Source organism: Cryptomeria japonica, chromosome 11 (assembly GCF_030272615.1).
Source record: "Cryptomeria japonica chromosome 11, Sugi_1.0, whole genome shotgun sequence".
Classification (NCBI taxonomy): domain Eukaryota; kingdom Viridiplantae; phylum Streptophyta; class Pinopsida; order Cupressales; family Cupressaceae; genus Cryptomeria; species Cryptomeria japonica.
The window spans coordinates 646,019,311-646,163,489 of NC_081415.1; positions in this window are offsets into that span (position 1 = coordinate 646,019,311).

Below are 144,179 nucleotides of genomic sequence, written 5' to 3' on the forward strand. Positions count from 1 at the left end.
AATTGTGACCAAACACCTATTAGCAACAAAGAGGAGGAAAACTGAAAGGGTGGGGGGAGGGAAGGGGGTGAATCAGTTTTCACCAGATCTACAAACTTAACTACAAAAATAGATATGATAAAATGCAGTAATAATAAAGATAAGAAAATATATATTACAACACACAACACCAAGCTTTTGATGTGAAAAACCCAATTAAGGGAAACACCACGGTAGGAACCTACCCACAGTAAGATGATACTCTGCAGTAGTATGTGAAAATATTACAATGCGAAATGCGCATACAATCAGGCACACTACCTAGAGCTCACTGCTCAAAACATAATGACTTAGAAGGCTGCATCCCTCAAGGAAGTCTCACTAAATTACAATAAGATTTAGACTATAATCCGAAAGAAATGAACTGAAAGAATAGAATCTCCAAATGCCTAATTACAGTTCCAGTTAAGCACAGTTGTCTATTCAGCAACACCAATCTCTCCTTAATCACAACATTAAACGATGAATCACTTGATCGCACATATACCACTCTCTAATAATGTAGACACAACCATCGCACCTAAATTACATGACAATATCACCTATATATACAAATCATCAACCTTGACAATAAGGTCGGCTAAACCCTCAACTCACAATTATAAAATTACATCACATGATACAAAGATTAGCCACCAGACCAATATAATGATTTACATGATATAACATGGACCTAATTCAAATTCCCAAATGCTCAACTCCATCGAAAATCATGCAAAGATCAACCACAACACGCTACACCACCAGAAATATCACATACCATGAAAATCATCACTGATTCATAGAAACCATCAAAAAATAACACAACGATCAATGTGTATCATCAAAACAAATAGGACATGACTAGGAAACACCGTCAAGCCCATTAGAACCATCAAGAACAACCACGTCAACACCACTTATCAAATCTTCATCTGTCAATGTTTGAAAGCTCAAGAACACAACTAATCAGCAATTATCATGAAGAAAGATAACTTGCGGATTGTGATCCATATGAAATGAAGATACACAAGACCATCCCAAACAATATCCCAAAATATCAGCATAAGATCTTATCACATCGGAATATGCTGGAGGAAATACTGAACTCTGCAAAACAATTATCAGGAAAACAAAACTGCAAAACCGGATCCTATGATCTTTCCAATCTATAAACACCAGAGAAAATCATAGGAATATGTTGACATCAATGACAACAACATATCCTAGTAGCAACAATGACCAACAATATCCAACAATATCCCCCTTTTACAATGATGGCAACATATGAATGTGAAAAATAATTAATGCAAAGAAAGAAGATATCACCAACAAACTCCCCCTAAGATCAAGATATTTAAAGCAGTTTTTCACATGATCTCTCTCCCCCTTTGACAACAATGCCAAAGATCTCAAAATAGATAACCAAATAATGATTCTCTCTCCCTCTAGGACACACAACCAATTCAATAGACTACTCCACCAGAGGAGTAGCACCAACTCATCAGTTTGGATAAAGAGATAGGGCTCTAAAGTCCACCGGATTGATGCAATTAAATACATCTAGTTCTCAACAGGAGGGTTAGATACCCCCAACTTATCTCTCAAATAGACAAATGTGTCTGTAGGAAAAGACTTAGTGAAAATATCAACTATTTTTTCCTTTGTAGATACATACTCCAGCTTGACCTTCTCTTCATTGACTTGGTCTCTCAAGTAATGATATTTGATTGACACATGCTTAGTCTTTGAATGTTGCACCAGATTATTTGACATGCTAATAGCACTGGAATTATCATAGTATATGACAGTACACTCATCATAGATAATTTTGATATCTTTAAACATTTTCTTCATTCAAACTGCCTGAGTGCAATTACTAGCAGCAATAATGTATTCAACTTCAACAGTAGATAAGGACACTAAATCTTGTTTCTTACTAACCCATGAAACCAACTTATTTCCCAAAAAGAATTCTCCATTGGTAGTGCTCTTTTGGTCATCAACATCACTAGCCCAATCAACATCAGTGTAGGCACATAACATGAAAACATCATTCCTCGGATACCACAAACCATAATCCATAGTCCCCTTTGGGTATCCGAATATCCTCTTCACAACAGTGACATGAATCTCTTTCAAATCATCTTGATATCTAGCAGACATGCACACAACATGCATAATATCCAATCTAGTCTGAGTAAGATATAGCAGTCCACCAACCATAGATCTGTACAAACACTGATTAGCTTTTGGAGATTCATCATTCTTAGACAATTTATAGCTAGTAACCATAGGAGTTCCAACTAGTTTGGAGTTATCTAACCCAAACTTCTTTAGCAATTCCTTTGCATACTTAGTTTGAGATATAAATATACCTTTTCCAGTCTATGAAAAATTTCATCTCACCAATCATAGACATCTCAAATTCTTTCTGCTTGTCATCAACAAACTTCATACTCAAGTCATCATCTCCTCCAAAGATAATATCATCAACAAAGACTTCAATAATCAAGATGTTATCATTCTCAATCTAAAGTATAGATTACTGTCAGCAACACCTTTACTAAATCCCAATTTCAATAAATACTTATCTAGTTTAGCATATCAGGCTCTAGGGGCTTGCTTCAATCCATAAAGAGCTTTCTTCAATTTGTATACCATGTCTGCATCATTTGATAATAAAAATCCATCAAGTTGCTCAATGTAGAATTCTTCCTCAATATCACTATTCAAAAAGTTATATTTGACATCCATCTGATATACCTTAAAATATTTATAAGTAGCATATGCAAGCAACAATCTAACAGCTTCAAGTCTGACCACTAGAGAAAAAGTCTCCTCATATTCAATTCCTTCTTTCTGAGAATATACTTTGCAAACTAATCTAGCTTTGTTTTTGACAATTTCACCGGCTTCATTCAATTTGTTCCTGAATACCGATTTAGTACCAATAACATTCTTATTCTTAGATCTAGGCACAAGCTCCCATGTGTTATTCTTTTCAATCTAATCTAACTCTTCTTCCATAGCTCTCATCCAATTTTCATCTTTCCAAGTTTCAATAACATCTTTAGGTTTAACTTTAGAAATCAAACATACTTCTTCAACAACTAACCTTCTTCTAGTCATCACACCTTTATTCTTATCATCAATAATATGATTTTCAGAATGATTCAATCTCACATACCTCGGAGTCTTCTGATTGTTCTAATTTTTCAAGTTCCTGCACCTCTATACCGGCTGCAGCAACATCTTGGCTAATTGTCTCTACCAAATCAGTCTTCTTAGGTTCTTTAGTCTGAACAGGGGCTAGAACAACATATTGTCCATCGTCATATCCACATGCTCAGATCTCTTTTCCAAGATTCTCATCCACCTTCACATTTACAATTTCTACTATCTTTCTTAGTCTCTTATTGTAGCACTGGTAGGCTTTTCTCTTTGTAGAATATCATAAGAAAATTTCTTCATCACTTCTAGCATCAAATATTCCTATATCCTCATCTCTCTTGATATAACATTTGCTACCAAATACTCTAAAATATCTCACAGCAGGAACATAACCAAAACACAACTCATAAGAAGTCTTATCGGTATCACCTTTAATATGAACTCTGTTGAATGTGTAAATAGAAATGTTAATAGGTTCTCTCCAGTAGATCTTCAGAACATTCCCTTCAATCAGCATAGTCCTTGCAACATCCAAGACAGTTTTGATCTTCCTTTCAACAACTCCACTCTACTAAGGGGTTCTAGGAGTAGATAATTGCCTTCTAATTCCATGCTTCTCACTGAATGAACTGAACTCACCGAACAAAATTCTCCACCTCTATCAGATCTCTGACACTTCACCTTCAAACTAGACTCAGTCTCCACCTTTTCTTTGTGTAGTGTCATACAATTGTGACTTTAGAAATTTTCAACCACATTAGGGTCCTTACGTATGCAAAATTGAATCCCCTAGCTTGATTGGAGACTGGAGACTGCTCAACCCCTAAAAATTGCTTCTCCTTTGCTCTCTGCAACATCTTGTTTGCACTTTTTCTTGGAGAAAATGGAAGTGGCACCCCTATCCCTACCCTACTTTGGGGCAGGACCTTTCCCAAGTTTACATAAAAGGTTGTGCAGTGAGTGGGAAACTTCCTCAACACCGGCCTGTGACGAAAATCAATTTCATTAACCCTAATTGACAAATATAAAAGTGGCATTTCCCCTTCCATTTTGGCAATAAGACAGATACATGAGATCAATCATTCAACAATTCAAGAGCATTCAAGCATTCTTTTCCAACATTGAGCATTCTCAAGTCTCTCTTCAAGGCTAGGTGTTGCATTCAAGTCAAGGATTCATCCATTGAAAAGGAGATTCATTCCAACATTCAACTTCATACAAGCATTTCTATCACAACCTCCCTTGAGGTGATTTACATTTCAGTCTTTCATTTACATTTATTTGCATTTACTTTCTTTCATTACTTGGTTAATTCCTGCCATGGTCTGAGCAAGTTTTACTCAAATTTGCAGGGCATCTTCGTCTCAACATATTACTACCAAATCTAGGTGCACAACTTCATCCCACACTTTGATCTCAAGTTATAATCAATTCTTTGTCACTTTTGCACTTAGTCTCTATACATAATTCAGTCAATTCCTTTCCATTCCGAATAGAAGAAGGGATTTCTTATCATTCTTATTTCATTCAGAATTCTATCTTCTTATTTGGAGGTTGAATCTAATGTATTTTTCCCACCCTCTTCCAATATAATGCGTGAAAAGTGTTTGAATGGAAACTCATAGTGAAACTCTCATCTCTCCTTGGAGGGAAAGGGTAGTTTTCCTCTTGATATCTCATTCACACATTTTTCAAAGACCATTACATTTTTCATGACATTACATTTTGGTGAACCAAACATCTTGCATGCTTTCCTTTGAAAAAAATTGCCTATTTTTCATTTGCAAGTTTAAATTTTCTGCAAACTTAGTGGTTAAATCATTAAAAACCCTAGTTTTTAAAATTAAAATTGAACTTGTGATTTGTAAAAATTGCTTGTGGTTATCTTAGATCTGAAAATTTATTTGTTTCTCAAATTCAATTTCCTCATTGTCTTGTTCAATTTGCAAATCAAATTTACAAAATCAAGCGGTTACTTGTTAAAACCCTAATTGTCAACAATCATCTTGAACTTGTGCAAAATTTGGATTTCCATTTAATTTTCAGATTTGTGATTGTTCTCAAACTTGTTTTCATTGCTACAATTCAAATTTTTTATTTCCCTCCTTTTTCCCAAAATTCAAATTTCAAAACTAAGTGGTTAGGTCATAAAACTCTAATTTTCAAATTTAATTGGATTTGTGCAAATTTCAATCAATTTCATTCCAATTCAGATTTCTAAACATTTTTCAAGGGGTACCTATCCATTAGGTTTGACCTTTTTCAAATTTTCAATTCAATTCCTCTTTTTCTTCAAAACCCTAATAGGGTCTTATTTTTAAATTTGAACCTTAATTTCGTCCATCTAGAAATTATAAAATTTGCCATTTTTGGGGGGGTTAGCTTTGAAATCATCATAATATTCATCCCTGAAAATTTCAGAAAAATTTGGTCGAACCAATGTGCATTCTCACCACGGTGCTTGGCTTTTTTCCCAAAATTTTGGGAGACTGTTATGACTATATTTAATAGCCTAAATCTAGAAGATTGACTAATTTTGTCAATTTTCGATCCCTCTAGAATAAAAAATACCTCCAAAATTCAACATTTTAAATTTTCAAGAAAATTTATAAAAATTGAGAGGTTAATTATAGTCTGCCCTGATTTTAAAAATTCTGATTTTAAAATTAAGTGGTACTCCCTTGGCCCTAATTTTTAAATTCCAATTTCCTTTCATTTTTGGAAATTGTGTCATCCTCTTCTTCCAACAAAGTTCAAATTGTTTAATCAGTATTTTCTTAAATTTTGCATTAATCAATTTTGCAAGCTTTGTTCCAAATTCAAAATTTCAATTTTCCCTCTAGTGCATAATTTTTACCACTATTAGTCCTACCTATACTATCCTTGATATACAAAGCATTAGAATTAAGGCCTCCCAAGGTTTATTTACCGAGGATATGGAGCCTAATTTGGGTGACTTCTTTAATGAGTATCATGCTAATTCTTCCCATCCTAATCATGTACCTATTCACCTCATTGATGAATCCCATGATGAAGAAGAAGCTTTAACTAGAGTCTTTATAGATCAATTTTCCACATTGGACAATCAATTTGATAACTTTCAACAATGGATGTCCTAATACTACCCTAATAGTGAAGCTCTTTCATTAATTGAAGGCATTAAGCGAATGATTCAAAGTGATAAATATGGAATTAATATATTGTGTGGCATTGTACATATTGTTGATTCTAATGTCATGCATATCAAGAGTTGTTCTGAAACCCTAGTTTATTCACAACCTTTAACACAATTCATTCTTCTATTCCTTTGACTACTCTTATGACTAGTATTCCTACTTTTACCTCCAATATATGGCTACTTCAACTCAAATGTCATTTGTACAACAATTAGTCATGGGGGCAATCCCTCTTCATCATTAAATCCTCCATCTTTACCTATGTCTTCAATAAGTGTTCCTATTATCCCTCAACCAATTACTATAACACAAGGGGGCAATTCCTTCGACAACTTTGTTCCTCCTTTAAGTGACCCTTTTCCTACCCAATCATCACCTATTCCTACTTATCATAATGTCCCACCACCTTATTCTCAGTCCATTCCCTCTTTCAATAACATCACACCACCTTCTCAATCAACTATGTCTAACATCAATTCTTCTACCGAAGTGACAATTAACAATATTGCTCAAACTGTGTCTTCCTTACAACAATAAATTGCCTCTATGGGTCAATCCAAGTTTAGTGTGCCCACCTTTGATGTTGCGAGCCCACTTTCTCTTGAAATTGTTAAATTTGTGCCAACTAAACATGTTGAGGTCCCTCAATTAGAACTCTATAATGGAAAAGGTGATCCTCTTACGCATGTCAAAAAATTCCAAACCTTGTGTACTAATTTTTCTTATGATCAAAGATTGCTTGCAAAATTATTTACAAGAACGCTAAGAGATAAGGCTTTACAATGGTATTGCTCTTTGCCTTCTTATTCCATCACTTCTTTTCAACAACTAGCAAATGCTTTCATCCAACAATTTCAAAACAACATTGGTCCTAAAATCACTTTGACTGATTTAATGCATTGTAAACAAGGTGTTAAAGAAAAAGTGATTGATTTCATTGGTAGATATAATCATTTGTATGCTCAAATTTCTTTTCATGTACTAGATAATGATATTCAAAGAGTTTTAATTTCTAATTTGCAAAAAGATATTAGGGAAAATTTTCTTTTGTTTGAGTTTACTTCCTTTCCACAGTTGTGTGCAACACTCCACAATTATCAGCTGGTTGTGAGTCAAATGGAGCAATCCACTCCTATGGCTCTGAGTGATAAGGGGGAGAGTGTTCAACAACTGTTTCCAAAGTTCAAACAAACAAAAAGCTTCATCAAGTTCAATGATACAATCAACAACAACAATATGAATGCTACAATAAGTGTGCCTTCTACTTCTAAATTTTTGCAAAGAGAAAGACAATTTACTCCTTTCAATGAATATTTACATAGTATTATGTCTTAGTTGTTGCAAAGAAATGTTATCAAACTTCCTCCTATAAAACAAGTTGATCCTTCTAAACTTTCATCCCCTTATTTTTATAACAATTCATTTTGTCAATTTCATCATCAACCTGGTCATGATACTGAGAAATGTTTTGCATTGAAAAATAAGATTCAAGCTTTGATTGATAATAATACTATATCTATGGTAGGTGTGAATGATAAAGGGAATAAATTAGTAGCTCCTCCTAATCAAAATCTTAATATTTTCACTGATCTCTTGCCTTCTCATACCTCTAACGTTATTGAGATTGTGCCTACTTCTTTCTCTTTTGAGGATTTCACCTCTATGGCTCTGAAATTGGTAAATATGGTAGAAAGACAAGATATACCTAAGGATCCTTGTATTACATTTGACCCTAGTGAGACCATTAGATAACCTGATGGCCCTTTATACATAGTTGCGAAGGTTAAGGATATACCTTTCCATGGTGCCCTTATTGATCCCTCTTGCATCGTTAATGTCATCACTGAGGAGTATCTTTTCACTTTATCATTACATAAACCAATATATGATGCTTCTAATATGGTTGTGAATTTATTTGATGGCTTCTCTTGTCCTACCATTGACTCTACAACCCTTCCTATTGAAGTTTGTACTAAATCCATGGATGTTGACTTTGTTATCATACCCTCTTCCAAGCAATTTCGTGTGAAGTTGGGCTATCCTTGGCTATCTTCCATTAAGGCTATTGCTTCTCCAATCCATAAGTGTCTAAAATTTTCTCACAATGGAGAAATCATAACCGTGAACCATAGCTTATTTTTTCCATCCAAAAGAAGCCCTAGTGTTCCTATTGATTTATTTTGGCCTAAAAAAATTCAATCTCTTCCATAAATAAGTGATGCTCTTTTTCAATCTTATCAAAAATAGAAGAAATATATGATCTTATCATTAAGTCAACCTAGATCCCCAACACTTGGCATTCCTATAATACTTGAAGACAAAGTTCTTCCCCTCATAGATAGAACTATCTCCCTCCTAAGGAAGATCATCAACCTATTCCTATGGATGTGACTATACCTTCTCCTAAGAAGAAGAACAATATTCTTCTTAAGGTTAGACCTGTACCTCCTCCTCATGATGGACCTGGTCTTCTTCCTACACCTAATATTCCTCCTTTGTATGGCGCAGTTCCACCTCCTTCCTCTTATCAAGAGAAGAGGCCTTCTTCTCCTCTTGTTCAACCTAAAAGACATCAACCTAAACCTTCAACTATAAAGGAGAGAAACATTCCTACTTTTTTATGTGTTCCTCCTTCTTAGCCTTCCACTAAGACTCGACGGAATCATTGTGTGAGAGAATGCCAATGAAGATGTCGTGTTTAAGCTCGTGAAGTTGTCCCTCAAAATACTTAATCTCCTAAGACTCCAACAATTGACATGATTCCCTTTTCTCCTAAACAATATGTTCAACCTACATCTCCAAATCATAAGTTGCACAAAACATGTGATGGCTTTACTCCTATTCATGTTCTTGCTCCAATTTCTCTAAAATTTGATGAAGAAATGGGTGAAAATTTTATTGATGAGGGAAATACAACTCCTAATGCTTCTGATAGTGAATATGAATATGTTGATGTGGACAAGCATTTATCAAATAAATTTTCACAAACCCTAATCCTAGCTCCTAGAATCAAACAAAGTGACTTACAACATGAGCATGGTCCTTGTTTGGATCTTGTGATAGCTCCATCTGCTATGCTCGATGTCACTCCTCTGGCATGTTGCTCACCTTCCCAAAATAGTGATTAGCAAGATCGAGAGGCAGATGATGTGCTAGATTAGCAACATTGGCACTGTATATTTTCTCTCCTCTCTTGCGCTTTTGTGACCATTCTTCTATGTGTATCCCTGTTCTTCTATTCTCTCCTTAATGTCTACTTGTGGATGATGTAAACCATTGAGATCTCTTTTGGTCTCTTTCATTTTGACTAAAAAGACTCTTATCTTCCCTTTCTTCCAAGGAAGTTTCCTTTCTTTTGGGAATGACGATTATCATATGCACATACATATATGATATACATGGGTTATCATACAACATATTGACCCTGAGGAAAGTGAAACTACCTCATGTTTTGTGATCATTATCCTTGGGTTTATTCCTTTATTGGGGGATAAATCCTTGCGACAACAAGATCCCTCTCTTCTCTCTCTCTTAGGTGTATCCTACCTTAAAGCAATTTCTCCTAATAAGGCATGTGTGATCGCTTTAACATGGGGGCATACACTACGCTCATATTTTTCTTCTTGATACTTGGAATTACTTAGTAAAATTTTTTTTGCTTTGTAATCTTTGGTATCCTTGCTTTCATGATTCATAGTGAGGGGAACTTTGCTACTTGCAATCATGGTTCTCCCCTTCTTGATCTACCTGTTTACTTTGTCAATCAAAGTTGTAAGATCCTAAGTCCACTCGGGGCTTGGTGCATCTTGCCTCCTTGACATGGTAAGTCTTTCAATCTTGTTTACTTGTACTTTACTGGTAGTATTGGCGTATGCTCATAATCCCGATAAAGTGGGGACTAAATGTAGAGTCATAAAATTGCAACCCTAGCAATTTTCAACCACATTAGGGTCCTCACGCATGTGAAATTGAATCCCCTAGCCTGACTGAAGACTAAAGACTACTCAACCCCTAAAAACTACTTCTCCTTTGCCCTCTGCACCACCCTGTCTACACTCTACCCTACAGAAAAGGGCAGGAAAGGGGTGTGGCATCCCTATCCTCCCAGGATAGGGGCGTGGTGCTCCTGTCCCTGCCCTATTTTTGGGCAGGACATTTCTTGATTTTGCATAGAAGGTTGTACAGTGAGCAGGAAACTTCCCCGATGTTGCCCTATGATGAAAATCAATTTCATTCACTAATTGACAAGTATAAAAGTGGCATTTCCCCTTCCATTTTGTCAATAAGACAGATACATGAGATCACACATTCAAGCATTCTTTTCCAGCATTGAGCATTCTCAAGTCTCCCTTCAAGGCTAGGTGTTGCATTCAAGTCAAGGATTCAACCATTGAAGAGGAGATTCATTCCAACATTCAACTTCATGCAAGCATTTCTATCAACATTTGTGTCACAACCTCCCTTGAGGTGATTTACATTTAAGTCTTTCATTTACATTTACTTGCATCTACTTTCTTTCATTACTTGGTTAATTCCAAAACTAGGGTTTGACCCGAAGGCAAACCCCCAATCCCAAGCCATTTTCCTCTCGTTTATGTGTGTAGGTTGCAGGTGCCTAGCTATACTTTTGGATTTGGACTTCATTTGCAGAGGTGAAAAAATGCTTTTAGTCTCGTGGATTTTTCGGAGGACTTTGTACATTCCCACCACAGTCTGGGAAATTTTTCCTCAAATTCGTAGGATAGCTTCATCTTGGCATATTACTACTAGATCCAGGTGCACAGCTTCATCCCACACTTCTATCTCAGGTTATAATTAGTTCTTTGTCACTTTTGCACTTAGTCTCTATAAATAATTCAATCAATTTGTTTGCATTCCAAATAGAAGAGGGGATTGGCTTATCATTCTCATCTCATTCAAAATTCTATCTTCTTCTTTGGAGGTTGAATCTAATGTATCCCCCCCCCCCTCTTCCAATGTAATGCGTGAAAAGTGTTTGAAGGGAAATTCATAGTGAAACTCTCATCTCTCCTTGAAGGGAAAGGGTAGTTTTCCTCTTGATATCTTATTCACACATTTTTCACCCACCATTACATTTTGGTGACATTACACTTTTAATATCTTGAACTTGTCCAATGCTTCTAATTTCTCCTTCAAAAATACAACCCACGTCATCGTGGAATAATTATCAATTAGCAGCATAAAATATCTATCACCCTGCACACTTCTAACATTTGTAGGTCCACACAGGTTAGTATGCACAAGCTCTAGCAATTCATTAGATGTATATTGTTTATTCTTGAAAGAAATCATTTTTTTCTTACCCAACTGACATTCCTTACATACTCGATTAGCAGGCTTAACAATATTAGGCGAATCTCTAACAACTTGTGTAGAACACATCTAAATCATTAAGTCAAAATTTAGATGACACATTCTCCTATGCCACAACCAACTCTCATCAATCTGAGAAATCAAACAACTTTAATCACCGACATTGAAATGAAAAATGTTACCTTCAGTCTTAATTCCAGATGCAGTCTCTATACTGGAGGCATTTAGGATCTTGCAATTTCCACTCTTGAATTTTAGATCATAACCTTTATCAACCATCTATCCAACACTCAAAAGACTATGCTTCAAACCTTCAACATATAAGACATTAGCAGTGTTATGCTTACCATTAAAAGAGATAGAACCTCTCACACAGATCACACAAGCTTTGTCATATCCAAATATAACTATTCCACCATCATATATTTCCATACTCAAATTTTCTTTTATCACCGGTCATATGATGTGAACAACCACTGTCAATTACCCATTCATCTTTCTCTTCAACTTTAGCAGCCAAAGCTTTCTCTGCAATAGTGCAGCTTGTGGAATCAATAGGTACAGGTACATCTTCCTTAATGGAAAGAAATACAACTTTATCTCCTTTTGATTCTTCATCTGTAACACCTTTATCAATAAAATAATAATAGCTCTTTTGATTCATATACTTCTGGTTAGACTTGTAAGGCTTATAATACTTGTCATGCTTCTCATATCTATCATTCTCATCATTCTTATCAAACTTATCATGTCTGTCATACTTAGCCATTCTCTCTAGACATCTAGAAGAAAAATGTTCTATCTTATTGCAAGAGAAATATTTCGGAGGCAGTTTTTTGTCATACTTATCGACTCCTTTAGGCAATCTCCAGGAAATCAATGCTTCAAGCTCATTCAACTCTTTTTCTTTCTTTTCCATCTCTCTTCTCTCTTTCATATCTAGATATTATGCACTCATCAGGATCATACTTCTGCTTACCAGATACAAATGTTGATGCTCTAAATGTTGTCTTTGACTTTCCATGTGGTTCTCCAAATTCGCTTAGCTCAAATGCAGCAATATTTCCAACCAACATATCTCTTTTCACTGTAGTCACACTTCAGATCTCATTAATAGAAGAAACCTTATGTTTATAAGTAGGAGGCAAATATCTCAGTACCTTAGCAACAATTTCATCTTCTTCAAGGGTTCCATCGGCACATCTAATACCTAGGACTAGATCATTCACCTTAGCCATGAAAGAGTGTATGTTCTCATCATCTCCCATCTTTGGCATCTCTTCCTTTCAAACTCTTTAACTTAGCAACTTTCACTTGTTTATCACCTTCATATAGGATTTCAAGCTTCTCCCAGATCTCATGTGCGGTCTGAAGTCCCATTACATTTGTCATCTCAGAATTAGTCAGGGCACTAAGCTATGCTTCCTTCACTCTAATATTATGTTCAACTTCCTTGATCTCATCAGCAGTGACTGGTCCATTCGAAGGAGCAAAATAGGCATTCTTTGTAATTGTCAAGTAATCTTCACCAAGACATTTCGAGTGCACTTCTATCCGGTTCTTCCATATAGCATAGTTACTTCCAGTAAACCTCAAGTTGTCCTTCTTAAAGATAATACCTGCAGTTGCCATCCTAAATCTCCTCAAGTAGTTAAGCTTCTTCCAGAGTATCGAGCTCTGATACCAATTGTTAGTAGCAAAGAGGAGGAAAACTAAGAAGGGGGGGTGAATCAATTTTCACCGGATCTACAAACTTAACTACAAAAATATATCTGATAAATTGTAGTAGTAATAAAGATAAGAAATTATATAGAATAACACACAACACCAAGATTTTGATGTGGAAAACCCGGTTAAGGGAAAAACCACGGTGGGAAACTACCCATACTAAGATGATACTCTGTAGTAGTATGTGAAAATATTACAATGGGGAATGCACATGCATTCGGGAACACTACCTAGAGCTCACTGCTCAAAAGATAATGATTTGGAAGGCTACAACCCTCAGGGAAGTCTCACTGACTTGCAATAAGATTCGGACTACAACCTTGAAGAAATGAACTGAAAGAATATCATCTCCAAATGCCTAATTACAGTTTCAGTTAAGCACAGTTGTTTGCTCAACAACACCAATCTCTCCTTAATCACAACATTGAAAGATGAATCACTTGATCGCACATATACCACTCTTTGATAACGCAAACACAACCACCACACCTAAATTACATGACAATATCACCTATATATACAAATCATCAACCTTGACAACAAGGTCGACTAAACCCTCAACTCACAATTATAAAATTACATCACATGATACAAAGATCAACCACCAGACCAGTATAATGATTTACATGACATAACATGGACCTAATTCAAATTCCCAAATTCTCAACTCCACCGGAAATCATGCCAAGATCAACCGCAACATGCTACATGACCAGAAATGCTGCATAACATAAAAAATCATCATCGGTTCATAGAAACCATAAAAAACTCACACAACGATCAATGCAGATCATCAAAATAAATAGAAAATGACTAGGAAACAACAGCAAGCATGTTAGAATCATTAGGAATAGCTGCGCCAACACCATTTATCAAATCTTCATCTATCAACGTCTAAAAGCTCAAGAACATAGCCAATCAGCAACTGTCACAAAGAAAGATAACTTGCGATCACAATCCATCTGAAAGGAAGATACACAAGACCATCCCAAACAATATCTCAAAATCTCAGCACAAGATCTTATCACACCGAAATATATCAAAGGAAATACTAAACTCTGCAAAACAATGATCAACAAAACAAAACTGCAAAACAGGATCATAAGATCTTCCCAATCTACAAACACCGAAGAAAATCATAGGAATATGTTTACATCAATGACAATAACATATCCTAGCAGTAGCAATGACCAATAATATCCAACAATACCTTTGTACCTGCCTCTATTGAGTATATGTTTGATTAGTATTGTTTTGAACAACTCTATCTATTTATGGTCACTGAAAACTTTGGAGTTCCAATCTAGTAGAAAAGGGACATTCACTACTTTGCAGCCTACTAAAGCATAGCTCCAACATCACAAGGTGTTTATGAATACTATTAGTTCATAGTTCTTAGAAAAATTGAATTATATACCATGTGAAATTGCAGGACAAAACCTATAAATTACAAGAAAAAAATGAAAACATAGTTACATATTTGTTGTTATGAATCTATTTAGACCTATAAACATTTTTTTTTAACAAACATCTAATATAAAATCTTAAACGATCATATTAACAAAAACACTCTTTACAAAATCCTAGTTTATTTTAATATCTTACATGAATTATAAAACCAAATATTATTTCTTTTTAAGTTTAATTTCTTATTTAACCATTAGAAATTATCAATCTACCAACTATAACCAATAATTAACTTTAACTAATTTATACTTAATTGACCTAACTCAACTCATACGGAATCATTGTTTGCCTTTTCTATAATAAAGTTTGCCTTTTCTATAATAAAGAACGTGTACATGGATAGACTTGAAATCTTGTTTTGATATGGTCGACTGAGCTCTAAATTATTATGTGAATGTCATTATTGCAATAACAACAATATTTGCAACATTTCATTAAAAGCAAGCATGTGTGCTCCCTACTATTTGCTTTCACCATTATTATTCTGTAAAAGTTGTCGAATTGTCATTCAAAACTTTCTCTCCACCTTCATTGTGCTACCAACCTACATTCATATATATATAAAGAAACAAATGTAAGGTTTTACAAATCCCGACAAACACTAAACAAAGAAAGGAGGAATCTGGTATGGAGGCAAAAAGAGAAGTACCTGTTGGGTCACGGCATATAGCAGTCTCTTGCCCAGAAATTTAAGTTTTCTTTGCTAATAATAAAAAAAATATAAGTGCGATTTTACATTAGATTTCTACATTAGTTCGATGCTTTGGGTGTTACATCAACAGCTAAACAACTCTGTCTTTTGTAGTGTCTGATTGAGTTGAAGAGAGGAGTGGAAAATGAAAGGATTCGATATCATACCCACCTGTTCTTTGAACAACAGAGAAAGGGAGTTATGGAAGGAAGGAGGGTGTGGCAGTGCAGAGAGTAATGGCAATGGACTGCCACTCCTCTTCTGCACATGATGGGAAAGGCATCGGCGCCATCAGAAATGTTTCATGGTTCGTTTTAAAATTTAGTGTGTTGTTTAAGTCAAAATCATCTAAACAAATTTTATCAAGTTTTTTAGAAATTCGAACTTCTTAAATATTTATAGCTGATAGAATTGAATCTTTAACATTCACATATCAAAAATTTTATATTTAATGCAGTCCATTTTTTTTTTTTTAAATTTCTTTAATGTATTCCACTGATGCAATGGAAGAACCTTTTTGGGTGTGAACCCCGTTTTCTCCTTTATATTGTTAAATTTCTTAGGTGTAGATTTTATAACAAGATACATTTTAAAGGGTAATCTTGGTAACAAGTTCAAAGAACTCATCTTGATATGGATCCATTTTTCTCTTATAGATGGAGAGTTTCTTCTATTCAACTTATATCATAGTTCACACATTACAAGTAGCAATTTATGGTGGTAGTTTGAAAATATTGTCAAGTTAGTTTTAATTTAAAGGAACATACACATATATTGTGGTTGATCTCTTGACCCCTTTCTCCTCTTTATAGTTTTTATATTAAACATCTTTCTTAGGGTAACATATATAATGGTGTAAAACGCATTCATTGCACTTTTCCCTTTCTATTTGAGTTTATTTTCATTGGGCTATTCTTAATATGACTAGTTTATCGATGTGTTTTTACATGAGAGTTGTTCAATAAGACAAATCTAACATGATCTTATATGATGGATTTATGGATATCCAATTTTCCTATACTATGACACCCTCCATATGTCTCTTTCCTATGATACAACTACTTAACTTACATTCTTGAACTAAATAAGACAAGTCCTTGACATTACACAAAATTGCTAGTGTCTGTTTATTTCCCCAAGTCCATCCACCATGAAATTTCTACTTATTCAAACGAAGGAATCATAAGCATGTAATGATCCCATTACAAATACATGTTTTTACTTTATCAATATCATGCCAACCAAATAATTTTACTCATTCTTTTAAATTCATCAAGGACTCATTTTCATTGACATGAATGTTAACTTAAAACATAGTGTTTATAATCTAAAAACTTTGAGAATTAACAATTTCAATTGTGTGTATACAACCCTTTCCAACGTACATGCAACTTTAACAATGAGAGAGTCAACTATGACTTAGTACCATGCTCCTAAGTTTCATAGTTATTTTAAATAAGCTTTAAAGATAACTTGCCTTCTTTATTGTTTTAAAGTGCTAGAATATTCATTTTATGTCATTTGTCTTTAGTGGTCCACAATTTTGTTATGTCATATTTATTGGAATTACCTAGGAATTTGAAAGCACAATATAATATTACACTTAATCAAAATGAATTTGTAAAAATAGGATATCTATCAAACAATGAGAGTGTGTAAGATATATATCTTTCATACATAGGCAAGGAAGACGAGGTGAGAAGGTAACTAAATGAAAATTTGATTACCCCTCCAAAGGTGCAACACTTGTGAGCACATATGACAATTGTGTGAGTAAGTAAAAAGTACACATGTACTAGGTGTCTCAGATGATGAGTATGTGTGTCTCAACCACAAGAGGTGAGACAAAGGAATAAAATGAGCTAAGTGAACTTAAGCTAAGTATGAATAGGTGAATCCTAGAAATTTGATATCCTAATGAGTTATATAATTACACTATTTATGCTAACATGCCCCTTTAAATATAGCATAGAGAGTAATGTATGGAAAGATAACAATTCTCAACTACTAGGCCATGTTAGGTAATCATGTACAAAGGAGAAAAACCTAGTGGAAAATAAATACTACTCTCTAAAAGAAAAATGATACAAAGCAAATACATTCAAGTGAAGAAGATAGAAGATAAAATGACTTATCAAAAACACCCAAGGACTACTTCTAACATAGTTTATGTAATAGACATTCCCCCATAAAATATTTTCATGTTGGTAAATGAGATCCACTAGCCTAATTAAACTCGTTTATTAGGGAAGAGTTGGGTGCTATTGGGTTGCTTTATTATTTGTGCTTAATGATTTGATTTGAGTGGATGCAAGGACTACGTTTAATGGTGCAAATTTCAAAGTAGTCAGCATAAATAATAACCTTATGATCAAATAGGAAAACTCTTTAACAGATCTCAAAATGGGAATTAGCGAGGAACTTGTGTCTACAAATTGAGCCTAAAAGTATTGGAGTATGTAGCTAGGAATCTTAGTCCTCTAGGTATCCAATGCAAATATTAGAAACATATATATATATATATATATATATATATATATATATATATATTCGAGATTAGGATGTCACTTTGAATATCTCCCTAAAATTTCATTAGAAAAGTGTTTGACATTGAGATGCCACAGTGTCCAAGCTTTTTTGCTTCTTCAAATTCTAGTTCTCTTTATCTTAATTTGTTTTGAGGATTGTTGTAACTTGTTGTTCCATAATGCTCAAATCTAAAGAAATTCGATAATAAGACTTTCTCTAACAGTTGATTAGAATGTGTAGGTATGAGAGGATGAAAATATATTAGGAAATATTGTCAAGGTAGCTTTAATTCAAAGGGGCATACACATATATTGTGGTTTATCTCTTGACCCCTTTCTCTTCTTTATAGGTTTTATATTAAACATCTTTCTTAAGGTAACATATATAATGGTGTAAAAAGCATTCATTGCACTTTTCCCCTTCCATTTGAGTTTATTTTCATTGGGCTATTCTTAGTATGACTAGTGTATTGAGTGATGTGTTTTTACACAAGAGTTGTTCAATAGGACAAATCTAACATGATCTTATATGGTGGATTTATGGATATCCAATTTTCCTATACTATGACACCCTCCATATGTCTCTTTCCTATGATACAACTGTACTTAACTTACATTCTTGAACTATATAAGACATGTCCTTGACATTACACAAAATTGCTAGTGTCCATTTATTTCCCCAAGTCCATCCACCATGAAATTTCTACTTATTCAAACGAAGGAATCATAAGCATGTAATGATCCCATTACAAATACATGTTTTTACTTTATCAATATCATCCCAACCAAATAATTTTACTCATTCTTTTAAATTCATCAAGGACTCATATTCATTGACATGAATGTTAACTTAAAACATAGTGTTTATAATCTAAAAACTTTGAGAATTAACAATTTCAATTGTGTGTATACAACCCTTTCCAACGTACATGCAACTTTAACAATGAGAGAGTCAACTATGACTTAGTACCATGCTCCTAAGTTTCATAGTTATTTTAAATAAGCTTTAAAGATAACTTGCCTTCTTTATTGTTTTAAAGTGTCAGAATATTCATTTTATGTCATTTGTCTTTAGTGGTCCACAATTTTGTTATGTCATATTTATTGGAATTAACTAGGAATCTGAAAGCACAATATAATATTACACTTAATCAAAATGAATTTGTAAAAATAGGATATCTATCAAACAATGAGAGTGTGTAAGATATATATCTTTCATACATAGGCAAGGAAGACGAGGTGAGAAGGTACCTAAATGAAAATTTGATTACCCCTCCAAAGGTGCAACACTTGTGAGCACATATGACAATTGTGTGAGTAAGTAAAAAGTACACATGTACTAGGTGTCTCAAATGATGAGTATGTGTGTCTCAACCACAAGAGGTGAGACAAAGGAATAAAATGAGCTAAGTGAACTTAAGCTAAGTATGAATAGGTGAATCCTAGAAATTTGATATCCTAATGAGTTATATAATGACACTATTTATGCTAACACCCCCCTTTAAATATAGCATAGAGAGTAATGTATGGAAAGATAACAATTCTCAACTACTAGGCCATGTTAGGTAATCATGTACAATTTTTTCATAAATCGAGTAAAGGAGAAAAACCTAGTGGAAAATAAATACTGCTCTCTAAAAGAAAAATGATACAAAGCAAATACATTCAAGTGAAGAAGATAGAAGATAAAATGACTTATCAAAAACACCCAAGGACTACTTCTAACATAGTTTATGTAATAGATGTTCCCCCATAAAAGATTTTCATGTTGGCAAATGGGATCCACTACCCTAATTAAACTTGTTTATTGGGGAAGAGCTGGGTGCTATTGGGTTGCTTTATTATTTGTGCTTAATGATTTGATTTGAGTGGATGCAAGGACTAGGTTTAATGGTGCAAATTTCAAAGTAGTCAGCATAAATACTAACCTTATGGTCAAATAGGCAAACTCTTTAACAAATCTCAAAATTGGAACTAGTGAGAAACTTGTGTCTACAAATTGAGCCTAAAAGTATTGGAGTAATCCTAGTCCTCTAGGTATCCAATGGTAAATATTAGAAACACACACACACACATATATATTCGAGATTAGGATGTCACTTTGAATATCTCCCTAAAAATTTATTAGGAAAGTGTTTGACACTGAGATGCCAGAGTGTCTAAGCTTTTTTGCTTCTTCAAATTCTAGTTCTCTTTATCTCAATTTGTTATGAGGATTGTTGTAACTTGTTGTTCGATAATGCTCAAATCTAAAGAAATTCGATAATAAGACTTTCTCTAACAGTTGATTAGAATGTGTAGGTATGAGAGGATGAAAATATATTAGGAAATATGCCCTTATATGATTCCTAGAGTATTTCATAAATTAGATTGATCTTTAATGATCATATTAAAATATTAGGATTGAGAACCAATTGAAAGGAATTGATATACTAACATATTCAAAATTGGGCCCAACCTATGAGGAAAATGGCACATATCACTTTATTCCACAAGGAAAAGGGTTCTATCACCATAATCCACTAAAACAAAGATTCCTAATTTCCTAGTTCACCAAGAAAGGAGTGAAACAAAGGTAGTCCACTAAAACAAAGATTCCTAATTTCCTAGTTCACCAAGAAAGGAGTGAAACAAAAGTGGTGCTAGTGCACATAGATTCAGAATAGAGACCTGGATAATGATATCATTGTATGACATCAGTTTTGTAGTCCAAATCCATAAATAAGCTTGTAAAAGAATTAGGACGAGACTCACTAATGCAAGGGCCCATAAAGGAGTGTATAATATCTCAATTGCCTCTCAATTTCCAGTGTGAATAATATCTCCGTAAACTCACAAGTGTGTCAATATGTGTGAAAAAGCTTCATGGGAAAGTGGGCTCCCCTTAGTTACCACACCTTCCATGCACCCGAAAAGTTGTCCCGAGAGCGAACCACCACCTCGCGGGATTGTGGGGTCAATGATCTTTTTAATACCTACGGTGGGGATTCAAAGTTGCTCATGCCTACTTAGTACCTTTTTGGAGTTTTCGTCACTAATACTGAGAAGACATGATCCGGTGCCAATTTGCAAAGCCATAAATAATGACTTCTGAAGTGATGTTTCACACTTTGTGTTCTACAGTTGAAAGGCGAAGCATGCCATAATGGAAGTTCGTGATTGCAGAGTATCAAAGGGCACAAACTACCTGCAGCAATTGAGAAGATTAATAGTTAGTAAACCATCTCCCTCCTTCAATAAGTGTTGTGTTTGCATAATTATAACATTAAGCTATATAAATTGAAAGAAGAATTTTAGAAAGCCCTAGTATATCTTAGTCTACAAAATGTCAAGGGAGAATCGTCGGTGGGAAAAAGAAAGGAAAAGATTAAGGATACGGGGGAAACACATGCAGAGGAACCTCCTGTGGTAGTAATTGAAGAGGTTATGAGCAATCAAAGAATGTTGGAGCCGATATTTTAGTCCAGGAAGAGGTACTGAAATTAAAAACCCCTAGGAAGAGGAAAATATCGATCGGAGAATCATCGACACCCAAAGAGAAAAAACCTAGGGCCCCAAGAAAATGGAAGTGCAGTCGAGAGACAAGGAGCAAGCTATAGAGATTTAGAAAGATTAGAGGAGCATGTGCAGAAACTCGAGGTGAATGTGGAAGCTCCACCAACTCCTACGAGGAAAAGAGGAGGAAAAGAGGAGTACTGTGTGAAGATCTTTTAGATGTGTTGCCTACTTCCACCATGAATAACAGTGATAGTAATGACTTGTTGGGTATATATATTCAATGTGGAGATGCATCCATCCCTAAGAGAGGGTGGAGGGTGTTTTCTTTCTTTTATAGAAATAAAGATGAGCCTGTCCCCAAGTGCAACCCATGGTCTCTAAATATGGCCAAACTTATTGTACCTGATTAGGCATTTATCAACCGTGTATGATCCAGCTTCAAGAACAATGAGAGATGTAGAGGGACATATTCTAGTGGATATATGTGAATCAGAAATTATCAATTGTTTTGGTTTGACTGGGCCGGGATCGGTTGAGATTGATCAAAATGCCCTAGAGGCAGATTACACAAGAAAAATGAGAACATATATAGATGGGGAGGTGCCTCTTTTTAGGTCCAAGGATTGGCAATTCAATACTCTTCCCATACCACCTTTTGAAAAGGAGTCATTCTTTGTCGACAAATTTGAAAAGTACTTCACTAGTACATATTATGCCTTATGTTAAATTTTAGAAGTAGATGATGAGGACAAGGTCCCAGTCTGGATGATGTTGATAGCAATGAGAATTCAGCATAAGTATGTTAATTTGGACTTCAATTTTTCATCATACATTTCCAGACAGATTCATGAGGGGATGTAGAGGATAATACAAAATCCTAGGGAAATCAAGTTTAAATACTCCTCATTGTTATGTCATCTCATTTTGTTTCAACATAATTATGAGTGGGTTGGAGAACTTAAGTTAAGGTTTTATGATAATCAGGGTGTTCCATATCCAATCTAGAGGTGGTGTTATATATGGGATAGAAAATCAAATATGATAGACTATATCACCTTCCACCAACACTTTGTAATGAAAATTATGCATTGGATGGGATATGAAATGGACAGGGTACCAGCAAAGGTCATGAATTTCTTAAGACCAAAAGATAAAAGGATAGACGATGAAGGGAAATTCAACTTTGGTGATTGGTTCCTATTCTCAGACTATACTCTTATTAGGGTAAATGGTTGCCCACAACCAACTCACTAGTTGTCTATGTATGTTTCCCCAAGATTGGCTTTCCTTGAATTTATGACATGGCAATTCCTATGGATGGAGAAGTTGTATATGTTTGGCCAAAGGAAGGGATCCTTCCTCCTAAGATCAACTAGGTTTGGCAATTTTGTCATTGGTGATAAGGTCTTAGTTAGATTGCAAATTGCATTATTAATAGATATGCTTTGAGATTTGGGACCCAAAGAAATTATGACCTTGAGGGTCTTATGGGTTGGCTTCTAAGTAAGCATTTAAAGGACGGTAATTATGCTCATGATGTGGATTACCATGAAGATGTGATAAGGAATTGTGTCAACATGTTGTTGTCATTTAGAGAAGGAAGAAATGGGCTATCCTTGTTAGGATCAAGAGAGTGAAATGAGAAAGTAATACCCTAATTTTCATGGGTTTTATAATAATGAAGAGAAATAGGTCAATACAATAGAGAGTATTTTGGAAAATTCCCAATTGATCTATGAAGGGAAATATGAGTTAAGTGAGCAAGAAAAGGGAAATGAATTAACTCAAAGACCATTGATTGAAGAATCGATAGAACATTCATCGGTTGAAATAGAAATAGAGGTTGAAGACATGGCGTTACCATTAGTCCACCATGAAGATTACTCTCTGAGGGGAGAGACCAGTGAAGCTACAAGTGTCCTAAGGAAGTTGACTATTTATGAAGAAGAAGTTGAGCAACCGCTCCAATCGCACCCAAGGAATGAAGATCCTAGAGAGGATCTTGATCATGTCATAGATCTTAACAGAAAAATCCCTATTAAGGAGTGTGAGAATGAATGGGCCATTGTTGCTCATGCAATTATGCTAAATGATAATTTTGTTGAAAGACTAGAGTTTAAAGCCTTATGGCTAAAGGTAAAATGAGCTGAAAGATGATTACCAAAGAATGCAACATTGGAATATATAAATTTGGATTACCTTACTCCTAATTAAGCTAGGCAAATTATGAAGGAAAGTGGTATGTTATTGATCCCTAGATGGAACTTGGAGAATGTATTCTTATTAGATCAAATAAGGCAACAAAAATATCCATTCTTTGCATCTGAATTCAATAAATATGGGAATCTTATAGGATTAGGTTATCATCCAACTCTCAAAGCTCTTGCACAATGGGTACAAGCCCCAAACACTGACAAACCTCAACTACTCATTAGAGTAGAGGAAAAGGGGAAGGATGGGGCTATAATTAGAACACTGCAAGACACAACAACACTGGAGGCTACCACAATAGCATTCCACTCAACTATGTTAGCTAGAGATGCAACAGAGTTACAATAGAATTGAATAATTTCCCTCCAAAGAGAGAGAATGGAGATGCATTCCTCATATACTAAGGTTCTAGTAATAAATGCTCGGTTAAGAAAAGATCTTGAGGTTAGATCTTTTGATTCTCCTATTATGATCTAGTAGGGTGAATCTTCATCTGCATAGGAGAAATTGACTACTTTGAAAATAGAATTACAAGATGTGCAATATCAACTGAAGCTAAAAGAGGAGAGATATCTCAAATAAATGCAATGGAAAAAGATAAAGTTTAATCATAGTGGTGAAGAGAACCCTCTTTCATCTTTTTAAGTCTATTTTAGATAAGTTGGAAGATGTTCATAGATATTTCCTTACTTGCAACCTTAGAGTAGTTGTTCAATACATGCCAAAGTCCCCTCAGTAGGTTGTTGATGTATGCAAAATTTATGATCTAATGGTTAATGAAATTCAGTAGCTTGAGGGTAGGGAAAAGGTGATGAAAGAGAAGATGAGAATATTTAAGGAATTACAATATTGGACCATACCCACCCTTATATGTAATGAAAAATCAAAACTAAAACCTTTTCATGATTGGAAAGGGAGTATGAGGGTATTATTGATTTAGTTGTCCAAAAAAAGGGGATGGAGATTACCTTACTGAACCAATTTATTACACTACTATGGACAAATTCATTTGAATTGATGTCATGTATGTGAAATTTATTACAGATGTAAAATCAATGGTGGATAGTAGGTACAAGGATTATCCTAGCAGAGTGAATGCTATCAAGAAGTTTGATTGGCCCATGAGTTTCGAGGTGCACAACTAGCATGAGAAGTATTGTGAACTATTAAAGCACTAATTCATAAAGAAAACTAAGAGTATGAATGAAGACCTTGCCAGATTAGTGATCATGGGTCATCATGAGAGATTTGAGAAGATATAGTTGTCCTTCTTTCAGTAGACATAGCTGGTTATATTCCTTTTCTTTAACCGGTTGTTGTTCTTTTGTGTCCTTCTGCCAGTTTTTCTTTCTTTTTGGTTGCTAAGCATCTAGTACTGATTTTCCTCATAACAAGGGATCAAATCATGAAAAGTTAATCAATTTTAATATTCTAAGATTCCTCTTATAGGCGCTATAATTTTTTTTCTAAAGAATGCCTTTGGCATGTCCAGTTGTAAAAAATAATATGACATGTGGCAATCCGGCCTAAAGATTTTGTTGCTCTCTTGTTCTTATAAAAGGAAATTCGAGCCCATTTTGCAAGGGTTATGAAAATATTTTTGAAAACATAGTGAAAATAGTTCTTGAGGTAGAAGTTATTTTTCTAGCATATTTTACTTTTGTAGACACAAGAAATTAATGAAAATATTTCTATGAATTGTCTCACATCATCTTTCTTTTGGCTATATGATTTCATTTGTTAAGGATGACTAAAATTGTCTCTACAAATTTCTCGCAGATGTGTCATATGGTATAAGTTAGGTTTTCTTCAAGGAAGAAATTAAATTCTAACTATGTATTGCAATAGTTTTAGGATAACTGTGTGATTTGTGAAGAATTACTTATGCGAATGACAACATGATATATTTGTAAGGTATGTATATTCAAAAGTGTGATTGCAGTTTATGTAGATTTGTCAAATTTATGATTATGTGCCCATGAACAATACACTGGTCCAGAAATGTGTATGTTCAATAACCACTTCAAGCTTAGATTATTTTCTTTATTTGTTTAGTTGTTTATGTTTCTCATCAAAAGACATTACTGTCATATGGAAATATCATGTGCCAACAGCAAAAGAGAGCCAATTTTGAATATAATCCTTTACTTTCTATTTCAATATTGTTGAGATTCATCTATTATAAGGCAATATTGGTTTGATTGGTATAAAATTCATGTATTGTAAAAGGTCTACTTGCTTGGGTTTTGTAGAGCCTAAAGTGTGGGAGGATTATTCATCTTGTTGATGATCCTTGTTAATTGGCCAATAATCTTAGGTTCTTGTTGAAAGAAGAAGGCCAATTCCTAGGGAAATATGAGAAATCACTTAGAAGCACCAACACACACCTTTTGTATTGCTAGGAAGGGGGGATTCATAATGAAGGATTACACACTTCCAACACCAAAGAGACATCATTTAAAAAAATAAACACTTTAAAGGAAGAAAGAGGTCCTAATCAAGGATATACACCTCCAAGCAATGCTCAAATCCTTATGAAGAAAAAATAATTCTATGCAAGAAAGGATATCCTAATAAATGTGCAACTCAACAAAGGAAAAATGGATCCTTAGAGAGAAAGATAAATGATTTAAATTTACTCTTCCTCCCCAAGTGTGGATATAATAATAACTAGGCTAGATTATGTTGCTAACCAAGTATGATTGTGCATGGTATTGTAACACCATGAATGAAAAACAGCCTCCAAAAATGTAGGCTACTAATGTCACATAGTGAGGAGAAATATAATAAAGCTAAGGAGAGCTAAGGTGCTACATCTTCACTAAAAAATATTTGCATGTCATTTGTTATAGGACTCAGAACATCAAGTGTTCTAATATATCTTTTAAATGCATGACATTCAACAATAATATGACCATAGACATGATAATAAAGAAAATATTTTGTGCATTATTTTGGTTTACCTATACATCTATTGGGAGGAAATGTGATTTTACCATAATTTATAAGTTTCCAAAATAATTTTTCTGCAATACAAAGAGCTCTTTTTTCTTGTTGGATAGGAGGATTAGAATTTGGTAAAATAATAAGTAAGAGGGATACAATCCTACACCTTCTCTAGTGTATTGTGAGGGGGGTCCTATAGGGACTTTGATTCCTTGTTCAATTTTTCTAAGACCTTGTCCACTAAATCCTTTTTTTTTAAAATCATGGCATAGCCAACCCCATAGTTTGCTTGCAAATGTGAAGGGGAAGGACTTTCATCACAGACATTATTGAAGTTTTTGTGTAAGTAAAATTTGAAGAACCAAAGGGATGAATACATGAAGAGGGATCAATTCTTATATGGAAATTCTCATCTTTATCATTATTCATATCTCCTTGATTAGGTTGGGAAAGATTATTATCATCATTTTCATATTTACTTGATGTTACATTTGGTGACATATGATTATGGAAATGCATAAAATCCTCTTGTCTCAAGACATGTCAATGGATAACATAATTTCTTGGATAATGAGGAGACCCTAAGGTGATAGATGTGCTAAGATTTTGATTATCAGTGTGTTTACCTTATCCCTCTTGCATCAAAGTAGCCTTGTGAGAAGAATATTCATCACTACTCTCTGATGCTAAATTTTCATTAGAGACATCACTAATAGGAGCATTAACTCTTTCCTCATAATTAAAGGATACTCTTTAAGAGAAGTTCAAACATTATTCACCTCAATATCATCCTTAGGAGGAATATCAAAGGTATCACTTGAAACATTCATAGAATCTTTAATAAAAATCCTAACATTCCATGAACTTCATTAAAAATATCATCATATATCAACATGAAACATGTGTGAAAGCTTTGATAAATGACATGAAAGTAGGAAACATATGTGAAATCTCTATTATGGAACATTAGAATACAATGGGTGAATGCAAGCAAAATGAAGTTAAAGAAGCCACCATTATACACATGATTTTATAAAATATAGCTAATAAATAATGTAATCATATCTAAGATGGCAAGCCAATTAGATTTTGTAAATCCATAATGAAAAATCAAATATAAAAAAACCCAATTAAATTTTTTATTAAAAATGAACATTTGAAGCGTCAGGTTTTCCAAAATCAAATGTGGGTGAATGAGATCCACTAGTTTAATTATGTAAAATAGGAATCAAACACATTTACCTCAACAATACATTCAAGAGTAAAGCAATAGGCCCAAATTCAAACATATTAGGAAGAGTTAGGTGTTATTGTGTTTCTTTATTATTTGTTAATGATTTTATTTGAAATGATTGAAGAACTATGTCTAATGACCTAAAATTAAGGTTAATGAACATAAATAGTAAGTTTCATATCAAATATGTAGACTCAAAGTATAGATCTAGAAATGGGAATCAGAGAGGAACATGTGCCTTCAATTTGAGCCTCAAAACATTGGACTGTGTAGCTATGCATACTTGTCCTCTAGGTGTCTATTGTAAATATCATAAATAGTTTTGAGATCAGGATGTCACTTTGAGTATCTCCTTAAAATTTTGTTGAAAAAGTATCAGACATTAGGATACCATACTATCCAAGATTTTTCATTTCTTCAAAGTGTGGTTCTTTTTGTCCCTATTTATACTTTCTAAAACTATATTCATTCTCTAATAAATCCAAAATCGGCATACACAAAGAGAAAAATGTTAGTTTCATAGGGTTTGCCTTAGTCAAACCCAGGCTTATAATTAACCCTTCAATGAAAATAGAGGAAATATCTTAAGTAAAATGTTGGATCCACAATTTTATGCCTTGAACATGATGTTGTTGTTGTTGTTGTTGTTGATGGTGAAGTGCTCCTTCAAAAAGAAACACAAATATTGATGCAATAACATGACATGGAAAGGCATAAAAGATTTAATCATGAAAACACACTTACATGAGGATTGTTGCAAATTGCTACTCCATAATGTTTAGATCTGAATAAATTTGATCATAAAACTTTCTCTAGGATTTGAATTGGAATGTAGGTATCTGAGGATGAAAATTAATTAGGAATGATACTCTTATTTAGGGTTACCAAGGTATTTCATAAACTAGGCCAACCTCCATGGTCATATTAAAATATCAGGATCGAGAGTTGTTGATGAGATAGTTTGCACTTCTACCAACATAGTATAAAATATACTAAGTATATCCTATGCTTTCTTGAAAAAAGAAAACATAGGTTCTATTCAATTTTTCAAATAAGTTAACCTCAAGGTTTCGATATATCAGGTCTTGAGTGTACTTGGATAACTCAATCACTTAATGTGATTTGTTGGTAATCATAAAGAGGACTTACATAGTTGTTCCTAGATCTATTGTTTCTATAGATGATAATTTGAATGTTTCCTCGATACTAAATTCCATAACCATCCAATTTTCAACATATTTTGATATTTTCAATAATCCTAATGTTAATCCTTAAAGAAAAATTTGAAAGATTTCAATTAAAAAAACTACTCTAATTCTGAATGAAATGGTAATGAAATTAATAGATACAACCCTTAACTAGAATTTTCTTTGTCAACTCAACACAATTCAAGAAAGAGTCAATGCAATCTTCAATGGTATTCTCTATATTTTTAGATTACTTAGTATACATTGTTTAGACTAACCATGCATAGAAATTTGCAATCAACTAATCCCTTATGGTATGAAGTAGGGTTTCACCAAATATTAACTTCAATAACATCTCATACTAAACTTAGTTGGAAATAAAATTACTAACTAGAGAAGTGAGAAACCGTGATACTCACAAAACACAACACATAATCACCAAATCGATGATTTCTTTATTAATTTTGTAAGTATGTCTACAACAACTCGAAAATATTCTAAGGAGACAATGACAGACTCCTTATCCTTTTAAATATTTTACAATTTGAATAAATGACTAGGACTAAATCCATTCAATGACAAAGAGAAACCCTCAAACAACCCTCATTTAATATATCCAACAACCTTACAAAAAGACAAAAGATTGTACATGTATCCAATCACAAAAGAATGAAACAACTTGCTAGAGAAATAACTATTTTTTTGACTTTATAATAATATTTCAAATTTAGTAAAAAAAATCATTTATTTTCAATCTAAATCATCCTTCCATTTGTCCCTACCTTTTGCCCTTTCTATTTTCACATATTCCATGAGTTTCAACATGATTGTATCTAACTCTTGTTCTGGTGGTATGGAGGTAGCACAAAGTCTATGTTCCATTACATCTATCTTATAATTCAAATCTTCTAGTTGACTGTTACACTCTAATATTTCATTCTTATAGTTTTCCATTATTGTATGTAGTGCATTGGCATCCTCCAAATTATTTTTAGAAAATGGGTCATCCTTCTACATAAAATTCTTTCTCTGAACAATTTTAAAGAAATCAAGATTCATTTTACTCTTTTCATCACCTATCATGGCCTCCAAAAGTGTAGAACAACCATTTTAAATATTTAAAATTATATCCTTGCATTTGTCACAATCGTCCTTGATGGTATGTGCAATAAATCCTCACATTTGTCACAATCGTCCTTAAATTTTTAATATTTAAATTGATACCAAACTTTGATAACCTCTAACCTATATGGATCTAAGCTTACTACAAGATTCATTTCTCTATGTGCAATGAGCTTTTATACACCTGAGTTTTTCCAAGGTGGTTTCTATTTCTTGATGTTCCACTAACAACTCCTTGAGCACATGGTTCCCTTTCTTATCAAAGCATGCAACTATTCCTTTGTTAATTTGGTGATGGTTATCATTTCTTCAAATTCATTCATTAACTATTGAGAGAGTGTAACCAAGGGCACATAAGATTCTTTAACCCAATGCAAGGGTTCTAGCAAATGCCTCATACACTTCTCCATCTCCTTAGCTTGTGCTTTGTATTTTTCTTTCTCTTATACCTCCTTTTATAACCTTCTAATGATTATCTTTGTGGTGTCCCTCAATTATTCCACTTCTTTCTCTTTAGTGGTTGGTCCCATATTAATTGATGTGACATTATAGTCCATAGTATAAATGTCCTCTTGAGACTTGTCTATGGCAAGAGATACCACATGCAAAAATTTATTTGCATCTCTAGCACCTTTGAATTTACTTTCGCTCGTCTTTTTTATTTTGGTTGCTTTATCCTAAAAATTCGATCATGAAAAATTGTAGATTCTATTTCTTTAGTTACTTTGATCTTCATGCACCCTCACAACAAAGTAGAGATGGTAAGTTGTTCCATTCATGTGACTCTTTCTTTTTCATGCTCTTCTAAGAATTTGACATGTTTTGTAATCACATTGTGATTATCCTAACTTAAGGACAATTGTTGATCTTCCTTAGGATATTGATCCTCTTCCATCTCCACATTCTCCTTGGGATTATCAAATTTTTCTTTATGTTTTTCTACTTGATGACATGGTTCCCTACACCATGGTGCTCTTCTATGACTGGAATTTGATTATCAAGTCTTTCTCCAAATAAAACCCTAGCTTCCTTATTTATTTATTCTTCTCTATATACTTCCCTAGGTGTTCAAATATGTTTCTCTTCCAAATCCTTAAATACTCAATCAATATTTTCTAATATAGGGATAAGGAGGGATTTTGAGGAGCAAACTTTGTCTAATAAACCATTTGTGCTCTTACTTCTAGAATCTATTCTTCCCAATCCCTGAACTCTCCTAGAATATAAATAACTTCAATGTTAATTGATTCTTCCCTTTGTGTGGTAGAAGAGGGTCTAGGTGTGGTATCTATAGAAACCTCTGAAGTAGAAATAATTTCATGAGATGATGAAGGGACATCTTGATCTACTATGGAAGGTGGAAACATTGTTTTCCTTGTCCTAGTTTTCTTAGGACTTGGGCCCTCAACTATTGAAGTAGTTCTTGTTGGCATTGAGTTGTCATTGATGTCAACCAGTATTGCAAGCTACCAGTAGAGGTATGTCACTTGGTATAAAGAAGATTGAACCGACATAAGGAAGATTAAGATGAAGGCTTGTCAACCAGTATGGTGGAAGAAAAGTAGGTATTGAGAGTATTAGTAGTATCACTGATAAGAGGTGATATGAAGTTGTGTGTTGGCATGAAAAGTTCTAACTAGTATAAAGGTTGGTTGTTTACTTGTGATAATGTTTGTGTTAAAGGGGTAGAGAGACAAATAGATCACAAACCACCGGAGGTGAAGATGTGCTAACGGTGTAGTGTGCACTACCGGTTAGCAGAAAGAGAAGATCTCACCAGTAAGGGCTTGTGCCAGTATGAGTTTTTTGAATGTTCAAAGTTTAAATCAACCTTGTGTTAGTGAGCTGAGTGTATGTTGATGCAATGCCATGTGGAGCTAAGGTGGCGAGCATGCAGAGGTTGGTGAAGTTTCCATTGACATAGTTGATGGAGTAGTTAGTTGATATTAATGAAACAACTACAAATCACGGGTCGATAACAAATTGATGTGGCTCAAGGAAGAATGAATGAAAGAGAAAGATTGGGGAGTTGTTGGCGCATGGATAAAAGAAAGGAAATCAGATTGCAAGATGACCTTGAGAAGGAAACAATTGGGTCATAAATGAGTCGACAGATTTCAAGGCCAGAAATCATGGTCGGGTTTGCTATTTTTAGCAAAAGTGCATTGGAATGATCAAAATGCATACCTATTCATTCCTCCAATGTAGGTGATCAATCAAAGATGGATCAAATCAGATCGGATGCATATTTAGTCATTAGAAGGAAACCCTAATAGACCTTAGTTTGAATTGATTTTTGGTGGGAAAGCTCAAGATTAAATATGTTGACTTGAGACTACAATTTGTGTTGCTGAAGAGTGAAGGTAGTGTGAAGTTGTTTTCTGAGAGCCGAAGAGATAAACATTTTGAAGTGTTTATGAGTGAAGATTGCACCAGTAAGGACAAGTAGGGTAAATTGGTGTAAGGAACAAACTGACAAAGGTAGCATAGGATGTAGAGGTGAAAATCTGAAGGCAGCAACATCTGATAGAAAGTAATCAAGTGTGATTGGATTTCAGCGAGACAAAGGGAGAGAAGATTAAGTAGAGTTAGAATCAATAGAAAGGTTGAGTTGAAGTGTCTATTGAGCTGATACAAACTATAATGCAGGACTTTGAAGGGTTGCAAAACTTCATTTGCACCAAGGATTTCATTTGCATAACTGTTTTAATATTATTTTCACTAAGCAGGTGTTTATTGCAGGTGTTGTAGCTCCTTTAGGTTGTATCCTATAAATTGTGCAGGGGTTGGTGCTCCTTTGAGTTGGTCCTCATAAATTAGGGGTTGGTGCTCTTTGGGTTGGTGCCCTACAATTTTAATTAGAGCTTTTTCATTGTGAGGCTGGATTGGAGCAGAAGATTTCCAGCAGCTATTCTCATTGAGGTTTTTCCCACATTGGGTTTTTCTCTTATATCTAGTGTTGTGTGATGCATTATTGTGTATGAGTTATGTTTATGTTATAGAAAATCCTTTCACACACTTAGTTTGCACTGTTTGGGCTACCAATTAGCACTCAGATTGTTTTATCTATTACAGGTATATCTTTGTTGAAGTAAAAGTGTTTAAATTATTGATTCACCCCCCTCTTAGTGATCCATTGTATCCAACAATTTGTATCAGAGCCTAGGTTCCCTATTTTTTCAAAAGAGTTCTCTAGCCTGGGTAGATCATGTCAAGTGTTCACAATGACAAGAAATGAATCCGCATCCTCAAAAGCCCCTATGTTTGATGGTTTCAACTATGCCTTTTGGAGTAGAGGAATGGAAACCTATTTGTCCTCTCTAGGTTGTGATGTATGGATGTCAGTTGTGAATGGGTATATAGTCCCTATTAATCCCCCTACTGATCCAAATGCTAAGAAGGAATATGAGAACAATGCTAAAGCTAAAAATCCCATTCTTAGTGGGTTATCTGATAATGAGTTTGTTAAAGTCATGCACTGCTCCTCTGCCAAAGAAACTTGGGATAAGTTGCAGAAGATATTTGAAGGCGATGCTAAATTCAAGGAAGCCAAGTTACAGACATTGAGAGAACAACTTGAGGGTTTGAAAATGATGGATGAAGAGAAGATTGTTGACTATCTCCAAAGGATTGATGAAACAACAAACACCATTAGAGGGCTTGGAGAAGAAATAAAAGATGAGGTGGTAGTAAAGAAAGTACTTAGATCTCTTACATCTAAGTATGATACAAAGGTCTCAACAATAGAAGAAGAAAAAGATCTGAAAATCTTTACAATGGATGAGTTGTATGGTTCCCTAACTGCTTATGAGATGAGGACTGTTTGTACTGAGGTTGTGAAGAAATAAGTTGCATTCAAAACATCAAGAAAATGAAAAGAAGAGTATGCTCATGATGCAACTGGTGAAGACTTTGATGACATCATGGAAAAATTTGTCAGAAGACTCAAGATGGGTTCAGGCAAATACAAAGGCAAGCTGCCTTTGAAATGTTTCAACTATGGAAAGATTGGATATTTTATTCTAAATGTCCCTATGGTGATAAGAATGAAGACAATCAATCAAGTGGTAGCAGATCATATGGTAAGGACAGGAAGATGAATGTCTACCAGCATGGTAGAAGAGGCTATCAGAAGCAGAGCAATCTTTACACACATGAAAATGATACCACAAATAAGGAAAGTGCCTTAGATGATTGTTGCAATGAAGATGAAGTCAGAGAAAACCTTTTTATGGCTTAAGAGGTTTCGATACCTGAAGAACGAGAAGAGGAAGAGAAACAAGGAGAAGTAGATCTTGAAGCAAAGCTCATCAGCACCTTGGAAGAGCTGAAGAAAACAAGAAGAGATTTGAAGAAGGTGAAAAAGGCTGCAGCTGAAGAACAAGAAATGTTGGAAGAATCTCTTGAAGAATCCAAGAAAACAATTGCAAGTCTAAACTTCAATTGGAAGAGGCCAAGAGGATCTGTGAAGTTACTAGTACTGGCTTGAGTAAAAAGGAGAAGGAGCATCAGAACCTGGAAGAAGAAATTGTCAAGCTTTGGAAGGAATTAGAGAAAAGCAAGGAAGAAATGAAAGTGAGAAGCAAATATGAAGGCAAAACCGAAGCTTTAGACAAGATGTTGAGCAAATAGAAGCAATCTAAGGATATCGGTGGCTTAGGATTTGAAGAGGGGGTAAAAGTACAAAGTTAGGTCACGCTTTTATAAAGGAAATAGCCAATGCAAATTCAACTTTTTAAATCGAATCAACAAAAAGTGAAATATATGTTTTGAATTTTGAAATGATGTAAAATAATAAGATTTATAATTTTTTTATTATTTTATTTTTTTAATTTAAAAAAAATAGAAAATTATTTGAATATAGTTTTTTATAAAGGAAACACTATAATTTAGTTGGCGATAAAATGTTGAAATTGAAGTTACACAAAGTGTCACACTTTATATAGTAAATTTTACCTTTTTTTCTTCAATTTTTTTGTGTATATTGATAACTTGAAACTTTAGTGCATGGATGTATTTTTTACTTTTTTGTATAGATATATATTTTTCAATAAATTTCAAAAGTTGTGTACTAAAATATAACTCTTTCCATTTGATGCCACCTTTTTTCTTAATTATTTATCCAAATTAGAAAAGAATTATATCATCTTGACAAGATAACTAACTTTATATTTTAGTGCTGATGACCTACTTTCAATAAAAATATAAAATATAAAAACTAATTAAAATATTAAAAGATATTTATTTTGGAAAATTTACTTATAGATCTATAAAAGGGTATTTTTTACATTTCAAAAAATATATTATTTATAAGAGTAGGACTTGCTGAAACATCAAGATTTTCAAAATAAAAAAATATTTTTTTTGGTAATTAGACCCAAAGTGGTATTAAAAATATATTTAGTAGACACTTCCAATTGGAAAAGTTGTGGCCCATATATAAGATAGTGATAATGAATCTACATAGACCATATGTTTGACTAAAATTAACTTTTAGTTAGAATTACTTAAATTCACTTGTGTTGATATGTTGGCCTAAAATGCGACATAGTTTTGTACTTTTACCTGAGGGTCAAAGTTCAAATAGAAAAGATACATCTGGCAAAGAGATACAGTTTACCTCTTCAAATGAATGTGAAGAGAAGAAGACATTCATGGTAAGCAAGGATACTAGTAATAAGACACATGCAAATGCTATTAAGAACCACCACACAAACCGGTATACATAATCAATGAACCAGAGGAAATACACAATGCACCGACAAGCAGATCGAAGGAGAAATGCAAGAGTTGATCATGAGGGATTCACCAAAGTTAGCAACATGAAAGGAAGACCCTCGGTAAGGCAGTCATCTGTAGGACCAAGACAATCTAATCAGTATGTTCTATATTTTCATGGTTATTGTCACCGGTGTAATAAGTTTGGTCATAGAATGGCAGACTGTAGGAAAATGTATGTCAAACCCAGTTTTAAGAGTAGAAACTCATTTACTGCATTACAAAGTACAAATATCACATGTTATAGTTGTAATTAGTTTGGTCATAAGAGTTATCAGTGTAGGAGAAATATGCAGATGTCCTAGAAGAATGCTTTGGATACATCTTTCAATGCTAGTGTAAAAAGTTACAAGTGTCAAAATTTTGGTCACATAGGGAGGCATTGTAAGCTGAGAACTGACAAGCAAAAGAAAACAATACCAGATCAAAAGATAAAGACTAAACCAGAGCACAAGAGGACATAAGAGGAGGAGAAAGAAGAGAAACAGGTTTGGATAGAGAAGGAGAAGAACAGGACAGAGTCAAGGTTGATTGTGCAGACTGCTCTACATGCTGAAAGGAAGAATTTATGGGTAGTTGATAGTGGCTACTCAAATCACAAGACTAGAGACAAGAAATTTTTTTATCAAGCTTGATGATTGGAATGGTGGTTCTATCTGATTTGGTGGTAGCTCCTCTATCAAGACTAAGGGTCATGGTACATTGAATATTGATGGAAAGCTTAAGGCTCATGATGTGTACTACGTGGAAGGACTAAAGCATAATCAGCTAAGTGTAAGTCAGATGTGTGACAAAGGGTACAAGTTTACATTTGACTCTACCAGTTGTCAGATAAGAAAGCAGAGTATTGGTCAAGTTGTGGCAAAAGAAAAGAGGATAGATGGTAATGTCTACAATCTGAAGGAATTCTATGAGTCCCAATGCATGATGGAACAAGTTGATGAAAGTTGGTTGTGGCACTAGAGATTAGGCCATGTGAAATTTGATAATCTGGTTAAGATAAGAAAGAACCGGTGTGTGAGAAACATACCTCGGATCATAAAACCAGCAAGCACATTCTGTGATGAATGTGTCAGAGGTAAGCAAGCAAAGGTCAGTTTTAAAACAAAGGAATATAACACCTCAAGACCTTTGGATTTGATACATGCAGACTTATGTGGGCCAAAAAGGACAAGACCATTGGTCGGTGAAAGGTATTTCATGTTTCTCATAGATGATTACTCAAGAATGACTTGGGTAACTTTCCTGCATGATAAGTCACAAGCATTAGAGAGATTCAATATTTTCAGGAAGATGGTAGAAAATGAAAGTGGGTACCGAGTAAAATTCTTAAGATCAGACCAAGGTGGAGAATTTTCTTCCAATGAGTTTGTTGACTACTATGAGAGACATGGAATCCAAAGACATTATTCAGTTGGAAGGACACCTCAGCAAAATGGGGTGGTAGAGAGGAAAAATAGGACAGTGAAGGAGATGGCTAGGACAATGTTGAATGAGGCCAACATACTAGACATATACTGGAAGGAAGAAGTTCATACTGCATTATACACATTAAACCAGGTACAGTTAAGAGTGAACAGTAGAATGACTCCTTATGAGTTATGGTATGAAAGGAAACCATCACTCAAGCACTTCAGAGTGTTTGGAAGTAAGTGTTTCATCAAGAGAGATGTTAATGGATTAGGAAGTTTTTATTCCCAGAGTGATGAAGGAATCTTCTTTGGATACTCAACCAACAGTAAAGCCTACAAATGCTACGACAAGAGATTGAGAAAGGTGGTTGAGAGTATAAATGTGAGAATAGATGAAGACTCACATAGAGGAAAATCTACACCGACACCTTACATTGATGATTCAGATGTTGAATATGAAGAACAATATGACAATGGCCCAATAGAAGATGCACCAAACAAGATCCCCAACTAGTATGTGTAGAAGAATCATCCAGAAGAATGAATCATAGGAGATAGGAATGAAGGTGCCCAGACCAGAAGCAGATTAGCCCAGGAAAGTGAGCGGGTAAATTTCTGCCTCATGACTGAAGTAGAGCCCAAAACTTTTGATGAAGATAGAAAAAGTAAGAAGTGGGTAGATGCCATAGATGAAGAGTTGAGACAAATTGAGAAAAACTAGACTTGGGAACTTGTTCCTAGACCAGCAGATAAGAATGTCATAGGTACCAAATGGGTCTACTAGAACAAGATGAATGAAGAAGGTAAGATGGTCTAGCATAAAGAAAGGTTAGTTTGCAAAGGGTATTCTAAAGTGGAAGGTATTGATTTTGAAGAAACCTTTGCACCAGTTGCTAGGTTAGAAGCAATAAGAATGTTTTTAGCCTTCTCATCCTATAAGGGATATAAAGTGTATCAGATGGATGTAAAATCTACCTTTCTCAATGGTAATCTTGAAGAAGAAGTGTATATGGAACAACCAGAAGGGTACTTGTTCCATGAAGATGAGAGTTTTGTATGCCAGTTAAAGAAAGGCTTGTATGGTTTGAAGCAGGCTCCCAAAGAATGGCATTCCCGGTTAGACAAATACCTAAAGGAATAAGGATTACAGAAAGGAAATGTAGACAACAACCTATACATCAAGGTAAATGGAGACCATATGATCATAGTTGTTGTGTATGTGGAAGATATTGTATTTGGTGGAGACAAGGATATCATGTGCAAATAATTTTCTGATCAAATGAAGACAAAATTTGAGATGTCCATGCTTGGTGAGTTGTCCTATTTTCTTGGTTTGCAAATCTCTTAGCAAGAGAAAGGAATTTTCATCTCCCAAACCAAGTATGCAAAAGACATGCTGAAGAAATTTCAAATGAAGGACATCAAACTACTAAGTACTCCCATGATTATTGGTTATAAGTTGAGAAAACTAGATGAGTCACCAGAAGTTGAACAAACACTGTATAGGTCTATGATTGGTAGTCTATTATATTTAACAACATCTAGACCAGATATTGTACAAGTTTTTGCATGGTAGAAAGATTCCAAGCTACACCTAAATAGTCTCACCTAAATGCAGTCAGAAGGATCTTTAGGTTTCTACAAAGAACTATTAGCTATGGCATGTGGTATCCAAAGAAAGGAGACTTCTCTTTGCAGGCTTATACTGATGCAGATTGGGTAGGAAGTATCGATGACCGAAAAAGTACAAGTGGAGGTGCTTTCTACTTAGGAGACCGGTTAGTATCATGGCACAATAAGAAGCAAGATTCAGTGGCATTATCCACTACTGAGGCTAAATATATAGCTACTGCTACATGTTGCTCACAAGTGCTATGGATGAAGAAAACATTGAAGGACATACATGTGGAGATACTAGATCCTATTCCAATCTGGTGTGATAACTCAAGGATTGTTCAGCCGCTTCAAAGGCCATCACCCCCGGTTCCATAAGATTTCACTAGTTGTAGAATGCAAGCACGCCATGGATCAAAAAGAATGATTGTACGGTCAGATGAAAGGAAAACTATTGCCACTCTGCCAGTTCAATCAATATTCCTATAGATTCAATTAGATCCTGTTCCGATAATCGTGAAATCAGCATCTCCAAGAATCCAGTAATACACTTGAGAACAAAACACATTGCAATCAAGTATCACTTCTTGAGGGAGAAGGTAGTTGATAAGGAGGTCATTGTTGAATATGTTCCCACTAGTGAGCAGATTGCTGATATATTTACCAAGCCACTTCCTTTGGGCCCATTTGGTTACTTGAGACAAAATATTGGAGTTTTCCCACCATCTGGAAGCACGTAAGTGCATAGGAGGATGTATAATTTAGGGAGATTCAACCATTATTACTATCTTATGACTCTTGAATCATGAAGCATGGACACAGGCAGAGATTGTGTCCTAACTGGGTGTAGTCAAGGGAGAGATTATTGGTGTTAGACTAAGGTTACCTTTGCCATTGTTGTCAAAGGGGGACAAAAACTGGAATAGACAATGTTGACATCAATGCCAAAGGGGGAGATTGTTGGCATTGTGTTGTCATTGATGTCAACCGGTGGAGGTATGTCACCCGGTATAAAGAAAAGATTGAACCGGCATAAGGAAGATTAACATGAAGGCTTGTCAACTGGTATGGTGGAAGAAAAATAGGTATTGAGACTATTAGTAATATTACCAGTTGTAACTAGCATAAAGGGTGGTTTTTTTCATGTGATAATGTTTGTGTTAAAGAGGCAGAGGGACAAAGAGATCACAAACCACCGAAGGTGAAGACATGCTACCGGTCTAGTGTGCACTATCGGTTAGCAGAAAGAGAAGATCTCATAGGTAAGGGCTTGTGTTGGTATGAGTTTGTTGAATGTTCAAATTTTAAACTAACCTTGTGTCGGTGAGCTGAGTGTATGCCGATGAAATGCCATGTGGAGCTGAGGTGGCACACATGCAGAGGTCAATGAAGTCTCCATTGACATGGTTGTTGGAGCAGTTCGTTGACATTAATGAAACAACCACAAATCAAGGGTCGATAAAAAATTGATGCAGCTTGAGCAAGAATGAATGACAGAGAAAGATCAGGGAGTTGTTGGCTCCTGGATCGAAGAAAGGAAATCAGACTGCAAGAGAACCTTGAGAAGGAAATAGCTAGGTCATAAATGAGTCAACAGATTTCAAGACTGCAAATCATGGTCGGGTTTGCTATTTTTAGCAAAAGTGCATTGGAATGATCAAAACACATACAGATTAATTCCTCCAATGTAGGTGATTGATCCAAGATGGATAAGATGCAAATTTGGTTGGGAGAAGGAAACCCTAACCGACCTTAGTTTGAATTGATTGCAAGAGAACCTTGAGAAGGAAATAGCTAGGTCATAAATGAGTCAACAGATTTCAAGACCGCAAATCATGGTCGGGTTTGCTATTTTTAGCAAAAGTGCATTGGAATGATCAAAACACATACAGATTAATTCCTCCAATGTAGGTGATTGATCCAAGATGGATAAGATGCAGATTTGATTGGGAGAAGGAAACCCTAACCGACCTTAGTTTGAATTGATTTTTGGCGAGATAGCTCAAGATTAAATGTGTTGACTTGAGACTACGATCTATGTTGCTGAAGAGTGAAGGTAAGTGTGAAGTTGTTGTTTGAGAACTTAAGAGATAAAATTTTGAAGTGTTTATGAGTGAAGACTATACTGGTAAGGAGAAGTAGGGTAAACCGATGTAAGGAACAAACCGACAAAGTTAGCATAGGATGTAGAGGTGAAAATATGAAGGAAGCAACATCTGATAGAAAGTAATCAAGTGTGATTGGATTGTAGAAGAACAGAGAGAGAAAATATTAAGCATAGTTAGAATCAGTAGAAAAGCTGAGTTGCAGTGTGTATAGAGCTAATATGAACCGATAAGTTAGAAATCGGTAGTGTAGGACTTTGAAGGGTTACAAAACTTCATTTGCAACAAGGATCTCATTTGTATAACTAAGTTTTAATATTGTTTTCACTAAGTAGGTTCTTAGTGCAGGGGTTGTAGCTCCTTTAGGTTGTAGCCTATAAATTTTGCAGGGGTTGGTGCTCCTTTGAGTTGGTGCCCCTTGGGTTGGTGCCCTAAAATTATAATCAGAGCTTTTTCATTGTGAGGTTGGGTTGGAGCAGAAGATCTCCAACAACTATTCTCACTGAGGTTTTTCCTACATTGGGTTTTCCTCATATATCTGGTGTTGTGTGATGCATTCTTGTGTATGAGTTATGATGATGTTATAGAAAATCCTTTCACACACTTAGTCTACACTGTTTGAGCTACCGATTAGCACTCAAATTGTTTTATCTATTATAGGTATATCTTTGTTGAAGTAAAAGTGTTTAAATCACTGATTCACCTCCCTCCCAATGATCCATTGTCTCCAATAGTTCTTCTCTTATGCTTCTTTGTAGGTTTCCTTTCCACCATTGGTTTCTTCTTCTTCTTCAATTTTGGAAACTCTCTTTCTTCAACCTCATCTTTTCGTTGAAATTATTCATCATCCTTGGAGGATTGATAATATAATTCTCCAATTAATTCATATGTGAACTCTACTCCCTCTACACCCAAGGTAGCCAATTCATGGTGTACCATTTATCAATGTACCTAATTATTGTTTGGATGATTTCCTCTAGTATTGTCACAAGTTCCTAAGACCAATATATTATGGGTAGTGGTCTATGCTTGATGGGATCATATAAATGATATTGGTTGTACAATTCCCTTCATCTTCCACCTAATCGAACAATTGGATGGGTCTATACAATATTATTTGATCCACCCTTAATCTAGAATAGGACCTTTTTCTAAAATTAAATTCATCTTGACAAAACCCCCAAAAATCTTCAAGGCTTCTCTTATGCCTATAATTTATTCCATGTGTCCTTTTAGCCAGACCAATAGGGCCATAAATTATCCTACTTGAGTGATTTTGTATACCATAAGGCTCAAATTCATCTCCTAACCTTTCTACTTGAAGTGTTGTGGCACATGTGTCATCTCCCATTAAAACTCTCATCGGTGAGGGCTTGTGTCGGTATGACTTTGTTTAATGTTCAAAGTTTAACCTGACCTTGTGTCAGTGAGCTGAGTGTATGCCAATGCAATGCCATGTGGAGCTGAGGTTGCAAGAATGCAAAGGTTGGTGAAGTTTCCATTGACATGGTTGTTGGAGCAGTTAGTTGACATTAATGAAACAACCACAAATCAGGGGTCGATAACAAATTGATGTGGCTCGAGGAAGAATGAATGACAGAGAAAGATCATGGAGTTTTTGGCTCCTAGATGGAAGAAAGGAAATTAGATTGCAAGAGAACCTTGAGAAGGAAATAGCTAGGTCATAAATGAGTCAATAGATTTCAAGGTCAGAAATCATGGTCAGGTTTGCTATTTTTAGAAAATGTGCATTGGAATGATCAAAACGTGTACAAATTCATTCCTCCAATGTAGGTGATCGATCCAAGATGGATGGGATGCAGATTTGGTTGGGAGAAGGAAACCCTAACCAACCTTAGTTTGAATTAATTTTTGGCGAGATAGCTCAAGATTAAATATGTTAACTTGAGACTGCAATCTGTGTTGTTGAAGAGTGAAGGTAACTGTGAAGTTGTTGTTTGTGAACCGAAGAGATAACATTTCGAAGTGTTTATGAGTGACGACTGTACAGGTAAGGAGAAGTAGGGTGAACCGGTGTAAGGAACAAACTGACAAAGTTAGCATAGGATGTAGAGGTGAAAATATGAAGGAAACAACATCTGATAGAAAGTAATCAAGTGTGATTGGATTTCAGAAGAACAAAGGGACAAAAGATTAAGAAGAGTTAGAATTAGTAGAAAGGTTGAGTTGCAGTGTGTATTGAGTTGATATGAACCGATAAGTTAGAAACCGGTAGTGCAGGAGTTTGAAGGGTTACAAAACTTCATTTGCAGCAAGGATCTCATTTGTATAACTAAGTTTTAATATTGTTTTCACTAAGTAGGTTCTTAGTGAAGGGGTTGTAGCTCCTTTAGGTTGTAGCCTATAAATTGTGTAGGGGTTGGTGCTCCTTTGATTTTGTGCTCATAAATAAGGGGTTGGTGCCCTAAAATTATAATCAGAGCTTTTTCATTGTGAGGTTGGGTTGGAGCATAAGATCTCCAACAACTATTCTCACCGAGGTTTTTCTTACATTAGGGTTTCCTCGTATATCTAGTGTTGTGTGATGCATTCTTATGTATGAGTTATGATGATGTTATAGAAAATCCTTTCACACACTTAGTCTACACTGTTTGGGCTATCGGTTAGCAATCAAATTGTTTTTGTTAGGTCTCAGAGACAACTGAGAGGGGAGGGGGGTGAATTAGTTGTCAAATGAATTTAAACCAAAAACAACTTAATCAACTTTCTGCTTAATACCAGTGAAATAGTCTTTTATACCGGTGGACATTTTTATCAAATTATTGCAATACCGGTAAAGATTAATGCATGAAACAATAAGACAAAGTCATCCACAACACATAACACTAATATTTGTATGTGGAAACCCTGTAAGGGGAAAAACCACGGTGGGAAACCTTACCCACAATCAGATGATACTACTGCAGGTAGTAAGTGTATACAAATGGGGTCTGTACATGCAGAAAGGCCAAGCGCCTAGAGCTCACTGCTCAAACACAAAATGGGAGTCACACTAACTACAATTGGATGGTTAAATCCAATAAGAATGTGTTGTTCAAAATAGCATCTTCATATGCTAGATTCAATACCAGTGTAGTTCTGATATGCTTTCACAAAAACCTAGCTTCACCTTCGAATGATGTCAGCGTGTATAGCTCTGCTTATTCTTGCATATACCTTCACACAATTTTTTTTTGCATTCCACATTCGATCTTACAACTAAGATCTTACATTTATACCATAACCTAGGACCAATTTTAGTAGGTTAGCTCTACAAGATATATTACAATAAAATCATTTTACAAACAAAACAATATCTGATGCAATAACTGATTCGACATGTCGGCTTGATGCATTTACAACAATAATAAATCATCTTCATAGCATGCCATGCTGATCTGGAAAAGATAAACGTACCAGTGCATAAACTTGACCTATTTGCTGGTAACAACAAATATGCAAATACGAATATACTAATAAACAATTCTTCAAGATAAGATGTCCAAACAATGTCTATGACATAACCAAGTGTTCTCCATGCCATCCCAAGTGCTGGTGGTCATTATATCCTCTCGGTGTACCATATACCGGTGACTGTGCATAAGTCACTGGCTTGCCGGTGAATGTTGTTGAACCTCCAAAGTGCTAGAATTTTAGTAGGTGTTGACATCAATGACAAAACCATACCAAAATACCAACAATCTCCCCCTTTGGAATTGATGGCAACACAAGATGGAAAAACCATCAAAGTGCCAAAATAGAAATGCCAAATACCAAAAACCAACAATCTCCCAGAAAGAGATCATAACCATAAATCAAAATATAGATAGAGAGATTAATAATCTGTCCCAAATAACAATCTCTTCCCCTAGGAGAAACATGTGTTCTCCTTGTGTTTTTCCATACCAATCTCTCCCCGTTTGACATCAAATGGCAAAGTTATTACAAAACCAAGTTCATATACAAAATTCCAACCAATTTTAGTATACCAACTACTCCCCCTAAGAAGTAGCTTCCTCATCAAAGTCAGAGTAAAATATTTCTCTGTTAATTCTACCAGTTGATGACAAATATCAACTCTCTAAGTGTCTACTAGTGGGGGTATGACCCCAAGCTGATATCTAAGATATTCAAAAGTTTCCTTAGGCAGAGGTTTAGTGAAAATATCTGCAATCTGCTCTTTAGTATTCACATAAACTATTTTTATTTCTTTTGCTCCAACATTTTCCCTTAGAAAATTTAGTTTGATGGAAACATGTTTTGTTTTAGAGTGTATTACTGGAATCTTAGATATATCAATTATTGCAGTGTTATCAAAATAGATAGTTATAGGTTCCTTGCACTTTACCTTTATGTCTTTCAACATTTGTTTAAGCCATAGTACCTATGTACAATTAGCTGCTGCTGCAACATATTATGATTCTGCTGTTGATAAAGATGTACAACTCTGTTTCTTACTTAACCAAGAAACTAGTTTGCTTCCAAGAAAAAATGCTCCATCGATGGTGCTTTTTCTATCATCCACATCTCCTGCCCAATTTGCATCTATGTATGCACATAGTTCAAAGTTTTCATCTCTAGGATACCATAATCCAAGATTTGTAGTGCCTTGTAAGTACCGAAAAATCCTTTTTACTGTTGATTCATGATTTTCTCTAGGATTACTTAGAAATCTTGAAACAATACATACTACATTCATAATATCAGGTCTGGTTTGTGTCAAATACAATGAAACTCCTATCATAGATTTGTACCTTGTTGGATTTACAGGTGTAGATTCATCCCTAAGTGATAGTTTGTCATTTGTAGTCATAGGTGTGCTTACCGGTATAGAGTTCTGCATCCCAAATTTCTTTAGTAACTCTTTCAAGTACTTGGATTAACTCAAGAATATACCTTTATCAGTCTGTGAAATATGCAATCCTAAAAAGGATCTTATTTCACCAATCATAGACATTTCAAATTCTTGCTGCATTTCAATAGAAAAGTCTTTATACAATCCATCTTCTCCTCCAAAGATTATATCATCAACAAAAACTTCTATAACCAAGATGTCATCAGTAGTCACTTTATAGTATAAGTTGTTGTCAACATTACCTTTAGAAAAAACAATTTTTAAAAGATACTTATCCAATCTTTCATACCAAGCTCTTGGAGCTTGCTTTAATCCATACAAAGCTTTCCTTAACTTGCAAACCATATCTTTGTCATCTGTCAAAGAAAATCCATCAGGTTGTTCAATGTAAACTTCTTGTTCAAGATCTCCATTCAGAAATGCACATTTAATATCCATTTGATATACTTTGTAGTTCTTGTGTGCTGCAAAAGCCAAAAATAATCTGACTGCCTCAATTCTAGCTACCGGTGCAAAAGTTTCATTATAATCAATTCCTTCTTTCTAAGAATATCCCTTACACACTAGTCTTGCTTTATTTCTGATAACTTTTCCATCTTCATTAAGTTTGTTTCTGAATACCCATTTGGTTCCAATTACATTTTTATCTTTAGGCTAGGGAACTAATGTCCAAGTGTTATTCTTCTCAATTTGTTGTAATTCTTCTTCCATAGCTTTAATCCAATATTTATCTTCACATGCCTCATTTACTGATGATGGTTTAATTTGAGAAATAAGACATACCTCTTCATTTGCCAATCTTCCTCTTGTCATAACTCCTTTGTACTTGTTTTCAATTATCTGATCTTTAGAATGATTCAATCTTACATACCGGGGTGTCTTCGCTTGCTACTAATCTTCAGTCACAGTGGAATTTTCAGATGGTATCAAGGTAACTAGATCTTCATTTTGTACTGGTGGGTTTAGTGTAGGTTCATTTGTCAAAAATTTTGTTGCCGGTTCAGAGTCTATATACCCTGAAGTTCCTCTGAATTGTTCATCAATCTTCACATTTGTACTCTCAACAATTTTCTACAATCTTTTGTTAAAACATCTATATGCTTTACCCTTAGATGAATAACCAAGAAATATTCCTTCATCACTTCTAGGATCAAATTTCCCAATATACTCATCTCTTCTAATATAACATTTACTTCCAAATATTCTGAAATATTTAGGAGTAGGAGTAATACCAAACCATAGTTCATGAGGGGTCTTATCGATTTCACCTTTGATGTGAACTTTATGGAATGTATAGACCATTGTACTTACTGCCTCTCTCCAATATACATGTGGTAGATTTGCTTCTGATAACATACTTATAGCTGCATCCAAGATAGTTCTATTTTTCCTTTCAACAACTCCATCCTACTGTGGTGTCCGAGGTGTTGATAGTTGTCTTTTGATTCCATTCACTTCACAGAATGTATTAAATTCCTTAGATGTAAATTCTCCTCCTTGATCTAATCTTAATCATTTTATTTTCTTACCAGTTTCATTTTCTACCATAGCTTTCAATAGTTTGAACTTTCCAAGTGCTTCTGATTTTTCTTTGAGAAAAGTAACCCAACACATTCTAGAATAGTCATCAATGATTAACATGAAATATCTATCACCTTGTAAGCTTTTAGTTCTAGCTGGACCACATAAATCAGTGTGAATTAAATCAAGAGCATTATTGGATTTTTCTGCAAAACTTTTGAGACTAGCTCTAACTTGTTTTCCAAATTGACATTCCTTACATACTGTATTGTGAGGTTTGACAATTTTAGGTAAATCTCTAACTGCCTTAGTTGTACTGATTTTTACTATGCAATCAAATTTTACACGAGTCTCTTATGCCATAGCCAACTTTCATCAATATGTCCAATCAAGCATGTCTTTTCACTGTTATTCAAATGAAAGATATTACCTCTAGTCTGATTACCAGTTAAAATTTCTAAACCAGTTCTATTCATGATTTTGGATTTACCATTTTTGAATTGTAACTGAAATCCTTTCTCAACTAATTGACCAGCACTCAAAATATTATGCTTTAAACCTTCAACATAGTAGACATTGTCAGTATTATTCTTACCATCAAGAGATATTGTACCCTTACCTTTGATCAAACAAGCTTTGTCATCTCCAAATCTCACTAAGCCTCCATTATATTCTTGAAAGTTCAAGAATTTACCTTTATCTCCTATCATATGATGTGAGCATCCTGAATCAATGATCCACTCATCCTTTACTTCAATTTTATTTGCCAAGGCCTGCTCTACTAGTTGGACTATAGGTGTCAGTTGATCTTCTGTTATAGCAACAAAAACCCATCCATTGTCTGCCAGATCCTCATTAGAATCATCAGTCACACCTTCATCACCAAGATAAGAAGATTTGTCTTTATTCTTCTTAAATTTGTATCTCTGATATTCAGGGTTAGGCTTGTATGTCCTTCTAGCTTCTTCTCTTAGTCTAGCATGTCTATCAGGGCATCTTGAAGCCATATGACAAATCTTATTATAGTTAAAACATTTAAAGGGCGCTTTACCTTCATACTTACTTCCAATTGGACCTTTAGGCATTTTCCTTGCAAATAGTGCTTCAAGTTCTTCAATTTCTTCATTTTCTTTCCTACTTTTCTCAAGTTCTTTTGCATAAAAGGCTTTCCAATCAGATTTGTCAAATGATGATGCAAATGATGTTGATGCTTTAAAGGATAAATCTATCTTTATAGTAGCAACAAGACCAAATTCCTCAATTTCAAAGGCTGAAACTTTTCCAATCAATGTATCCCTAGAAACTGGTGTATTAGGCATTGTTCTTAACTCATTTATAGCAGTAACCTTCATTTTATATATCGGTGGCAAACCTCTTAAAACTTTTGAAACAATTTCATCTTCACTTAAGGTTCCTCCACAACATTTAATACCCAAAACAATTTCATTAACTTGTTCTATCAAAGCATAAATCTTTTCATCTTCTTCCATTTTTAGATGTTCATACCTAACCCGGAAGCTTTCAAGTTTTGCAATTTTGACTGTGCAATCTCCTTCATTCAGTGTTTCCAAATGATCCCAAATATCTTTAGCAATAGACCTATCTGATAATCCCATGATTTGTTGATCTGATAATGCACTCAAAAGTGCTTCTCTTGCTTTGCAATCATTTTCTTCATCTTTAGTCATGTTAGGTGGATTAGGCTGACTAGAAGTGGGAGCAGTATAACCATTCTTTGTAACTTCCCAGATGTCCTTTCCAATGCAATTTAAATGTGTCTCCATTCTGATCTTCCATATAGTTGGTTCCATCAAGATTAGGACTGTCCTTCTAGAAATAGTTAGTACACATTTGGATCTCCTCAAGCTATTAAACTTCTGCAAAAAGAGGACTAAGCTCTGATACCAATTGTTAGGTCCCGAAGACAACTGAGAGGGGGGGTGAATCAGCTATCAAATGAATTTAAACCAAAAACAATTTAATCAACTTTCTGCTTAATACCGGGGAAATAGTCTTTTGTACCAGTGGATATTTTTATCAGATAATTGCAATACCGGTAAAGATTAATGCATGAAATAATAAGACAAAGTCAGCCACAACACCTAACACTATTATTTGTATGTGGAAACCATGTAAGGGGAAAAACCATGATGGGAAACCTTACCCACAATCAGATGATACAACTGCAGATAGTAAGTGTATACAAATGGGGTCTGCACATGCAGAAAGGCCAAGTGCCTAGAGGTCACTGTTCAAACAAAAAATGGGAGTCACACTGATGACAATTGGATGGTTAAATCCAATAAGAATGTACTGCTCAAAATAGCATCTTCATATGCTAGATTCAGTACCAGTGTAGTTCTAATATGCTTTCACAAAAACCTAGCTTCACCTTTGAATGATGTCAGCATGTATAGCTCTGCTTATTCTTGCATATACCTTCACACAATTCTTTTTCACATTCCACATTCAATCTTACAACTAAGATCTTACATTTATACCATAACCAAGGACCAATTTTAGTAGGTCGGCTCTACAAGATATATTACAATTAAATCATTTTACAAACAAAATAATATCCGATGGAATAACCAATTCAAGATGCCAGCTTGATGCATTTACAACAATAATAAATCATCTTCATAGCATGCCATGCTGATCTGGAAAAGATAAACCTGTCGATGCATAACCTGGACCTATTTGCTAGTAACAACAAATATGCAAATAGGAATATACCAATAAACAATTCTTCAAGATAAGATGTCCAAACAATGTCTTCAACATAACCAAGTGTTCTCCATGCCATTCCAAGTGTCGGTGGTCATTATATCTTTCCATTGTACCATATACCGGTGACTATGCATAAGTCACTAGCTTGCTGGTGAATGTTGTTGAATCTCCAAAGTGCTAGAGTTTTAGAAGGTGTTGACATCAATGACAAAACCATACCAAAATACCAATAGTTTTATCTATTATAGGTATATCTTTGTTGAAGTAAAAGTGTTTAAATCACTGATTCACCCCCCTCCTAGTGATCCATTGTGTCCCACAGTTCTTCTCTTATGCTTCTTTGTAGGTTTCCTTTCCACCATTAGTTTCTTCTTCTTCTTCAATTTTGGAAACTCTCTTTCTTCAACCTCATCTTTTTGTTGAAATTATTCATCATCCTCAGAGGATTGATAATATAATTCTCCAATTAATTCATATGCGAACTCTACTCCCTCTACACCCAAGGTAGCCATTTCATGGTGTGGCATTTATCAATGTACCTAATTGTTGTCTGCATGATTTCCTCTAGTATTGTCACAAGTTCCTAAGACCAATATATTGTGGGTATTGGTCTATTCTTGATGGGATCATATAAATGATATTTGTTGTACAATTCACTTCAGCTTCCACCTAATCAGACAATTGGATGGGTCTATACAATATTATTTGATCCACCCTTAATCTAGAATAGGTCCTTTTTCTAACATTAAATTCATCTTGACAAAACCCCCAAAAATCTTCAAGGCTTCTCTTATGCCTATAATTTATTCCATGTGTCTGTTTAGCCAAACTTGTAGGACCATAAATTAGCCTACTTGAGTGATTTTTTATACCATAAGGCTCCAATTCATCTCCTAACCTTTCTACTTGAAGAGTTGTGGCACATGTATTATCTCCCATTGAAACTCTCATCGGTAAGGGCTTATGTTAGTATGAGTTTGTTGAATGTTCAAAGTTTAAACTAACCTTGTGTTGGTGAGCTGAGTGTATGCCGATGCAATGCCATGTGGAGCTGAGGTGGCAAGCATGCAGAGGTCGGTGAAGTTTCCATTGACATGGTTGTTGGAACAGTTAGTTGACATTAATGAAACAACCATAAATTAGGGGTCGATAACAAATTGATGCAGCTTGAGCAAGAATGAATGATAGAGAAAGATCAGGGATTTGTTGGCTCTTGGATCGAAGAAAGGAAATCAGATTGCAAGAGAACCTTGAGAAGGAAATAGCTGGGTCATAAATGAGTCAACAGATTTCAAGGCCAAAAATCATGGTCGAATTTGCTATTTTTAGCAAACATGCATTGGAATGATCAAAACGCATATAGATTCATTCCTCCAATGTAGGTGATCGATCCAAGATGGATCGGATGCAAATTTGATTGGGAGAAGGAAACCCTAACCGACCTTAGTTTGAATTGATTTTTGGCAGGATAGCTCAAGATTAAATATACTAACTTGAGACTACGATCTGTGTTGCTGAAGAGTGATGGTAAGTGTGAAGTTGTTGTTTGTGAACTAAAGAGATAACATATTGAAGTGTTTATGAGTGAAGACTGTACAGGTAAGGAGAAGCAAGGTAAACCGGTGTAAGGAACAAACCAAAAAAGTTAGCATAGGATGCAGAGGTGAAAATATGAAGGAAGCAACATCTGATAGAAAGTAATCAAGTGTGATTGGATTGCAGAAGAACAGAGGGAGAAAAGATTAAGAAGAGTTAGAATCAGTAGAAAGGTTGAGTTGCAATGTTTATTGAGCTGATACGAACTAATAAGTTAGAAACCGGTAGTGCGGGACTTTGAAGGGTTACAAAACTTCATTTGCAGCAAGGATCTCATTTGTATAACTAAGTTTTAATATTGTTTTTACTAAGTAGGTTCTTAGTGCAGGGTTTGTAGCTCCTTTAGGTTGTAGCCTATAAATTGTGCAGGGGTTGGTGCTCCTTTGAGTTGGTGCTCATAAATCAGGTGTTGGTGCCCTAAAATTATAATTAGAGTTTTTTCATTGTGAGGCTGGGTTGGAGCAGAAGATCTCCAGCAACTATTCACACCGTGGTTTTTCCTACATTGGGTTTTCCTCATATATCTGGTGTTGTGTGATGCATTCTTGTGTATGAGTTATGATGATGTTATAGAAAAAAATTTCACACACTTAGTCTACACTATTTAGGCTACCGGTTAGCACTCAGATTGTTTTATCTATTATAGGTATATCTTTGTTGAAGTAAAAGTGTTTAAATCACTGAATCACCCCCCTCCTAGTGATCCATTATGTCCAATATTTCTTCTCTTATGCTTCCTTGTAGGTTTCCTTTCCACCATTGGTTTCTTCTTCTTCTTCAATTTTGGAAACTCTCTTTCTTCAACCTCATCTTTTCGTTGAAATTATTCATCATCCTCAGAGGATTGATAATATAACTCTCCAATTACTTCATATGTGAGCTCTACTCCCTCTACACCTAATGTAGCCATTTCATGGTGTGCCATTTATCAATGTACCTAATTGTTGTTTGCATGATTTCCTTTAGTATTGTCACAAGTTCCTAAGACCAATATATTATGGGTAGTGGTCTATGCTTGATGGGATCATATAAATTATATTGGTTATACAATTCCCTTCATCTTCCACCTAATCGGACAATTGGATGGGTCTAGACAATATTATTTGATCCACTCTTAATCTAGAATAGGTCCTTTTCCTAACATTATTTTCATCTTGACAAAACCCCCAAAAATCTTCATGGCTTCTCTTATGCCTATAATTTCTTCCATGTGTCCTTTTAGCCAAACCAGTAGGACCATAAATTATCCTACTTGAGTGATTTTTTATACCATAAGGCTCCAATTCATCTCCTAACCTTTCTACTTGAAGTGTTGTGGCACATGTATCATCTCCCATTGAAACTGACATAGGATATGACACCCTTGCTATCTTTCTATCCTTCAATATTTAATCAATAGAGAAAAGCTTTCCGACCTTACCTCTAGAAGAATATACTATTGGCATTTTCATGAAGATTGCATTAATGAAATGTTATGTTATCATTGATGTCAATTAACCGGTAATGATTTTGTTATAATGTTTTTTTGTAACCGGTAGAAAGAGCTAGTGAAAGGAACTATAATAGGTAGGTAAGTATGTGGAGTGAACCGGTATTGCTAAGTATTGGAGAGTTGAACTGGTAAACCCTACCTATTGATTTGATAAAACCTAACCGATTAAGTTTGGTGAACTGGTTGTATTGGTTTATGATCTGATGATTAGTGGTAATGATTATGACACATATGCATATTGTATGAAGAGAGTTTCAAAGTGTTTTTGGCGCATTGAGATAATGGTTTTTGTCTAGGGAATGAGCAAGTATATTGCATGTAATGCAAAGCACGTGATGAGTTATTGAGTTTGATGAAGTGATGATCAAGGAGCGGTTGAGGTTTTCTTGAATGATGTGCCAAGATTGTTTTGTAATCCAATGGTCATTCTTGAACTGACTTGTTTGTAATCTCTATGAGAGAATTGGGTTTTTGTTGTGTTAACGACCTAATTAATTTGTTCATAAGGTTGATGAGTTGTTTTGTTTCAGAGTTGGAAAAGTTTTAGTTGAGTGTGTGGTTACTGAATGGGATGATGTATCTGTAGTTTGTGTAAAGGTAGATAGGAGCATGAAAAGGATCTGAACAAGCAAGTGTAGTTCTATTCAAATAGATCAACAAACTCCTATGTTTTTCTAACAATTACAGTAGTTGAAATCCCCTAACCAAGTAAGCTCTAACAAGCTTATTGTTATTCAAATCCTCTAACTAGGTGGTCCATCAGCTTGGATTTCAAATCCTCTACCAGTGTTAATACTCCCAGGGTATTGCTTCTAACAAGGCATTATAGCCAATCCCTTAACCGAGTGGTTCCTTACAGGATCTGTTCTTAACAAGAATTTTTGTAAAAGCTTTAAAAGGCTTGGCTCCTAATAGGGCAAACTTTAGAATTCTTGTGAGTCTCATCTCACCGTGGTTTTTCCCATTTGGGTTTCCACGTCAAAAATATTGTGTCAAGTGGTGAATTTTTTTGTGGTTATATTTTCTATGATTGATTTTCTTAACTACGTAATCCACTTTGATAAGTTATGATAACCGACAGTAATCTAAAATGAGTTTTACTTATGTCAATAAAGTATTTGGATGTTTATGAGTTTCAAGTTGTTTATTGTTAATCTATTGTAACAGTCAACCAGTTTAACTTGACGGTGATATTGCATTTATAGTTCAGTGGTTTAACTTGTCAGTTCTAAGTTTACTTTAAGAAGTTGATTATGAGATTGGTGAAATTTAATATCAGATTTTCTATCTACTGATTCACCCCCCCTCTCAGTAGTTGACTGGATCCTTATTCTTTCATCATACCATCATAAACTTATTGAATAGATATTTTGGAAATTTATATCGATATTCCTTGAAGCCTAAGATTCTAATATCAATGAATCTAGGGAATTAGATGAACCAAGAACTATACTTCTTGACTAACTCTATCACATTCTTGGATAGTCTTTTATGCATCTTGGTGTAGTCACGGTTAGGAGGGTTCTCAAAGAGAATAGTTCAGACCATGCAACAAGAGTTACATGACAGAAACAACCCAATGATGATGGAGGCAATGCAGAACAAACTTTATTATATCACAAAAATCAGTTACAAACTATCGACAACATGCGGCTCATAGGCCTAAGTACAAAACATGCATGTTACACAACATTCAATCTCAAGCGAGAATGTGAGCCAACTTCAAACCCCCTACCTTGGGATTATTTTTCTATGTTTTAACTACTAATTATTACATGCTTGTTTAAATTGATTTATACGATCAAGAGTGATCCACATCAGCCCAAAATGGAGCAAACACCGATGAACAAGAATGAAATGTGTAAAACAACAAGGTTGGCTTCCACCAACAGGATCCTTCCAAGAAATTCATAGAAAGAAGTGCAAACCTAGGGGAAGGTCAGCCACACACCAAGGAATGTTGGAAACAATGAACTAAAGCTCCACAAGCTACATAAGTGATCCACAAGATCTGCCAATAACTAAATAGGTTCAAGCGGTTTTGATGTTCTAAGCCAAAAAATTGTCTTAAAATCCAGAAGCGATAATTGATAACTTGCCGAAAAAAGATCCAAAAGTCCTGCAAACTTAGGATAAGGTTGATGAACATGTCCATGAACCAAATCTAGCTCCACAATATCCAGGGAGAAAATGCCAAGAAAATTAGAATGAAATGTTGAAACTACAACACAGGAATAAACTGAAAGAAAATGTGTTTGGTTGATGCACAATTGCGAAGAACTAGGGATTCTCATGCATCAGACATCCAGGGTTGTTAAAAAAGTGAGTCCCTCACTTTGCTAGGGTCAGAGGAAAACAAATATGGTCTACCTCTACTTGATAAATCCATGATGAGTCTTCAACTGGTTTGTCCTCCCACTTCACAAGAAACTCTATATTGATTTCTCTGGGTGTTACGTCCAATTCTACCATACAAAATGTCTTCAATCTGATCCGATTCCCTCTGGGGTATCTGCTTCTCCAAGTCTGTAACATTATCCTCATTGAATTTTGTCTCATGATACTAGTGTAGATCTACAATGTTGAATATAGGTGAAAACCCCAATCTATCTGGTAACTCCACTTCAAATGCATTTTTGGAACTGAATTTCTTCAAGATCTTACAAGGTCCAAACTTCCTCATCTTCAACTTATTATAAGTACCAACTAGGAATCTTTCTTTTTTTAGATACACCATAAATTCATCTCCAACTTTGAATTCCTTATGTCTCCTCTTTTCATCTACTTTCTCCTTATATCTATTGTTCATATCCTCCAAATGTTGTTTAACCTGAATATGTACTACCTTCATTTGTTCTGCAAATAATTCTGCTTCTACACTCTGCATGTCCTCATTACTGATGTCTCTTAGTTCTAATATGCCTCTAGGGTGTACTCCAGTAACAATCTCAAATGGTTTTCTTCTGGTACTCTTGTTCACTGAATTGTTGTAGGCAAACTCTATTTGTGCAAGAATCATTCCCCAATTTCCAGTTCTCTCTCCAACTAAACATCTCAATAAGTTTCCCAAACTCCTGTTTACTACTTCAGTCTGTCCATCAGTTTGTCAGTGAAAAGTATAATTGAACTTCAAATTTATCTTCATCTCCTTCCAAAGTGTTCTCCAAAAATACCCAACAAACTTAGTGTCTCTATCTGAAACTATCCTCTTAGGTAATCCATGTAATCTCAACACTTCCTTGAAAAATAGGTTAGCAACATGTAGTGCATCTGTTGTCTTTTTATAGGTTATGAAATGTGTCATCTTTGAGAATCTATCTACCACCATAAATATAGAATTGTTTCCTTTCTATGTCTTAGGAAATCCAAGTATAAAATCCATGCTTATGTCCTCCCAAGGTCTCTTTGAAATGGTAAAAGGTTTATACAATCCAACATTTTGACTAGTACCTTTTGCAAGTTGACAAATTCTATAGCTCTATACAAATTTCCTGACATCCTTATGAATTTGACACCAAAAGTAATTCTCACTTACCAAGGCTATTGTCTTATCTACTCCAAAGTGTCTAGCTAATCCTCCATTATGCTTCTCCTTTATCATATTTTCTCTCATAGAGCTATGGGGTATACACAACTGATTTCCTCTAAACAACATGTCATCTTGATTGAAATAATTTAGCCACTTACTCCTATCCAGCGCAACAGGTTCTATGCCTCCAAAATTTTGCAAAATCCGAGTCATTTTGTCATGCCCAACTTTTGGGCACAAAAATGGAACAAATTTTTTTTTTTTTTGACCACATGAACTCACAATATATCCTATAATTATAATAACTTTATTTGAGTTTGTCTTATCTAGGGTAACAATAAAATTGTTTTCTAAGGTTGGGCCAATTAACCAGCTCGAACGAGCGACTTTATTTGGTGGGGATTAATCAGTGTCACGGATTAGTTAGCTAGCTCAATACTATTAATCAGTTTCGTAAATAAAACAAGGGTTAAATAGGTTATCTTAATGTATTAAATCATTCCCAATCATGCAATGACAATACTATTAATTAATTGATGCACACACAAATTTATTATTTAAATCCCACCGATATGGTTTAAATCTTTATAACACCATTTGCCCACTAAAACCGATATTAGGCTAAAGCCAATTATAATTTTCCTAACCTCTTAATTTTGATGATTTAATTATTTCGGCCCAATCAGTCACAAAGGCTTATGGTTCATAAAATCAATTTACAATTTCCTTTTTTTTGAATTTTTCCAATTTACAATATAACCTAATGTCCACAATTAAATTGAAGATAATCTATTGACTAATTAAATAATTTAATATGACTTAGGTTATAGTTTATCCAACTATATTAACTCTTCCCTTTTTAAATTCCTCTAGATTAATTTAATTTTAATTCTCTATAGAATATAAGCATATATTAACTCAATTATTTAAATAATTTTAATTATTAATTAAAGTTAAATTATTAAAACTTCCATTTAAAACTCCCATCTCTAATTTTAAATTTCCCATTTAAATAAAGAAATCCTTTATTTAAAAATGCTAACCCTAACCCGAAATTGGGTTAGGGTTGCATTTCTATTTATTTCCCATTTGTTTCATTTTCTTATTAATTTATACCCTAACCCGAAATGGGTTACGGTTTATTATACTACATTTTTTTTTATTGTTTAATGTGATTGCAGGTATGGAGGCGGATTAAGGCATGGCGGCCATGGGCAAGGCAGAGGTTTTCGCAGAGGGGGAAGAGTGGAGGAGGTGGCGCGGGGCTCTCCCGGATGCCACAGTGTTTATACACAGTGACGACGGTGCCGTCCACTATGTATATGCACAGTGGCGGTCGCGGACCATCCACTGTGCTTACACATAGTGGCGGCACCTCCCATGCCATCCACTATGGGTAAGCACAGTGGTGTAGCTCGAGCGCCATCCACTGTGTTTACACACAGTGGCTCAGCATTTCCCATGCCGTCCACTGTGGGTAAACACAGTGGCGCGGGCCGAGAGCCATCCACTGTGTTTACACACAATGGCTCGGCCAGTGCTACGATCTCCCTCTTTTTTGTATGATATTTCCTTTTTTTTTAAAATTTATAATTATGTAAATATTAATATATATATATATATTTATATATAAATATACATATTTTTATATATGTATTTATATATCTCCATTGTCATGTTTCAAGTCTATACACATATTTCTCTTTTTTTTTTTGGTATCCCTGGAGTATGGTTTCAGACGCAGGGATATATATATATATATATATAGGGTTAGGATTAGGAAGTTTATTCTGAATTATTTTTAGCATAGCAACATGCAATGCTTTATATATATTTTTGTAACAGGGATACACAAGTTCAGAATATGTCTTTTTTTTGTTGTTGCAGGGATATACACGTATAGAGATTTATCTATATTTATATATATAGGTATATATTTTTCAATATATATACTTATATATTTATAGATATATATAATTAAATGTTAAGACAATAGGGCTGGAAACCCTTATATTGTTTTTGGGATTCTAACATCTAAACCTTCTGATCTTAGTCTTTTAACAACATTATGAATAAACCTTATTTTTCTTCCCTTTCTCTTTTTTTTTTCAGTCTTACAACATGCTTTCTACAGCAATAAAAAAATACTAGTTCTTTTTCAACTGTGTCTAAATAAAGTAAAAAGTAACAAATTAACAGTAAAGAAACATTGCAATAAATTAATCAACATAATGCATGCCCTTTTCTCTTTTTTTTTTCCTTGACTTGTATATGCAGAAGTAAACATGACAACAAAATTCCTTTTTTTTTTGAGACAGAATTTGATACAATTTAAAGCAACCTAATAAATGTTCAGAACTTAAATAAAAGGTATTTTGCATACAGAATATTGAATACTAGGGTACACATTTACAATGGGTGACAGTAACCCCAACTAGTCACTCATTCTTAATGATGAGGACTTGAATAAAAGAATACATTTCTTTAGACAGAAATAAAAGAATCAACTTAAGCCCTTTATTTACATTGTTTTCCTTTGTTTTGCAACAATTCATAATTTAGATTTTTACTTTTCTGCATCTAAATAGGAATCTGAATCTGAATAAAAATCTGCAACCAAACAAATCTGCAACTCCTAGTCTCTTTTCCAAGCAACCTGCATGTACAATTTTAGGGTTGTGACCATGGGATGCTCACCTCCCAGCCTAGGCTTACTAGAAGCCACCCCCGAGCTTGGAGAATCAAGTTCTAGATGGGTTACAAACAAGCATACAACACAACAAATAGGGCAAATACTCAACATACATCTTCCCATCCCAAGCTACACTTTCACCACATTTAGTGATGATCATTGCACGAGTGGAAGTGGACCAAGTACCATTGGGGAGATTGCAAGCCAAAATACAACTCAAGCCACCTCATGGCAATACAAAATACAACAATAGATTCGTCTCACACACCTTATGCCCCCAAAGGCCCAAAGCCATATTCTCTCCCCTTATGACCCCCAAATGCATACACAAGGCTATGTAGCAAGGGTCACAAAGGACACCCTTGAGATCACTCTCCTTAAGGAGAGCCTCTCACCCAAGGCTGTCATGCTTCTTCCACCCCAAGACCATCCTTCTCTCCCAAGAGTAGGAGACCTTGGACACTCCCAAAACAAGAACACATAAACAAAAAAACATAAAAATGAAAACTTACATTTTTTTTTTTCTACGACAATCTACATATACACAACTCTTTCAACAAGCATTTCTTTCAAAAAAAGAACAACTTAAACAACATAAACAAAAGAGAATACAACCAACCTTAATCTGCCAATAGGTATGTTAGACTTAGTTGGGGATGAGCTGCCCAAATCCACACAAAACTTTCTACAATTCCTTGGCCCCCAAATCTTACTATCCCTAAAAACTAGTTTTCCTTCAAGTTTCTCCAAAAATCTCCAAGGATGGAGAGTGGGTGATTAGCTCACTAAGCTTCTATTCTTAGCCTAAGAAGGCCTCTCTCACTCCTTCCAACCTCTTGGATAGAGTGAGGGATCCCCCATTGGATTGGTCTTCCCTAAGTCTTACACACTCCCTAACCTAGGTACCTAGAGAAGGGAAATGGAATGGGGAAGAGGGATTACTACCTTCAAGAAGGTTATCCTACCAAGGATGGTACTCCTATAGATGGAATTCGTCCATCTTGGGAAAACCACTTTTTTGGGTGGTTAAACAAGTCCTAAGGGAAAGACACATGGCCAATTTTGGCCTTCACCCATAGGTACCCCATGAGGCCTAATAGAAATGCTCTAAAATTGACTCTAGGAGTTGATTTGACCTTCAGAAAGTCCACCTAAAGTTAACCCACGGGTCAACTCTGAGTTGACCTTCCTTGTGGCTCACTAACCTAGATTTCTTGGTTCCTTCAAGGATAATTAGGAGATATAACAATTAACAAAAAAATAAAACTCTCCAAAAAGGTGACATGACAAATTGCCAACACAACATACTACATAGGTGTCAAGTGACACTACAAAATAATTCCACATCACAATACACACGTGGCAATTGTCCCTTAAACAATTTAAACAATTCAATAAATACAATTTACACTCATGCAACTTTTTACGTTTACGAATAAAATACAGTACATACAGGGTGTTGTCTCTCCAAATAAACAACCCCTGGTTTTACTAACGCACATTGGCCCAGGCTTGATTCTCCATATTATTTCCATGGTCACATGGATAATTTCCTACACATCTCAATTTAAACATTAGTACTTCCCAATAGCCTCATATAATATACAACACACAATCAGAATACAATACATTCATTCTGCAAAGACTTGTCATTATAAAATACGATTTGTCACAAATCAAAGCAATTTATCATAATCCTCAAAATTTGATCCATCTACAAGATATGCAAACATATTTCTAACATTATAACAAATCCTGAAATTCAGATAATAACATACATCATCACAATATTACCCTAATCCAGAATCGTATAATATTCTATAATCCACAAGGCATAGAAATGAAGCATCCATATATATCAATGTTACCAAAATCATGGGACCATGTAAGGTTCTATATCCATAGTGTGTCAAAACTAGCATCCAAAATAGTTCCAAAATGAAAATAACTGAAGAGATAGGATGGGTCAGGGTAGGGTCTCACACCCTCCCCCTCTAGGCATGAACGTCCTCCTGGAGTTCATCAAAAAGATGAAGGTACTGTGATCTCATATGTGCTGCATCCTTCGATGAAGCCATAACCTCATCATAGCAATCCCACTGGACCCTAACCTGGTCCAGCTCTTGACCTCGAAGGGCTAACATCCGGTGAGCCAAAATGCGAATGGGCTCCAAGGCTAGCTGCCCGTCTGACTCCACCTGCAAGGCATCCCAATCTAAAATATGAGACTCATCATAGATATACTTTCTCAAAACTGACACATGAAATACATCGTGGATGCATGACAGGCTAGGTGGCAAAGCTAGTCAATAAGCAACTGGTCCTATCCTCTCAAGGATCTCAAAAGGTCAAACAAAGTGAGGTGTGAGCTTAGAACCCTTTCCATAGCGGATTGGACTCTTATGCGGTCGCACTCTCAAAAAAACTCTGTCCCCAACCATGTAACTACGGTCTATGCTCTTTGCATCTACATATTTCTTCTGCCTATCCTGTGCCTCTCTAAGGCGCTATTTAATCAAAATTACCTACTGCTCCATATCACAGACCATCTCAGGGCCTATGGCCACTCTATCCTCAATACGGTTCCAACTCAAGGGTGTCCTGCATGGTCTGCCGTACAAAGCCTGAAAAGGTGGCATCCCCAAAGAAGTGTGATGCCCATTATTATAAGCAAATTCTACTAAATGCAAGTACTCCTCCCATCAGGTTTGATGATCCATGACGTACATGTGGAGCATATCCTCTAACACCTGGTTAACCCGCTCTGTCTGTCCATCTGTCTCTGGATGATAGGTTGTGCTGAAATTGAGCTTGGTGCCCAACGCTGCCTGCAATGCCTTCCAAAAGGAAGAAGTGAAGAGAGAATCCCTATTAGAAATAATCTTGCATGGAACACCATGAAGCCTAACAATGTCTCGCAAGAACACCTGTGCCACTGCTGGAGCTATGAAGGTAGTCCGAACTGGTGAGAAGTGGGCCACTTTGGTCAATTTATCAACTGTCACCAAGATAACATCATGGCGACGAGATGACATAGGAAGACCAATGATGAAGTCCATGGATATAGTATCCCACTTCCACTCTGGTATAGCATGGGACTGGAGTAACCCACCTGGATGGCGGTGCTCCGCCTTGACTCTCTAACACTCAAGGCATCAGGCTACTAACTCGGCGATAAGCTACCGCATTCCTGGGCAATGATATAACTGCCTCAAGTCAGCATGCATCTTCTTAACCCTGAGATGCGCTACATAAGGAGCTCTATGAGCCTCCATGATAATGAAATCTTGCAAACCCCCAGGAGAGGGTACATAAATGTGCCCTCTATGGCATAATAAACCATTGGACTCTAAAGAGTAGTCCACGAACTTCCCTTCCAGGGCCTCCTGAGTTCGGATCCTCTAACAAACCTCTAGATACCAACCATCCTCTGGCGATTGCTGCAAAATACGGTCTCTCAAATCTGTGCTCATGGATATGGTGTAAACCTCATGTCATCTCCTACTAAGGGCATCTGCGACCACATTCTCCTTTCCTTTGATGTAGTGAACATCAAAATCATACTCACAAAGGCACTTCATCCATCTCCTCTGACGTGCATTAAGGTTAGGCTGGGTGAAGATGTACTGCAAACTCTGATGGTCTGAATGAAGCTCGAAGTGATGGCCTAAAAGGAAGTGTCTCCACCTCACAAGTGCATGTACAACTGCTACAAGCTCTAGGTCATGCGTAGGGTAGTTAAGCTTGTGAGTCTTAAGTTTCCTAGACTCGTATGCTATAACCCTACCCTCCTGCATAAGAACGGCTCCCAATCCATCTAAGGAAGCATCCGTGCATACCATGAAGTCAGCTGTGGGGTCTGGCACTATAAGAATAGGTGCACTAGTAAGTGCCCTTTTCAGATCCTGAAAAGCCCTCTCACACTTTTCTGACCACTCAAATTTCTTCCCTTTTCACTGGAGGGATGTGATAGGGTGTGCAACTCTGGAATATCCCTCCACAAAACGTCTATAGTATCCTGCTAAACCCATGAAGCTCCTGACCTCTATCACACTGGCAAGCACCGGCCAATCCATGATGGCTCTAATCTTTGATGGGTCAACTGAGATCCCATCACCAGATGTAACATGCCCTAGGTACTTGACCTCTGATCTAAAGAAAGCACACTTCGACAAACTACTGAACAACTGGTTGTCCCTCAAACACTACAAAACCTGCCTCAAATGCTCCTCATGCTCCTACTCATTTCGAAAATAGATCAATATGTCATCGAGGAACACAATCACAAATTGGTCGAGGAAGGTGCGGAATACCCCATTCATGAGACTCATGAATATAGCTGGAGCATTCGTAAGACTGAATGGGACCACAGTGAACTCATAGTGGCCATATCTGGTGTGAAACGTGGTCTTGTGGATATCACTTTCCACAATCCTCAACTGATGATATCTTGACTTCAGGTCTATTTTAGAAAACACTTTAGCACCCTGAGGCTGATCAAACAAGTCATCGATCCTTTGCAAGGGATAACGGTTCTTGATGGTTACTTTATTCAGTTGCCTGTAATCCGTGCACAACCGAAGGGATCCGTCTTTCTTCTTCACGAAGATGACTGGTGCACCCCAAGGGGAGACGCTAGGACGGATGTGACCCTTCTCTAAGAGTTCCTCTAGCTGTATCTTGAGCTCATTAAGCTCATGAGTGGTCATCCTATAAGGTGCTCTCGAAACTGGCTCGGCTCTCGGTACCAAATCTATGTGGAAGTCAATCTCTCTGCTAGGTGGCATACCGGGTAGCTTAGCTGAAAACACATCTGTAAATGCCTCAAGGATGGGATGATCATCTATAGAAGGCTCCTTCTCATTTTCTTCCTCTCTATCACTGATCGTGATAGCAAACAACTGGCATCCCTTCCGCATGCTCCGCTTAAGCTGCATAATGGATATCATACGAAGAGACATAGGTCTCTGAATCCCATTGATTATTATGGGAGCACCATGATCATCCTCACACTCGATCTTTTTCGAGCGACAATCCAACTTGGCTCTGTGGGCGTAAAGCCAATCCATGCCAAGTACGACGCCATAAGATCCGAGTGGCGTAACTCTAAGGTCTACTAAGGTGGTGGTATTACCAATCTAGAGCGGACATCCCCTAACCTCTTAATCCATTGACACTCTAACCCCTAAAGCTAACTCCACTTCCCAACTAACACTTTGCCTTACTGCCACTAGCCCACAATGCTCCACAACCAATGGAGATATAAAGGAGTTAGTCGCTCCTGAGTCAAATAATATATAAATACTACTACCTCTGATCTTACCTGCAGCCTCGATGACTGTGGCCTGGTGCTTTGTCTGGTGGTTGTCAACCACTGCGAAGGCTCTATGGGACTTGCCCATGTCCCCAACTGTAGGCTCTGATGTTGCCATCCTCTGATTCCCTATCATCTATCCCTGTGGACACTCTCTCGCCATGTGCCCCATGGCTCCACACATGAAGCAAGTACTGCATGCCTGAAACTGTGCACCCTGAGGCCTAGAAAAAGGATGCCCACCTGTCTGGCTAGAACCACTGTACCCACCCCTGGAGGACTGCTGAGCCTGTGCCGGAGGTGTGTATGTACCTTGTGCTCTCTGGTCACACCTAGGACCCTATGACTGCCACTGCTTGGGCCTGGAGCCTTGCTGTCCCTGAGGGGGCCTCTGTCTCTGACTTTGCTGTGACTGCTGCAGAGGAGGGGGTTTATAGGACCCTGAAACATTTCTGTGGTTGCCTTTCCAATGGGGTTTTTGAAACCCGAAAGACTGGGGAGCTGGGTTTTGATTCTGGAACCGATCCCTCGTGTCCTGTGGCCTGATCTGAATCTCCTCAGCTATAAGGGCCTTCTCTATGGCAATCTGAAGGCTCCCTGGAGTGGCCATCCTCACTGGTCCTTCTATCCCAGCATTAAGTCCCCTAACAAATCAGTTGATGGGCAGCTTCTTGTCCTTCAGGTAATCTACATAAGGTAGGAGCTCAATAAACTTACTCTCGTACTGGGTCACTGAGAGACCCTTCTGCTGGAGGTCATGGAACTCATCGATCCTACGCTACCTGAAGTGCTCTGACAAGTACCTCTCTCTGAACCTCTCTGTGAAGATTTCCCATGTGATGGTATTTGCTGTGAGTCCGCACTTGAATTCCTCCTGCTTCCACCATGTGGAAGCTGTCGATCTCAGAAGGTGGACTGCAACTTGTTCCTTCAAATTGCTTTCATAAGATCACAATGCGAAGCACCAATCTAGGCTCAAAAGCCATGCCTCAACCTCTACTCCGTCAGTAGATCCTCTGAAAGATGGTGGCTGGAGGCGCAAAACCTCTCTAATCAAATCTCCTAGTTCCCGACGTGCTCTCTCAAAGTACACAGGTGCTGCTACTAGAGGTGGTTCGGGCAGGTGAATGGACTCCGGCTCATGCTCTACCTCGCCCTCTATGGGATTAGGAGGTGGACTCCTACTCCGTTCCCTATCTACTTATCTATGACTCCCTGAGTTCTAATTATCTACATGACTGTCCACTGCTCGAAGCCTATCCTGCACTATCCCTATCAAGTTCTGAAGAGCTAGCAAGATATCTCGGTTAGGGTCAATCGGTGGTTCGGGAGGTACTTCCGGGTTCCCTTCTGGAGCCAGTTCCTCCCTATCCACATCCTCGCGTGCCATACGTGTACGCTTAGGACCCCTTCCACGCTTGTGAGCTTGTTGCGTAGTCAGAGGCATCCTAATGGGAAAATAAAAAAAATAAAAAAAATAAATAATTAAACAATTTAATTGTCACATATTTATATTTTTTTTTTTTGAGAAAATATTTGATTAATTTAGATAATTAAAGCAAAACGTAATGGAGAAAGGTTCCTAGTGTCGGAAACCTTGCTCTGATACCAAAATGTCATGCCCAACTTTTGGGCACAAAAACGGAACAATTTTTTTTTTTTTTGACCACATGAACTCGCAATATATCCTATAATTATAATAACTTTATTTGAGTTTGTCTTATCTAGGGTAACAATAAAATTATTTTCTAAGGTTGGGCTAATTAACCAACTTGAACGAGCGACTTTATTTGGTGGGGATTAATCAGTGTCACGGATTAGTTAGCTAGCTCAATTTCCTTAACTAAGTTGTCATAAATAAAACAAGGGTTAAATGGGTTATCTTAATGTATTAAATCATTCCCAATCATGCAATGACAATACTATTAATTAATTGATGCACACGCAAATTTATTATTTAAATCCCACCGATATGGTTTAAATCTTTATAACACCATTTGCCCACTAAAACCAATATTAGGCTAAAGCCAATTCTAATTTTCCTAACCTCTTAATTTTGATGATTTAAATATTTCAGCCCAATCGGTCACAAAGGCTTATGGTTCATAAAATCAATTTACAATTTCATTTTTTTTGAATTTTTCCAATTTACAATATAACCTAATGTCCACAATTAAATTGAAGATAATCTATTGACTAATTAAATAAATTAATTTGATCTAGGTTATAGTTTATCCAACTATATTAACTCTTCCCTTTTTAAATTCCTCTAGATTAATTTAATTTTAATTCTCTATAGAATATAAGCATATATTAACTCAATTATTTAAATAATCCTAATTATTAATTAAAGTTAAATTATTAAAACTTCCATTTAAAACTCCCATCTCTAATTTTAAATTTCCCATTAAATAAAGAAATCCTTTATTTAAAAATGCTAACCCTAACCCGAAATTGGGTTAGGGTTGCATTTCTATTTATTTCCCCTTTTTTTCATTTTCTTATTAATTTATACCCTAACCTGAAATGGGTTACGGTTTATTATACTACTTTTTTTTTTATTGTTTAGTGTTATTACAGGTACGGAGGCGAATTAGGGCACAACAGCCATGGGCAAGGTGGAGGTTTTCGCAGAGGGGGAAGAGTGGAGGAGGTGGCGCGGGGCTCTCCCGGATGCCACTGTGCTTATACACAGTGACGACAGTGCCGTCCACTATGTATACGCACAGTGGCAGCTGCGGACCATCCACTGTGCTTACACACAGTGGCGGCACCTCCCATGCCAAGCCACTGTGGGTAAGCACAGTGGCGCGGCCCGAGCACCATCCACTATGTTTACACACAGTGGCTCGGCATTTCCCGAGACGTCCACTGTGGGTAAAGACAGTGGCGTGGCCCGAGAGCCGTCCACTGTGTTTACACACAGTGGCTAGGCCGGTGCTACGATCTCCCTCTTTTTTGTATGATATTTCCTTTTTTTTTTTAATTTATAATTATGTAAATATATATATATATATATTAAATATATATATATATATATATTAAATATATATATATTAAATATATATATATATATATATTAAATATACATATTTTTATATATGTATTTATATATCTCCATTGTCATGTTTCAAGTCTATACACATATTTCTCTTTTTTTTTTTGGTATCCCTGAAGTATGGTTTCAGACGCAGGGATATATATATATATAGGGTTAGGATTAGGAAGTTTATTCTGAATTATTTTTAGCACAGCAACATGCAAGGCTTTATATATTTTTTTGTAACAGGGATACACAAGTTTAGAATATGTCTTTTTTTTGTTGTTGTAGGGATATACACGTATAGAGATTTATATATATTTATATATATATAGGTATATATTTTTCAATATATATACTTATATATTTATAGATATATATAGTTAAATGTTAAGACAATAGGGCTGGAAACCCTTATATTGTTTTTGGGATTCTAACATCTAAACCTTCTGATCTTAGTCTTTTAACAGCATTATGAATAAACCTTATTTTTCTTCCCTTTCTCTTTTTTTTTCAGTCTTACAACATGCTTTCTACAGCAATAAAAAAATACTAGTTCTTTTTCAACAGTGTCTAAACAGAGTAAAAAGTAACAAATGAATAGTAAAAAAACTTTGCAAGAAATTACTCAACATAATGCATGCTCTTTTCTCTCTTTTTTTTTTCCTTGACTTGTATATGCAGAAGTAAACATGACAACAGAATTCCTTTTTTTTTTGAGACAGAATTTGATACAATTTATAGCAACCTAATAAATGTTCAGAACTTAAATAAAAGGTATTTTGCATACAGAATATTGAATACTAGGGTACACATTTACAATGGGTGATAGTAACCCCAACTAGTCACTCATTCTTAATGATGAGGACTTGAATAAAAGAATACATTTCTTTAGACAGAAATAAAAGTATCAACTTAAGCCCTTTATTTACATTGTTTTCCTTTGTTTTGCAACAATTCATAATTTACATTTTTACTTTTCTACATCTAAATAGGAATCTGAATCTGAATAAAAATCTGCAACCAAACAAATCTGCAACTCCTAGTCTCTTTTCCAAGCAACCTGCATGTACAATTTTAATGCTGTGACCATGGGATGCTCACCTCCCAGCCTAGGCTTACTAGAAGCCACCCCTGAGCTTGGAGAATCAAGTTCTAGACGGGTTACAAACAAGCATACAACACAACAAATAGGGCAAACACTCAACGTAAATCTTCCCATCCCAAGCTACACTTTCACCACATTTTGTGATGATCATTCCATGGGTGGAAGTGGACCAAGTACCATTGGGGAGATTGCAAGCCAAAATACAACTCAAGACACCTCATGGCAATACAAAATACAACAAAAGATTCATCTCACACACCTTATGCTCCCCAAAGGCTCAAAGCCATATTCTCTCCCCTTATGACCCCCAAATGCATACACAAGGCTATGTAGCAAGGGTCACAAAGGACACCCTTGATATCACTCTCCTTAAGGAGGGCCTCTCACCCAAGGCTGTCATGCTTCTTCCACCCGAAGACCATCCTACTCTCCCAAGAGTAGGAGACCTTGGACACTCCCAAAACAAGAACACATAAACAAAAAAACATAAAAATGAAAACTTACATTTTTTTTTTTCTACAACAATCTACATATACACAACTCTTTCAACAAGCATTTCTTTCAAAAAAAGAACAACTTAAACAACATAAACAAAAGAGAATACAACCAACCTTAATCTACCAATAGGTATGTTAGACTTAGTTGGGGATGAGCTGCCCAAATCCACACAAAACTTTCTGCAATTCCTTGGCCCCCAAATCTTACTATCCCTAAAAACTGGTTTTCCTTCAAGTTTCTCCAAAAATCTCCAAGGACGGAGAGTGGGTGATTAGCTCACTAAGCTTCCATTCTTAGCCTAAGAAGGCCTCTCTCACTCCTTCCAACCTCTTAGATAGAGTGAGGGATCCTCTATTGGATTGGTCTTCCCTAAGTCTTACACACTCCCTAACCTAGGTACCTAGAGAAGGGAAATGGAATGGGGAAGAGGGATTACTACCTTCAAGAAGGTTATCCTACCAAGGATGGCACTCCTATAGATGGAATTCGTCCATCTTGGGAAAACCACTTTTTTGGGTGGTTAAACAAGTCCTAAGGGAAAGACACATGGCCAATTTTGGCCTTCACCCATAGGTACCCCATGAGGCCTAATAGAAATGCTCTAAAATTGACTCTAGGAGTTGATTTGACCTTCAGAAAGTCCACCTAAAGTTAACCCACGGGTCAACTCTGAGTTGACCTTCCTTTTGGCTCACTAACCTAGATTTCTTGGTTCCTTCAAGGATAATTAGGAGATATAACAATTAACAAAAAAATAAAACTCTCCAAAAAGGTGACATGACAAATTGCCAACACAACATACTACATAGGTGTCAAGTGACACTACAAAATAATTCCACATCACAATACACACGTGGCAATTGTCCCTTAAACAATTTAAACAATTCAATAAATATAATTTACACTCATGCAACATTTTACATTTACGAATAAAATACAGTACATACGGGGTGTTGTCTCTCCAAATAGACAACCCTTGGTTTTACTAATGCACATTGGCCCAGGCTTGATTCTCCATATTATTTCCATGGTCACATGGATAATTTCCTGCACATCTCAATTTAAACATTAGTACTTCCCAATAGCCTCATATAATATACAACACACAATCAGAATACAATACATTCATTCTGCAAAGACTTGTCATTATAAAATACGATTTGTCACAAATCAAAGCAATTCATCATAATCCTCAAAATTTGATCCATCTACAAGATATGCAAACATATTTCTAACATTATAACAAATCCTGAAATTCAGATAATAACATACATCATCACAATATTACCCTAATCTAGAATCATATAATATTCTATAATCCACAAGGCATAGAAATGAAGCATCCATATATATCAATGTTACCAAAATCGTGGGACCATGTAAAGTTCTATATCCATAGTGTGTCAAAACTAGCATCCAAAATAGTTCCAAAATGAAAATAACTGAAGAGATAGGATGGGTCAGGGTAGGGCCTCACACATTCTCATACAAGTTTTTCAATTCCTCAATACCCAATACTTCTATTCTCATCTCTGCCAACAAATTCCTCCTTCCTCTCAAGGCATCAACAACTTTATTTGACTTTCCACTTCTATGCTTCAAAACAAAAGTATAACTCTGCAAGTACTCTACCCATCTGATGTGTCTTTGATGCAACTTACCTTGACTATTCAAATATTGCGAAGCTTGATGATCGGTATACAACACAAACTCCTTAGTTAGCAAACAATGCCTCCACTTATTCAATGCTTGAATTATGGCATAAAACTCCCAATCATATACTAAATACCTCCTACTTGCATCATTCAATTTCTCACTAAAATAAGCTATTAGTCTTCCCTCTTGACTCAACACTGCTCCAATTTCATTCCCACTTGCATCACAATCCACTTGAAAGACTTTACTGAAATCCAGTAAAGCTAACATAGGTTGTTTTGGTACATTCTACTTTAGCAACTTAAAATCTTATTTTCTTGGGTTGTCCACTTGAAGGTTCCTATCTCCTCTCATTGTTTATATCATAGGGCTATAAATTGACCTAAAATTTCTGATGAACTTCGAGTAGAAACTAGCTAACCCATCAAATGATCTTACCTCTCTAATGCTCTTTGATGTTTGCCAATCAACAATTTCTCTTACTTTCACAGGATCCATCTTCAATCCATCTGCAGATATCACAAATCTCAAATAAACTAACTCTTCCTTCATGAAACTGCACTTCTTAATGTTTATCAACAACTTCTATTCTCTCAACCTCTGCAAAACTTTTCTCACATGCAACATGTGCTCCTCCTTTGTCTTACTGAAAATCAAGATGTCATCCAAGTACACAAAAACAAACTTACCCAAAAATTTCTTCAATAACTCATTCATCAATCTCATAAAAGTACTCGGTGCATTAGTCAATCCAAAAGGCATCAATAACCATTCATACCATCCTTCATTTGTCTTGAATGTTTGCTTCCACTCATCTCCTTCTCTGATTTTGATCTAGTGGTATCCACTCTTCAAGTCTATCTTTGTATAATATCTGGCTCCACTCAAACAATTTGTTATGTCATCCATCCTAGGCAAAGGGAATATATACTTCATTTTGATCTTGTTTATTTCTCTAGAATCAATACACATCCTCCATTCTCCATTCTTCTTAGGTGCTAACACTGTTGGCACTGCACAAGGACTCAAGCTTTCTCTGATCAAACCTTTCCTCAACAAATCCAACACTTGAGTATTTAGCTCCTCATTCTCTATCAGTGTCATCCAATGTGTTTCTTAATTAGGAAAACTAGCTCTGGGAATCAGGTCCATGTAATGACTGATACTCCTCATAGGAGGTAATCCATCAAGTACATTATCTAAAATAATTTCTACATATTCTATTAGCAACTCCTTTATCTCCTTCAATTGTTCTTCTTCATGCTTCCAATTGTTAGTCTTCTTAGAAGCCAAGGCAAAACACACATTCTCATGTGTCATCCCATCCAAGAATTTCCTTCCATCCACCAAACAAAATCTATCACTTGTGCAAATTTCACTCTTCAAAGGCTCCTCCAACAACAAGGTCCACTTCATCCCATTTGCAAAAATAGTGTATATGTTCTTCCCTCCATCATCTATTTCTTATCTATCATACTGCCAAGGTATACCCAACAAGATATGACATATATTCATAGGCATAATGACACACAAGAGTTTATCATGATAAAATCCAATCTTCAATTTCACCAAAAATTGTTCACTTACTAGTACTTTATGATCATCCTGAATCCATGCTATCTAATAAGGCTTAGGGTGCTTTAATCTTTCCAAATTCAACTTGTTTACCATCTCTTCTGAAACAAGGTTATCTGAACTACCACTATCAATTATAACTTTACAACACTTACTAGATACATTACATCTGTCCTTGAACAAACTCCTCCTTTGCAAGGGCTTTTCATCATCTCTGGTATGACACAATGCTCTCCTCATCACCAACAGTTATTTATCTTTTGGTTTATTATCTTATCTTGTATGGTCTTCTTCTACCAATGTTTTCCTTATAGTGTTCTCGGTCTTCTTATATTTAAAAGCACGGTGTCCTTCTCCTCCAAACTTAAATCAAGTTCCTCTAAATACTCTTTAATATTGTCTTTTGTCTTCTTTTCCATAAGCCTCATTCATGTATCCACTAGGTTCTCTTCCATACTCTTTAACCTCCTTGTCTTTATTATGATCTACACATAGCCCTCTTCCTCTGGGATAGCTCCTTCCTCCTTGAAATATCCCTTTGGAAAACCTTCTACCTCTTTACTTCTACTCATGTCTTTTGTTCCACTTTTATTCTACTTTCAAGGCATATTGATAAGCTTCCTCAACACTCTGCAACTTGATTAGACTGAGTTCATCTTGTATAGACATCCATAACCCATTCAAAATATTTAGAAACTTGTTCAATCTCATCAGATCAGTATGTCTGGATTTGATATTCAAATTGTAAAATGCTTTCATATACTCCTTCACACTAGATTCCTTCTACTTCAAGTTTTGCAACTTTTGGAATAGATTCACTTGATAATTAGCTGGCATAAACTTTGATTTCAACTTACTAACCATCCACTCCCAAGATTTGATCTTCTCTTTACCTCTTCTTTGTCTATCTACCTGCAAATATTCCCACCAAAGAGATGCATGACCTTTCAACTTAGTGCAAGCATGTCTCACCTTTCTATCTTTCGTGGTGCCTTCAAAATCAAAATACATTTCCATTTCCATTATCCAATCCAAGAATTCATTCAAACCCAACTTGCCATCATAATCCGATGTGGTAAAATATGGTCTGGTATTCACTCTAGACAATGCTCTTATAAAATTTTCTTCATTCAGATCATTCGTCGGTGGATTTTCTCCTTGTTCTCTAGCTACTTCTTTGTCCTCATCATCACTCACATATTCAACATGTTGACCTCTTCTTTGGGTCATTTCAACAACTTCCAATTGGGCTACTATTCCTTGCAACATTTCCATCATAGCAAGGTATGCATTTCCACATGCTCCACCACGTCTAGCATTTCTTTGGGCCATATTTACACCAGTCCTCTACAGCTATAGGCTGGATCCTCAATCTGCCACCTACAACAAAATCTTACAGGATGATGCAATCTCTAGAACAAAAACTTGCTCTGATACCACTTGGTGTAGTCACAGTTAGGAGGGTCCTCAAAGAGGGAAGTCTAGACTATGCAACAAGAGTTACACTGTAGAAACAACCTAATTGTGATGGAGGCAATGCAGAACAAACTTTATTATATCATAAAAATTAGTTACAAATTGTCGCCAACATGCGGGCTCAAAAAATCTGGCTCACGGTGTCACAACCCTCCTTTATCACCTTTTTGATTTAAATACAAAACTCTATTATATTCCTTGGATAAATTATTGAATGAATATTGTAAGGGAATAAAAATAATAAACCACACACACATGGAAAGTACATATATATTTTTTTAATTTGTTATTTAATTTCCCTCACCCAAATTAAGGCACATGTTGTAGGAGGAATAAGAAGCTTCTAGAGGCTTCTCCACCTCCTTGCATGTAACTCCTCCCACTAAGCCTAATCAATTTGCATGGAGGCCAAATTGGGAGAGAATCTCATTTTTTCAATTAAAAATTAGGTAGTGGGAATTTGAAATTTCTTCTATAAAATAGGTACAAGTTTCAAAATGAGTGTTAGCTATTCCATAAGAAATTCTGCAAATTCTCCTTTGTAGTCCATTTTTCATTGCAGCCAAGATTTTGTTGGGAGGATTTCTCTTCAATTTGGAGGATCAAGGAAGACTCTACACCATTTTGCAAGCACCCAGGTTCCTTCAAGCTTAGTTTTGTGCATCTTATTCTTGTTGTAGATTAGATTAGATTAAATTATTTTATGAAAATGAAATTCATTTGTGAAATTAGTTTTCAGATTTTGATAAGAATTAGATTAAAATGATTGATAAAAAGGTAGATTAAATTGTTTGATTCATTGTTTAAATTCTTGATATGAAAATTAGTTTCAGATTTTGGAGTAGATTAAAATGTGTGATAAAAAGTAAAATAAATTGTTGATTCATTGTTTCAGATTTTTGATAAAATTTAGTTTCAGATTTTGGAGTAGAATAAAATGTTTGATAAAAAGTAGAATAAATTGTTGATTCATTGTTTCAGATTTTTGGAAGAAAAAAAATTAGTTTCAGATTCTTGATAAAAAAAGATTAAAAAAAAAAGGGGTAGATTAAATCGTTGATAAGAATTAGATTCACTGTTTTCAAAAAAAAAAATTTAGATCCAGATTAAATTGTTTTTCTCCTCCTTTTAAATTTTGGATTTATTCTTGTTAAGTAGAACCATCTTTATTTTTTTCTCTAGGTTCATCTCTCTAGTTATTGTTATCTGAATCTCATCCTCCAAAGAGATTTCGTTGTGAATATCTCCTCTGTATCTGGTTATATAAATTATCTGTAGAAAAGAAAAGAAATTATTGGAAAACAAGGATAAACTTCACTACAAATTTTCTCTCTGTAAATTTTTTTATGATTATTCTTATTATCTTTGTGAATATCTTCTCTATGACCATTCTAAACTCCCTCCTTGTGACTATTTTTTTTAAAACTCTCTGTGGATTGAACAAAGAGCTCACTGTAAATACCAGTTGAATAAATCCTCCTGAAATAAATCTTGGAAATAAACAACTTTCCTGAGAAGTCTGGGAATAACTCCCTCCCTGTGGTGGCTGGATAAATCTCTCTCTCTCTCTCTGTGAATGAAAAAAATAAAAATAAATAAAAGCCTGTTTTCTGTAAAGAGACAAAACCAAGAAAAAACTTAATTATTTTACCTGTTCTTACCTTCTTAAATAAATTGTCTTTTGTAAAGAAATTTGAAACCATATATACATATATATATATATACATATATATATATATACATATATATATATATATAATCCCAATGTTAATTTACAAATATTAATGTCATAACATCAATTATTGCGTTTACTACCGCATTCGGCACAGACCCCGAAAATAACCACACGTACGCAGAACGGCGTTACCAAAATCTGGCTGGGTTAGTGGTACCCCCCACTACCCTGCAGTCACTGCAAGTGGCCGCAGGGGAGTGGAGGGGACCACGTGGCCCCGTCAACCCCTACGGGCCTGCACATGCAGGACCGCAGGGAGTGACGGGACCCGTGGTCCCCACCCCCTGGTTCTATATATATATATAAATAAAACAAGGATTGCCCATAGGAATTTTCGATGGAAGGTTTAAACGTTCGATTTAAAATTTAAGATTATTTTGTGTATCATTTTAAATTAAATTTAAATTAATTCTTTTTTTTTATATATTTGTTTAGTTAAATTTAATTTACTTAAAATTAACAAGAGTTTGAATTCAATGTATTATTTCAATTCCATAGAGAAATGAATGGATTATTTGACCCATGATTTTGGAGATAAGTAAAGTCTCATCATTATTCAATTTGGCCACTCATGAGAAATTTGTAACCTTATAACTAATTAGTCTTGCGATAAGAGAAAACATCTTTGCATTTTGTATGTAAATGACGTTACTTTTGCATTGCATTATTATTTCGTATTCCTTATTTTTATGCAATTACTCGTAAATTTACAATTATCATTACCATGACAATACACGTATTAATTCATTTAATAATGATATTTCTTTTTTTTCAAATAGTATTTAAGGTTTAAATTATGTACATCCATTTCATAATTATATTTCAAGCATGATGTTAGTTTAGAAAACTAAAACAAATGGAGTTGGAAAACTAAAACTAGCAGCGTTCAGTATATACGGTGCCTCTGGGTCACGCTTACGGGTAATGCCGTCGTGTTGAACTACTGCACTTAACGCCTAATAAAGCTGCATTAACGATGTCTGTGGCATCGTCCCTATAAATCGTCGGGGAGTAATAAGGGACATTTGGAAGTTAAAAATCCAAGGGGCGGGTAATCCCTCTTGGATCAATAATTTAATAAGATAACTTTTAAACAAATTTCACATCCGTTGAGATAAACCATAGTAAACCCCTCTTAGGGATGGTCAAGTTAAAAGCTCTCATGAAATTTACTTTCTTTGTTATTTATTCATCTCGAAGGGATATTGGTGATTTGCAATTGGGTGACGCTCATGATAAGTATTAGGATCTAGTTATTTTGTTAGGCCACAAGCAATAGGCCATCTTGAGCCTTCGCTTAAGTGCTACCATCGTGGGTAGCAACCGCAGAGAAACTGTCTCGGACACTGACCCTAGAAAGGGTTGCGTACCCACAAAATCAGTTTACATCAAACCATAGATTAGAAAACAGAACTACATACTTTACACCTTGATCCCGTGCCGAAGCGGGTATGTAGGCAGTCTTGGGACGGAGTTGTCCCTTGTACTCAGGCGTTCGTGGGTGGGGTCTAGGTTTGGTTGAGTAAGAATCCTAAGTAAGATAATCAGTTTAATTCAATGCATAATCGGAAGGAATCCCGTATGGATTCGCTTGACTTCCCGACGCTTTAAGCCAAATTCCGAGGCGGAATTCAAGCTTGTGTTATTTTTTAAATTACTCCTAAGGACGGCAACCTCGGTGCATTCTTGTTAGAAGAATGTAGTACTTAGTGAGTGGCTCAGGACCCGAATGGTCCCGATGAGTCTAAGTCTCTGGCCAGAGCATCTCCTATCCCGTTTGGATGGATGCCTACCCCGTATGGGTAGATGCCTATCCCGTATTGGATAGATGGAATTTACGTCCCGTATGGACAATTGCCTAACCCATATGGTTAGAAGCTCATCCCGAATGGATGAATGCCTAATCCTAATTGGATGGATGCCCAGAGTATGCAATTGAATAAAACATAATAAAGGAAAAAAAAATATACTCAATTTTTTTTGTTGAATCAATTTTGGTGGGTTATTACATGAAATAAGAAATGAAGTTGGGTTATGTACATGTGGTATCAGAGCAAAGGTTCAAATCTAGGCCTTGTGCTCACTTCAATTTATTCAACTAAGGGAATGTTTTATAATAATAGAAATTAAATTTTATTCTACAAGGAAAAAAAAAAACTAACTACATAATTTAACTTTCAGGTAAAACCTAGAATGGCAAGAGGAAGAGAAAGAGGAAGAGGAAGGGGTAATGGAAGACGTACCAGGAGTCAAAGGGAGGAAAACCATGAGGAAAACCATGAGGAAAACCATGAGGAAAACCATGAAGGGAACCATGAGGAAGATCATGAAGAGGTTCGACACAACCTAGGGAATAACGGAGATGGGGTCCAAGCTATAATTGACCTTCTAACCGAACAAAGAGATAAAATCAACTTCCTGGAACAATCACTGCAGGACCTTAGGGAAAGGCAGAATGACTATGAGAATAGAAGTGGTACCAAGAATGGAAACCCTGGTAGTAATCAAGGAAATGTGATGGGTAATGGGAAGGAAAATAACATATTGGAACTCTCCAAGGATTTGAAGAAAATCACCCCTCCTAAGTTCGATGGGAGGCAGATTGGTGAAGGGGCTGAGAATTGGCTAAATGAAATAGAAAAATATTTTGAGCTAAGAGATTTTAGCGAAACAACCAAGGCTTTATGGGGCTCCTATCAACTCACAGGGGAGGCGGCTAGTTGGTGGACCAACACCAAGGAACAAAATGGGTATAACAAGGATACGATCACATGGGATCAATTCGTTCACCATTTTCGAGATAGGTGGCTCCCTCAATTGTTCTTTGATGAGAAAGTGACAGAATTCCATAATCTACGTCAAGGGTCCCTATCCGTTCAACAATATTGGGATAAGTTCGCCAAGTTGCTTAAGTATGTGCCTATGTACCAAAGGGATGAAGAAGGCCAAGCAAGGAAATTCATTTTGGGGCTGAATACCAACATAGGGGCAGAGGTTGATATGCATGGACCTAGAAATATGAATGAAGTACTTGAAAAGTCCCTAAGGCAAGAGAGGAAGATTCAAACACTAGCAGGACGGAACTATAATGGGAACCACTCATTTAAAAGGAAGCAAGAATTCAATGGAAACACTAATTTCAACAAGGGTCAAAGGAATAACTCTTCCGAAAGGAGACCACCGCCTAACCAATATCAGAGGAATGGAAATGATAATAACAGGGGCAATAACAACAGGGGCAATAATAACAGAGGCAATGATAACAGGGGAAACTATAACAGGAATGACCAGCAGAACAGGATAACTTATCCACCCAGGGGAAATGAAACAAGGAATGATCCCCCTAGAAATCAAGGTAGGAGAGGTCCTCCAGGTGGATGCTTTATGTGCGGGGAAAATCATTTTGCTAGAGATTGCCCTAGGATGCAAGGACAAATTAGGGCCAATCAACCCCAACAAGGGCCCCAATAGAGGATTCATGCAGCAGTTAGAAACCAAAGAAGAAGATACCAGAATGTTCCCGTGGAAACTACAGGTACACTATTTGAACAACCAATATCAATTCTAATTGACACTGGATCATCTGAATGTTTCATCTCACCTGAATTAGTGAACAAATATGCATTAAAAGTTAATCAAATGGAGTCATCATGGACGGTTCAATATGGGGATAAGGCAACTAGGGAAGTAACTAAGTGTTTACCGAGGGCAAGGGTACAATTCCCTGAGTTCGAAACAAGGGTAGATCTCTATGTGGCACCCTTAGGATTATATGATGTAATTATGGGAATGAGTTGGTTAGCAGACCATCAAGCTAATGTAGATTGTTATAGAAAAGTTGTTGAATGTTTGGATGATGGGGGGAAAAGGGTCAAAATCCAAGGAAAGTTTAAACCCATTAATATAGAAACTATCTCAGCAATGCAATTAAAGAAGGAAAGGAGAAGAGGAGGACAAATCGTTATGGTCGAAATTGATGAAGGAAAGGAGGAAAATTCACCAACATTTGAAAATACCCCTTTCTTAAAGGAGTTTAAGGATGTTTTTCCAGAAGAACTACCCGGTTTACCCCCTAAGAGAAAGTTTGACTTTTCTATCGAAGTACTCCCAAGAGCTGAACCAGTATCAAAGGCACCTTACCGGATGAACACAACCGAATTACAAGAGCTCAAAATGCAATTAGAGGAACTCTTAGCTAAGGGATTAATAAGGCCAAGTGTATCACCATGGGGAGCGCCAGTTTTATTTGTTAAGAAGAAGGATGGAACCTTAAGGCTATGCATCGACTATAGGATGTTGAACAAAGTCACCATAAAGAATAGGTACCCCTTACCTTGCATAGAGGACCTTTTTGACCAAATTAAAGGAGCGGTAGTTTTCTCAAAGATAGATCTTCGGTCAGGGTATCATCAACTTAGAATTAAGGAAGAAGACATTCCGAAGACAGCTTTCAGGATGAGATATGGACATTATGAATTTACAGTAGTTCCTTTTGGAGTAACTAATGCCCCAGCTGCATTCATGAACCTAATGAATAGTGTATTCCATGACTACTTGGATAAGTTTGTTTTGGTATTTTTGGATGACATATTGATTTACTCTAGAAATGAAGAGGAACATTTAGCGCATCTACAAATTGTTTTGCAAAGATTGAGAGAACATAAGTTATATGGAAAATTGTCCAAATGTGCCTTCTTTGAGGAAAAGATTCACTATCTTGGGCATATAATATCAAAGGAAGGAATAGCAGTCGACCCAGATAAAATAAAGGCGATAGTAGAATGGCCGATCCCTAAGAATGTTTCAGAGGTAAGAAGCTTTATGGGGCTAGCAGGTTACTATAGGAGGTTTGTGGAAGGATTCTCTAAGATAGCAAACCCCATCACCTCGTTGCAAAGAAAGGGCAAAAGGTTTGTATGGACCGAGCAAAGTGACAAGGCATTTCAAATCTTGAAGGGGAAACTAACTTCAGCACCCATTCTAAAGGTACCAGACCCAAATGGACACTTCACAGTTGTAACAGATGCTTCTATTGAAGGGTTAGGAGGAGTACTTGTCCAAGATGAAGGGGTAGTGGCTTACGAATCTAGGAAGCTAAAGACTCATGAAGTCAATTATGCACCCCACGACTTAGAGTTGGCAGCAATTGTGCATGCCCTACAAAAGTGGAGACACTTCTTACTAGGGAAGCCCTTTGAGCTTAAGCCGGACAACCAAGGACTAAAATACATCTTTACCCAACCCCACTTAAATGCCAGACAAAGAAGGTGGTTAGAGTTTCTAAGTGAATATGACTTTGAGATTGAATATATTAAGGGAAAAGAAAATAGGGTGGCAGATGCCTTAAGTAGGAGGAGACACTTGATGACTATAGCAACCTTCAAAACCTCTTTCGAAAGGCAAGTAATGGATGAACAAGGACATGACCCATGGTATGAGCAAGTCAAATTAACTATAAGACACAACCCGACTGACCCTAAGGTCGAAGGGTATACATTTGATGAAGATGGGTTGCTCAGATATAATAATAGAATCTATATTCCTAATTCAGGGAACTTAAGGGAAGTAGTCCTTTCGGAGGCTCACGATGCCCCTTATTCAGGCCACCCAGGAGTTAACAAACTTTATGCAGATCTAAGGAAGCTATACTTTTGGCAAGGATTGAAAAGCGATATTGTCAAGTATGTAGCTAAATGTTTGGAGTGTCAAAGGGTAAAGGCAGAACATAGACACCCAGCTGGATTGTTACAATTACACGATGTACCTCAACATAAGTGGCAAGTTATTAGCATGGATTTTGTACAAGGGTTACCCATGTCACCTTCTAGGCATGATGCAATAATGGTGGTAATTGACAAACTCACTAAGGTGGCACACTTTATACCAGGAAATCTGACAGATGATGCACCCACCTTGGCTAGACGCTTCGTTAAGGAGATAGTTAGGTTGCATGGAATACCAGAGAAAATCATATCAGACAGAGATGCAAGATTCACTTCCAGGTTTTGGACCACTCTTCAATCAGCTCTAGGAACTCAACTAAATTTTAGCACCGCATACCATCCGGAAACCAACGGTCAAACAGAAAGGACAAATCAGATTATGGAAGACCTGCTTCGCATGTACTGCATGGACCAACAGAGAAAATGGGAAGAGTACCTACCTTTGGTAGAGTTTGCCTACAATAATACATATCAAACATCTTTGGGAATGGCACCTTTCGAAGCTTTGTATGGTAGACCATGTCGAACACCTTTGAGTTGGGATAGTCTTGAAGATAGAGTGATTATTGGGCCAGATATGTTGAAAGAAATGGAAAGGAAAACTAAGGAAATTAGGCAAAGATTGAAGGAAGCCTCGGATAGGCAGAAAAGTTATGCAGATAAAAACAGAACACCAAGGGAGTTTGAGGTAGGAGAGAAAGTCTTCCTAAGGGTCAGGCCACACAAGAGTTCCATAAGATTTGGGAAAAAGACTAAGCTTGCACCTCGTTATGTCGGACCTTTTGAAATATTGGAAAGAATTAATCCAGTTGCTTATCGGTTGGCCTTACCTCCCCAATTGAGCCGAATCCATGATGTCTTCCATGTATCTCTTCTTAAGAAGTATGTACCTGATGAGAAACACATTTTGAATTGGGATGCCTTGCAGGTCCAAGAAATGGGGGGAATAATGATAGAGCCATTCAGAATCTTGGAGAGGTGCTAGTGCTAGTTGCGCAACAGAGAGGTTGATCAGTGCAAAGTGCAATGGGACCAGTATGACGAGAAGAATGCCACATGGGAGGATACTAAGGAGATGCAGCAGCTGTTTCCTTTTTTGTTTTGAACATGAACTATAAACTCTTTTGAATGCATTTAATAAGTGCATCGGGACGATGCATAGATTAAGGGGGGGAGGATGTCACAACCCTCCTTTATCACCTTTTTGATTTAAATACAAAACTCTATTATATTCCTTGGATAAATTATTGAATGAATATTGTAAGGGAATAAAAATAATAAACCACACACACATGGAAAGTACATATATATTTTTTTAATTTGTTATTTAATTTCCCTCACCCAAATTAAGGCACATGTTGTAGGAGGAATAAGAAGCTTCTAGAGGCTTCTCCACCTCCTTGCATGTAACTCCTCCCACTAAGCCTAATCAATTTGCATGGAGGCCAAATTGGGAGAGAATCTCATTTTTTCAATTAAAAATTAGGTAGTGGGAATTTGAAATTTCTTCTATAAAATAGGTACAAGTTTCAAAATGAGTGTTAGCTATTCCATAAGAAATTCTGCAAATTCTCCTTTGTAGTCCATTTTTCATTGCAGCCAAGATTTTGTTGGGAGGATTTCTCTTCAATTTGGAGGATCAAGGAAGACTCTACACCATTTTGCAAGCACCCAGGTTCCTTCAAGCTTAGTTTTGTGCATCTTATTCTTGTTGTAGATTAGATTAGATTAAATTATTTTATGAAAATGAAATTCATTTGTGAAATTAGTTTTCAGATTTTGATAAGAATTAGATTAAAATGATTGATAAAAAGGTAGATTAAATTGTTTGATTCATTGTTTAAATTCTTGATATGAAAATTAGTTTCATATTTGGAGTAGATTAAAATGTGTGATAAAAAGTAAAATAAATTGTTGATTCATTGTTTCAGATTTTTGATAAAATTTAGTTTCAGATTTTGGAGTAGAATAAAATGTTTGATAAAAAGTAGAATAAATTGTTGATTCATTGTTTCAGATTTTTGGAAGAAAAAAAATTAGTTTCAGATTCTTGATAAAAATAAATAAATAAAAAAAGGGGTAGATTAAATCGTTGATAAGAATTAGATACACTGTTTTCAAAAAAAAAAAATTTAGATCCAGATTAAATTGTTTTCCTCCTCCTTTTAAATTTTGGATTTATTCTTGTTAAGTAGAACCATCTTTATTTTTTTCTCTAGGTTCATCTCTCTAGTTATTGTTATCTGAATCTCATCCTCCAAAGAGATTTCGTTGTGTATATCTCCTCTGTATCTGGTTATATAAATTCTCTGTAGAAAAGAAAAGAAATTATTTGAAAACAAGGATAAACTTCACTACAAATTTTCTCTCTGTAAATTTTTTTATGATTATTCTTATTATCTCTGTGAATATCTTCTCTATGACCATTCTAAACTCCCTCCTTGTGACTATTTTTTTGAAAACTCTCTGTGGATTGAACAAAGAGCTCACTGTAAATACCAGTTGAATAAATCCTCCTGAAATAAATCCTGGAAATAAACAACTTTCCTGAGAAGTCTGGGAATAACTCCCTCCCTGTGGTGGCTGGATAAATCTCTCTCTCTCTCTCTCTCTGTGAATGAAAAAAAAAATAATAAATAAAAGCCTGTTTTCTGTAAAGAGACAAAACCAAGAAAAAACTTAATTATTTTACCTGTTCTTACCTTCTTAAATAAATTATCTTTTGTAAAGAAATTTGAAACCATATATACATATATATATAATCCCAATGTTAATTTACAAATATTAATGTCATAACATCAATTATTGCATTTACTACCGCATTCGGCACAGACCCCGAAAATAACCGCACGTACGCAGAACGGTGTTACCAAAATCTGGCAGGGTTAGTGGTACCCCCCACTACCCTGCGGTCACTGCAAGTGGCCGCAAGGGAGTGGAGGGGACCACGTGGCCCTGTCAACCCCTACGGGCCTGCACATGCAGGACCGGAGGGAGTGACGGGACCCGTGGTCCCCACCCCCTGGTTCTATATATATATATAAATAAAACAAGGATTGCCCATAGAAATTTTCGATGGAAGGTTTAAACGTTCGATTTAAAATTTAAGATTATTTTGTGTATCGTTTTAAATTAAATTTAAATTAATTCTTTTTTTTTATATATTTGTTTAGTTAAATTTAATTTACTTAAAATTAACAAGAGTTTGAATTCAATGTATTATTTCAATTCCATAGAGAAATGAATGGATTATTTGACCCATGATTTTGGAGATAAGTAAAGTCTCATCATTATTCAATTTGGCCACTCATGAGAAATTTGTAACCTTATAACTAATTAGTCTTGCGATAAGAGAAAACATCTCTGCATTTTGTATGTAAATGACGTTACTTTTGCATTGCATTATTATTTCGTATTCCTTATTTTTATGCAATTACTCGTAAATTTACAATTATCATTACCATGACAATACACGTATTAATTCATTTAATAATGATATTTCTTTTTTTTCAAATAGTATTTAAGGTTTAAATTATGTACATCCATTTCATAATTATATTTCAAGCATGATGTTAGTTTAGAAAACTAAAACAAATGGAGTTGGAAAACTAAAACTAGTAGCGTTCGGTATATACGGTGCCTCTGGGTCACACTTACGGGTAATGCCGTCGTGTTGAACTACTACACTTAACGCCTAATAAAGCTGCATTAATGACATCTGTGGCATCGTCCCTATAAATTGTCGGGGAGTAATAAGGGACATTTGGAAGTTAAAAATCCAAGGGGCGGGTAATCCCTCTTGGATCGATAATTTAATAAGATAACTTTTAAATGAATTTCACATCCGTTGAGATAAACCATAGTAAACCCCTCTTAGGGATGGTCAAGTTAAAAGCTCTCATGAAATTTACTTTCTTTATTATTTATTCATCTCGAAGGGATATTGGTGATTTGCAATTGGGTGACGCTCATGATAAGTATTAGGATCTAGTTATTTTGTTAGGCCACAAGCAATAGGCCATCTTGAGCCTTCGCTTAAGTGCTACCATCGTGGGTAGCAACCGCAGAGAAACTGTCTGGGACACTGACCCTAGAAAGGGTTGCGTACCCACAAAATCAGTTTACATCAACCCATAGATTAGAAAATAGAACTACATACTTTACGCCTTGATCCCGTGCCGAAGCGGGTATGTAGGCAGTCTTGGGACGGAGTTGTCCCTTGTACTCAGGCGTTCGTGGGTGGGGTCTAGGTTTGGTTGAGTAAGAATCCTAAGTAAGATAATTAGTTTAATTCAATGCATACTCGGAAGGAATCCCGTATGGATTCGCTTGACTTCCCGAGGCTTTAAGCCAAATTCCAAGGCGGAATTCAAGCTTGTGTTATTTTTTAAATTACTCCTAAGGATGACGACCTTGGTGCATTCTTGTTAGAAGAATGTAGTACTTAGTGAGTGGCTCAGGACCCGAATGGTCCTGATGAGTCTAAGTCTCTGGCCAGAGCATCTCCTATCCCGTTTGGATGGATGCCTACCCCGTATGGGTAGATGCCTATCCCGTATTGGATAGATGGAATTTACGTCCCGTATGGACAATTGCCTAACCCATATGGTTAGAAGCTCATCCCGAATGGATGAATGCCTAATCCTAATTGGATGGATGCCCAGAGTATGCAATTGAATAAAACATAATAAAGGAAAAAAAAATATACTCAATTTTTTTTGTTGAATCAATTTTGGTGGGTTATTACATGAAATAAGAAATGAAGTTGGGTTATTACACACGGGCCTGAGTACAAAACACGCATGTTACACAACATTTGGGATCAAGCATGAATGCAAGCCAACTCTGAACTCCCTACCTCAATATTATTCTTCTATTTTCTAACTACTAATTATTACATGCTTGTTTACATTGATTTATATGATCAAGAGTGATCTGCGTCAGCCCAAAATGGAACAATTGCCGATTGACAAGAATGAAACGTGTGTAAAACAACAAGGTCGACTTCAGCCTTCTTCTAGGAAATTCATAGAATGAAGTGTGGACCTAGGGGAAGGTTGGCCACATGTCAACTAACATTGGAAATAATGAACTGAAGCTCTGAAGCTACGGAAGTGATAAGCAAGATCCACCAATAGCCAAATAGGTCCAAGCAGTTCTAGTGTTCTAAGCCAAAAAATTGTCTCTGATTTCAGAAGCAATAACTTATCAGAAAAAGATCCAAATGTCCCATAGATTTAGGATAAGGTTGATGAACATGTCCATAACCAAATCCAGCTCCGGAACATCTGGTGAGCAAATGCTAATAAACTCATAATGAAATGTTGAAACTACAAAATAGGAACAAACTGAAAGAAAATATTTTTGGTTGATGCAAGATTGCCAAGAACTAGGGATGCTTCTGCATCACATCCCTCCTTGTATAATTCTCACACTATACATTATGAGGGCATCATTCACTCACTCATACTATCCTCTGGCATATGCTTCATTTTGTCTTTCTCTCTAACCTCTATTATGAAAATGCAGTTGGGGATAACACTCGTGTACCTTAATTTTTTTTATTGTTTCCTACTTTACCCAAATATGTCAACCCTATATATTTTTATTATCTAGTGAGCACGTATACCACTTGTGAGGTTATTGTAAAGGACCTTTAGCCTAGAATGTGGATGAGTTTCTCACAAATATTTTCACTAATTATTTAAGCCCAATTTATCATCACCTTACATGCAAATACTTCTTCAACATAGTAGAACATCCACTTTTTAAATAATTGTGATTGTGGCAATCCCATGAATCTACTCATTAGCATTACAATGCCCCCATATTCATCATGGAGCTCACTCCTATAAAGCTTCTTCTTTCACATCTTCAAGAAATAAGATCTCAATCCTTTCAACCATTCCAATTTCATTTTACTATTGCACCTTTTTGGTCCTTCACTAAAATATTTATAGGCTCCCTCCACCATTATGTATTTCATTTTTTGGTGCACCAGTATATTAAAAGCCTATACAATAGTTTCTAGTGCAAAGCTCACCATAACTCTTTCTCTAGTAGTGACTAGCCTTGTAGGGTGTACATTGTTGGCATATGCACACTCCAATGAGACATTGCATGTGATTGAAGGTTTTGTCATTGATGGTAACTTTACAATCCTATGGCACCAACAAGGCATTATACTGGCAAGGAATTACACCAACAAGTTAGTGCACTGACACTCAGGACACCGTTCTAATATGTTCTGCATGTTTTAAGTTAAGAAATTATGTACACCAGTTAGATATTGATTCACCCCCCCCCCCCCACCCTCTCAGTATCTTTGGGAATCCTAACAATTGGTATCAGAGCTTAGTCCTCTATTTTCAGAAGCCTAATAGCTTGAGGAAGATCTTGACACCAGTAAAGATGGAAAATTTGATGAAGCAACTTGAAGGAGCTCTTTCAGACTATGATGCAGAGAAATTGAAAAATATCAAACTAGAAGATGATTTAAGGGCAACTCAGGATATCATTCAGGCACTTCAAGAGAATCTTACTATTGCAAGAAATAAGAGAAGAGAACTTTGTGAAAAGTTGCAAAATGAGAATGATGAAAAGGAATCACTTAATGATTAGATAAGCAAGCTAAAACAAGAGAACATGGCAACAAAGAATGAGATGTAGGATATGACTATGAGATTTTGTAAAGAGACTGAGGAAAGGAAGAAGAATGAAGAAGAATTGACCAGAAGACTAAGTGATGCAGAAAATGAGAACACAAGACTTAGCTATGAAAATGACATGTTGAAGACAGATCTGATGCACACTTAGAATGACTCAAATGAACTGATGATACAGAAAGAGGTCTTAGAAAGAGAACTAGAAACTGCAAATCAACATAAAGAAAAATTAAAGAAAAGTTGAGAGGAACTTGGCACCTTGCTGAAGAACAAAAAACCTAAAGGTGACACTTTTGGAATTGGCTTTGAAGTTGGTGAAAGCTCCGGTACTGCAAATACTCAGGATCACAGCAAACCGGTAAGACAACCCAATGCTTATAAATTCAATGGAAAATGCTTTAACTATAATAAGTATGGTCATAGAGAAAATGAATGTAGATCTAGAAATTATATATCAACACACCCACCGGTCAATGTTCTAAATGCAACAAAGTTGGTCACAACTTTGAAAATTGCAGAATGAATGTGAGATGCTTTGTTTGTGGAAGATTTGGACATCTATCTAATCAATGCAGAACACAAACCAGCATAGGTTATGGGAAAGCTATTCAGAAGAGTAATGTAACTTGTTATGCATGTAACAAGATTGGGCATATTGCTAAATTCTATAGAAGTAAAGGATCACCGGTAGACAACAAAAGTTCTAGCTTGAAAGGCAAAGAAAAAGTTGAAGAGGTTAAGCAAGAATTCTCAAAACAATGGGTTAAAAAAGCTGATCTAAATATTGGGAATACCCCTCCAATGGTAGAACTAGCCAATAATCCACTGGCAGGACAGAGCAGTGCTCCACCGATAGTAAGTTCTTCATCTAATTGAAGAAATTTTCCTTGAGGGTTTGGAAATCTAATGACACATGTGCTATTATTCCCTCAGTTAGAGATAACAAGTTGGAAATTACTTATTACTGATAGACAATGTTAAGTGAATACTTAACCAGTATGCATTTAATATGGTAGATGACAAAAAGACACTGTAAAATTGAGGTTTTGGCTCCATTTCATTTCACCGAGATTTCAAACCTATGAAGAGCATGAAGATTCCGAGCTAAGGCATTTCGAGCAAGAGGCAAGAACACTTCAAGCAATCATCCATCCTAAAGGCAGAAAAAGGTATTTTATCATGGCATCCACCTCTGCAATTGAATGCATAGCAAACCCTACTATTGTCAAAGTTATAAAAAGACCTAGGCCCATATTTCAATTAGTTCCCAAGGTAGCAAAGAAATATGATACCTTAGGTTCTTTTTCCCAAATTCCTAAGGGAGTTGTTTATGCTGAAGACCCCAGAATTTACATCCATTGCAACATTGAGGAACTAGGAGATGAAGAGATTAAAAGCATGTTTAAAATTGTGATATGTGATAAATCCAGCAATGTAAAAGATGAACACAAGATCATTGAAACCCTAGGATTTATAGAGATCCTTAGCATTCCTGAATTCCCCAAGGATGTGATTAGGATAGTCTTAAGTAGGGTACATGGTGAATTTTTCTGGCTAGATGCAATCCACAAAATCACTAAGGAAGCTGTGAAAGCTGTCACAGGGTTACCGACCACCGATAAAAGTCTAGACAAAACTAAGAAGGTATCCAATGACCTAGTTACAAACCTAACTGGTGCAACATCCGACAAAAGGTCCTTAAGAGTAAATGATGTAACAAACATTAATGTGAGATTTATCAGCATGATATTAGGGTATAAAGCTACTCATGCAAATAGACTTAATTCAATTTCAAGTTTATGCATTAAGAGTGCTTATGATATGGTCACTGATAATGCAAAGATTGATATATGTGAGTGGTTGAAGGATGAATTAATTGACAACTTAGGCAAGATTAAGAAGGTTAAGAAATGAACTTTCAGGTCTGGAAATTCACTAGTATGTCTGATGCTACATATAACCAAACAGGTTCTCGGTATAGGCTACAAAGAACTTGGATATGATATACCGATAGGTAAATAGTTAACATAACTATTCAATAACATGGGAGAAGGCAAGGAAAACAATATCCATGATTTCTTTCAAGCACTAAAGGTCAAAATGAAGAAAAGAATCAGGTTATCACAAAAGATTGTTGACAAATATAAATATGAAATATGCTTTGTAATCATGAAGGATGAGATCTGGATGGAAGCAGTCATCCCCAGGGCTATTTGGGTAACAAAGATGGGCTACGAAATAGATGATCATATAATTGAAACTTATGCTAAAGCACTTATGGAAGCCCCTAGAGAACCTAAGAAAGAAATATTTGGTAGTGTAGAAACTATTGAAAGACAAATACAATCAAAGAAAAGAGTGAAAAAGGTTGAGGTAGTTATAAGAAAAGGTTCTAGATAGGCAAAGGCCATTAAAGAAGATGTGTTAAAGCAAACCGGTATAATAGAGGAGTTAGCATCTCCACAACCTGAAACTCACCTATCACCAGTAGGTATTTCTTTAGAAAGTGACATGCCTACAACTTTGAAGAGAGTTGTAAGGAAAAGAGATCCCTTACCGGCAACCACACCCTCACCCAGGAGGACAAGACAAAAGCAACAAGCAGTGAGATCTCTGGTAAGAAAGGCTACACCAAAGAAGAAGAAACTGACACCCAAAAAGAATAAAAGGATAAATAAGGACTTGGCCCCTTTTGACATACTGTTGAATGAAATAACAGAGGAAGGGAAACTGAAAAATATAAAGAAAATATATGACACTCTAACAGCTGATGAAAAAGAACAAGTTGAAAACAGAGTTATATTGCACATGGATATGTATAAGAAAAATTTGATGGAAGTTGTAGATGATGTACCAGATGAACTGTTTTAAAAGATTGGAAGCAAGGAGACAAGCAGTAATAGAACTGGACAAGAAAATAAAGATTGAAAAGCTACTTGCTATATATCTAGTGAATTCACCCAAAGAAATTGATGACTTAATTGCTCAAGCCAATTGGTCAGTATTTTCTACTACACACCAGCACATTACTTTAATGGTTGGAAGAGTTAATGAGGTGACTGAGGAGACAGAAAATGCATGGGACATTTTCCTAGTGGAAAAAGAAAAACAAGAAGAATACATGAGTCACAAACCTATAAAGGTTTATCAGAAAGAAAGTGACAAAGGTAAAGGTAAATTTGGTGGACCACCCAGCATCAAGGTTAAAGACAACTTAACCCCACCTCCTTTTATTACTTCACCGGTAAAAACAAAAGCTACAAAAGATCAACCAGTAGTTGAAAGTATGGATGTATAGGATCTTAATCCTAATCCTAAAGCCTTATATACTGTGGATGTTGATACTCAAAAGATCAATACTGTGGTAGACAAAGATACAACTGATAAAACTAAAATGGCTATTGAGCCTCCGGTAGCTGAGCAAACTGATAACACACAGGAGAAACTGACAGATAACAAAGAGCAAAAGGTAGAGACTCAGACTGAGACTGAGACAATGCAAAAAATAGAAAAACAAATAGAGAAAAAGGCTCCAAAATAGGAACACCAACAACAGAAATAGGAACAACAACATGGATAGGAATAGGTTCATAAGGAAACAATGCCACCAACAACTGGAGAAGCAAAAAAACCATTGCTTAGGGAAATGCATACACAAACAGACCTACCAGAGGTCAATATAAGCTTGGTTACTTCCACTAACGGTATTCAGAATGTTGGTTCATCATCAGGCTACAAATCAACTAATGTGACTGAGGTACTATTAGACTCAATTAAAAAGATAACAGATTGCAACTCACAAGCTTATAAGGCAATTGATGACACCATACCAATTTTGAAGGTAATTGCTCCTAACTGTAATATAGACAATAAAGATTCTTTAGGACAACTTGATACCTTGTGTAAATATATCACATAAAACATTGAGAAAATAAAGGAAGAGACATTGAAAGATAGAGTAGAAATTGAAAAGAAGAAATTCTTTGATGAACAAATAAAAAAGTGTACCAGAGATTTTGACACACTTCTACCGGAATTGTGTAATTTATTGAAAGAGTATAAAACTATGTACAAAGACACCTGTAAGACAAACCTTTTGACTGTAGATATTGATAAGAAGATGACCAAGGTACAGGATGAAATCAACAAACTTGCAGATAACTTTGTTAACTCACCTGATACATTATCAGTTTTTGAACAAAAAATAACAAATTTTGAGGAAGACTTACTTAAATTGGAAAGTGAAAAGAAGAGAATAGTGAATAAGGCAAAGCATCTGAGATTAAAACTAAGTCCAAGATTGGACTATCTAGCATCACTGTGGAAGGAAGTATCTGAGGCACTAATGCAGGGATAGAAAACACTGGCAGAGCATTTGCAATATCTCACTGGTACAGTTAAGAGAATAGAGACAACAATAAGAGATAGTAAAAAGTTATGGAGAGTATAAACTTGATTTTGGTATATCTATTTCAAATTGTAACTACCTAGTTACAAGGTTGAACCTACAAACTCTACTGACATCTTGACAACCTTTGTCATTGATGCCAAAGGGGGAGTAGTGGGATGAGAAAATTCAATATCACAGGAATCATATGCTCAGGGGGAGCACACACATTTTTGGTAACGTTTTTGGACTTAACATTTTTGGATACACTTTTTGAAATTTCTCATGAGTGTTGCCATCAATGCCAAAGGGGGAGATTGTTGGCATATGCACACTCCAATGAGACATTGTATGTGATTGAAGGTTTTGTCATTGATGGCAACCTTACAATCCTATGGTACTAGCAAGGAATTATATCGGCAAGGCATTAGACCGACAAGTTAGTGCACAGGCATCAGTAGATCACACTCTACACCGGCACTCAGGACACCAGCACCGACACAAAAGAAAGGAAGTATACTGACACAGAGGTCGACAGGATTTTGTTATATTATATTTTGTTTATTATTGTAAAACTTTGTAAGCCAACTTGGCATATTGTAAAATGACTCTTATATAAAAGAGATCATTGTTGACATTTTGTAATGAAGGAAGTAAGTGAAGAAAGTGATGTATATGAAATATTAAGGTAGACCTATTATGCGAAATATAAGTTAAAGGGTTTATGTAAGAAGCAGAGCAGCAACTGGTACTGGATCAGGCATTATAGATGCTATTGTAAAGCAGTACAAGATAATGGATCTGTATAATCCACATTATAAGTCAGTGAGACTTCCTATTTGAGCAGTGAGCTCTAGGTAGTTGGCCTTCCTGCATGTGTAGGCCCCTATTGTAAGTAATATTCTCTTATTGGCTAGTAAGTGGATATTGTGGGTCACAAATCCCACCGAGGTTTTTTCCACACTGAGCTTCCTTGTTAAATCCTTGTGTTATGGTGTGCTTTTCATGTGGATGTTCTTAATTTTGTTTATTGCATTATTTCTTGCATACTGGTACACTGTTGTAATATGTTCTACATGTTTTAAGTTAAGAAATTATGCACACCGATTAGATACTGATTCACCCCCCCCTCTCAATATCTGTGGGAATCCTAACAATAGCTCCTAGTGCACTCAAAAATCAATTCATAATTCTAGATTGTGGATAGAAATCCCACTACTTGTGTGATACCATTCATCGCCATATGCCATGCCTTCTTTATAGGATTGGGGCCATACATCCCTATTTTGAAGTTTTCAATATCTGTATGCCCAAAATTTGTGTCTTTGATCTCTTGCCATCTTGATGAAATCTTATTTTCATGGAGAATGCCCTTATACTCATATTTCATCTTTGTGAATATGAAGTTCTTGTCAAGTTTAGCTATTTTAGAAGAACCTTTTGCCTTAGTCCCCTTAGGAGGCATCTATCCTACAACAACAAGTTATCTTTAATTACCATTATGAATCGGTAGACCATTCAAAGGTTAGCACCATCTGTTAAATCCTCATAATCAAATATCACCTAGAACTTGCAATGATTATATCACAAACCTTTGATTATGTGGATCATGTGGATAAATTCATCTTGGGTACGAACTCATCATATATCTAAAGATTAATTAAAATCAATGTCTATTCAACATGCAACTCATCAATTTACACTACCGATGATAACAAACACTTGTCACAGTATGAAAAAGATACCCATAATAAACATGTGTGACATTTTAATTTCAATCATTTCAAGAAACAATATCCAAATCATCCACTTGTGAAATTTGAGGTCATTTAATCATTTTTGAGCCATTCTATAGGAACTCAGGTTTTACCCATGTTCTTAGATTTTCAAGTTTCCATCACCAACATGGAAAATGATTTTATGCATTTTGGCTTCGAAAGAATTTGAGAAAGTTTGGTTATTGTGATGTTTTGGAGAATTTGGCCATTTGGTGTGGTCAAGGAATTCAGCCTTGCCTGTGAATCATGGTTTGATTCTTCACATGTTTTCAATCTATCTAGGGCTTATTGAAGTTCAATCATTTTTAACCTCCTTGAATTATCAGCCTCTTATAATACACATGGAATTTAGGTTTCTCTAGAGAATCTTGCCCTTACCCCAATTTTGGGAATTTCATCAAGATTTACATTTTGTCATTTCACCCATAAATTTGCGTGTAATGCTTACTATATCATCCTACTTCCTTGGCATACCTTTGTCTCATCTTAAAATTTGGAGATTATAGTGTGCAGTAGATTATCCTTCCCCTCTCATTTTCCCTCAATCTCTTATAACTCTAAGCCTCTCCATATCCTCCATACCAAACCTCATTCAACTCCTAATTATCGACTTCAGCTATTTCATCATTTTATGGAAGAGTCTACGGCCTTCTATTATCATCAAATCCTTTCATTGGCTAGGTTTGGAATATGTTCTCTCGATATCCAAGTTTTTCATAAGGGTTTCCATGAGTGTTATTTCTTACCAAGTTGTGATCTACCCAGTTTCATCATTTGATATTTCCAACCGCCACACTACTTTCCCCATTTCCATCCTTTGTCAAATACTTGTTGATTTGAAAGGCTTTGTTAATTGTGAAAGACCATGTATTATACCCTAATTCGCTTAGTATCATCATTGTTTGATGAGGAACTTTCCTAGTTTACAAAGAATCCATGATATTGACATGTTCGACAAACTCAATCTTCCAATCATGTTAAGAAAGGTTGGAGTGCCATTGTCTCAGCAAATCTTTCTTTAATTTTCATCATCAAACACTTGGGTCAGCAAACCATTGGATGAATTTCAATGAGAATATTTATTAAAAATTAGGATTTGGTGATATGAAGCTTAAGAATAAATCCTAGGGCATAACTTTCGACTGTAGAATGATATAAATGCGAATCCTATAGGGCATAAAAATGCGAATCGACTGAGAACAATTGATTTTGCAAATCTTAATACTTAGGTTTTAGAGTATTAGGTACTCACCCTAATGTATTCCTCTCTTAATTGATGTTGTTTGATTTAGACTCCCAATGCACCCGATCTCTTTCCTTCGTTTGCCTTGACACCCTCGATGTGAAATTTTGCAATATGAAGTCTTGGTATGTTTCCATGGGTTATAAGCATATCTAGTCCTCATTAATATCTCATACCTGGATAGGGTGTCAAACACCTCACCCACCGTTGTGGGCCTTTTGAGCGTATTATAGAGAATCTCAGTCTTTCATTGATTCTTTTCATTCAAGGAAGGAACTCAAGCAAGTTTGAGGACTCTACAATTTTATGCAATCATCCATGCTGGTCCATTTTTCTTGAGCTTCATGTTTTACTAGCTTCTTGATGTGTTCATTTGTATATTCACCTTAGTGTTTCATCTTCTTCAATATTTTTAGTTCCTGATGCATTATAGTGTTTAAAGGAGGAATCCATGAGTGTGCATCCAATGTGAGCTTCTCATAACCTCAAAATTGTCCTTGACTTGAACTCATTTGATATAGTTTTGTATTGTTCATTTGTTCACTCGATCATTTATACTCAAAGTTCCTTTTGACCTCGATTTATTTCTATCTTAAACAAATTTCAACATACTAATTTGATTCCTTCCGATTATTCATGGGGCCATTCCTTGTAAGCTTTTATTTGTCACAACATAATATGATTTAGCTTTTTAGTTCTTTTGGAATCAGTAATACATGGTGGACCTTACCTTGTCCAGGTTCTCACTATTAGGGATCCCACAAATACTGAGAGGTGGGGGTGAATCAGTATCTGACCAGTGATTGGAATTTCTTAACTTAAAACATGTAGAACATAATATAACAGTGTACTGGTATGCAAGAAATAATGCAATAAACAAATTCAAGAACATCCACATGAAAAGCACACCATAACACAAGAATTTAACAAGGAAACCTGATGTCGGAAAAACCTCAATGGGATTTGTGACCCAAAATATTCACTTACTAGCCAATAAGAGAATATTACTTACAATAGGGGTTTGCACATGCAGGAAGGCCAACTGCCTAGAGCTCACTACTCAATGGGAAGTCTCACTGACTTACAATGAGGATTATACAAATCCAATAACTTGTACTGCTTTACAATAGCATCTTCAATGCCATATTCAGTACCGGTTCCTGCTCTATTCTTTATGTATACCCCTTAACCTATATTTTGCATAATAGGTCTGCCTAATATTTTTCCTTAATGCTTACATCTCCTATCTCAAATGTCTACAATGATCTCTTTTATATATAAGAGTCATTTTACAATTTGCCAAGTCGGCTTACACATTTTTACAATAATAAACAAAATATAATATAACAAAATCCTGTCGGCCTCTGTGCCGGTATACTTCCTTTCTTCTATGCTGGTGTCGGTGTCTTGAGTGTCGGTGTAGAGTGTGATATGTTGATGCCGGTATAATGCCTTTGCCGGTGCCATAAGATTGCAAGGTTGGCATCAATGACAAAACCTTCAATCACATACATGTCTCATTGGAGTGTGCATATGCCAAAAATATCCCCCTTTGGCATTGATGACAACACTCATGAGAAATTTCAAAAATGGTCCAAAAATGTGAAGTCCATAAATGTTACCAAAAATGTGTGTGCTCCCCCTAAGCATATGATTCCTGTCCTGTGATTTGAATTTTCTCATCCCACTGCTCCCCCTTTGGCATCAATGACAAAGGTTGTCAAGATGTTAGTAGAGTTTGTAGTTTCAACCTTGTAACTGGGTAGTTACAATATGAAAAAGATCACCCAAAATCATGTTTATACTGTCCATAAACTTTTTTCTATCCTTTATTGATGTCTCTGTTCTCTTCACTGTACCAGTGAGATGCTGCAAATGCTCTGTCGGTGTTTTGCTTCCCTATATTAGTGCCTTAGATACTTCCTTCCTTAGAGATGCTAGATAGTCCAATCTTGGACTTAGTTTTGATCTCAAATGCTTTGCCTTATTCACTATTCTTTCTTTCTCTCTTTCCAATTTAAGTAATTTTTCCTCAAAATTTGTTATCTTCTCCTAAAAAACTGATAGTGTATTAGGTGAGTTGACAAAACTATCTACAAGTTTACTGATCTCATCCCGTACCTTGCTCATTTTTTTGTCTATATCTATAGTCAAAAAGTTTGTTTTACAGGTATCTTTGTACAAGTTTTTGTACTCTTTCAATAAATTACATAATTTCGGTAGAAGTGTGTCAAAATCTCTGTTACACTTCTTTATTCGCTCATCAAAGAATTTCTATTTTTCAACTTCTACTTTATCCTTCAATGACTCTTCTTTTATTTTCTCAATGTTTTTTGAGATATATTTACACAATGTATCCAGTTGTCCTAAAGAATCTTTATTGTCTATATTACAGTTGGGAGCAATTACCTTCAAAATTGGTATGGTATCATCAATTGCTTTGTAAGCTTGTGAGCTGTAGTCAGTTATTTTCTTGATTGAGTCTAATAGTACCTTGGTCACATCAGTTGATTTGCAGCTTGATGATGAATCAACAATCTAAGTATCGATGGAAGTAACCAAGCTTGTATTGACCTCTAGTAGGTCTGTTTGTGTTTGCATTTCTTTAAGTAATGGTTTTCCTACTTCACTAGTTGCCGGTGGTACTGTTTCCTTATGTACCTGTTCCTGTTCTAGAGCCTTTTTCTCTATTTGTTCCTCTATTTGTTGCATTGCCTCAGTCTATGTCTAAGTCTCTACCTTTTGTTCTTTATCTTCTGTCGATTTCTCCTATGAGTTATCAGTTTCCTTAGCTACCAAAGGCTCACTAGCCATATCAGTCTTATCTATTGTATCTTTGTCTACCACTATGTTGACCTTTTGAGTATAACATCCATAGTATATAAAACTTTAGGATTAGGATTATCATCCTCTGCATCCATACTCTCAGCTGTCGGTTGATCTTCAGTAGTTGTTGTTTTTACCAGTGGAGTAATTAAAGGAGGTGGGGGTAAGTTGTCTCTAACCTTGATACTAGGTGGTCCACCAACTTTTCCTTTCCCCTTGTCTCTATCTTTCTGATAAACTTTTATGGTTTTGGGGTTCCTATACTCTTCTTGTTTTTCTTTCTCAACTAGGAATATATCCCATCCATTTTTTGTCTCCTCAGTTACCTCATTAACTCTTCCTACCGTTAAAGCAACGTGCTGGTGTGCAGTAGAAAATACTGTCTGGTTGGCTTGAGCAATTAGGTCATCAATTTCTTGGGGAGAGTTTATCAGATATACAACAAGTAGCTTTTCAATCTTTATTTTCTTATCCAGTTTTATTACTGCCTGTCTTCTTGCTTCTAGTCTTTTGAATAGTTCATCAGGAATTTCATTTACTACTTCCATCAGAAATTTCTTGTACATATCAATATGTAATATAACATTATTTTCAACTTGCTCTTTTTCATCAGCTGTTAAGGTGTCATATATTTTCTCTATGTTCTTCAATTTACCTTCATCTATGATTTCATTCAGTAGTCTATCAAGAGGGGGCAAGTCTTTGTTTGTCCATTTCTTCTTCTTGGGTGTCAGTTTCTTCTTTGGTGTGGCCTTTCTTACCAGAGATCTCACTGCTTGTTGTTTTTGCCTTGTCCTCCTCAGTGAGGGTGTGGTTTTCAGTGAGGGATCTCTTTTTCTTACAACTCTTTTGAAAGTTGTAGGCATGCCACTTTCTGAAGAAGTACCTACCAGTGATAGGTGAGTTTCAGGGTGTGGAGCTGCTAACTCATCCTCTGTTATACTAGTTTTATTTAGTACATCTTCTTTGATAGCTTTTGCTTGTTTGGAACCTTTCCTTACAATCGCCTCAACCTTTTTGACTCTTTTCTTTGATTGTATTTGGCTTTCAATGGTTTTTGCACTACCAAATACTTCTTCCTTAGGTTCTCTGGGGGCTTCCAAAAGTGCTTTAGCATATGTTCCAACTATGTGATGATTTGTTTCATAGCCCATCTCGGTTACCCAAACTGTCCTAGGGATGACTGCTTCCATCCAGATTTCATCTTTCTTGATGACAAAGTATATTTCATCTTTGTATTTGTCGACAATCTTTTGTGATAACCTGATTTTTTCTTCATTTTGGCCTTTAATGCTTGAAAAAAGTCATTAATATTGTTTTCCTTGTTCTCACCCATGTTATTGAATAGTTCATTTAATTGTTTGCCCACTGGTATATCATATCCAAGTTCTTTGTAACCTATACCAGGAACCTGTTTTGTTATATGTAGCATCAGACATACTAATAGATTTCCAAACTTGAATGTTCCTTTCTTGTCCTTCTTGATCTTTCCAAGGTTGTCAATTAATTCATCTTTTAACCACTCACATACATCAATTTTTGCATTGTCTATGACCATATCATAAGCACTCTTAATGCGTAAAATTGAAACTGAATTGAGTCTATTTGCATGAGTAGCTTTATATCCTAAAATCATGCTAATGAATCTCACATTGATATTTGTTACATCATTAACTCTTAGGGACCTCTTGTCAAATGTTGCACTAGTTAGGTTTATAACTAGGTCATTGGAAACCTTCTTGGTTTTATCTAGTCTTTTACCAATGGTCAGTAACCCTATGACAACTTTCATAGCTTCCTTGGTGATTTTGTGGATTGCATCCAACCAAAAAAACTCACCATGTACCCTGCTTAAGACTATCCTAATCACATCCTTTGGAAATTTAGGAATGCTAAGGATCTCTGTAAATCCTAGGGTCTCAATGATTTTGTGTTCATCTTTTACATTGCCGGTTTTATCACATATCATAGTTTTAAACATGGTTTTAATTTCTTCATCTCCTAATTCCTCAATGTTGTAGTGGATGTACATTCTGGGATCTTCAGCATAAACAACTCTCTTAGGAATTTGAGAAAAAGCACCTAAGGTATCATCTTTCTTTGCTACCTTAGGAACTAACTGAAATATGGGCCTAGGTCTTTTTATCACTTCAACAATAGTAGGGTTTGCTATATATTCAATTGCAGAGGTGGATGCCATGATTAAATACCTTTTATTGCCTTAGGATGGATGATTTCTTGGAGTGTTCTTTCTTTTTTCTCGAAATGCCTTAGCTCAGAATCTTTTCGCTCTTCATAAATTTGAAATCTTGGTGAAATGAAATAGAGCCAAAACCTTGATTATATAGTGTCTTTTCGCCATCTACCACATTAATTGCATGCTGATTAAGTATTCACTTAACATTGTTTGCCGGTAATAAGTAATTTCCAACTTCTTATCTCTAACCAAGAGAATAATAGCATGTGTCATTAGATTGCCAAACCCTCAAGGAAATTTTCTTCAATTAGATGAAGAACTTCCTATTGGTGGAGCACTGCTCTATCCTTTCGGTGAAGCATCACTCTATTTTGCCAATGAAGCATTGGTTGGTTCTACTGGTGGAGGAGTATTCCCAATGTTTAGATTAGCTTTTCTAATCCATTGTTTTGAGAATTCTTGCTTAACCTCTTCAACTTTTTCTTTACCTTTCAAGCTACAACTTTTGTTGTCTACCAGTGTTCTTTTACTTCTACAGAATTTAGCAATATGCCCAATCTTGTTACATGCATAACAAGTTACATTATTTTTCTTAATTGCTTTTCCATAACCTATGCCGATTTGTGTTCTACATTGATTAGATAAATGTCCAAATCTTCCATAAACATAACATCTCACATTCATTCTGTAGATTTCAAAGTTGTGACCAAATTTGTTGCATTTAGAACATTGACCAATGGGTGTGTTGATATTCTGATAATTTCTAGATCTACATTTGCATGCTCTATGACCATACTTATTATAGTTAAAGCATTTTCCATTGAATTTATAAGCATTAGGTTGTCTTACCAGTTTGCTATAATCCTGAGTATTTGCAGTACCAGAGCTTTCACCAACTTCAAAGCCAATTCCAGAAGTGTCACCTTTAGGTTTTTGATTCTTCAACAAAGTGCCAAGTTCCTCTGAGCTTTTCTTGAATTTTTCTTTGTGTTGATTTGCAGTTTCTAATTCTCTTTCTAAGACTTCTTTTTGTCTCATCAGTTCATTTGAGTCATTCTAAGTATGCATCAGATCTGTCTTCAACATGTCATTTTCATAGCTAAGTCTTATGTTCTCATTTGCTGCATCACTTTGTCTTCTGGTCAATTCTTCTTCATTCTTCTTCCTATCCTCAATCTCTTTGCAAAATCTCATAGTCATATCCTACATCTCATTTTTTGTTGTCATGATCTCTTGTTTCAACTTGCTTATCATATCATTAAGTGATTCCTTTTCATCATTCTCATTTTGAAATTTTTCACAAAGTTCTCTTCTCTTATTTCTTGCAACAATAAAATTTTCTTGAAGTGCCTGAATGATGTCTTGAGCTGCCCTTGAATCATCTTCTAGCTTGATATTTTTCAATTTTTTTGCATCATAGTCTATAAGAGCTCTTTATAGTTGTTTCATCAGATTTTCCATCTTTACCAGTGTCAAGATCTTCCTCAAGCTATTAGGCTTTTGAATATAGAGGACTAGGCTCTAATACAAGTTGTTAGGGATTCCACAGATACTAAGAGGGGGGGGGTGAATCAGTATCTGACTGGTGAATGGAATTTCTTAACTTAAAACATGCAGAACATAATATAACAGTGTACCAGTATGCAAGAAATAATGCAATAAATAGAATCAAGAACATCCACATAAAAAGCACACCATAACACAAGATTTTAACGAGGAAACCCGATGTGGGAAAAACCTCAGTGGGATTTGTGACCCATAATATCCACTCACTGGCCAATAAGAGAATATTACTTACAATAGGGGCTTGCACATGCAGGAAGGCCAATTGCCTAGAGCTCACAGCTCAATGGGAAGTCTCACTGACTTACAATGAGGATTATACAAATCCAATAACTTGTACTACTTTACAATAGCATCTTCAATGCCATATTCAGTACCGGTTCCTGCTCTATTCTTTACATATACCCCTTAACCTATATTTCACATAATAGGTCTGCCTAATATTTTTCCTTAATGCTTACATCTCCTATCTCAAATGTCTACAATGATCTCTTTTATATATAAGAGTCATTTTACAATTTGCCAAGTCGGCTTACACATTTTTACAATAATAAACAAAATATAATATAACAAAATCCTATCGGCCTTTGTGCCAGTATACTTCCTTTCTTTTGTGCTGGTGCCGATGTCCTGAGTGTCAATGTAGAGTGTGATTTGCTAATGCTGGTATAATGCATTTGTCGGTGCCATAAGATTGCAAGGTTGGCATCAATGACAAAACCTTCAATCACATATAATTCCTCATTGGAGTGTGCATATGCCAACACTCACACACTTTCCAAATCATTGTCATGTCCAAATTTACTCACCCTAGATCATTATTTCCTAGATTTTAAATTAGTTCACTCTAGACTACATGATAGCCAAGAATCTCTAAAGATGATATTCTTCCAGACTTGGTTTGTCTTAGGCCTCACAATGGGTTTTAATTTCTCCACAAAATCAAAATCCAAATTTTAATTGCATCATTCATTCTTATGGATTATCATTGTTTTCCTCGCTGGCCAAGTCACATTCTCCCTGTGGGCTTGGGGTTGAAAGGCAAAATATCTCTCTTAACTTCTAAAAAGGGACAAGAAATTGAAGCAAAGACTAGAAAAGTAGACAAAACAAGAGGGGATCCCTATTGTGAATGTGGTGTGTTTGCAAGGCACAATATGTGGTGACTCAACTGTGAAATATTATTGAACATTTCAAGGATAAAGATTCACATAATACCTAGAATCTCTGGTTGGCCTCTACTAACCAAATGAAATAAAAGAAAGATACACTTGTGGTGAGAACAGAATCACCAAGTCAAGTCATTGTCCCTTGATTATCTAAGTGTGTGAAATTGCAATCATTATAGTTCAGAGAAGGTTGATGCATCTTTATTTCATCATGGCAAGCTTCGTAGATGACCCTACTCCAAAATTAACATGGGAATTGCCTCGCTTCTAGAGTTGATAATTTATAACCCCAATGAGGTTATCATTTCAATCCTTGTGAATATTGTTCTACTATCAATTAGGTGTCTCTAGCACCATTAAAATTTCTCACATCTTCCTATAGTTGGATTATCATTCCTTTTTCTTTCTTAGCGCAAAGCTTCATGCATGATTTTGTCTTTTTGCATTTGTACTTGTAAGAAATGAAGTTTATCATAGGTTTGCAGATTACAATGGTCACTAAAGTAGAGCTTTAGATTTTTCACTTGGCATAACTTCCCTTTCATGACCACAATAAACTTTAGAAATTTAATTCAATGTGAATCTAGTAATAATCTAGATGCTTGTTACAAGACACACTAGCAATAATATTTTCAAAACAAGTATACGTTTGCAACAAATGATCTAGTAGAAGAAGGGAACCATCAATTCAACATTCAGTCCAAATTGTTGTCAAAGGAATAAACTAAAACATCCTAGACCTAGAACACCAAAGTTGTACTATGAACACAAACCACCTCAAAATAACAAAGAACCAACCCTCCTCAAGCCAAAAAAAGAAAATTGTACCCTCAATTATAAGGGAAACCTAATCTAATGAAAACGGAAGGAAATCTAACTTGAAATAGAAAGTAGGAATGGAAAGTAAACCTACTATAATTGTGTACAAGAAAAGGCTTCATGAGGAAACCTAAGGCTAGAAGTAATGATTCAAGAATTGTCCATTGATAGGCACTAGGATGTTTTCTCCTATTAAGGTCTTTAACTCCCAGGATTTCAAAAATATAAAAGGAACCTAAACAAAGTTTATCAAATTTCTCATGTCCATATTATTTTTCATTTGCTTTTCCCTAACAAAGGACAAGATCAAAAATTCAAAAAAATTAACTTTCACTTGTTTATCAAACCAACACCTAAAGTTTCCCTAGTATTTGTCAAATTTATCTATCACTACATCTTGCTTCTTATCAAGACACAATAATTGGAATAGCCTTGTTTCAACTTCATCATCATTCCTTAGGTATTCATGCATGAATTGTAGGGTAGGAATTCATAGTTGCATAGGAAAGACAAGGTCTAACCCATATACCAAATGATATGGTGAGGTACCAATGGATGTCTTGACTCATGTCTTTTATCTTCCCAAAGAGAAAACTTCAGTTGAGTGCGCCAATATTTTGGATTCTTATCAATAATTTCTTAATCATGCTTAGTAAATTCTTGTTTGTGGACTCAGCTAAACCATTTCCCTAAGATAATAGATAGAAGAATATTTTAAATTAATGCTATATTTAAATACCCAGTTAAAAAATTTGAAGATGCAAATGCAAGACCATTATGACAAACCAAAGCATGTATATATTCAAACCTTGTAATGATGTTTTTTTCTAAGAATTTAAAAAATATGTTAGTAGTGTGATGTTTCAAAGCCTAGGCTTTGGACCACTTTGTGCAATAATAAAAAACACTAAAAATTTACTTAAGTTGCGCAGAGAAAGACTTGGGCTAATCATACCGATAAAGTCTAGCACCCATTTGGTGAATGGTTTTACCTAAATGATTGGTTGCAAGGGCATCATAGGAGTTCTCTCCTTGGTTGTAGCAATCTAACAAGTGTGGGAAGCCTTCACATTCTCATGTGTATGATAGAACAAGGTAGGCCAATAGTAACCAACCCTTAGAATCTATATATAGTAGTCAAACCTATACCATGTCCTATTCTAAATCTACTATAGAAATGGTCTATAATTTTCTTTTCTTCTTGTTTGCTTACACAATAAATAAATCTATTGATGATTCTTCCTATAGATCACTGCTTCTTGTAGCATATAATAATAGTTCTTTATTCTTAAAGATTTCTTCTAAACTATACTCAAGTGGAATGGACACTTTTAATTTTATAGATAAAAGGTGATATCATCATACAACTCATCTAGAGATACATCCTCTAAGAGATATTGCTAATGTACTAGTCTAGGTCCATTAGATGCCAATGTCTAAGTCAATTTTTGTCCTTGTACTAATGTATTAGGTTGGTTCTCATTATCATATTCTTGAATGATTGTGGCCTATTTTTCTCTCCTTCCTCCTAACTCATTTTGTATCTACAATTTTCAACAGGAGCATCAATAATTATGGCATCTACTTTTCTTCTTAGTACATAGTGTCAAAACTTCCTCATGGCTTTGACCAAAGCATAAGCCCATTTCTCTACATTAGAATACCTCAATTCTACATTGTATTTTGTGGAGTACTCATGAGCACAATCAGGTGTTCTCCTTCATGATCTTTTTATTCTTTTAAGATGGTGCCACATACAGATGTAGGAGTATCTATAATTTAAGAGAAATCTTGCATCACCAAAGAGTCAGGTGAGTATTTGGTGAAAAGGAGTTCAATTAGAGAGAAATAGAAGAGGAAAAGAGAAAATATTTGTTAGGTCCCAGAGACAACTGAGAGGGGGGAGGTGAATCAGTTGTCAAATAAATTCAAACCAAAAATAACTTAACCAACTTAATGCTTAATACCGGTAAACTAGTTTAATATGTCAGAAGACAGATTTAATAGTTAATTACTATACCGGTAAGGATTAGTGCAAGAAACATAAAGAAAAAGTCATCCACAACACATAACACCAATATTTGTACGTGGAAAACTTGTAAGGGGAAAAACCATGGTGGGAAACCTTACCCACAATCAGATGATACTACTACAGATAGTAAGTGTACATAAATGGGGTCTACACATGCAGAAAGGCCAAGCGCCTAGAGCTCACTGCTCAATCACAAAATGGGAGTCACACTGACTACAATTGGATGGCTAAATCCAATAAGAATGTACTGCACAAAATAGCATCTTCATATGTTGGATTTAGTACCGGTGTAGTTCTGATTGTCTTCACAAATACCCTCCTTCAATCTTCAAATGATGTCTGCGTGTATAGCTCTATTTATTCTCGCATATACCTTCACACAATCCTTTTTTGCATTCCACACTTGATATTACAAATAAGATCTTACATTTATACCATAACCTAAGACCAATTTTAGTAGGTCAGCTCTACAAGATATTACAATAAAAACATTTTACAAACAATACAATATCCAATGAAATAATCGATTCAACATGTTGGCTTAATGCATTTACAACAATAATTAATCATCTCCATAGCATGTCGTGCTGATCTGGAAAAGATAAACTTGTCAGTGTAACCCTGGACCTATTTGCCGGTAACAACAAATATGCAAATGCTAATGTACCAATAAACAAAACTCTAGGACAAAGTGTCCACACAATGTCTTTGACATAACCAAGTGTTTTCCATATCATTCCAAGTGCTAGTGATCATTATATCTTGTTGGTGTACCAGATATCAGTGACTGTGCATAAGTCACTTACTTGTCAGTGAATGTTGTTGATTCTCCAAAGTGCCAAAGTTGATAAGTGTTTAGTAGATGTTGACATCAATGACAAAACCATACCAAAATACCAACAATCTCCCCCTTTGGCATTGATGGCAACACAAGATGGAAAAACCATCAAAGTGCCAAAACAGAAATGCCAAATACCAAAAACCAACAATCTCCAAAAAGAGATCATAACTAGAAATCAAAATACAAATACAAAGAGTAATAATCTCTCTCAGACAACAATCTCTCCCCCTGGGAGCAACATGTGTTTTCCTTGTGTCTTTCCATACCAATCTCTCCCCCTTTGACATCAAATTCCAAAGTTCTTACCAAGCTAAGTTCATATACAAAATACCAATCAATTTAGTTTACCAACTACTCCCCCTGAGAAGTAGCTTCCCATCAAAGACAGAATAAAAGATTTCTCTGTTAATTCTGTCGGTTGATGATAATCATCAACTTCCTAAGTCTCTATCAATGGGGGTATGACCCCAAGCTGATCTCTGAGACATTCAAAAGTATCCTTAGGCAGAGGTTTAGTAAAGATATCTACAATCTGCTCTTTTGTATTCACATAAACCAGTTTTATTTCCTTTGCTTCAACATTTACCCTTAGAAAATTCAGTTTGATAGAAACATTTTTGGTTTTAGAGTGTCATACCAGATTCTTAGATATATCAATTGCTGCAGTATTATCACAATAGATAGTAATAGGTTCCTTGCATTTTACCTTTATGTCTTTTAACATTTTCTTAAGCCATAGTACCTATGTATAGTTAGTTGCTGCTGCATCATATTTTGATTCTGCTGTTGATAAAGATGTACAACTTTGTTTCTTACTCAACCAAGAAACTAGTCTGTTTCCAAGAAAGAATGCTCCACCAGTGGTGCTTTTTCTATCATCCACATCTTCTGCCCAATTTGCATCTGTGTATGCACATAATTCAAATTTTTCATCTCTAGGATACAAGAATCCAAGATTTATAGTACATTGTAAGTACCGAAAAATCCCCTTTACTGTTGATTCATGATTTTCTCTAGGATTACTTTGAAATCTTGAAACAATACATACTGCATTCATAATATCAGGTTTGGTTTGTGTCAAATATAGTAAACCTCCTATCATAGATTTGTATCTAGTTGGATTAACAGGTGTAGATTCATCCCTTAGTGATAGTTTGTCATTTATTGTCATAGGTGTGCTTACTGATTTAGAGTTTTCCATTCCAAATTTCTTTAGTAACTCTTTTAAGTACTTGGACTGACTCAAGAATATACCTTTATCAATGTGTGAAATCTACAATCCTAAAAAGAATTTTATTTCTCCAATCATAGACATTTCAAATTCTTGTTGCATTTTAATAGAAAATTCTTTACATAATCCATCTTCTCCTCCAAAGATTATATCATCAAGAAATACTTCTATAATCAAGATGTCATCATTAGTCACTTTATAGTATAAATTGTTGTCTGCATTACCTTTAGAAAAACCAATCTTCAAAAGATACTTATCCAATCTTGTATACCAAGCTCTTGGAGCTTGTTTCAATCCATACAAAACTTTTCTTAACCTACAAACCATATCTTTGTCATCTGTCAAAGAAAATCCATCAGGTTGTTCAATGTACACTTCTTATTCAAGATCTCCATTTAAAAATGCACATTTAATATCCATTTGATAAACTTTGTAGTTCTTGTGTGCTGCAAAAGCCAAAAATAATCTGACTGCCTCAATTCTAGCTACTGGTGCAAAGGTTTCATTGTAATCAATTCCTTCTTTCTAAGAATATCCCTTACACACTAGTCTTGCTTTATTTCTGACAACCTTACCATCTTCATTAAGTTTGTTTTTGAATACCCATTTGGTTCCAATTACATTTTTAACGTTAGGTCGGGGAACTAATGTCCAAGTGTTGTTTTTCTCAATTTGTTCTAATTCTTCTTCCATAGCTTTAATCCAAAATTTATCTTCACATGCCTCATTAACAGATGATGGTTCAATTTGAGAAATAAGACATACCTCTTCATTTGCCAATATTCCTCTTGTCATAACTCCTTTAAACTTGTTTCCAATTATCTGATCTTCAGAATGATTAAGTCTTACATAATGGGGTGCCTTTGTTTGATGTTGTTCCTCAGTTACTGTGGAATCCTCAGATGATACTGGGGTAACTGAATCTTCATTCTGTACTGGTGGATTCAGTGTAGGTTTATTTGTTGAAATTTCTATTGCCGGTTTAGAGTCTATATACCTTGAAGTTCCTCTGAATTGTTCATCAATCTTTACATTTGTACTTTCAACAATTTTCTACAATCTTTTGTTAAAACATCTATATGCCTTGCTCTTAGATGAATAACCAAGAAATATTCCTTCATCACTTCTAGGATCAAATTTCCCAATATACTCATCTCTTCTGATATAACATTTACTTCCAAAAATTCTAAAATATTTAAGAGTAGGAGTAATACCAAACCATAGTTCATGAGGGGTCTTATCGGTCTCACCTTTGATGTGAACTTTGTTGAATGTATAGACCACTGTACTAATTGCCTCTCTCCAATATACATGTGGTAGGTTTGCTTTTGATAACATACTTCTTGCTGCATCCAAGATAGTTTTGTTTTTTCTTTCAACAACTCCATTCTGCTGTGGTGTCCGAGGTGCTGATAGTTGTCTTTCCATTTACTTCACAAAATGTATTAAAGTCCTTAGATGTAAATTCTCCTCCTTTATCTGATCTTAGACATTTGATTTTCTTACTAGTTTCATTTTCTACCATTACTTTGAATAGTTTAAACTTTCCAAGTGTTTCTGATTTTTCTTTGAGAAAAGTAACCCAACACATTCTACAATAGTCATCAATGATTAGCATGAAATATCTATCACCTTGTAAGCTTTTAGTTCTAGCTGGACCACATAAATCAATGTGAATTAAATCAAGAGCCTTATTGGTTGTTTCTGGAATACTTTTGAAACTAGCTCTAACTTGTTTTCCAAATTGACATTCCTTACATACTGTATTTTGAGGTTTGACAATTTTAGGTAAATCTCTAACTACCTTAGTAGTACTGATTTTCACCATGCAATCAAATTTTACATGACAGAGTCTCTTATGCCATAACCAACATTCATTAATATGTGCAATTAAGCATGTCTTTTCACTGTTACTTAAATGAAAGATATTACCTCTAGTCTGATTACCGGTTGCAATTTCCAAACCAGTTCTATTCATGATTTTGCATTTTCCATTTTTGAATTATAACTGAAATCCTTTCTCAACTAATTGACCAACACTCAAAAGATTATTCTTTAATCCTTCAACATAGTAAACATTATCAGTGTTATGCTTACCATCAATAGATATTGTACCCTTACATTTGATTAAACAATCTTTGTCATCTCCAAATCTCACTAAGCCTCCATTGTATTCTTGAAAGTTCAAGAATTTAACTTTGTCTCATGTCATATGATGTGAGCGTCCTGAATCAATAATCCATTCATCCTTTACTTCAACTTTAGCTGCCAAGGCCTATTCTACCGGTTGAGCAGTAGGTTCCGGTTGATCTTCTATTATAGCAACAAAAACCCATCCATTGTTTGTCAGATCCTCATCAGAATCATCAGTCACACCTCATCAGCAATGTAACAAGATTTGTCTTTATTCTTCTTAAATCTATATCTCTAATATTCAAGGTTAGGCTTATATGTTCTTCTAGCTTCTTCTCTTAGGCTAGCATGTCTATCAAGGCATCTTGAAGCCATGTGACCAATCTTATTGCAGTTAAAACATTTAAAGGGTGCTTTACCTTCATACTTACTTCCAACTAGTCCTTTAGGCATTTTTTTTGCAAATAGTGCTTCAACTTCTTCAAGTTCTTCATTTTCTTTCCTGCTTTCTTCAAGCTCTCTTGCATAAAAGGCTTTCCAATTAGATTTGTCAAATGATGGAGCAGATGATGTTGATGCTTTAAAAGCCAAATCTATTTTTATAGTAGCAACAGGACCAAATTCTTCAATTCCAAAAGCTGAAAGTTTCCCAATCAATGTATCCCTAGTTACTGATGTATTAGGCATTATTCTTAACTCATTTATAGTAGTGACTTTCATTTTATAAGCTGGTGGAAATCCTCTTAAAACTATTGAAACAATTTCATCCTCACTTAAGGTTCCTCCACAACATTTAATACCCAAAACAATCTCATTTACTCTTTCCATAAAAGTAGAAATCCTTTCATCTTCTTCCATTTTCAAATGTTCATACCTGACCCGAAAGCTTTCAAGTTTTGCAATTTTGATTGTGGAATCTCCTTCATTCAATGTTTCCAAATGATCCCAAATAGATTTAGTAGTAGACCTATCTAATAGTCCCATGGTTTGTTGATATGATAATGCACTCAAAAGTGCTTCTCTTGCTTTGCAATCATTTTCCTCATCTTTAGTCAAGTTGGGTGGAGTGGGATGACTCTGAGTAGGAGCAGTATAACCATTCTTTGTAACATCCCAGATGTCCTTTCCAATTCAATTTAGATGTTTTTCCATTCTGATCTTCCATATGCCATAGTTGGTTCCATCAAGTTTAGGACTATCCTTTTTGAAGTAGTTAGTAGACATTGGATCTCCTCAAGTTGTTAAACTTTTGCAAAAGAGGACTAGGCTCTGATACCAATTGTTAGGTCTTAGAGACAACTGAGAGGGGGGGGTGAACTAGTTGTCAAATAAATTCAAACCAAAAACAACTTAACCAACTTAATGCTTAATACTGGTAAACTAGTTTAATATGCCGGTAGATAGATTTAATAGTTAATTTCTATACCGGTAAGGATTAGTGCAAAAACATAAAGACAAAGTCATCCACAACACATAACACTAATATTTGTACATGGAAACCCTGTAAGGGGAAAAACCATGGTGGGAAACCTTACCCACAATCAGATGATACTACTACAGATAGTAAGTGTACATAAATGGGGTTTGCACATGCAGAAAGGTCAAGCGCCTAGAGCTCATTGCTCAATCAAAAAATGGGAGTCAAACTAACTACAATTGGATGGTTATATCCAATAAGAATGTACTGCACAAAATAGCATCTTCATATGCTAGATTCAATACTAGTGTAGTTCTAATTGTCTTCAGAAAAACCCTCCTTCAAACTTCAAATGACGTCTGCATGTATAGCTTTGCTTATTATCACATATACCTTCACACAATCCTTTTTCACATTCCACACTTGAGCTTACAAATGAGATCTTTCATTTATACCATAACTTGAGACCAATCTTAGTAGGTCGGCTCTACAAGATATTACAATAAAAACATTTTACAAACAATACAATATCCGATGCAATAACTGATTCAACATGTCGGCTGAATGCATTTACAACAATAATTAATCATCTCCATAGCGTGCCGTGCAGATCTGGAAAAGATAAACTTGTTGGTGTAACCCTGGACCTATTTGTCGGTAATAGCAAATATGCAAATGCTAATGTACCAATAAACAAAACTCCAAGACAAAGTGTCCACACAATGTCTTTGACATAACCAAGTGTTTTCCATATCATTCCAGGTGTCGGTGATCATTATATCTTGCCGGTGTACTAGATACCGATGACTGTGCATGAGTCGCTTGCTGGTGAATGTTGTTGATTCTCCAAAGTACCAGAGTTGATAAGTGTTTAGTAGATGTTGACATCAATGACAAAACCATACCAAAATACCAACAATATTAAGATAGGATCGGATGGTGGACAACTGAAGATAAAATTCATTCCTGTTGACTATAAGCTTGATTTATAGAAAAATTTGTAAGGGTTAAGCAAATGGTAAATTTTCTCAAAGAGTATATAGAAGAGTTTTATTGAGTCCTAAGTAGAATAGGCCATTCTAAGGCTAATAAGAAGAAATTTTCTTGTTATATAAATGGGTTGAAGCCGAGTATTCAAGAAGAGTTTAGTAAATGGTAAGAATATCTATCATTGAAGATGCATATCAACTTGCTTTGAAGGTAAGAGAGAAGCTAAATAGGAGATTTGAGAGAAAGCAAAATGGAAGAGGTCCTAGTGGAAAGACTAGTGGATGGTCTTACAGATGCCAAAATGAAGACTAGAAGAAGAATGATCACTTTAGTAGCAGTTAGAAAGTAAAAAGACATATTGAAATGTGACTTATACTTAAATGTTATATTTCATTTATATATTCCTATTGGGTTAAGAGACTGAAAGAGAAAGACAATTTGTCAATGGTAGACATTTGGCTAGTGTCAAATTTGGTGCTAGCCGACTCGGAATGCAATTTTCAAAATGCATTTCCATTTGGCTAGTTCCAAATCTGGTACTCACCAAATTTGGCACTTGCCTTATTTGGTGCTCACCTTATTTGGGACCATAGGTTCAGCATGCCAAATATGGTGAGCATGCTATTTAGTACACACCAAATGGCTTCATTTGGGCAAAAAAAAATTGGAAACTTTTTCGTCCACTATCTTGGTCTACCGACCCATATTATTTCAAATCAATTTAAAATTATCACTTCTTTTACAATAAAGTATTTATTTTTAAACTAAATGATATTTTCATTTATCCCTACCAATTTCCTTTCCATTTTCAGATATTCCTTGAATTTTAGCATCATTGTGTCTAAATTTTGTTTTGGTGGAATCAAGGTAGCACAAAGTTTTTGTTCCATTACATATAGCTTATTATTCAAATCCTTTAATTGACTATTCCACTACAATCTCTCATTCTCATAATTTCTTATTATTGTATATGATGAATAATGATGAACAATAAATACCCTAACTAGTACTGAGAGTGGGGGTGAATCAGTACAAACAAAAACTTCTCAACAACTTATCAAGTTAAAACAATGATAACCGATTGTCTTCATCACTGAACTTAACCATGGAAATATTGCTTAAATGCAGTAAGACTTCAAACATCTAAACCAGTAAAACTAAATACTTAAAATATCATTCAACACTTGATAACTACTTCACCAAAATACATATGCATGTGTTGTATCAGTAATACCATAACCATTAGCTCTGCATGCATAATCACCTAAACAAATAATACTCAATCATCACATGAAAAATGCACAACTCATGACACACAAATTTTTCATGTGGAAACCCAAATGGGAAAAACCACAATGGGGATGAATACCCACAAGCTTGTTTTTGAACTCTTTAGAAGCTCGCTATGTTAGGAGCCTAGTCTGATTAAAGACTTTACAATAAGGTTCTGCTAGGAACCAGTCCTATTAAAGATCACCCGGTTAAGGGATGGCTATATACCTTGTTAAAGGTTCAAACCCTATTAAAGGTTACCTTGCTAGAGGATTTGAAGAACTCAATGAACTTGAGTCACCTGGTTAGAGGTTTTATAATAAGTCCATTAAAGCTACCCAGTAAAGGGATTTTCCTATTGTTGAAATGGTTAGAAGACAACAGGTAAATCTATGATCTGATAACAACACTATATGCTAAGGTAGATCCTTTTCAGTTCCTCTACTCTGCAATCACACTACAGTTTTCCACTCACTAGTTTGGAAAGTATCTCATCACTTGGATACAAACACAACATTTGCCAATACTTTCAATAACAAACATCATCAACCTTATAGACAACAATTAGGGCGGCAACATAAACCCTAAACCCTAATCAATTTAGGTTTACAATTACAAGCGGTCCAATCCTGACCGTTCAAACATTTTGCATAGAATAAAACAATCTCAAATAGATCACAATTCATTCTACATCATCCATTCTTCACCTCACATAGAAATCAGTAACCCATCATGCTCTCTTCACATACCGCTAGGAAGAATGTTCATTCCTGAGTTAGATGTTTAATGCAATCGATCTTCACATACAATATCCTCAAGGAAATCTTTCACATTTAGAAAACTGACATGGCATCCCAATCTCATCCTTATTTCTTAGCTAACTCATCACAGAATATCACTGGTTGCATCACACAAGCTATATTGCCAAACCAGAAACCCTAGAGCTGAGACTACCAACCGGTAGTCACACTTAGTGAAACCCCGACACCGGTTCACTATATCTCTTCATACCGGTTCTCCAACTTGAACATCAATAACAAATTCTTCCAATCTTCATACCAGTTCACCTGTACTTATTGACATCAATTGCAACATACAGTATCATAATAATCATCATACTGGTTCATCATATGCCAACAATTTACAATTCATTGACATCCTCTATATTATCCTTAGAAAAAGGGGAATCCTTTTGAATTAAATTCTTTCTCCAAGTCATTATGAAGGTATCAAGATTCATTTTACTCTTTTTATTGCCTATCATTGCCTCCAAAAGTGCAAAACAACCATCCTAAATATTCAAAATTATATCCTCATATTCGTTACAGTCACCCTTGATGGTGTAGAATACGTCCCTCTTGAAAGGTATTGAATGAAACCAACCTTTGATGACCTCTAACCCATATGGCTCTATAATTTTTTCTTTTGTTGACTGCCATTGAAGGTTTCTACTAAAGAACACATAACGGGAAATACCTTAATAGATAGTTAATTAAACTATGTACAATGAGCTCTTATATGCCTAAGTTCCTACAAGGAGGTTTTTGTTGCATGATGTTTGATTAATATCTCCTTGAGCACATGGTCTCCTTTTTATATCAATGTATCCAATCATTCCTTCAATACTTTAGTGATGGTTCTTATTTCTTCAAATTCATTCACTGACTATTGAAAGCATAGTTTGGGCACATAAGGTTCTTCAACCTATTGCAAGAGTTTTAGAAAATGCATCATGTACTTCATCTCCTCAGCTCATGCTTTGTATTTTTATTTCTTTTCTACCTCATATAACCTTATGATGGTCATCTCTATAGTGTCCATCAATTCTTCCACTTCTTGGTCTTTAGTGGTTGGGCCAATATTAATCGATGTAACATTATAGTCAGTAGGAGTAGTGTCCTCCCAATCCTTGTCTATGGCAAGAGCTACCACATGAAAATTCTATTTTGGTGCTTGTCTCTAGTCATATTTGAATATGTTTTGGCCCTTTATGTTTCTTCTGGTTTCCCTATCCTAGAAAATAGATCATCAAGACTTGTAGAATTTCTTTCTTCAATTACTTTGATCTTCATGCACCCTTGCAACCAAGTAGGGGTTGTAAGTTATTCCATTCCTATAAATCTTTCTTGTTCATGCTCTCCTGGGAATCTAACCTATTATGTAGTCATGTTCTTATCATGATCAAAGAGTGGTTGTTGATCTTTTGTAGGAACTTGATCTTCTTCCTTCTCAACATTCTCTCCAAGAATATCAACTATTTATTTATATTTCTCTACCTTATCAACATGTTTCCCTACAACATGGTTCTCTTCTACGACAGGAATTTTATTGTCAAGAGATTTTGTAAATAAAATATCTTCTTCTTTATTTGTTTCTTCTTTTCTAAATGTTTCCCTAGAGATTTGAAGCTCTTTCTCTTCCAATTTCTTAAATACTTTGCCAATGTTTTCTAATCTAGGAACACGGATGGGATTTTGGGAAGTAGGCTTCCTTTGATAAACCATTTGTGCTCTTTCTTTTGGAATATGTTATTCTTGATCCCCTGACTCTCCTAAAATATCAATGGCTAAAATGTTAACTACTTCTTGTTGCACAATAAAAGAGGGTGTAGGTTCTATCTGTAGGAACTTCTAAATTGGCAAGAATTTCATGAGATGATGATGAAGCATTAGGCTCAAATTGTGGAAGGTTGTGGCTTTAATTTTCTTTTCCTATTTTTATTAGGAATTGGGCCCTCGATTGGTTGAGTCTTTCTTCTCTTAAGCATCTTTATGGGTTTCCTTTCCATCATGGGTTTCTTCTTCTACTACTTTGGAATCTCTTCTTCTTGGGCATTATCTTTACCTTGAACTTCTTCATCTACATCTTATTCATCATCCTTAGAGGATTAAGAATCCGATTCTCCCTTTAATTCATATTCAAACAATACTCGGGCCTCTCCCTCCAAGGTAGCCATTTGACAAAATTGTGTAGGGGAAAAAGTGAGACTAAGTACGGAAACATTAATCCCATTATCATACACACTCATGGAATATGAAAGATCCTATGGAGGTAATACAAATTGGCTACTTCTTATGAGAAAGAGAGAGTCATCGATTAACTCTTAGGTTTTCTATTTGTTTGTTGTAAATGAGAGAGAGAAATGATGCACAATGCAATCTAACCTAAAAAGCTAGTAAGAAAGCAAACCCTAATCTAAGAATGTAGATCAAAGAACAATTGATACACTATTGAAAAGTATAGATCAAAAGGAAAAATTAGAGGTGCACCTATGTTTGAAATCTAAGCAAAAATTTCTAGGACTAGGGTGCCATGCCACTGTCCTGATTCTACAATTCTCGAGCTGAAACTAACAGGAGGGATTCTGAGAACTACAAAGCATTGTTCTGCCAAGTCCTACTAACAGAGGGCAGGACCAAGGCACCAAGCTACTGTCTTGGGTAGGACCAGGGTGCCATGCCCCTTTCCTTGGGGTTTCTACCAAGATTTGCAACCCAGAACTGTCCCTATGTGCTCTTTCAGTCCCAAAACTTCCAGGGACGTTTGGATCTGAACCTATACCTGAAGCTGAAAAAGAGGGTTTGGGGTGGCTATATAGGTTTTTTCCTTATTCAAAGCCCCATGTTGGTGATTTCCACCTCCACAAATAGTTGATAATGTAGTAAAAATGTGTGTGCAAGAACCTTGTGCGTGTGCAAGATCCTAAGAATGAAAGTAAACAACCTAGAGCAACACTAAAGAGTAAACCATAATTGCTTATAATTGACAAAGTAAATGCTCTAAATCTACAATGCAAAGTGACCTAAATCATGATTATGAATCAAAATGAATCTTATACAAAGACATGAAAATAATATGAAACCATACCCAACCCCAAGGGAGAGGTACAAGCCAATCATCAGTCGGTGATCTCCTATTGGTCTTCTACATCTTCAAAAGCCCCCAATTGATAAAATTATGCTTGATGAATGTTTGATGGATGAATGTTGAATGTTGTTGAAGACTTCAAAGATTTACTCTTTCATTGCAAAGAAGGCTCTAATACACCAAAACCTACTCTTATATTCTTAGAAGAAGACCCTTTCAAATGAAGAAAGAGAGCTCTTAAGTATGAAACCCTAGATCTTAATTTCATGTTTAGGCCGACCTAGGATTTGAATTTCTCGCTGATATTTTGGGGTTAGACATTATTATATCATAGGATTGTGCTTTCTAAATTTCAAGGAAAAAGTAGAGGACCATGTGCATTCCCACCACGGTCCGACCAACTTTTCCCCAAATTTTCAGAGCTGTGAGATATGATAATATTAGAGCACATCCCAAAGTTACAGCTGATTTTGAGATGTTTTGATATGCAAAATTGAGCCTAAATAGTTAGGATAAGACATAATTAGGGTTTATGATTAAATGATTCATTGGAGGAATAAGATGAAAAGGGGCACACATAGGGTAAAGCACCCAGCTTTATAAAGATAAATGACCTTAAATTTAATTTAATTAATTAATTAAATTATTAAAGGGGAATTAGAAATGCAAGATGCAAGAAACACTAAGGCGGGTGCTAACCTAAGTGTGAAATTGCACCACCCTAGAAAGGATGTACAATTTATGACACTACATTTAGTCCCCACTTTAGCAGTCATATGACACTATGTGCATATGCTCGATAAAGTACATAAAAGTAAACATCATTTGAAAAAGGATATATCCATAAGTTGTCGGACGAAGCCCCCAATGGTATCTTCAGTACACAGTTAGGAACCACGGCCTACAAAACCACATGTTAGATCACAAAATCAACTAATGCTTACTAAGGAAGGTGATTAAATTCATGAGTAGCTATATGCCCCCTTGTTTCAACTTGCTCATTAGTGAGGTGAAATAGGGTATCATGGTTTCTATAGTGAATTGTGATAAAGAGTTTGATGAAGGAAGTTTATAATAAGGCTTTATTTATCATCCAAGCACATTATGAACTAATGCGAAGTGAGAGAGTGAATTCACAATTCCAATGCCATTGACGGTGTGAGAATCAGAGCTTCCTAGCTCAAGATATGATAGATTGAAGAAAAAGTGTAGAAATTAGGATTTTAACTTAAAAACATAAAGTCAAAAAGTGCATAACACATAAATATGAAATTGGCACCTTCTTTCGTCACTTTTTAACTTTTTGACACTATTCATTGAGGAGGATCCCACATTAAAGACATCATGCCTTGACATCGACCTGAGTGACCTACGCAGATGGAGATTCTGCACTAGTCCGTACTCATCGGTCGATTACTCGACGAGGTGAGTTGACCTTCCATTGACTAGTCCAGGTCGGGGCCCTCCCTTTGGACACCTAGGGGTCCTAGGATGCCCTGGTCCTCCTAGAGCACCATGGTCCCAAGGGGGTACCACGGTCCTAGTAGGGAACCCTGGTCCATTCAGGGTGCCCTAGTCCCTATTAAGGATGACCAATGGTGACACAGATTCAGGACATGAAGGTTAGAACCAATAGAATGATTACATTGATTAGATGATGATATATAATTGACCAGTTATTGATGATAGATTTCCTTGCATTTTGCAGACACTATCGTACATCCGTGAGCATACCATCGGTCTCACCTTTTGGAGCCTTCAGGAGTAGATCCCGAGGTGGATAGCAGGAGAGAGGGATTGGCTACATGCAATGGACCTATGGGATGTGATGACCATGCTTGCCATCCGATTCTATTTTCTGATGCTGATGGAACTGATGGAGAGGTGGGATGCAGACACCTCAACTTTCTCACTACCTATGGGGAAGATGATAGTCACCCTTAAGGATGCATACCACATTCTACACCTTCCCATCAAAGGAGAAACCATGAGATACCAATTTGACTGGACAGAAGAGGATTACAGGAGAGAGTAGGTATATGCTATGGGGAGAGTGATACGTAGCAAGATGAGGGGTTGCATTATGGTCAACTAGCTCCTACACCTTACTGGTGAGGTTCCATTGGTGAGGTGACTCATGATTGCATTAGTTGTGTGCCCTAATGGGTGTGACACACATATGCATGGAGGACTCATCTATACCATACAAGCTATGGAGAGACACAGGAGAGTATACTCTTGGGGTTGGAGCATTCTTGTGCATCTCTATCATGACCTTGGGGAGTATGTGCTTGGATAGTGATGCAGCTTGATGACGTGCACACTACTACAGGTGTGGTTGTTTGAGCATATTACCTGCACTAGGCCTGGTGGAGCCCCCATAGAGCTATTCCTAGAGCAGCCTAGGGTATATTCTTATCCTCTTACTTGTAAGTGTCTCATGTATTAGAGGCTAAGCTTGGATATATTGATTATGGGTGGGATCATATGGATACCCTACCTTGGGATGTCCATGTGGGCAGGGATACACAGACAAATGTTCAACATGTAGAGGAACTGTCTACTAGAGGGACAATATAGCCACATATGTGTTCCCTTCTACTTTGACCGATTTTGGTAGTAGTTTGGGTCTAAGTAGTGTGTTCCTACTGATGTTCTTGTATACATCTGACACTCATGCCTAATGATAAGGATAGGATCCATTCCTAGGCCTACCAGTGATGAGATTGACATCATAGATTCAGATAGGTCAAATCAGGACATAGTGATAGATTATAGAGATGGTTAAAGCATGCACCAATGACACATCACATGGTGGGGGAGGACATACCCTAGAGCCATCTTTTGATTAGACTTACCTAGAGGGAACCCCAGACCATGGAGACAGTCAGGTGACATAGAGGGAACTGATACATCTAAGGATGATTTAGATGATTAGGTTGATGACACAAAGGAGTAGGAGACAGGTGGAGATGGAGATGATCCTAATACCAAAGAGGGAGATCGGGATGGAGATGATGAGGAGGATGAAGAGGAGGAGGAGGAATAGAAGGACAAGGAGGATGATGAGGAGGATGAGAATGAGGATGAGGAGGAGGATGAGTCAGATGTAGTTCCTCATCACTCTGGGGAGGATACCATATCCTTAGATCCATTGAGTTTCCCACTGAGTTTCCCACTGTAGGCAGAGAGGGACCCCATAGGGGGTCCTAATGTTGGTCCCCATCGGCCCACACCTATTGTATAGAGACAATACGAGTGAAGAGAGCCTAGTGGGTCCTAGTATGAGGTGGTCGATGTCCATGATCCCTACTGATGAGAGGGACATCCAGGTAAGGTGTCCTATTTTCTGATTGACATATGTATCTTACCTGTTACTAATAAAACATTCTCTCTATCTTGTAGCTACAATCTAGGAGTGGTGTTCTCTAATTCAGAATGCAGTGATAGACCTTATTGTGACTGCGTACATTCCCAGTTCCTCATAGATAGCACATAGATCCTAGAGGAATGCAAGACAATACAAGGACCTTTTCTCCCCTCACTAGTACATTCAGAGCTGATTTCCAATAGCCGTTTGTCAAATTTTTGATGAATTTTCATCAGAGTGTCGACAAAATCCACTATCAAAAACTCGACGTCAGATTGGTCGGTGATGCCATGCCCATCGAAAATTCGACAATCCAATGGACTCTGTCGACGGTCAAAGAAGTTGTCGGTCAAAAGCTTGGTATTTGTCATAATTCCGATGATGATCATTTTTATAAAAAAAAATAATAATTATAATCGATATAAAAATAATAATACCTGAGAAAAGCCCTTTTGGTTTCTAATTTGGCATTACTATACTATTCACTTAAGTGATGGGTCCATTTATCATAAAAGTGTTCTCCCCTTGTCATTTACCTAGGTGGTCCCTTTAAATATTTTATTCTTGTTTGCTTTTAATCTACCTTTTCTAATGTCCATCAGGCCTTATAAGTATCATGTGATTTTCTATTGATTTGACGGCCCGCGTTGATTCACAACCAAAAAGTGCTTGAAACTTAGTTTCCGCAAAGTAGCGAAAGGCAAAGGTGGACCTAACATATAGGTTTGGACCAAAGCTAAACACTGATCAAGTTAAATCTGATTGGATAGACAACATGGCTTCATGAGATCAAGCTGAATGTGTTTTAACCTTCGTGAAGTGGCGAAAGGGTTTGGTGGGTCCCAAAGATAAGCAGTCTTCTTTGGTTAAAGAATGATCAGGTTGGAAAAATATTAATGGCTTCTCATTGTTTCATGGCTGGGAGATGCACGAGCTATACCTTTAGCAAAATAGCGAAAAGGTGGAGGGTCCCGCTAAGAGTGGTAGTAAATGTGGTAACCCCAATTGGCGATGGCATGGTGGTGACAAGGCACTTAGTTGGCGGTATGCAGTGGGTTCGGGCAAGGTTGTCATAAAAAGAGTAAACAATGAGAAAGTTCTTGAGATCTAACAGCTCGCGTGAATTCGCGAAGATAAGATGCTAGCAAGTTAGTCATTGTAAAGTAGCGAAAAGGCCGATGGGCCCAAGGGACAGACATGGCATGAAGTTAAAAGAAGATCAGGTCTATTTTGATCTAACAGTTCTCATGGTTTCATGGTTGCAAGCCAAATGAAGTATAATGTTCGTGAAGTCATCAAAGATAGGTGGAAATCACACAGAGGAGTGACATGGCATAACAACTGTCACTTTTTGTAGAGCTTGGAAAAAGATCAATGGCTTCTCGTTGTTTCATGGCTAAAAGATGCATGAGCTATACCTTTAGCAAAATAGCGAAAAGGTGGAGGGTCCCGCTAAAAGTGGTAATGAATATCGTAACCCCAGTTGGTGATGACATGGCGGTGACAAGGCACTCAATTGGCGGTATGCAGTGGGTCTGGGCAAGGTTGCCATAAAAAGAGTAAACAATGAGCAAGTTCTTGAGATCTAACGGCTTGCTTGAATTCACAAAGATAAGATGCTAGCAAGTTAGTCATTGCAAAGTAGTGAAAAGGCCAATGGGCCCAAGGGACAGACATGGTATGAAGTTAAAAGCAAATCAGGTCTATTTTGATCTAACGGTTCTCATTGTTTTGTGGCTACAAGCCAAATGAAGAATAATGTTCATGAAGTCATGAAAGACAGGTGGAAATCACATGGAGGAGTGACATGACACGTGGTTTAAAAAAGTGGTTGAGGGCCCGCCTAGGTGTAACTGACAGTTATGTGGGAATAGTAAAAGGGAACACGTGGCGGATTAAGGGTGGAACCAAAAGGAGTTTCCAAGGCTAATGGCCAACTGCCATGTGGCATTTATTAACTAGATAACAATTGGGGTAAGTAATTCCTAGATAAAGGGCCCACTTAAAAGGCATTCATCTCAAGATTGATCTAACACTTCTTGTTGTTTCCTGACCTGAAGATGCCCGCAGCTTAACCTCAGCGAACTGGCAAAAACCATTAGCCGTCAAGATGAGGCATGGTTAGTTAAAAGGATTGATGGTCCCAGTTGGAGTTAAAGGCCACGTGATTTGAGTTTGATCTAACACTTGGCACAGCCTCGTGAAGGAAAAGTGCATGATTGTTAAACTCTGTGAAGTGGCAAAAAGGAGGTAGGGCCCCACACTAAAGAAAAGAGATTAAATGGAGATAAAGGCAATGTAAGTTCTCGAGATCCAATGGCCAACATTGTTTCATGAAAGAAAAGAGCATGGGTTTTATGTTTCGTGAAGTAGCGAAAGAGCGAAATAGAGGAAAGACTTAGAGAAATTATGACCCGTTGGAGCCAATTTTGAATTCGATTTGGCGAATTTACTTCTAAAAAGAAAGCCAAAGCATGCGGAGTTAATTTCTAAAAACTTAAATGCCAACTTGCCCTTTTCAGTCTGCATCAACTTGATTGCTAAGTATTGTTTCATCGAAGTTTGTTGCAGAGTGAATTGTTGTAGAGCGATTTTCTTTAGGTGAATAATTAGGTTTCTTGTGCTTTTCTTGATAACTCTTGGTTTGTTCTCAAATACTGTTGTGTGAATTACTTCATTAGAGGTCTGTGCTAGCTTCTAGTGGTATAATTGTTTGACCAGAATGACACCTAGAAGAGAATTTATAGGGAAAGTGAATTACCAGGACCGAAATATCTATGATGATTTTTTAGAGAAATTAACCATGTCCACCAATGCTGGGGCTAAGGCCAAAGAGCTAGTACCTAAGAACCCTCATCTAAAAATTAGAGATGGCCTTTATGATAAGGGTAATTGGTTGAGGGACCCTGAAATAGGATTGTCAGGCTTAGGACTCTTCAAAGGCAGTTTTGGGCAGAGGAATTCCCCAGCTCCTTTGAATGGCATATGCGAGTAGGATGTAGGAAAGCTTGTGGTCCCAGGTGTTTTTATGGATGTAGATCTATTAGCCCTGATTGCACAGAATTATGACTCTGTGGCAAGATGCATCAGGAACATAAAGGGATCAGTCTTGATTGAGCTAAATGAAGATAAATTCAGGAAAGTTTTTAAACTCAGTGAGTCCTCCAATTTGTTAGAACCTATTGACTTTGAGTCATTAGCCCAGGTTTACAACACACAAAGGGATCATGTTAGAAGTGGCCCATTGAAAGAATTGTTTGTAAAGATAGGGGGGTTAACAGTTATAGGACCCAGCACAACAGAACCATTCTCTCTCAACCTATTCACTCTGAGAGCTAAGGGTATGCATTGGACATTATGCCAGATTTTTGGAGAGGATGTTGAAAAGAATATGCCAACCCATTATATGTTAATGATTGCACAAATTCTAAACCCCTCCCTAGCAATAACATTTGATTATGCCTCATACCTTGTTGATGCAATTCATAAAAGGCTAGTAGGAATAAAAAATGGTAAGGTGGATAGGCCATTTGGATGGTACTCCATGTTAATGCATATGTTTCTGTACAAAGGGGCTGATTATTTTGGAAAGGAGATGGACCTGATTAAGGTCAAGGATAAAGAGGAGATGTCAATGCAATTGTGGAGTACTATTCTATCTTGGGATAGAGAAGATGAAAGTTATTTAAAGTTTGATAGATGCTTTGCATCTAAAATTAGGATTCTTCTATGCAGAGAAAACCCTAGAATTCCTAAGGCTCTTTTGGAGTTTCTCAGACCAAAGGAGTTTGGAGAGGATATCAAGATTGTTCACAATTGGGGAGACATATATTTGTACCCTGTGTCTACTATTTTTAGAGTGTTTGGATTTAGAGGCACCCCCTTTTTACTACCCTATCATGTCCCATTGAAGATAGGGATTGCAAAAGTCCTAAGACAAATTGGGGGAGTACAAGAAGCAGAGCTAACCAATAGAGGTAAAGGGACTATTTTCCCAACTATTACCATGGCTCACCATTTTGTGATCACTAAGGGTGGATGGAGATTTTTTGAAGAATTCTTTAAGCCATATAGGTTGTCTACTGCAGTGTCAAGATGTGCAGACCGCGAGGATTTTTTCAATGGAATGTTCAGAAAAAGAGCAGTGTGCAAAGATAGGCCACATCAATTTCAGTTCCTAGAAGATCTGATTAGAACTGAATTCAGCTTAGATGAACAAGAACTGAGGAAGGAGAAGTGGGTGGAATATAGGAAAGCCCTTGATTTTATCCATCATTTTGACACTGGCTATGACCCCCTTTCTAGCTTCAATCCATTTGAGGAGAAAATAAAATTCCTGATTATTTATTTTGAAGATCTCATGCAGACCTTAAAAGAAAAGAGGGAGGCCATAATGCAAAATGAGCCTGATAAGGCTAAGATGGTATTGGCTAAGCCTGCCTTTGCTAGAGATATCCCACGTGGTGACTATGTAATGCACAAAAGGTCAAAGTACACTATGATAATGCCAGTGATAGGTGAGCCTTCCACTTCAAAAGGGAAGAGAAAAATTGAAGATGTCATCGACATCCAGGATTCCCCTAAGAAGTAGAGAGTGGGAAAGGAAATTGAAACTGATGAGCCTCAATATTCTCCATCTTAGTCTCCCATCCACATTGGATATGAACAAGCTGTGGCTGAACAATTATTGCAGTTAGGGAGTCTCGGTGAGATTGCCTATACCTATGAGGAGACCCAAGAGGGAAGAGGGGATACCCGAAGAGTCACCTAATGCTGAAATGGATTTGACTGATGGTGAGTTAAAGGGCCAAGAAATGGACCTTACTGTTAAGCAACCTAGTGAATAATTCCTAGCTAATAGTAATTTTGTCACATCAGGAGCTTTTATATAGTTTCTATGGAAGCAAAATATTGATCAATTCAAGACTAGATGTGAACAAAGGAAAAGTGAACAACCTCTTAAAAATACAACTTAGGTAGAAGAAGAGGTTAAGCAAGAAATGATGGAGGAGCTCAAAGCAATCACCCCTGAGAAAGGAAGAGAAATGGTAGCAAAGGCTGGTGTGTTGATTCTCCCTAAATGGGATATAGTTGATGCCTTAGTGCTTGATGCAGTAAGGAAAGAAACAAAGCCTATGGAAGGAGTGACATTTAGCAAAGATAATGTTGCTCTTGTCATGTGGTCTTTAAATAAGGATGAAAACAAAAGAAGGAAGGATGCATCAGATTCTAGCCTCTTAGGAGGCATGATAGTTAAAAGAGTCCAAGACACAGGGGTAGTGGAAGCAGCAAGCATAGTCCTAGAGACTGTAAAATTTAGTGTTGCGATGGCAGAGAAAGAGGCACAAGAAAAGGCTAATCTACAATTGAAGTTGGAGACTATTTTAAAAGCTTACAATGATGCTAAAGAAGGAATAGCCAACAAAGACAACATAATTGCTAGACTCCAGAGTCAACTAGCAGGTCAATATCATCCCAGTGAATTTTCTACACTCATGATAGCCTCCTCTCCAGCAAGACCCCCTCCTACTAGTCCCATCATTGAATATACCCCTTCTCATATGCCTTCTAGTTCCCAATTACTTGAAAATGTCCAACATGAGTTGGAAAAATTGAAACAAGCTGAGACATTGTATGCAAACAAATATGAGAAGAAGGTGAAAGCCACCATCTTGAAGTTTACTGACTCAGTCAAAACCTCCAATGTATACATAAATATGAAGAGGATTCTTGAGATTTTGATCAAATTGAGAGAAGAAGAAGCCACTTTGGAACCAATCCTGAATAAGTGGGTGCCTAGAGGTAAAGAGTTAGAGCTCATGTGTTCTTCCCATGTAGATGCAGAAGAGAATGACAATCTAAGGTCCACATGTGAGTTTATAAAAGAGATGAATATTCTTTTAGTGGAAGGAGCAGGTATAAAAAGAAAATCCCAACTTTATAGGAAAGAATATTCAAATCATAAATTTGAAATGTTTCCAAGAGGTTTCATTGGTCCTGTCCAGCTAAAGGAAGAGGAGACTTGGTTAAAGGAGGTGGACCACAATTTGTCCCTAAGGATCAATTAGATTATTAGTACTAATGACATATCCTTATTTGTCCAAACAATTGAGGAAATTGAAAAAGTGAAATCTCATTATGGTTTCATAGAAATAGAGATTGGGCATGTATGAGTCACTTGGAAGCGGCTAGAAGATATGAAACAGAAGATTGCTAGTTCTACCTGGCCTAGTGATGATGTGTATTAGGAGTGGAAAGATAAGTATATGGGATAGAAAGAAGATGCTCAGGAGTAGTTACAGGAGGTTGCAATAGAACAACAAGCAGAGGAAGCCGTAGATGCTAAAAAGGACTTATAACTGCTTCTTGAAAATGACCAATTGTTTGTAACAAACGTTCTTTTAAAGGGTCCAAAGCTTGTATGCATCCATACTATTATAAATGGATACTAGGACTCCTAAAAAACTAATCACAAGTAATTGTAGGAAAATGCTGCAGAAATTTATCTGAGCTTTTTTCTAGTCTTATGGAGAATACTTTGAGTTTTGTAATTGTAGACACCCAAAAATGGTCAACGCTTGCGAGGTCATACTTTAACATTTGCGCATTGCCTCATTTTAGGTTTTTGCGTCGCATTAACATTTCTCCTATGTCACGCACTTGGTCTTTATCATTTGCGAACATCGAGTCATTCTTCTACATTATTCAATCATCTCGTCCTCAAATTTGGTCTTCTCGACAACATTATCCAGTCATGATTTTGATCAATTTTATCCTGTCGCATCAATGTGCGTATTCATTTGTCATCATTTTGGACATCGTCAATCCTAATTAGGGTTTTGTCCTCCTGTCAATCTTATCAATCTTATCATCAATCTCATCATTTTGGACATCGTCAATCCTAATTAGGGTTTTGTCCTCTTATCGATCCTGTCAATCTTACGATCAATTTGTCATCGATCGTTGTCCTCTTATCAATCTTGTCGATTTATCATCAATCCTTCAATCTTGTCGTTTTACGATCAATTTGTCATTGATCGTGGTCATGTCTAATCTTGTCATCTTGCAATCTATTTTGTCAATTTTGACATTTTGCAATCAATTTTGCTATCGATCATTGTCTGTCTCAATTATGTCAAGTTGGATCAATTTGTCATTGTTCCTTGTCAATTGGCGCATCTATCAATCAAATCATTCTGTCACATTGGTCCTTTATCAATTCAAAATCATGACATTAATTATCTCTAATCAAGACCTAATTGTCATCTTCGCATTTCCAATTCGTCTTCTAGGGTTTTATGATTTGGTCATTTAACCTAATTTGCCATTTCTTCCTCTAGGATTACTAAATTATTTATTAATCCTAAGTCTTCTTATTACAATTAAATCTTTATTTAATTGGCTAATTATTCCTCTTTGTGAATTGATTAATAAATGAAAAATTATTAATTAATTCACTAATTTTCCTAAATCCTATTTTTCATCAATTTCTAATTCCAATTTCCTAATTGGTCATCAATTTCAATTCCTAATTTTCAAATTTCTAATTCTTTTTCCCTCCTATTTCATCTCCTAATTCTATGGGAGTGGCATTTAAATTTGTCATGAAATTGTCATAATTGATTAATCAATCAATTTTGACATGAAATGTGTCATAATCAATCAATCAAAATTGTGCATGGAAAGTGCATAATTTGCATAATTTGTCATAATTAACATATTGATTTGCAATTTCCATTTGAATTGCATCATGCCAATCTTGTCACTTCTCCAATTTCTCTATAAATTGGATAATTTTTCTTCAATCAACCCCTTCCAATTACTTCTTGAAATCCGAATTGCTGTCAAACTATCAAATTTTAGTTCTAGTGCTCTTGAGCTTTTTGCTTTCAATTGTGAGAGCACTTGTAGGTGAGATCCACAAAACTATTGAAGAGGAAAGAACAACAATGGAGCCGCATGGAAGGAGTATTCAATCTTGATTCTGGTTTGCATAATGTTTTCTTTTGAATGCTTCATTTTCATACCTTCATTGAATGTGCATTGTGATTAGGTTCATTGCAATGAGTATTTCTTTGATTGAGCTATCATGTTTAATGTTTTGATTTGATCTACTTATCTTGTAATGATTCCTAATTTCTATGCTACATTAAATGGTGAACCCGACGTGAATACTAACCTTCTAACCATCTTACTGTGTTTTGGAGTGCTTCTAAGCTTATTTGCAGGTCAAAAACTCAAAAATAGGGCCGTGCAGGGTATTCTGGACACTTCTGCGCCTGTGTTAAGAATCTTGCACCTGTGTTGAAGAGTCTTGCGCCTGTGTCATGACATTTTGCACTTGTGTTTGACAACTTGCGCCTGTGTCATGACTTCTGCGCCTGTGTAAAGTCCAGATCAGAGGGTAAAAAAATGCAGTTTCTTTGAAATTTTTGATGTTTTTGCATTCTGTTTTCTGTGTTTTGGATTTTGGTACTGATTATTTGTGTAGGATCTTGGCGTACGCATGACAAAGACTAAAAATCAAACTACTAACATGTGTTATGCAGATTCGATGGTCAAAGACAACAAATCAAACTTCTGACATGTGTTTTGCAGGTTGCCTTGGAGAAACAACCAAAATTGTGTGTTTGAGTTTTCTAATTAGGCACTTAGTGATTTATAAATAGGTGGAAATGAACCTTTGTTTTCTTTGTTTGTTAAGTATGACATTGGAGTAGGAGAGTATGCTCTCATCCTTCATAGGGTGATCAGAAATCCAGATCTTCAATACCATGCTTGTGTTGTTGATTGTTTGTCTCCATTAGAGGGCCTGCCTTCCCGACCACTTTGCTTTAGCAAGCAAGTGATAATCGTGAGAAGGGGACGACCCAAAGTGAGTATGGCTAGAATTCCTTGGCATTCTAACTCACTATAAAAAAATACCTGATGGGCGAAAGCTTTGAAGGAAGTGTTACGTGGGAATTGCAGTTACTTGGGAAGTGATGCCCCTTGAAACTCTTTCTCATATCAACATCTAAGTAGGGCCTCTTGGTCTAAATCGCGCTTGCGTGACTACATTTGTTGGTATCTTGATGGGCTTAATGTCTCAATCATGCTTGCATGACATCAAGGAGTAATGCTTAACAGAAATCCTTACTACACACCTTGTTTTTAGAGGCCAAAAACCCTTCTATTTGCTTGAGAAGGACAAATTCGAATACTTGGAAGAGATACTAAGTTCGCCATGGGGAGATTTCCATGGGGACTGATGCTTGGCTGCCCTGAGAAGTGAGTGCCGTGGAGGGGAGCCCGTGGGGTCAAGCATCTATGTATTCTCCTTGAATCCCATAATGAGTCTACCTCTCAAGTACCTAATGTCTTTGCCTACCATAAGGAATGTGGAAATGAGCATGATTGCCTTGAGACTAAATTGCAATATCTTGTATTCTTTGATTGTCAAAAGTTGAATCCCATTTCAAGAACAAACACATTGATATAACATAAGATCAAACACAAGAGACATTCATCCAACAAAAATTCAACAAGATTCAAAGATCATATTCCTAAAGCATGGTTATCCAACGTTGTTCAAAAACTTGTCTCAACTCTTATGTCACTTACATTTAGGTTCATCCTAGGTTGCATTTTTCAAAAGTCATTATCAAATATCAAAGTGAGGTTTCACCTAAGTCATACTTCTTTTGCATACCAATTAGAGTCATCCATTTGCATATATCCTCTTGCATAAGAGTAATGTCATTTCATAATTAAACCCTAGGTTTCATCTTAGGTGGACATTGTCATACATTGGCATTTGCATATCCCAAGTCTCTTCATTAAGCTTAGGTCATCACCATATCATATTAAGATCATTTGCATATTGATTGTCCTTTCGCATATAGTGTCAAACCTAGGTCTTGTCATACTTGAGTAATCCAAATCTTTGATAAACCCTAAGTCATTGTTAAGAAGTCTAGACCTTATCACATCTTTTGTCCTTTTGTCATCAATATCATTTCGTCAAACCTAGCTTAGTATCCAAGCATATAGGGGAGACATTGTCATCTTGTCCTTTGTCATTTAAGTCCTTTTGTCCTTTGAGGTCTAGACATCATTTCAATTTCCTAAAGGTCCATCTCTTAGATTTGCATTTCAAAAGTTTGTCAAAATCTTCAAAAACAACCAAAAACATAGATTGCATTTTCATATATTTAGTTTGCATTTAGTTGCATATCATACATTATCCTTGAAAATTTCCAAAAATATTGCATTTGCATAAGTGACATGCCAGTTGAGACAAGATCAAGATCTAAGAAGATGAGTGAACCAATGTATCAATCCATGGATAACATAGCAAATTCGCAGTTTCAAACTAGTCAAACAATGCAAGTTGAAGGTTCATCAAACACCTCTCTACCACCATATGGAACGGTTCAACTTGGACCACCACCATTATATGAACCAGTATTTGTACCCATGAAACCAGGACATGGGAGTGTTCCACCAACTCCAAGAGGAAGTGCACCTTTTAATTGGGATCAATCAAATTTACAACATGACATTCGAACGCAAACACTATATGAAGATCAAACTCTTTCACAAGGATTCGGTTCAGACCAAGGTATTCAACAAGAAATGAATCCAAATGTCCAACCAGATTCTTCATCTAATTCTGATGCCTCTGATGAGGTTGACATGTTCCTTCAAGATCCAAAGGTAATAAAAAGGATGGATAAATTCCTGAGAAAAGTTTTTAAAACGTATCCTCAAAAGTATCTTCACATGATGAGTGATATGGTTCCCTTAAATGAACCAATTAATGTGCAAACACAACAAGGTAGTGAGCCGTTAAGTTTCTCTTCGCATCTCAATGAAGAAAATGTGCAACAAGAGCTTCAATCTACATTGATGAGTAAACGTACTTCAAAGGCATTGTCAGTGACTATTCCTCAAAAGTCATTGTTTGAGACGATAAATAATCCATTATTCAATACAACGCCTGCAATACAAGATCAAATGAAGACTATGCAAATATCGACAGCAGTTCCTCAACAAGAAGTGGTTCCTCATATGCATAAAATTGGATCAACATCCAAGATACAAGAAAGTTTCACAACTGGAATGCCTAATGTCAATAATGTCCAAAGCACTTCCATGATGCAACAAAGTTCTTATGTATCTTTATCAAACACTATTGTGACAAATCCTTCGATAATGGCTACACAAAGAGCTATGGATAGTGGTGTGCACCATTAGCAATTGTTGCAACAATTGAGTAATACGCAGAAGGTATGATCGAATGTGCAAACAAATGAAGTGCAACAACAACAATGTCGCATTCGACAAGAAATTGCAGCGCCTTCGGCACCATTACAAGTTAACACAAACTTGCAACAATCACAACCGATTGGACAAACAACACAGCAAGTTAATGTAAGTGCTATACCCCATCCTAAGGAGAAGCAACGAAAATCATCTAAACAAGCTTTTTTACAAATGATTGGATATACACCGCGACAACAATTGGCACAAAGTCAACAAATTCCAACTCATCAACACCAACAATATGTGCCGCAATATGTGCCGAGACAAACAAGTTATCCTACTTCACAACCGCAAGTGGTGCCTATGCAATATCAACAGCCTACTCAATTGCAATATCAACCTGGGCTCCAAGAAGCACAACAACAAAGTCAATATCAAGGCATAGCACAACCGCAACAACAAGAAAAGTACCAAGAACTTTATATGCAAGAGACGCCAAAAATGGCCATGGCGGAGTATCAACAGCCAATCGGAAATACGATATATCAACAAAGAATACCAACTGGGATTAATGATGAACTTCTACAATCTGATACAATTGCGCAACAACTTGAGATGTTGCGACGAAAAATTGATGCATTAGAAGCTAAAGGAACAAATAAGTTGTATACAGATCAAGATTTATGTCCTAATCCCTTTGACAAGAGTGTATACATGCCTCCATTCCCCAAGCATTTTGAGGCACCCCACTTTGAGAAATATAGAGGGAATGGCAATCCAAGAGATCATATTCAAGCATTTTACGTAGCATGCATAGAAGTAAGCTATGAGGAGACATATTTAATGCGATTATTTGCACGAAGTCTTGCTGGACAAGCTATGGATTGGTATTCACATTTGCCAGGAAATATAAAGACTTGGTCAGAACTGGCACAAAAGTTTATATCTCATTTCGCGTTCAATATCGATAGCGATGTGACTATGTCGGATTTATGCAATACCAAACAAAAGCAAGGTGAACCATTAGTGACCTTTTTGCAACGATGGCGAAGTTTGTATAGTCGTTCTTCTCTCGATATACCTGAAGAACAGCAAGTGAATCTGTTTATCCAAAATCTAGTCCCAGAAATGATGTATGAGCTAAAATTGAAAAGTCCTAGTACTATAGAAAAACTCATTAAGAAAGGAATGAATATTGAAGCAGCTCTTGTAGCTAAAGGAATTATCAAGCTCAATAAGGACAATGACAACACAAATTATTCAGGGGATAGAAACAGATTTTGGTATAAGAACAAGAACGTCACTAATGATGGTGTTGTTGATGCGAGAGTGGTAAATGCAAATCAACCCCCATTCACAATCAAGAAGTTGAGTATTCCTAATATGTCGACTATGGAACAAAATCAAGTACCTAGGAACAATGTTACTCAACAGTTGCAGCATACACAACAGTCACAATATCAACAGCATGCTCAATAGTCGCAATATCAACAACGCGCTCAACAGCCGCAATATCAACCGCATGCTCAACAGCTACAATATCAACAACATGCTCAACAACAGTATGCTCAACAATGCAATCAACAACAAGGCCAACAACAAAATCAACAATGCAAACCCTTCCGATCGCGGGATGGGCCTCCTCGACAGTTTACACCATTGGGAGAGCCTATCGAATCAGTCATGAAGCAATTAATACAAGCGAAGTTTATCAAACTACCAGATATTAAGGCAGAACCAGCGGAAAAACCGCATTGGTGGAATGATAATGCGTACTGTGAATATCATCGGTCTAAAGGACATAAAACCGCTTCATGTTTTCAATTAAAACATATGATTCAAGATTTATTGGAACAAGGAGTAATTGAGATAGATCCAACCCATCCGACCTCTAATACTGATCATACTATTTTCAAAACTCCTTTGCTTGATCATGACAAGGGTAAAGCGTCTTCTTCCAATTCTGCTCAAACGGCTAATTATGCAAATATCAGTTATCACAATGTCATTAATTGTTTTCATGCGTCAAATGAGTATGTGTCTACCTTGAGAATAAAAGGACAAGATCCTTCTTGTGCAGTCACCACTCGTCGATCCAAAATAGTCGTAAAAGGAGCCCCTGCAGCTCCTCCCAAACCAGTGCCTGCGAGTCAGTATAATCTTTTGGATCATCTAGGAAAAACACCTGCACAAATATCCATCCTAGAGTTGTTGAAAATGTCTCCCATGCACCGTGCAGTCCTAGATAAAGCCTTGACTGAGTCCACTGTCCCAACAGATATTGATGTTGACCAATTTCAAGCGCGGATTGGACATTTAGCCGTTTCCCGAAGTGTTGCATTTTTCGATAGTGACATCTCACCTGACAAGCTTCCCCATAATGACCCTTTGCACCTAGAAGTCTTTGTCCACAATTGCAAAATCCGACGAGTCTTGATAGATGGCGGAGCGGGTCTTAATATCTGCACCTTAAGAGTGGTCATTGGCCTCGGATATTCAGAAAATGACATTGATGCTTCCAAAAGGATAACAATAAAAGCCTATGATGATGCTGAGCGCCCATCCAAAGGGATAATTGTATTGCCCATCAGAGTTGGTCCAGTGATGGAAAATACTTTCCTACAAGTCCTAGACCTTGACCTCCCTTATAATATGATCCTTGGACGTCCGTGGATTCATGCCATGAAAGCAGTTCTGTCCACTTATCATCAATGTCTGAAATACCCTTACAATGGAACTGAGATAACCATTCCAGGAGATCCTAATCCGTTCCAGTTTTGTGCTACCCTAAGGGATACTCCTCAGCGGCAAGTACCAGTCAATACAGAAGCCAAACCAGACAGTTATGTGGATCCCAATGCATTGTTGGATGCTGTTAAAGGAAAACTGAAGATACAAGACCAAGGGTGTGGAGAATATTCAATGGACCAAACATCCCTCATTGGGAATTTGCCAATGTCTCCAAAGTCATATGGAAAACCGCATTTATTGCAAAAGGAACCCAAGGTCGTTATTCAATATCAGCCTCCCACTACATTTGCAAGATGGGGAGAACTTGACAAAGAAACTATAGATGATGACGCCATAGATTGGCTCTATAAGGATCCAACTGAAACTCCACCTATCAAGTTGCCAGTGGAATTATATGGCAAAGGATTTACTATGCTGCAGAAGAAAGGATATGATGGCTGCAGTGGCTTAGGCTTGAAAAATAATGGAAGGATAGAACCCATCATACCTGAGAGGCGACCCCCGACTTTAGGGTTAGGTTTTGTACCGTTATGAATTGGATCCACATCTACCAAAAGGTCCACGTGTCGAAAAGGGCGTGATTCTGATGATGAAATAACACCTGAGGTTACCCAACCAGAGACTGATTCTAATGACTGGGAGTGGAGTTCCTTTTCTTCCAGCTCCTATGCCCTTGACAATATCTTCATTGACCCTGATAACTTGCCTATGGAGGATAAACATGAAATAACTCCTCTTCCTAAAACCTATCCTCATGCTTGGATCGAGTCATTTTGGGATCCCAGCTCCGAATCCGACACAAGCAGTTCGGATAGTGACACCACGGACATTCACATTTTTACCATATCAGCCCATTCTATCCTTACAATCGATGATGACATGCCCCTCATATATCCCCAACTTATCCAATATGACCAACAAGAACTGCTCACGTTGGACTGTTTTCAGAATGACGAAGCAATTGCAGAGTTCCTGGGACTACGGGAAGGTATACCACAAGGCGACCATAAGGCAGGCTTTGCTATTGACCTGGATTCAACGGCATATTTTGGGGAATCAACTCCCTCTTCCAGTCATGAAAAAGAAAAAGAAAAAGTAAAAGAAAAAAATCAAAAGAATAGATCTTTGAGTGAAAACCGTAAGGCGCTCTCTGATCGTACAAAAGTAAAAATAAAAGACGTACCTGCGGGTGAAAACCTTTCTGAGGCACCCAAAGGTGGAAGAGTGGACGTACCCCTATTAACTCAGGACAAATCCACATTGTTGGTAGAGATGACCGAGGAAATCAATTTGGGTACACCTGATAACCCTAAGGTCATTCACTTCGCTGCCTCCTTGTCAAAACAAGAGAAGATTGATTTCATTAATTTCTTTCTGGAGAAGAAGATCAGCTTTGCATGGTCTTATGCAGATATGCCTGGCCTCGATCCAGAGTTAGTCCTTCATCATTTGCCACTGAAACCAGGTGCTAAACCTGTCAAACAAAAACTTAGAAAAATGCATCCTCAAGTGGCTCTTTTAGTCAAAGTGGAATTGAAAAAATTGCTAGATGTGGGCTTCATTAGACCTATTGATTACGCAGACTGGATTTCAAATCTATTACCAGTTAGCAAAGTAACTGGGGGCATCTGCATCTGCACAGATTTTAGGGACCTGAATAAAGCATGCCCTAAAGATGATTTTCCATTGCCAAACATAGACATCATAGTGGACATGACGGCTGGATATGAGATGCTTTCACTAATGGATGGTTTCTCCAGCTACAATCAAATCCGTATTGCACCTGAAGATCAGCATAAGACTGCATTCACCTGTGCTTGGGGCACCTATTGTTGGAACGTGATGCCCTTCGGTCTGAAAAATGCCGGTGCAACATATCAAAGAGCAATGACGACAATCTTTCATGATTTTATGCATACTTTGATGGAGGATTATGTGGATGACTTGTTGTGCAAATCTGTCACCAGAGATAGTCATCTAGCCATCTTGGGCCCAATCTTTGACAGAATGGAGACCTACAAACTCAGGCTTAATCCAAAAAACTGTGTCTTTGGTGTTACAGCTGGAAAGTTGCTCGGATACATTGTTTCTCATCGAGGCATTGAGGTCGATCCTGCCAAAGTTAAAGCAATCATGGATATGCCTCCACCTTCCAACCTCCGGCAATTAAGAAGTCTGCAAGGAAAGCTCCAGTCAATTCATCGCTTCATAGCTCAGTTGGCTGACAAATGTCATCCATTTCAACATCTATTGCACAAAGGTGTCACTTTTAAATGGACTGAGCAATGCCAATCAGCCTTTCAAGCTCTTAAAGACTATTTGTTGTCGCCGCCTATCCTAATGCCTCCTATCGAAGGCAAGCCATTCTTATTGTACATCTCTACAACTGAAACAACATTAGGAGTTCTTTTGGCTCAACAAGATGAGAATGGCAAAGAAAGAGCTATTTACTATATCAGCCGGACACTGGTAGGCTATGAGCTAAATTATTCAACTATTGAAAGGGCATGCTTAGCAGTGGTATTTGCAACACAGAAGCTCCGACATTATATGCTAAGCCATCAAACATTGCTGATTGCCAAAATTGATCCTTTAAAATATTTGCTCAGCCGAGCAGCTTTAACAGGTCGCCTAGCAAAGTGGGTAATGATCCTTAGCGAATTTGATATTGTTTATACAGAGCGAAAGGCGATAAAAGGACAAGTCATAGTAGATCAACTAGCAGATGCTCCTATTTTAGACGATCATCCCATGTTGACTGATTTCCCAGATGAATCAGTCTTTGCTCTCACACCGTCCAATGAATGGAAGTTATACTTTGATGGGTCCCACACCAAGTTCGGATCCGGCGCAGGCATTTTGTTTGTCACTCCTCAAGGTGATGCTATTCCAAAGTCATACAGAATAACTTTCCAATGTACCAACAACATTGCAGAATATGAAGCATTGGTCACAGGACTTCAAGTGGCAGTACACTGGAACATCAAGCATTTGCAAGTCTATGGAGATTCTCAATTAGTCATCTGACAAGTCAATGATGACTACGAGACAAAGGATGAAAAGCTTATTCCTTATAAGCACATGGTAGACTTCTTCAAGACCAAATTCACAGCTATCCATTTCAGTCAAGTGCCAAGAATACAAAATAAGTCGGCAGATGCGATGGCTACAATTGCTTCTATGATAAATATGCCGCAAAATATGGACAAGTGTGAATTCCTGGTCGAACAATTGCTAGTCCCCTCTTTTGACATTCCGACTACTGAGGTGATGTGCGTTCTTGTTGGTCCCAATTCCCCTTGGTACAATGATATATATCAGTATTTGAAATCCCAGACTTTACCACCTAACCTTTCCGCTAACCAACGCCGAGCCTTTATTCGACAAACATCCAAATATGTCATCATCGCCGACACCCTTTACCGCCGTTCTTTTGACCATACCCTCCTCAGGTGTTTGGATTCTGACGAAGCACAAACGGCTTTACACGAGGTTCACGATGGTATATGTGGGGGCCATTTCAATGGTCTTAGCCTAGCCAAAAAGTTGATTCGTGCTGGGTATTACTGGCCCACTTTGGAAAAAGATGTTCATGAATTTGTTAAAAAGTGCTACAAGTGCCAGATTCATGGAGATTATATTCATGCACCCACTCAAGAGCTTCATTCTGTCATATCTCCATGGCCCTTTTCTCAGTGGGGTTTGGATCTTATCGGCAAGATTCAGCCAACATCTGCAAATGGACACAAGTTCATTATTACAGCTACAGAATATTTTACAAAATGGATTGAAGCCATTCCCATGACCTATATCACTGGTGTCCAAATTTCAAAATTCTTGCTAAATTATATCATATGCAGATATGGGGTTCCCCTTGCCATAGTCACAGATAATGGTCGACCCTTCAAGAATAAAGATGTTAAAGAGCTTTGTGAAAAATTTCATATTCAACACCGTTTTTCTACCCCATACTATCCACAGGGTAACGGTCAAGCTGAAGCATCAAATAAAACCATTATCAAGATCCTGAAGAAAGTTGTCAATGACGCTGGCCGAGATTGGCACGTACAGTTAAATCCAGCACTGTGGGCCTATCGCACTTCTATCCGCACACCTACTGGCGCAACACCTTATTCCTTGGTGTATGGTGCGGAAGCCATCTTACCTTTGGAAGTCGAGATTCCATCCTTGAGAGTTTCCTTGCAATACCTGATTGATGATGAGACACACAGAGTCTCTCGGCTGCATCAGCTTGAGATGTTAGATGAAAAACGTCAGACAGCTCTGACACATTTGCAAGCATACCAAAACCGTCTCCGTCGCTCTTATAATAAGAAGGTCAAAGGGCGACACTTCGAAGTGGGAGACCTGGTTTTAAAGGCAAATCCCAATAATGCACAGTCTACTGACGTCATCAAGGGCAAGTTTGAACCCAATTGGGTTGGGCCTTTCATAGTAACTGCAGCCTATGGCTCGGGGGCATACCAGCTTGCGACTCCCGAAGGTGAACCTTTGTCTGATCCTATCAATAGCATGCATCTTCGCAAGTACTGGGCATAGTTTTTTGTCAGATATTTCTTCAAATATGATCCTAAAAAAAAAAAAAATACAAAAAAAATGAAAAAGCAAAAAATACAAAAAAAATGAAAAAGCAAAAAATACAAAAAAAAATGAAAAAGCAAAAAATACAAAAAAAAATGAAAAAAGCAAAAAAGCAAAAAAATAAACGATTCGCCCTCTAGTGAAAACCTGGCAAACAGGTGCTTTGGGCAAGTACCATGGTGAAAACCTGGCAATCAGGCGCCATGAGTAATGAAATTATTGCTCCGTCATCTATCATGACTCCTCGCCATACTTTCTCTCGGCCAGTTATTATGCTTATCGTTCACTCAACCCAATGTTTTATTCCAAGCCTGTTATTGGTCAACATCACTGTCTTGCTTATTCCAGTGTCTTGTACATATGTTTTGGTCCTGGTTTATGTGTTTTTCGAGTGCGCATTGGGTGCTTTTCCCTCGTCATGATCAATCACTAGAGCAAAAAAAATCAAATAATGTCCTGAAAAAAAAAATTCAAAAAAAATCAAATAATGTCCTGAAAAAAAAATTCAAAAAAAATCAAATAATGTCCTGAAATAATCCAAAAAAAAATCAAATAATGTCCTGAAAAAAAATTCAAAAAAAATCAAATAATGTCCTGAAAAAAATTGAAAAAAAACTCAAATAATGTCCTGAAATAATCCATAAAAAAAAAAAAATCAAATAATGTCCTGAAAAAATCCATAAAAATCAAATAAAATCCTGAAAAAAGAATGAACACAAAAAAATTGTAAACCTCCAAAAACCAAAACACGCATTTTGCAATAAAGTATTCCCTTTATGCATCGACAGATCACTGAGCATTCCTCCAACGACTCGCAATCAAACATCGTGCTTTAATGAAATCATGCTTTAACCAGATGAACTTTTTCAACTCAAACCAAACATTCAAATTGATCAAAATTGTCTTATCAATTGAATATCACCATCAATATCACTTGTCCTTGTCATCATTATCATGGGTCTTATATAGGGTGTGGTATACTCGAAACCAGACTGTGTCCTGTCTTAGACGGGGTACCGCATTTCCTGAAACCAGACAGTATGATCGTCCTATCAGCACGTTCAATTTTTGACAATGAAGATCAAGATGTTTGTTTGATTTGCTTGAATTTGTGAGTCTTATCTTTTTATTGATTTATCTTTGGCTTCGATCATGTTCCTATGTTGCTCGATGATGTCACTAAGTGATTTAGAGTGACCGGGATGGTTCATGATCCTTTTCTTTTTTGATTATGATTGTCGTTTGTCTATGCTGTGTCTGTTTTTTGCAAAAAGGGTTGCATTTTAGCTCTGGCCTTCAATGCCATGATGCTACGCATCCATTTTGCTAAATAAAAATAAAGGTTCTCACCTACAAAGTGCATTACTGAAAGCAAATTTTCATCATCTCTAACTGTCTTCTATCTCATTTCTTCTTACTAACATTTCTTCCGTCCGGTCGGATAGTCAGTTCGGTCTAGTGCTCTGATATCCACGCACATATGCTGCATCCTGCATCCATTTGGTTAGTACATTTGCATTCCATCACATATTACATCAAGCATTTTATCCATTTCATTTCATAAATGCATCAAAAATACATAAAAATGCATCCATACATGTTCATAAACCAGTGCATAAGTCATCCATACATGCAAAAAAACCATAAGTCATAACATATTGCATCCATCATATCGATGCATATCATATCACATATCATAATAATGTCGGAGTACAAAATCGGACTGTCTGTCCTAAGTATGGCCCGCAGGCTGACTACATAATGTCAAACTACATAATGTCCACTGTCTGTCATATGGAGCACGTGCCTCTGTCACTGGGTGCTCCCTCTGTCCTCCTCATCCCTGCCATGTCTCGCAGATGATGTACCCGGTCCTGGTCCTGGCTGCGGTGGTCTCATCGGTCCACTCCCTCCTATGCTGCTCAATGACCTCCGAGAGCGTGACCTACTCTCTGTCCTCGATCGTGCCCGATATGAAGGTGCTCTCCGCTCCGGTGGAACTGCACCCTCATATAGTGTCCTCCAGTACAGTCTCTCCTTGCCGGTCTCTACCAGCATCTATGCCATCTCCCGTGCACTGGCATCCCTGATCGACCCAATGAACTCAGTGACTCTCTGTCCCTCTCGCTGTGCCTGAACTATGGCTGTATCCCGAGCCTCTGTGAGTCTGGCTATCTCCGCTCTGAACTGCTCATGCTGTCTCTCCAATGTTGCAATATAATCCTGCTGGCTCGCTATGGTAGCCCGGTACATGTCTATCTCCTCTGTCCTAGCTATCTCTGGCTCTATGGGAATATCCTGCAAAGTCTCCTGATCCGCTATGTCTGGCTCCTCATCATCCTCCCCACCATCATCTCCCTCATCCTCCCCATCACCTCCATCAGCTCTGTCCTCCTCTCCATCACCCTCATCCTCATCAGCCTCGTCATCCTCCTCATCCTCATCATCTCCCTCCTCTCCTGTGAGTGGGAATTCCTCCTGTCTCCTCGGTACTGGAATATCCAGATCGGTCAAAGGCACTGGCCGTTGCTGTGCGAACCATGTCTCATACTCCTCTGTAGTCCCAGCATCTACCACATCTGACATCCAATCCCACTGTCTCTGCTGTAACTATGCAAAGTCGGCATATGCTATATGTGGCTGAATCATACTACCCCACTGACTCGTCTCTCGGTGAGATCGAGCAAAGCATGCAGTCCTCTAGGGAACATCCTGTGTCTCTCCAAACTGTCGCCGAACTCTCTCTGGAAGGTATAACTCAATCACTCTCTGGCGGTTCACTGGTCGCCCAATCAAGTACCTCTCCTATCTGCAGTATGGTAACTCCTCATGATCATCTGACCATCCGGGGCAATCTAGATATGGCCTCCATATGAACTCTCTCAGTCTGTCTAGCTCATGTCGCCAGTATAATATGTATCCAAATGGACCCTGTCTCAGTGCTCCACCATAGCTGTACACATATGGTCGGTGTGGTACAACCTGTCTATCTGTAATCGGTCAACATATGGCAATATGCTCAAATGCCCATACCTAAAGCAATGTCACTCCACAACTCAGCGTCTGCACTCCCTGATATGCTATTTGATGCAGTTGGAAATATAACATACCAAGTACACATGGTCCCCATGCATACACTGTCCCCTCTGTCACCATCTGCTCTAATACTCTTCCCCAACCAATAGGGAATCCATGTCCTCGTCTGTCACCTGCCAGAAGACATGCTATCACCACTGCTATCACCACACATCGCTGCTCATACTCGGCTGCCATAGGCTCCCACCGAATCTCCCTCTCGACAATGTCTAGATCCTCTGCGTCACACTCAAACAGTCTGCATAACGCGTCTCTCCCTGTCACTGGGTCGTACTCTATCATCTCCCCATGTATAGGAATGCGGAGGATGCACCATACATCCTCTAGAGTCACTGTCGCCTCGCCAGTCGCCAAATGGAATGAGGAAGTCTCCGAATGCCATCGCTCTGCCAATGCGGTAAGCAATCCTGTGTTTGCCCTAATTTCGGGCATATATGTGATGTAATACAATCCCAGTCTAGCTAATGTGTCTCTCTCTGTGCTCCTGAGTCTATGTCGTAGCATGAAACAGTCTGGTCGATTCTCCCGTGCAATCAATGGATATTGTCGACTCTGCATCACAATCGGGGCATCATTTTGTTAGTTTTCGGGTTTGCTCCTATGGGTTGCATTTCCTCATTTTCATGTCCAAATCGGGGTGTTTTTCATCTACATTGGCCTATCCTACCCATCCCCCCCCTTGTTAGGTCCTTTGCATGCCCTTTCCAATCAAAAGTGAGTCATTTTTCAACTCTTGCGCTTGTGTAAGATAAATTGCGCTTGTGTCAGGTGAATTGCGCTTGTGTCTTGCTACACAAGCGCAGAACATCATACACAAGCGCAGGTTTAGATGACACAAGCGCAGATATCCATTTTGGTGTCCCCTGTGGGTCCCGCAATGTCCCGTAAGCCATCAAAATTCATGAAATCAAACACATGGG